The sequence below is a fragment of the Polypterus senegalus genome, chromosome 1 (assembly GCF_016835505.1).
Source record: "Polypterus senegalus isolate Bchr_013 chromosome 1, ASM1683550v1, whole genome shotgun sequence".
In the NCBI taxonomy this organism is placed as follows: domain Eukaryota; kingdom Metazoa; phylum Chordata; class Cladistia; order Polypteriformes; family Polypteridae; genus Polypterus; species Polypterus senegalus.
The window spans coordinates 201,370,369-201,514,547 of record NC_053154.1 but is presented as its reverse complement, the minus strand read 5'-3'; the positions used below and the strand labels follow the sequence as shown (position 1 = coordinate 201,514,547).

The window sequence follows — 144,179 nt, the reverse complement described above, 5'->3', positions numbered from 1 at the left end:
GTGTCAGACATTTTTTATTATTGTGGCTGACAAATGTTTCAAAAGAAAATGTCATGTCAATTTGTAACCCAACTAATCCAGATCAGGGTCATGGGGGAGGTGGCTGGAGCTTCTCCCAGCTAGCATAGGGTGCAAGGCAGGAACAAACCCTGGACAGAACTCCAGCCCATTGTAGGGTAAACACACACACACATCAACCCACATATGCGCACACACACACACACACTAGAGCAGCGATGGCGAACCTATGGCACGCGTGCCAGCTGTGGCACGCGAAGGCCTTGCAGCTGGCACACGGGAAGGTCCGCAATTAAGATATGCAGCGCGGCGGGAGGCAAGTGTGCCAGTGTCTGTCTGTCGGCAATGTGTTCCTCGCGGCTGCCTGACCCGCCGCGGGGCTGTGAGAAGCAAAGTCTCACTCCCCGCCTCCGCCTCTGAACCCGCCCAGGTACTCGCCTACAGCACCGAGCGTTCTTCTGTCACGCCCTCCCACCCTGGCGGGAGACTTGAGGAGAACAGGAGACGCAATCTGCATTCTACATCATTTATTATTAGGTAAACTTCTACTTTGCCCTACCTGTGCTGCCTAAGTTTAATTGGACCAATAATACTAATGTTAATTATAAACTTACCTGGGCTCCTTTTTAAAAACCTATTAAATTATCTGGCTATTTGTCTAGGTGTCCAGGTTAGGGATGCACAAGTCCGGTTTTCACCCGGACAGTATATTTTTTGACCAAAACGGATGTCTACAATTAGTAAAATTCCCCAATCACATATTTTTTTATGGGGACGGATTTGTATACAGCACTTCATTAGATTTTTTTTATTATACAAATTTTATCTTTTTGTAGACTTGAAGTCTTGAACAAAGAAAATGAGTACAGCAAAAAAAGCAAAACAGATAGTGGAAGACCATTCCAAGAGGCCTGGACAGAGACATATGGAGTGATTGAACGCAGTGGGAAAGCATTGTGTATTATGTGTAATGAAAGTGTTGTGTCTCGCACATCAAGTGTCAAGCGTCACTTTGAGACCAACCATAACAGTGTTGCTGAACTTGGTTTAGCTCAAAGAAAAGAGTTCCTTGTAGGAAAATTAAAGAAATATCACTCCCAGTCTCTTAGTTTTAGCAACTATCTTTCAAAAACTAATCATCTTACAGTTGCCAGCTTTCAAATTTCACTGTGCATGGCAAAACATGGTAAGCCCCTCTCTGATGGAGATTTTATCAAAAAGGCAATTTTGGCTGGGAGTAATTCACTCTTCCATGATTTCCAAAACAAGGATAAAATTGTGCAGCGCATCTCTGAGATGCCGCTAAGCAGAAATACTGCAAAAGATAGGGTTCTGCGAATGGCTGCTGATGTTAGTCAACAGCTTACTTGCGACTTACAAAAAGCACCCTTCTACTCCATGTGCTTGGATGAAAGTACAGATATTACTAACCATGCAAGACTAGCGCTCATTTTGCGTTATGCTACTGGTGACATCATGAGAGGAGAGCTGGTAAAACTGCTGTCTTTGCCTGGAAGAACACAAGGGATAGATATCCACAATGCTGTGATGGAGGCTTTTTCATCACTAGACATAAGTCCAGAAAAAGTGGTTTCAGTTACTAGCGATGGAGCACCTAGCATGGTGGGGACAACATCAGGATTCATTCATTTCTTTGCTAAGGAAGCAAAACATCCAGATTAAATTTCACTGCATAATACATCAAGAGGCTCTCTGCCAAAGAAAGCAGCAAAAACTTGACGATGTCCTCAAAGATGTAACAAAAATGGTGAACTTCATCATGGCGCATGCTCTTAATTTTCGACAATTTCAAGCCCTTCTTGATGAGGTTCAGGCACAATATAACACTTTACTGATGTACAATAATGTCCGGTGGCTGAGCAGAGGACGAGTGTTAGAGAGATTTGTGGCCTGCTTGGAAGAAGTTAGGCTATTTATGAACGAAAAGGGGGAAGACTATCCTCAACTCACCAACATGGCCTGGCTTACCAACCTCATGTTCTTTACAGATTTTACTAACCACTTTAATGTACTAAACAAAAAATTACAAGGCATGGGAAAAACAGCAGAAAGCATGTTTAGTGACATCAAAGCTTTTGAGAGAAAATTGCATGTTTTTGAAAAGACCTTGAGAGTGGACAGCTAAAATATTTTCCCAACCTAAAAATACATTTGGATAATTCTACAACATTTGTGGACAGTCATAAAAAACACCAGGAAATCCAGAAAGCATATTCCACCATTGTAGCCGAAGCAAAGGAGAATTTTAGTAAAAGATTTTCTCAGTTCCGTAAGATGGAGACAACCCTTTCATTTATAACTTCCCCAGAAAAGTCCACATTTGAAGATCTTGATCTTTCCTGCTTACAGTGGTTGGATATTCAAAATTTGGAAATGGAGCTACTGGAATTTCAAGAAAGCTCTATCTGGAAAAGTAAATTCAATGACCTGCGTGAGGCTCTTGAACGTATTGAGTGTGAAAGGGTGACAAATGAAATCACTGCTAACAGTTCTGAAAATGAAATCCTAAAAGCGTGGAATTCTCTGCCAGACAATTTTAAGTCCATGAAAGCACTTGGGATTGCTCTTCTTACTTTGTTTGGGTCATCCTATGCTTGTGAGCAGCTGTTTTCGGTTTGAATCATATAAAATCTGATGCTAGAAACAGATTAACGGATGACATGAGTGCTGCATGTGTTGCTCTGAAATTAACGCACTATGAGCCAAGGATTGACAAGTTATCAGCATGCATGCAACAACAAAAATCACATTAATTTTTTTCAGAGCATGCCCAATGCATATGTTTACATGAGGCAGTGTTTTCAGTTTGCAGTTAAGACACTTTCTAAGTTATTTAAACATTATTTAAAGATGTTATTTAAAAAAGGGACTTTACATGGCCCTGTTGTATTCCAATCTGGAATTTCCAATAAAAACGGTTGGTTTAATTGAAAGCTCTTTTGTTTTCTTTACATCATATTATTAGAAATGTAATGATTTAACTATTTTCAAATTTGATTGTAAATTTTACAAAAAAACATGTATAGACTCTTTGGGAATACACACCGAGTCTTGACACAGTTAACAGTTTTAAGAAGTTTATCTTTTTTTTTACTCAGGATACATTTGACATGTTATGTCAATAATACATTTAAAATATATTGTGTAACTGAATCAAATTCTTCCTAAATTCATTAAATTGAATGAAATCATTAAAACATTATAAATTGCCAATAAATTGAAATGAAAACCAAAGGATTGTGAATCAAATTGATTTTCTGACAATACAAAAATTCCAACCTTTAAAAATGATGTTACATAGTTCAGGCAACTTTATAAAGAGTTTTTAGATACTAAAATCTTGTTATTAAGGTTTAATTGACGTACTGGCACTTTGAGGAAATTCTTTGGTTTTGTGCGGCAGTTTGGGCACTCGGGCTCAAAAAGGTTAGCCATCACTGCACTAGAGCCAATTTAGCATCGTCAACTCACTGAACATGCATGTTTTTGGACAGTGGGAGGAAACCAGAGCACCCGGAGCAAACCCACACAGATATGGAGAGATCATGCAAATTCCATGAATGGAGAACCTGGGACATGAACCAGGGTTTCTGTATTTTGAGGCAGCAGCATTACGACTTTGCCATCCAGAAGAAAATGAATCAATTATAATGATATTTCTTAATATCTCATAGACTAGACTATTTTTAAGCAGTGCACCAAAGATAAAGAGTGCAGTGAATTGCTGAAAACTGGCTATGTATTATGCCCATGTTTTTTCTTTCATTCCAAATGAAATCAAATGAGACCAAATGTGAAAATGCACAATAGTATGGTAGAATTTTTCAACATATTATTTCACAAACTCTGCGAAGAGTTGCTGTTCAAAGATTCCAGAGATACAGTATCTTGATGGGTATTTGGTGCTGATGATGGTTAGAAAGCTATAGTAGTACACAGCTTTCAGAGCTCACTTTCACATTCAGCTGTGACTGAATTATAGATCCCTCTTATTTTCCACCAGAGGAAGCAGAAGCATTTAATCTCTTTCATCTGTGCTTAGAATAAGAAATCGCATATTTGATGATCGGGCTTTATCAAGTGAACAGTATTCTGAGTTTCATTACTAACTGAATGAGAAAACTGATTGAAATTCAGATTTCTGCACTCAGTCTTCTTCCATTCATCTTCACAGAACATAAAATGTACTGCCACAGCAGCCACAGACAGATCTGCCTTTGTCTCTTTGCTTCTTTCATTAACACCCTTGCCTAGACAGCAAAGGTGTGAATTACAGCAAATACAATTGCTCTTGAAGGTGTTGCTTTTATTTAATATACCTCATTAGTTGGTGTATTGCTGATCACTGGTAGCAGGCTTCTGATGTTGCAGAAGATACAGCTTCATCTATATTAATGGTAGTTAAAACACTGAGAGGAAAGCATGCATTTGAAAGAGTTGGGTGGCATCATACAAATGAAGGGATGTTGCTTTCCTTTTAATTTTTTAATGTATGGCATCTAAAATTATTGGGTCATGAATGATATTAAAATACTGATGAGTCACCATGGGGTTTGATTATAAGGAATTTGAATGTTAACTATATATTTGAATTTCTTTAACAAAAGAAACACATTTTATGCATTTACCTGTCTGGAATAATTTGAATGCATACATTTTCAAATGATCTGTGCTGAAACAGAATGGGATGAGAAAAAGGCATGGAGAGGCAGGTTGGAGTTCCTCTCCTCTGTTGTATGGTCTTATCTTCAAAAACAGCTTTTTAGATAATTCACTTAAGCTTGTGTGGCGTGTTTCTGTGCTTCACCTGGGGTTTCTGCTTTCCTTTAATTATAAAGGTAATTGTGTTTTTATTTTTTGTTTTTGTTCTGGTGGTGGGAAAGCAGCTGTTCATTATCTAAAACATTGAAAACTCTTAGTCTCATTGGTTTTTATATCTTAGTACTGAAAAGCATCTGTTACAAGCTAGCCGCAAGATATTATATGGTAAATAAACCTAGCAATCCCAAATCAGTTTAATACAATTAATGGTTGTAGGGGACTAGAGCCTATCCTGGTAGCATCAGGGGTTATGCAGAAACCAAACTTCAAAATACAGCCCATCCATTGAAGGAACAAGTCACCCACTCAGTGCCAATTTAGAATAAGACATATTAAGAACTTAGCAGTTCCTTTGAGAAAACTGTCAGGGTAGAAAATGCAAACTCTAAAACTGACAGAAACCTGAAATATTAATCAAAGCCAGGATGCAGGGTCTGTGAGAAAGCAGTGCATTTCCTGTATGGTACAATGTACAAGTTTCTCAGTTGATGTGCGCTACTGGATACACTAACCTAAACCATGAAATCTCTTTTTTAATTTCAAAGTGTGAGGAGCTGCCAGATGGGGACCAACAGACATACATATCATTCTGCTCACTAGCATTCCCTATACTTCTATACTGATGATTTGTGATACTGCATATAAAATAGGAAGACATGTGTAAGACTAAAGACCCACAGAGCAGGCAAGGAACTCCACTAGCTGCTTAATGATAGGCTTCAGCCCAGGCAGCCTGACCCCAAACTCCACAGACAGAGTTCGGCCTGCAGAGGCCTAAAATGGGGCTTCAGCTGTTATGTATTAGTGAATGTTTATATATTTTATTGTTGTTTTTGTTATCTTTGTATTATTGTTTTTCATATTTTGTGTCATTAAATGTAGCTTTGTTCCTTGTGAAAGGAACCCCAAGATGTAGAAAAACCTTGACATCACCCCTTCTGGGTCCTCTCTCAGGCTATTTAAATTGGCTATGAAGTCTTGGCTATGAGCTAAAGTTTGCTTTGCTGCTTGAGTGTCATGAGCTTAGATACCTGCTTTTCTGTATGAATGTCCTAACTTCCTGTACTTCCTCATGAGACTCAGGTTTTTATGACGTGTGCAGCAAGTGTATTGTTCTATGCTATGCTTTCCATTGGAAGCAACCCGAGTTCAAACAGTGCAAAATGCCTGAACAAACTTATCAGGAAAGCCTGCACCATCATAGGGCTAACCCTGGCAACAGTGCAGGCTATTGTGGAAAATAGTATGGTAACAAAATTGGATGCCATCATGTAAAATTCACTCCATACTCTCCTGGAGTGTCTGCTTTTGGCGCACTTTTAGCCACAGACTCTTGGTGTGCTAAGATGCACCCATGGAAATCTTTTCTGCCTATTGTTATCAGGCGATTCATTGCTTCCCCTGATGTTCCAGACCAAATACTTATACTATTTAGGTTTCTTGTATTAATTTACTTTGCTATTTCTGCACAATATATAGTAGAAGTATATAGTATAAAGTAAACAGACAAGAACCATCCATCCATCTATTATCCAACCCGCTATATCCTAACTACAGGGTCACGGGGGTCTGCTGAGCCAATCCCAGCCAACAAAGGGCACAAGGTAGGAAACAAACCCCAGGCAGGGTGCCAGCCCACCGCAGGGCACATACACACACCCCATACACCAAGCACACACTAGGGACAATTTAGAATCGCCAATGCACCTAGCCTGCATGTCTTTGGACTGTGGGAGGAAACTGGAGCACCCGGAGGAAACCCATGCAGACACCATGCAACCTCCACGCAGGGAGGACCCAAGAAGCGAACCCATGTCTCCTAACTGCGAGGGAGCAGCGCTACCAATGCGCCACCGTGCCGCCCAGACAAGAACCTAACAGCTAATATCAGTTAGACCAGAAAGACTTTATTTCACTCAAAAGAGAGTCTTCAAACACTTCATAAACACATTGAAGGAGTCTGAATTTTGAATGGAGATTGCAAGTCATTCCACCAGCTACAAGTAGGAAGTGGCTAAGAAGGTTGGCTGAAAAAAAACTCAGAATTGGTAGCCATTCAATTTCCGTGGAATATTTTTTTTTCTGTTTTTTTTATCTCTGTCTTTAATTTATGAATTCTGATTTCTGGACTGTGTTTTTTTAGAAAGATCTGGACTGGTAACTCGAAGGTTGCCGGTTTGAATCACTGCAGTGATCGAAGGAATGCTACTCCATTGGGCCCTTAACCTGCAATTGCTCCAGGGGCACTGTACAAATAGATGATCTTGTGCTCCATCCCTAAAAAACTCTGAGTAAATTGGGATATGCGAAAAATGTCAAATACAGTAAATTTTATTAAATTACTATTATTATAAATTTGTTTGTTTAGGATTGCCTATTAGGCAATTCCTTTTTGTCTCCCTTTGAATTTAGAGGTTCTCCTTGTATTTTTCATATTTTGTTAATAAATATTTTTTTTTTTATAAAGATTCTCTGCTTGCCCTGTTAATACAATCCAAAGGTTAATGATCATTCTTCGTCTTGTGGGGCTTTTGGTATATATTCTGAGACACTGAAGTTTAGTTTTAGACTAACATCCCTTTTAGACCTTCGCAGCCTGAGGCAGGCTAATAGAATTGGGATTAAAGAAAAAGTTTGGTATTCTTCAAGCCAAAGTTACAATCATGGTATATAATAATTTGCCACATAAAATTGTCTTCTAAAGCTAAGTGTTTTCATGCGACTTCTCTCATTGTGCTAAGAATCATAGTAGGGAGCTGGGAAGGGCCCTCCTCACTCTCCTGTTTCAATACTATACGGGCATAGCAACGAGGAAGGCTAGTAAATTATAAAGGTAGATAAAAGGAAAAGTATGTTCAATACACAAAATATGATAAACACTTTTATGGCCACTGGGTATACTGCAATTAGTAAAAAAAAAATTTTAGATGGTAAAACTAGGTTGGCCTTCCTTTGTCTAAGGTTTGTACATGTCACTTATCAGCTTATCATTATATGCTTTGACATAGATCTGAGTTTTGCAAGTGCAAGAATTTGGATTGGTCATATGTCCTATGTTTTAAGAAGGACTGATGTGATTAAACATTGTTTACCAATGGGTAGATGGCAAGTGGTGGTGTATTAAAATATACAATATCAGTAATAAGTATGGCAATAGAAGTACACATGACTAAAATATGAAGCAAATACCTTTGTAACAGAAATATGTAAAATGCAAACTGGTGCTGATATATGGAACAGTCCTAAGAAATATGGGGCTTCTGGTCATGTAATGCTTAGTGAGATACGATAGTCTGGGATGTCCAGTTGTGGTAACCATTGTGGAAATGGTATATATTACATCAACAATCCTTTAACAAAGTTTTTAAAATATTGAGTATTTAGTTAACTTCAAAATGATGTATGATTACTTAAACATGAAACATCACCTGACTGCCACAGAATTGTTAGCATGGCTCTGCAATTTAGATGCTTGTAGATACCCTGAATGACTCGGTACTGGGCCAAATGATCGTTTAAAAATCTTTAACTACATTATACAGTGGAACTTGCCACACCACCACAAACAATACCTTGTTTTCAAGCGATGGGTGTCAACTTCACAGTTCCAGTAATAAAATTGTTACAATATTTATGGTTGACTTTTAATCTGGTATGAAATCATACATATGTATGATTTATGTTTCATATATTGTCATAAAAATATTTGAAGAAATTTTAGTAATTATTTTGTATAAAGAGTACCCAAGTGTTATGTATGAACCACAAGATCCTAACCAATAGATTTCAATCAATGTGATGAACCCTCTCACCGATCGAGCAAACATGAGCTACAAGCTGAAAACTAGAAACAGCATTACATCACTCTTCTGATTTTTTCTGTGCTCAAAGCAACAGCAAATATCTACAAGTAAAATATCAGTACTTATAGTAGATTCACCTGATCAAAACAAGTCCAAGCACATTACTGTACAATGCATTAATCATGAGATACCCTCCAAATAAGAGCAAGTGCTTATGATAAAGCTTATGGCAGCCTGGGTCCAAACATGGGAAAAAAGGCTTTGTCAAAAGAATAGATAGGAGCCATAAAAAGGCATGGGGCAGCCACCTGTATAATGTTTCCTGGCTGCAAAATTAGTTAAATGGTGTATAGTTGTTTGAGTCCAAAACAGAACTGCCTGGATGAGGCAAAGATGGTGGGTTTAAGGGATGGCAGAGGAAGTGACGTCATCAGGGCGGAACTGGAAATTGCGTCATTGGTACCATGACTGGAAGTGATGTGTTTGGGACTGGAAGTGATGTTTTTGGGGTCAATACCAGAAGTGACGTCATCAAGGCCAGGCGGGATTTCCCGTAACTGGTCTGCAGTGGAAAGAAAGAAAGGAAGGATTAGTGCATCTCACCACCTCGTGGTCTGGCATCGAATTGCCCTCATTGGAGCCCTTAGCTGCCTCCCATGTGCATGTGTGTGACAACTTAAACTTATCAAATACAGTACATCAATTTTTTTAAGACAAGAATGTTATTGCATATTAATCTGTGTCTTGAGATTGTACAAATATTTTAAAACAGTGTATGCACATCACTTTATAGAAATACTTTTTATACTTTAAGACAAGTAAATAAAATATTAGCAACATACACCCATTTTAAGAAAATACTACCTTCTGGTGTGTTTTCTTTCAGAGTTTAGACAAATAAACTACCATTTTAAATCAGCAAAATGTATGACTATGAAGACTCTGATACATTACTGCTAACCCTTTTTTTACAAGTCAGAATATACTAATGAGGAGAAGCAAAAGATCAAAGAGGAAAGAACAGCGAGGAGAGCTGAACTGGAGAGGCAAAAAGAGCAAAATATGCAATTGGTGGTGCACTTGTAGAAAATCAATCAATCAATCAATCAACATTTATTTATATAGCACATATTCATAAAAAAAATGTAGCTCAAAGTGCTTTACAAAATGAATAGAGAAATAGAAGACACAATAAAAGATAAACATAAGTCAACATTAATTAACATAGAATAAGAGTAAGGTCCGATGGCCAGGGTGGACAGAAAAAACAAAAAAAAACTCCAAGGGCTGGAGAAAAAAAATAAAATCTGTAGGGGTTCCAGGCCACAAGACCGCCCAGTCCCCTCTGGGCAATCTACCTAACATAAGTCAAACAGTCCTCTTTGTATTTAGGGTTTTCATGGGAGGACCTGATGATGATGGTCACGTAGACTTCTGGCTTTCAGTCCATCAATGTTGGTGCATCATGATACTTTGAGTAGGTGGTGATGGCGCAGACCGCCACCACAAAGAAACCGGAAAAAGAAACAGAAGAAAGAGTTGGGGTCAGTATGGATTTTAGAGCCACTGTGAATAGTTATTATGAAGAATTGAACATACAGAGTATCAGGATTATGTTAAAGTGAAGTTATGAGAAGGCCATGTTAAAGTAAAGTGTTTTCAGCAGTGTTTTAAAGTGCTCTACTGTATTTGCCTGGCGAATTCCTATTGGCAGGCTATTCCAGATTTTAGGTGCATAACAGCAGAAGGCCGCCTCACCACTTCTTTTAAGTTTAGCTTTTGGAATTATAAGGAGACACTCATTTGAGGATCTAAGGTTACGGTTTGGAATATAATGTGTCAGGCATTCCGATATATAAGATGGAGCTCGATTATTTAAGGCTTTATAAACCATAAGCAGTATTTTAAAGTCAATCCTGAATGACACAGGCAACCAGTGTAGTGACATCAAAACTGGAGAAATGTGTTCGGATTTTCTTTTCCCAGTTAGGATTCTAGCAGCTGCATTTTGCACTCGTTGCAAGTGATTTATGTCTTTTTTGGGTAGTCCTGAGAGGAGTGCGTTACAGTAATCTAGTCTACTGAAAACAAAAGCGTGAATTAATTTCTCAGCATCTTTCAATGATATAAGAGGTCTAACTTTTGCTATGTTTCTTAAGTGAAAAAATGCTGTCCTAGTGGTCTGATGAATATGCGATTTAAAATTCAGATTACAGTCAACGGTTACCCCTAAGTTTTTTACTTCCGTCTTAACTTACAATCCTAGTGCATCAAGTTTATTTCTGATAACCTCATTGAATCTATTATTGCCAATTACTAAGATTTCAGTTTTCTCTTTATTTAGTTTGAGAAAATTACTATTCATCCATTCAGAAATACCAGTAAGACATTGTGTTAGTGTATCGAAAGAGTCGGTGTCATCAGGTGCTATTGATAAGTACAGCTGTGTGTCATCAGCATAGCTGTGGTAGCTCACGTTGTAACCTGAGATAATCTGACCTAACGGAAGCATATAGATTGAGAATGTGAAATGTGAAGTTATGGCCACTAAGGAAGTGTACCTCTGTTGCAGGGAGAGGGATGAGCTGCTTCCACCTCTAGGAACGTTAGACCTGTCAGGGGAATGAACCCGCTTTGTTACACGAGACTGCAGTATGTGTTACTGATGAAGATAAATTTTCAACTATCATCTATCACAGAGTTCTGGAGACATTTTTCCACTTTCCAAAATTCAACTAGAAGAAACAATTAAAACCTGAAGGATCAAATGGACATCTTTCATTAGAGTATTTTTCCTTATTAGTCTGTTTTTTTTGCAGTGTTAATACCTACTTTGCATTAATGTATGAGAGTTCCCAGTGATTATATGTAAATTATTATTTACAGGAACAACAATTCAAACTGGTGATGCTAGATCTGTGAAGCAGCTCCAGTAATGGTTGTTCTACCTTGTTGCCCTGCATAAGAGATGCTCATTTATACAGCATTCAATTTGCTAGCAAAAGACATTGCCATTGATAATATTCTACGACCGTATATTTCAGCCCACTTTAGTAGGAGGTGCAGTAAAATGACTCACCTTAAATATGTTTAGAGCTGCAGTTATCTTCAATAATGGGCAATCAGTTTTAGATTCCTCTTACACTGCAGATACTAGTCTACAAAGAAATGATTCCTACAGACTCGCTAGTGTGCTTTCGGTTGGTCTTCTATTTCAGTGCTCACATCCAACCTATCCACTACATGCCATAACTTTAAAGTTTTGTGGTTACCATAAGGATATCAATGAAAACTGTGAACACTTTGCTTTCTAAATATAAGTTCACATCCTGTATGTGCACATTTTCCAACCATTTTCTCCAAAAAAAAGCAGTAATCAACTTCAGAAACAAGTATGGTTTTGTGTTGATAATTTTCCACATTTATATTTAAACTCTACCCACGACAAAGGCTGTGAGTAGATGAATGAATAAGAAATATCTCTCTATTATAATTAAATAATCTTGGAAGGGAGACTAGGGAGATGAGACAATGAAGACAATTTGACATCCCACGAGAATGTCATGCGAGACAAGGCATCTAACTTAGCAGTTGTTGGAATGCTTTTGGCAGACACGCTTCATGTGCTCCCAGCTCTTAAAACAACAACAAGCAACAAGCAGAATACGCAGCTCGCCAGCAGCAGCAAGCCAGCAGATGATCCGACTGCTACTCCTTAGCATGCGTTCAGCCAAACCCCACAACATGAGCAGCAGAGACCCGAAGTAGCAAAAGGACAGCTGCTGTTCAGGCTTTTAAATGATTAACGCGCAGTGATACAAGCAGAATACGCAGCTCGACAGCAGCAGCAACAAACCAGCAGATGATCCGACTGCTTCTCTTTAGCTTGCTTTAAGCCCGCTTCCCCTCACTTTACAACGCGAGAGGCAGAGACGCGAAGTGGCAAAAGGACAGCTGCTGTACAGGCTTTTAAATGATCAACGCAAAGCGTGACAAGCAGAATATGTAGCTTGCCAGCAGCAGCAGCAGCAACAAGCCAGCAGATGATCCAACCATTTCTCCTTAGCGTGCGTTCAGCCGCCGCCCCCTTTACGCAAGCAGCGTTATATGTCCTGTGAGAAAGAGATTTAACCACACCCAGGGCCGGAAATAAAGGACAAATACAGTATTGTTTTTACAAAAGTTTTAAAGCAAAAGTGAAAATAATGCATATGTAACAATTCCCATGAAAACAACACTCTTTAAATTAAAGTAAACCAAACCGGGGGTGGGCGAGCATGAATCTCTGATAAACTAATTATTTCTAGTTGTCTTTCATTATCATATGTATGTCTCATAAACATGGAAGACACATTTTCCTAAACTGGAATCTTTGCTGCTTCAAAGTGGATATATTTGGTAAATTTACCCCTTTTTCATACTTGGACCTGGGTTACCGGAAACATTGTTGTAAAGTGCAAGAATAGGCAAGATAATTTCAAATTTAACAAAATATTCCTGAATTCAGAACATAATTTTATGGTGCAAATTAATACTATATATGCAATGATTGTGAAGAAATGACTTTGAATTAAAAAATATCAAACGTATCCTTTAGGACCATCAGAGTAAGGCCTCTTCCAGGCAGGTAACTGCATTTGTGGAAAGTGCAGTCCAAAAATCTATTTCCTAAATGTTCTAGAATTCAATACAAATGCCCCACAAAGGAGAGCAACCTCTCAAAACCCTGACATGAGAGATAAGTCCAATACAAAATCTTGGAAAATTAAGATATTTATGTGAAATTAACAAAAAAATGGCAAAAAAGAGGCCATAAAGATTTGCCTAAAAAGGCAATTCAGAGCAAACACATCCTTGTCTCTTGGTATTCCTCCTGCAAAATACAAGGAACGCATACACATTTAAATACATAATGCATAAATATTAAATATAAACCGATATAATATTATTAATAGATGATAAATACAAATGAACCATATTTAAAAAATAACGAACAGAAAAATAAACATAAGCCAAAGAATAAACCCTGGCTGTAATATAACATACAGGACCTCTTTAACATGTTATACAGCATTTTCAGCAACATGCTTTGTATGAAAATATGCTAGAGAAATAAATGTTGTTATTGTCTCTCCTGCTACCACTGTGGCTCCCAGAGATCTCTCAATACTTCTGGTTTATTTGCTTGGATGCTGAAGGAAGCTGTAAAGCAGAAATGGGGCCTTAAAGGCCGGTGATGCTGTAGAGACCAGACATGCCAACAGTACACAGACTTAAAAAGAGATGTGAATGGGAAGCAACACTCTAATTTGGACTGTTTAGTATCAAATCTTACCATTTCATTTTGTATAATGGCTATAAGTGTGCATGCAACGGTAGTTTCTAATAAAGTATTCTTTACTACATGACAGTTTTGCATTTAAGATATGACAAGGTGGCTTGTTCTCTACGACAGTGCCAATGTATGTTTGTTATTATCAAAATCTGCATTCATGCTGCTGCTAAGCATCGGGTGGACAGCTATAGATTCATTAGTGCTGTGCATGGTGACATCCCTGAGAAATCAAAATTTGTATGATTATGTCTTATTAATAATGGATTCAGTTCTGCACTCATAACTGACTACTGCTCACTAAGGAGATTTTTTAAGACTCCATATTGAACAAATTACTCTGCTGTGGTGCAGTGTCATTACCTCTGAGAGCTTTTTGTTTTTTTCCACTGCAAAAGAGGTCAGTCAAGGTCCCTGAGCACCAACAGTATAACCTGGCATTTTGAAATGCAGTCATGATATCGACAAAAGAATGTCTACCTGGTTATAAGCAGCCCATGCTAAAACACTGAAAGCATAATATAGAACACCTCTGGTAGTCCCTCAGGCACTTGTCTATTCTGTCAATCAATGCATCCTGGTTTTTATTTTATTTTGCATTCATTTGAGAAAAAAGTAACAACCAAAATGTTAGATTGTCTGAATAAATGTAATACTTCTACAGGCCCATAATTCAATATAAGACATGAAACAAGTGCAAACCATTGATAGCAATTAGAACTTTATTTGTGGTAAACAATCCATTATTTTATATAGCACTTTTGAAACGTTTAGTAATACATCAAATGAAGATATGTAGCAAGGTGGTGCAGTGCTTAGCATTGATGGCTTATGATTCCAGAGTCTAAGGTTCAAATCTTAACCTAGAGTTTGCCCATGCAAAGATGGCACTTTCTCCCAGTGTCTGCTTGTTTTTTCTTTTTTTATCAAGTGCTTTATTCCTTCCTACATCCTAAATATAAGAGACTCTAAACTGACGACACACTATGTGTGAGTGCGTGCATGTGCTGCCTAGAAAGGCACTGGCTCACTGTGACACTCAATTAGATAAGTGGATTAGAAATATGTGGAAGGGTTAATTGTAGTGGTTAACACTGCTGCTTCATGCATCCAGTGACTGTTAATCAAATCCACTGATGTTATCTGCATGAAGTCGATGTGTTCTCAGTGTGCTTGTGTAGATTTTGGTCCAGTTTCCCTACCCACATTTCAAAGATTTTCATCTTAGATGAACGGGTGATTTTAAATTGGTCACATGTGGCTACGGGTTACTGAATGAGTGTGCCTTAACATGGACTGGAGCTCTGGAGGCATGGCAATGACAATGGCAGCTGAGTTGCAGACTTATTAATTTATAAGTACTAGCCAACCTGCGGCGTACCATACGCCGCATAATCATGCCGGTTTTTTTAATGATTTTTAAGCACAGGGAGAAAATTAACATTTGAAAAATTGGTAATGTAATAAATCAGCAAGAAAAGCAACATTGTAACAATGCACGGAATGAACCAACACACAATCGTCCGTGACTGAAAACTGGCGAACCGCAATCGCGCCTTCTTCTGCCAGACGGAGGGATGGGGGTGCGCTCAGGCTCGGAGTGTGGAACGGGAGGAGAGAAGAAGGACGTCCATTCAGCTCCCTCCGTCATGCTAATCTGCTGATTTCTCATTCAGTATGCACTGCCCGCTCATGTGCCCACCTCCAACTCGTCACTTGAGTCGTCGTCTTTACACAGTCCAGATGCACCTGTGACTCACGTAGACGTTTCATTGCTCTGTGCGGTTTTGGCTGCTTTTCTATATATAATCCACCAAGACACCTGACTACGGTAGTAGCGAGGTGGGAGGGGGGTGTGTACAAAGGGTTGGGACGCAACCAATGGGAGCGTATGAGTTGCACTTAGTGGGAATTCCACGGTTTGCAGCCCGAATGGGGTTCAACGGCTTACCCACGCCTCTCTGCGCCGGGTAGACACACACTCAATCTCATGCATAATTATTTATTGAATGCTAAACACTTCTGGAAAGACACAGTTGTCTAAAACGGGTTGGTGTGAGAATACAACAGTAAGTGAATGAAAAGATGGAACTCTGGAGAGAGCAAAATACAGCACAATAGTGAACCCGCGGCATAACAAAGGCCGCATAATTATTTATTGATGGTTGAACACTTCTGGAAAGACACAGTTGTCAAAAAAGGGAGGGTTTGAGGAAACAACAGAAAGTGAATGAAAAGATGGAACTCTGGAGAGAGCAACATATAATTGTCCGTAAGTGAAGAAGACGCATGTTTGTCGCGGATGCGAATTGCTGTATGTAGCATGTAAAACAGTTTGCTATGGTGCACGCGGTCGTGTGTTGTAACCTAAAACTCGGTTTTTAAAGACTGCTTACTTCATTGTGTTTTAACCTCGGTTGTAAAGGATTGTTTTAAGGATCCCATGGGATACCCCTCGCAAACCGTTTTACACGCTGCATATGGCGACTCACCTCCACAAGAAACATGCCTCTATGAACAGTCAAGGTGGCTCGGAGGTACATGAGGCCTCTACGACAGACGAATATAAATGACGCCGTTCTTTCTGTGTCATCGCGTCCGAGTTGGTGGGCGTGGCTCTGCAAGTTGTCGTCGTATCCAATGGTCTTGGAGTTGGTGGGCGTGGCTCCTTCCTGCGTACACCATAGGTGTCTTACTTGTCGGTGGCTTAGTGAATCCACGCCTCTTTCGGCGTGCTTTCCATGGATTTCTTGCCTTAGTGAATTATATATATAGATGCTGGACTTAATGGGGTATAAAACAAATGTGTTCCTGTTTATTTGAACATGTCCCACCAAAAGCACAGCCACAATGCAAAAGAGTAGGCATTATTTTTAATTTATGTGCTTACTGCACACTGCACTGCTACTTATTTTCACTCCTTCACTTTTCTATTTTAAGGAGAAACTTTATAACACCAGATCTCTAGTGTGATTTTACTGCCCTGGTATTGAAAAAAGTGTTAAGTGCCCTTTCTACTATTGATGATAATTTCATTGCATGATATGACAGTCTCCTTTTTTACAATATTTACACACAATATGTATATATCTTGTGAAAGGCACTATATAGCGCCTAACCTGACAAAGATTGGACACGGGAGGCACGTGTTAAATAAAAGGACTTTTTTTTCTCTTCAGCTCGGGGGCACGTCTTCCTCGTAATCCCCCCACCACAACACAGTCCCAAGCACCAGTAACCACCAGTACAGCACAATCACTTTTCTCGTCCTTGGCACCACCACCACTCCTCTCTAGCAACTTTGTCCTCCTCCACCCGACTCTGGCCGATGAGTGGTGGTTGCTGGCTCCCTTTTATAGGTCACCTGGAAGTGCTCCAGGTGTTTGATCACCAAGATCCGGCGGCACTTCCAGGTGTGATGAATTTGTTGCCCACACGGGCTCAGGAGTCCCAAACACAGCACCCCCTGGCGGTACCTACGGGACCCAACAGGGCTGCCCCCAACTCCAATTCCCAGGGAGCCCTGTGGGAAACCGAGGCACTACACCAGCCCAGGAGGGCGGTTATTTAGCGTCCAAGGGGAGGTATTGCACTGTCCAGGGCTGCTCCCTCTGAATACACTGTGCAGGGGCGTCCCGGCTTGGCATGGATGCCAGGCGCCTGTCACCATCTGTAGTAAAAGGCAACACCTCTTTGTGCCATTCTCAACTAACATCAAATAATGTTAGAGTAAAAAATAAGCAAAATAAAGGGCTTTTGTTAAAGACGTCACAAGGCATCTAACTTAACAAGAATACACAAAAAAAGGAAAAAACACCTAGCATAGTCTCTGTGGCCTTCTTGAATAAGTGTTAAAATACATTATCTACTTGTGAAGGCACATTATCCCACAGCGAAAGCCTTCCAATCACCTCTCTCCTTCTTTCACTTTGATGAAAAGTGGACTTTTAAACCCCACCCGAGTTTTACTTTTAGGCTGTGTCAATAACCTTTTAAAGATTAGGGCTTTTTTTCTGTAAAGCACTGCTTCTGACTCCCCTCTCCTTAACACCATCAAAACTGATCACTAAGCTCCTAGACGTGAGAGTGAGCTCCCAGTCTGCAACTGCAGTTTGGACTCTAAATATCTGGACTAAGCATGTACAGTACCTGCATCTGTTGCTAGCATCATTGAGCCTCAGTACAGGCGCCTAGGAATAAAAACTCCACATAGGCCTCAAGTCTACACCTTAAGGGAGAGGACAACCATAACAACTCCTGGCCAGTGCTGCAGCTAACAACTACTTTCCTAATCAATTCATCGAATGATTATTACTTTGATTAATCAGAGTTCAAAAAAATGCAACATTTGTGAAAAAGCAAAGATTAGAAAATTCCATTCTTGCATAATGCTCTCTTTTTATAACAATATTAACAAGCATGCTCAAAAATTACATTTGCAGAAAATGTGCATAGCAAAAAGGCTTGTTCCGAACTTCATGGTCAAGCTTAACACTTTCAAGGCAGATCAAGAAAGCTAAAGCCATTATTAAACAATGAAAAAGTTGCCTAGTGCATTATACATTCCCAGCAACCTTTTTTCACTGTACATCATCCGATACTGGTTGTCATTGTCATCAAAATAAACACTTTACAAAAAAAAAAGTTTGCATATTCTTGATGACTCAGGTTCTACACTGTCAGATAAGGATTTTGAAATGTCAGAAGAAACAGAAGAAAGTGACATTGAGATTGCTGCTGGATTATCCTCAAGTGTGAGTGAGAGAGGAATCACCATTACTCCAAAATGTTTTCTTTTCAGGTGCTCCCACATTTCAGTTGTTCTCTAGTACAGAGAGAGCTCATTTTTACAGTTCAAGACAAGTTTATCAAGTGTCTTAGAATTACTCATAGAACTGCACTAGAAGTCTGACTAGGAAAACAAATTTTTCTTATCACATAAGTAATTCTGAAGCATCATACACTTACTCCCAGATAGGAGTAGGAGTTTGTGTTTTGAGAATGAATGGCCATTCCAAGTCATAAAATGTCACTCATGAATGCATTTTCTAGTTTTCTGATATTGATACTGAAGCTTCAGCAGAAAGATAATAATAATAATAATAATAATAATAATAATAATAATAATAATAATAATAATAATAGGGCAGGAACTGTAGTGTAGTTGTTAAGGCTTTGGACTTCAAACTTTGAGGTAGTAAGTTCAAATCCCGCTACTGACTCTTCTTGACCTGGCTGTGCTCCATTTGGAAAATCAAAAGAAATGTAACTAATTATATCATAAATTTTGTAAATTACCATGGATAAAGGTATTAGCCAAACAAGTAAATGTTAAATAATAGTAATGTTCAAAATAGTATAAGAAGTAAAATATAATAAGGTAGGATATTATGCTGTGATTATGATATCACAGCAACATTAAGAGGAATACTGTAGTAACCAGGATATTATCCTGAACATAAGCATGGACTGAACGGGTGATTGGCAGTGAAATTTCACACAGATGCACTGAGCTCTGCATTCCACAAACTCTGTAACATTTGTGCTACATTTTACAAGCCCAGGAAGGTTCAAAGGGGCAGGCAGAGATTCCCCAAACATTGGATAAATAAAGCCTTGAAGAATATAAGAGGGGATCATGGAGAGTGGCATGGGATAACATACAACTCCAAAAGACCAATAGGGCCACTAGAAAAGTGAACGAGACTTCAGAAGCAGCACAGGGATAGTCATGGCTACTTTCAGTAACTTACTTTACGAGGCATTCCCCACAGCCATAATGGCAGGAAAGTGATTCTTTTGAAAGTAGAGTTGTGAATGATTCATTCTTAAATAAACACACCCATTATCCGGCATAACTGTCATTTAGTGTGTGTCTCAGTCTTTCTGTCTTGATGGTCATTACAATACAATTTTCACCTATAACCATCTGTGAGTTGATGCTGTGATATCATCTGTAATTCACAAATGCATACTCATCTTCACTTTGATGATGATCCACCAACAACTCCAGAAAAACCAGTGACTTGCATGAATGCATCTTGATTTAATATTACCTCACATGGAGTGGTGGGGAAATTAATAAATCTGTGTTTAATATTATGCATTGTAAGGATGTTCAAAGTTTTGTGCAAAATTTGAGAAATGGTTGGTTATAAATACCCAAATCATTGCTATTGCAAAACTACATTTTTCCTGTGGGAAAAATAAAACATCAATTTGTCTGACAATGCATGGCTTCTACACATAGAAAAAGTGATCAGGTAATGTACAAGATTTGTAATAAATATTATTCCATCTCTGTCAGGTACATATTTTTTTGCGAGTTCATTGTTGTCCAGCATTTCTAAAACACTCCACCTTTCCAGAAATGTATGTGCTGATCTCTGCTTGAATGTCATCTTCTGGCAGCTCCTAAATCCTGATGAAGTTAGGAGTTGAGTCCTAAGTTAGGAAAATTCATAAAATGTGTTTACTCAGTAGGATTAAATTTGTGTCACTCTGAGATTTTTGTTTCTTTTCCTACTCTGAGACATTTACTGCTGCTGGAGTATGTGAATTTCCCCTTGGGATTAATAAAGTATCTATCTATCTATCTATCTATCTATCTATCTATCTATCTATCTATCTATCTATCTATCTATCTATCTATCTATCTATCTATCTATCTATCTATCTATCTATCTATCTATCTATCTATTTGATAGATACAGGCACTGATGTTTAAAATCATAAAGCTGAAAAGTTTATACACTTTTGAGGCTTTGGTCTTTAACCTTCCAATGTATTTACTGTAAATACTCTGCTTCTTCCCTATCTCTAAATGTAATTTAAGTTACTCTTGGTCAATGAGGTGAAGGGTGTGTGCTGGCTACTATTTTTATTGTCAATAATAATTGACATTGATTAGTCATTGGTGGCCCAAATAAGAAAAACTATAATTACATATATTTGTTTAATTTTATAAAGAAACTTCCAGGGCATCAAGAATTCAGGAGAAAAAGCTTGATATTTGCCAAAAATGAACAAAGCATGGGAAATACAGTACTTGAATGATGCCATGTAAAGTAAGCAAACCAAAACAGAACAAAAAAGAAATCCTTAATCCAAAAATCAAAAACTAGACACAAAGCAAGAAAAATGTCAAAAACTGTTATCGAAATAAAAGATCAGTAAGACTTACAAATTTCCACAAATTAATAGAAAGGGAGCTGAACAACATAAGTCGAATTGCTAATTCCTCAGAACTTCTTAGAGGCCTCTCAGGTGCTCACATAAGCCAACACCACAGGCAGCAGCTGCAGGGTTAAAAGGTTCTGCCTCCTTGGCATAACATACACAGAACAGACTATGTAAGTAAAAAATTTAAAAAGAAGTCAAATGGATAAGCAGAAAAGAATGAATAAGCAAAAAATTAGAATAAGTATTAATGGAAAGGAAACAAAAACATTTTGTAACAAAAAAATCACAAAATCATTGAAAAAAAAATCAGCAGAATAAACAGGCAGAAGGAGAAGACAGTAAAGTCAGGGAGAAAGCCCTTGGCAAAACCATATCAACTAGACTTATGGACAATTTTAATTCTCAGATCATGGGGCTACTCAACAGCCACTCCTACTAACTACAGTATAAGTATGTAATGTATGTTTTTCTGTCTGTCATCTGGTGATCTGTTTATTGTCTTTGTTAAGTTTATTGGCTGTTATTTGTATTATGCTGTTGTCACTAGACTGTAGGAGACATCTAAGCAAGTATAGCTTTGTACTGTATACACACAACACCAAACTTGAACTTCAACCTTGAAAGCACTGGTCCCTTCTGATGTGTCCTGTACTACCTCCCATTTCTGAAGTTCAGTTTAAGACTCATCCTGTTTTCCTGAAAGGGTCTCCAGACGTGGTTTACTTAATTTCCCTGGAATTCTTCTATTGTGTAGTACCCACTAAGGTGGGAGGTCTGAGAAGGGATTTAAGATTCTTAGATGTGTTTCTGCCAGGTTTCCCTCTCTGGCTGTGGTTCAAATAATTATTTTTATGTCTATTTTGTTATTTTTTTTATGTTAACAATGTGGATTATTTTATTGCTTTGTGTCTAAGTACCTTCTTTTATGTTCCTTGTGTTTTGTGGGTGGTCCCCCAAGAGGCAGACCACCTGCTCATAACTGCAAAGGACTGCCTCAGCATTATAAAATCCGAAGAAAGCCCACAGTTCCTTGCAGTTCATTGAATGAGCTTTACTGGAGATTTCGTTTAAGTATCGGTTTTGCTATCGTCTTTGGATTTGATTTAGCATTTTGTATTTGGGTTGGTTTGGTTTAAAGTTGCCTTGCTGGCAACTCATTTTGCCTCATTTTGTTTTCTCTTTAGAGCATTTTGTTACAATTTTTTGTGACTAAATCTTCAAATTTTCAAAGACTACTTGTGGACTTGTTTCTACTCTCGCTCAGAGTTTTTCTGGTTCTCTCCTTGTAGGGACATGCTTTAAGATTTTTTTCAGACTTCATGTTCTCTATCTTGGGGTTTGGTTTGGCCTGGAGCCTCCAGGTCACCTAGAGCAAGGCTTACTTGGGTGAGGCCTATAATGGGTCTGGCCAGTAAGGTATCTGGTCTGTTTTTTCTGAATCTGTTAGAAGACCTCACCTGGTTTTGTTATTTTGTGGTGCCAGAATCTAAACAAATGATCTCTTGTCCTCTACCAATTTTCTACTCAAGACAAACAACAGAAATTATTCCACTGTGGCTTACTTGACCATCAGTTGAAAATCAACTGCAAGTATCAAAATATTTATGAATGTTGAGCCAGCAATTGACACCTGTTACATAGTTTACTTGAAGAAAATGCAATGTGTATGCGGCCAGTAAGATCATTGGTGCCCCACTGCCCTCCCTCAAGGACATTTTCCACACCCGTCTCACCCGTAGAGCCATTAGCATTGCTGGTGACTCCTTCGATCCCTTTCACTCCCTTTTTAGCCTCCTCCCCTCAGGATCAAAGGTACTGGAGCCTCCGGGCCCACACCACAAGACTGTCTAACAGCTTCATCCACCAAGGTGTCAGGATGCTGAACTCTGTCCACTAACCTTCCCCCCTTGCCCCCTGCCCCTGGACTGTAACAAGAGTCACTATCTAACAAGTACCCTACCTCAGCTGGTATTATATAAGGACTCAATATTACATCTGCTGCTAACTGTCAGTCTTTTTGTACATCTCATAAGCTACTCTATAATGCACCTTCTCATTTTTCTTTACTGTAACTGGCTTTTACACTAATGACTATTGCACATTGTAGACAGGTCTACTTTACAAGTTCTAATGTTATTTATCTTGTATGTTATACTTTATACTTTTTATATTTTATTGTACTACGAAGTAGAGAGATAAGTATATTTTATTTAGATTCTCCTGTATGTTCTGCATATATAGTGAATTGACAATAAAAGGCTATTTGATTTGATTTGATTTGATTTGATTTGGCCTCTTCCCTTTCCTGTACCATTCCTGTATTTCCTTTCCTCTATTCCTTCCCATATACAGTGGAAAATCGGGTCACAGCCGTAATTCATTCCAAAACTCTGGTCACAACCCGATTTGGTCGTGACCCAAACTAATTTCCCCCATAGGATTGTATGTAAATACAATTAATCTGTTCCAGATCGTACAAACTATATGTAAACATATATTTTTAAAATATTTTTAAGCACAAAAATAGTTAATTATACCATAGAATGCACAGTGTAATAGTAAACTAAACGTAAAAACAATGAATAACACTGAGAAAACCTTGAACAGACAAAACTAACATTGCAAGAGTTCACGTTACAGCCTTACAAACCATTCGCTGTTAACACTTTTTTTAATGAGTTTTAAGCACAGGGAAAAAAATGAAAATTTGAAAAATCCTTAATTTATACAAAAACGAACCATAAACAAACAAGAAAACTAACCTTGCATGAGTCGAGTTTTGGCATGAAGGAAGTGAGGAGGAAGAACTAGCCACTCATAGAAGAATAGTTTTGCAGCAAATCGGCATGAATCTTCCTGTCTTTCTCGCATAACATCACCTCGCTTACGCTGTCCCCTGCAAGTTGCTTGTCGTTCAGCCACACTAGCAACAGTTTTCCCACCTCTTCCAGCACTTGAGGTCCTTGTGTAGTTAACACTGTAACTCCTTTGCAACATCAGCTGCTTTAATGGCCCCTTTCTGCTTTAGAATAGTCGAAATCGTAGATTTTGACTTCTTGTACTCGGCGGCAAGATCAGTAACATGAACGCCACGCTCATACTTTTCAATAATTTCTTTCTTTAATTCGATTTTAATTTTCTTCTAACCTTTCCTCTCAACAACACTACCACTCTTCACTTGCTTAGAGGCCATGGTTAATTGCAAAATTAATACAAAAACACACGAAACGAGCACAAAGAGTTCACAGCGAATGCACGCACGTCTGACCGTGAACAATATACAGGAAGAGACTGAACACATGGGAAATCATCGGCGCGTACGAACCGGAAGAGAAACTGGCTTGTTCGTCACCCAAGTGTGTGGTCGTAAACAGATGCAAAAGTTTGGCAAACTTTTTGGTCATAGCCCGGCTTGTAAGTGTTCTGAGACATTCGTGACCCAAGGTTCCACTGTACCAGCTTACTAGGCAAATTAAGTGCATGGTAATCAGGAGGTTAATAGGGTGAGAAATAAAAGAGAAGCACATCCTTCATGGAGTCCTCAGTGAATATGTTTTCTTTGCGTTGGAATCTACTGTCTTGTTTTAAAATTTTGTGATGGTCTTGCTATTTTTTAGTCTTTCATGGAAATTCCAGTGGCTTCTTGCATATTTGAGTGTTTTTGTACCTCAAGGATTCTGGTGGTTACATCTGTTTTTCACCGGTTGGCTTAGTATTACTTGTATACAATTATTTGCACTGTTTCTGCCGTCATTTTGTTTAATTAGTGGCACAATTTGAGCTCCTTTTGTTGGGAAAGCACCCAAGTTATTAGGGGTGTGTCCTTTGAGGCTGTGAACTGACACGACAAGATTAAAGTGCACCTCAATTTATATTCATATCTGAATACACAAATTCCCCAAAAAATCTATCTTTCTTGCTTTGATTGAAATAATTTTTTTGCTTCTATGGTTTAGAACGTCTCTCAATCTTTTGCTGATTATAAATTTTATCTTGTGTTTTTAGCTTTGGTTGCTAGTATTTCTGATCTCCCAGTTTTGATCTTCAGTTTGTTTTCAACCTTGCCTATTCCCCCAGTTGCCTGTCCAGAGTGCTTGTTTTTATTTAAACTGGACAGATTTTTGTTTTTTGTTGTTTTTTAGAACTAGGGAGCTTTGCCCCCTGCTCGCTTCGCTCTCCAATCCCCAGGTGGGTGCTATGCACTAGCCACTTCATGGATCTGCCGCTTGCGTATGAGGAAGCAGATGTACAATTTAAACAGATTGTTATTTTCATGGGAATTGTTACATATGCATAATAGAACTAACTATTTTACATTACAGCGAGTAATTAACCATAGTAAAAAATAGTAAAATGTAATAAATTGATAGAAAATTATGTTTCATGTTGCGTTAGAGGTATTCATTGCATTATACGTTTTTGTTCTGTTTGGCTTTGAAATTAACATGCAAATACTTTTTAAACTTAAACTTTTACTGTAAAACTGTGGTAAAAACAATTTTTTTAACTAACCTTTCGTCAATATTGCATTGAATTTTGATTCTGTGTTTGGACTTACATCGTGACAACGCAATATATAACTGCCCATGAGTGAATATCGTTTCTTTCTCTCTAATAAATAAACCGACTTTTTCGAATGTTTGTCCTGTGATTTGTTAATTGTCATAGCAAAAGCTATTTTAATGGGAAACTGTAAATGTTTTAATACAAATGGCATATTGAGATCTCCTTTGGTGTCTAATGTTATTCGTGGAAGATGTACTACATTACTTTTCTTGTTTCTTGTTAAAACTTTACATGTCAGAATTGTTCGACCAATTTTGAATGCAACTAATCTTATCCGTTTGCATAGCCCATCACTCAGACATAAATTACACAATAACATTACGATACATCCTTCTTTCAACAGTAATTAGGCCAGACGGTGTTAATGGTTGTAGATATTCTACAGGATATTATAAGTTGATGTTTTCATCTTATGCACCATTACCACCAACTGTTTCAGCATAGTCTGTTGATACGCATTTAACCAATTTGCCGTGTAACCGATTGATAATCCATCCATTCATTTTCTAACCAGCTGAATCTGAATACAGGGTCACGGGGGTCTGCTGGAGCCAATCCCAGCCAACACAGGGCACAAGGCAGGAACCAATCCTGAGCAGGGTGCCAACCCACCGCAGGACACACACAAACAGATCCAGCACACACTAGGGCCAAATTAGAATCGCCAATCCACCTAACCTGCATGTCTTTGGATTGTGGGAGGAAACCGGAGCACCCAGAGGAAACCCACGCAGACACGGGGAGAACATGCAAACTCCACGCAGGGAGGACCCGGGAAGCGAACCCAGGTCTCCTAACTGCGAGGCAGCAGCGCTACCACTGTGCCACCGTGCTGCCCCCGATTGATAATTTCCATGTTAATTTGTTTGACTTCGGCGTTTATCTGTGCTAGGATTGCCTGTGTACTCATTTCTTCTGTTGATAACCCTTTGGGATGAAGTTCGTCAATAAGATTTGGACATAATAAGTCTTCTTTTATTGGGAACTTAAAATGAGGAAAACATAAAAATTTATAAGAGCTGAGAGCACAGGAACTGTGTCTGACAAAAGCATTCACACGAATGAGAGGTGAAAGGAGCGTGGGCATAGCTGAAAATAGTTGAGAGGAGGGCGGGTCTTGAAAAAATCTCTTGGCAATAGTCTTGTCTCTTTTCTTTTATAATAGAGAGATACATTGTATCTTATCTCTGCCTTTCACATATTTTGATCTCTTCTTGTTTTATAACCTGCCAACAATTAACTGATAATAAAAGTATTTATTTATTCACTTTTAATCTTGGCTCACATGCTCTGCTTTACTGTCTATACAATAGTTTGCCCAAATCTGTCCTCTCAATATGTATCATGTGGCCGACATTGCATAGTGAAGTGTTTCTTTGCATTAATCTCTAGAGCTGCTATTGGAAATCAAGAGCACAGCTCAGTTCCAGGGCATATCTCAGGTACACTATCAGATTAAACACAGAACTTTAAATATTGTGTAAAGACGTTTTTCTGCATAGCCTGCTTTTTTTAACAAATTAAGAAGAGCTAAAAACTGTATAGAGTATACAATGGTGTATATCTGAAACTCTAATTGAAGTTTCCAATACTTAAAGTTATCATATATGTGATATGTTTTCCATTGACTGTCCTGATCATGCCTCTTTACTGAAATTCAAGACAAACAGTTGATTCTTGGTTTGTTTTACTCCAATTGCTGTTGATTTCTGAAGGAGCCATGCCAGAAGGATTGAAGTGAAAGAAATCTTTGCAGAAAGCACAGTGATAGTTGAGACTTCAATAACATCTTAAAAGAAACAAATTTTGAATATTTAAATACAAACAGTTTGCCAGATAGCGTCATTCAGTTGATTCATTTGGACTGCTATATGGCTAGGACAGCTAAGCGAATGGCAATGGAAGCATGAAGTTATCTGCTTCTGGAGGTTCTCTGCAGTTAATGAAATTTGTTTTGCATTTAGCATCAGAATATTGGAGATTTTCACCTATAGCTTCATTGTTTCATATTCATTTCAGCATTGGAAACAAATCTTTGTAGTCTCAGTACTCTTCTGTATGTTTGAATAACAATTACGCTCTGTAGTAAGATTTAAGGTAAATGTCTTAAGAAGACACAGACAGCCTGAAGACAAGACATAAGTAAAACAAGGTGAATGTTAATACTATTGAGCATAAACAGGGTCAAAAGACAAAATGACACATAGCTAAAATCTGGAGCATGATAAAATAGGCCCAAAAGAAATAGCAATTGGAAAGTCTTCAGATGTGTTTTCCGTGATTATTCTGCAGACAGCAACACTGACAGCTGTTAACTGGAAGGTCTTAACCTTTATTTTTACTTAATCCGCATGAAATTTAAATGATGCCTTCGACAAAGATTTAAACTTTAGTTGTGGCATTTCAGCATTACAAAAAACTGCCTTCTCCAGCATTGAACTATCAGAAAATGAAGGAGATATCTCACTGCACTAGATGTAGAAAAGCTGTACAGACCATTTCATTACTAAATTAAAGCAGGGAGGATGGCAAATACAACTAGAAAATAAGACCATACAACTACAGATCTTACATCACTATTATTTAATGTTGTAGTGCCCAAGACGAAGGGCAGGCATTCTGGCCAAGATGGATGATAACGTCTTGCTCAGCAAGAGTAATATAAAGGATGGATCAGCAGAATCTGGAGGCCAGGAGCAATTCCACCCTACATATGACAGTTAGCAGTGGTCCTTGCATGGAGCCCCAGCTTGGACACCCACAGGGGTTCAAATGTAGCCCTGTCTCTGTCCTTGTGTGCTGTTAGAGGATGCTGTTTGGGGGGGGACCTCCCTGGTTTCCATATGACCTGGAACTGCTTCCAAGAGGACACACTGTGGCACTGGAAGCATTCCCAGGTCAAGCTTAAAAGTCGAGAGGCAGCAAGGAATAAAAAAATCAGTTTGTTTTGGAGTATTTGGCTGGTGTTTGTGTTAAAGTGTGCTGGTGGGAAATAAAAACCTTTTTATTTGAACTTGGAATTGTGTTGGGTAACATGATGTCTGAGGTTTGGGGCTCATTGGCACCCACTTGTGACCATAATGTTTAACTTTACATATTGTCTTAAAATTCCCATTCTGACATATATGTAAATGAATTAACATCTCCCCATTAAATTCAGTTAATTAAACACTGACCTCTGCAGTCTACACGGTGATCTTATGATGTCAAACAATTACCAGGATAAATAAAACTACCATAGGTGGCTGAGTCTTTTGCTACAGGGTCTCCAAACTCTGGAATATTCTGCCACTATTAGAGAGTCAAGGTAAAATTCATTATTTTGACTATTTCAAGGAGATTGTATATGGCTAGACAGTGAAGTATAGATTGATTCTGTTTCATCCTCAATTTTGTCTTTGCCTTTTATGTTTCCAGCTGGTCCTTTCTTAACATTGACATACCTTTCATTTTAAATATTAAATACTAACTACTTTATTTATTAAATTTAATGGAGGGAGTTGGTTAATTGTTCATTACATGCTGTGGACCACCAGGCGGGCACACTGTCACCTAGACCTGACACAGACACATGCAGAGGCACAAGTACAAGCACACACTTCTCTTTTTCTTTTTTTTTTTCCCTTGTGGGAAACACCTTCCTGGTATCCCACAAGCACAACACAGTTGACTAAGCACAACAAAATATACTTATCTTCTTTCTCTTTCTCTTCCCTCCACTCCTCCAGGCAAGCATTGTCCACCACCTCCCAACTCTGGCTCCCAGGGTAGTGTCTGCTGGCTTCTTTTATACTTTTATCCTTTTTATGCTCATTGACACATTTTCGGCTGCACTTCCAGGTGTGGAGAAAGAGTTGCACTCCAGGGCTCAGCAGTAGCTGCACCACCACCTGGAGGTGCCCACAGAACCCAATAGTGCTGCTCCAAACTCCAGCTCCCATGGAGCAATGTGGGAGGCACAGCTGCCATCATGGCTCTAGGGGAGGTAATGCTCTGGAAATGCTCTCTCATCCAGTCCTTCCAGCTTGGAGGCATCCTGGCTGGGCAAGGGCCCCAGTTGTATGCCACAATGCACAAGTGCAGTCAGCACAGCCATCCCTCATTGAGGCTCCACAGATCATTAAGTGCATCTGCATTCATAAGGTATAAAATGGTATGAGAAGGTCAAAATGGAAAAATGTGAAACAAAAACCAAAAGAAGAGTAAAACCAAAGAGAAAGGGAGAACAAAATCAAGCGGTTGGACCAGTACCATGGAGAGGTAACAAAGGAGATTGGACAAGAGCTCAGTCTTGCTAAGCAGCAGTGAGCGGGGATGATCATGGGAGTTAGTGGTCAAGATGGACCTACAGAGGTAGTGGGACAAATGAGCCAGACTTGGATGTTCCCGGGCAGATTACTGACAAAGGTGGCATGGACATGAGTTGTAAGGTGTACTGCATTCATCGGTGTTACTGCTCTGTTCAGCAAGGTAGATAAATTAAATGAATGCAGATCCTTCTGTGGTTTTATTCCTGGTTTTAACTACTTGTTGGATTTATTTTCTGGTTTTATTGATTTTACCAATTTATTTTGGACTGTATTTAAGCACTGCACTTTGCACACCGTTTTCTTTAATAAAAAGCTGTATGTACTTTGTTCTTTGTGTCTTCATTTGTCCTAGTCCATCTCAGTTATGACTGTTATGTCCTGGGAAACAAAAAATGCCCAAGGTTGCAGACACCTGGGCCATCACATAGATGCTGATCATATGGCATGTTTATTTTCAATATTGTCTTTTTCTGTTCTGATTAATCTGTCAGTCAGTCAGTCATTATCCAACCCGCTATATCCTAACACAGGGTCATGGGGGTCTGCTGGAGCCAATCCCAGCCAACACAGGCTGCAAGGCAGGAACAAATCCCAGACAGGGCGCCAGCCCACACACACCAAGCACAACTTAGGATCAGCAAGCATGTCTTTGGGAGGAAACCCCTGCAGACACGGGGAGAACATGCAAACTCCACGCAGGGAGGACCTGGGAAACAAACCCAGGTCTCCTTACTGCAAGGCAGCAGCACTACCACTGCGCCACCATGCCGCCCCTTGATTAATATGTGATTGTTTTATTCATTTGATTCTTATATATTTTTGGATGTTGAATTCAAAAATTAAAGCCATTTTTCTCCACCATGTAACTTTTTTTTCACAAAATACTCTTATAGGTTCTTTTTGTTGGTTTTGCACTATAATTGAACATCAATATTTCTTTGTAATGATAATTTGTTTAAATGTAATATACCAATATAAAAATCTAAGTTATTTTATTCAATATTAAGTTATAATTAATTAATAATTAGTAATTAGGGTTCCACATCGAAGACAGGTTGGACTGGTCTCGGAACACAGAAGAAATGTGTAAGAAAGGCCAGAGCAGGCTCTTTTTGTTTAGCAAATTGTTTTCCTTTAATGTGGAAAGGGACATCCTTCAAATATTCTGTAAGTCTGAGATGGGCAGTGGGATTTACTACACTGTGGTGCACTGGGCTGGTAACATCACTTCAAGGCCCACGAAATTATCAAGCTAAGTTACAGTAAAAAGGCAAGCTCAGTTATAAGACTGACCCCCCTGGAGGTCATAATGAAGGAGAGAATTTAAATAAAACTGAGTGGCATTATGAACAATGCTGCACACCCTCTTTCTGAAACACTAACACTGTGAATTGCCAGCCAACAAATTATTCAGTACAAGTGTGTCAGGAACTACTGGGACTCATTTATACCAATAGCAATATGCCTGCATAATGTCTCCCTGTGACTGTGACTGCCAAATCAGAAATTTTTCTTTTTTGTTAATTCTCTTTCTTTTTAGCCGTTGTGGCGGGATTTCAGGCTAAAGTGTGTGGTTGTAGGAGGAGAACAGGTTTCCCAGAGTGGAAGGACAGATGGATTGACTGAGAGGACAAGAAAATAACTTTGTGCCTGGCTAGTACATAATAACGGATGGAATAGCAGAAGCCGAGATTTAAAAGCAGTTCCATCACCCATGTGCCAGGTGGCAATGGTCCTTGTGTGGCAACCCAGTCAGGACACCCACATGGTTGTTTAAGAATTGGAGTCCAGAAGTGCAACCAGTTGGGGTGCCGTTCAGGGAGGACTTTCCTGCTTTCTGTATGGCCCAGAAGTGCTTCCAGATAGATACAGCGTGACACTGGAAGAATTCCCAGATCTGGTTTAAAAGTAGCCTGCTGCTTCACATCAAGGAGTCAGAGCCAGGAGTCAGCAGGCAACACTCAACTGGAGGAGAAAGGAGGAAGATCTGGTTTACTTTATTCCTATTGTGGCTGATATTTAGAAGGGTGATTTCGTGAAATGTGCTAGTGAATGAATAAATATCTTTTATCCTAGAAATGTGCTACGATTTATTGTGTCTGTGGTTTGGGGCTCAGGGTGCCCTCTGGTGGTTACAGTGTGTATATTTATTTATTTGCTTATTTAAAGAGATTCTATAAAAAGCAAAAAATCTCCACAAATAAAATTCTATCTATCTATCTATCTATCTATCTATCTATCTATCTATCTATCTATCTATCTATCTATCTATCTATCTATCTATCTATCTCTTAATCTGCCATTGGCAGTAAGACCTATATCAGATCGTCCAGATGTACCAATCCCTACTCTACCTGACAGTCTTAACTCCATAGAAACTTACTCAGTGTGAGAAAGTACTTCAGGTGATGAGGACGCGTTTGTCCCAACATACTCAAGCAATGAGCCATAGCCATTCTCTCAGGATGAACTTAATGATTTAGTAAGAGATCTAGGCCTTCCTAAAGATGCTGTAGAGCTCTTGGAGTCCCAATTAAAAGATAAAAACTTATTACACCAGGAAACAACTTTCTTTTAGTATCAAAATAGAAACGAATTTGCAGCATTATTTCAAGAAGGGTGGATCCACAGTTTGTTGTACTGACGTAAGTGGCCAAGTGCAGAAACTTGGCAGAGATTGCAATGCAGAAGAATGGAGACTATTTATATAGACTTATCTGAAACAAGCCTAAAAGGAGTGCTTCTTCATAACAATAATAAATATGCATTAATACCTACCTTACTCTGTGCATGTGAAAGAAACCTATAAGAACTTTGAAAATCTTGTGAAAATTAACTGCATTGAGCACTGTTGGTTCATACATGGGGACCTAAAAATCTACATACAGTATCTTACTGTGGCAGCAGTCAGGGCATACAAAGTTCTGAGGATTTCTTTGTGAGTAGAACAACATAATAAACAATTGGGTCTAGAAGAAATGGCCAGCTAGAAAAAAGATACAGCTAGGTGCCAAAAACATCATCAGAGTCAGGTTGGTGGACCATTCAGATAAAGTGTTGCACTGCTGCTTCATATTAAGTTTGCATAAAGACGCAGTTTGTCAAAACCCTATCAAAAGATGGAGCCTCTTTTATGTATTTGTGCAGAAAGTTTCCAGGTTTGTCTGTGGCTAATTTAAAAGAGAGCATTTTTGCTGGACCCGATATTAGAAAACTGATTTATGATGCAGAATTTGATGCGATGAATGATCTAGATTGACAGTCCTAGGTACAGTATCATTCAAGGAAGTTTCTTTAACAATAAAAATCCAAATTATAAAAAAAAATGTTAAAAATGTAATAGTTAAATTTAAGAAATTGGGTTGCAATGGGAGTCTCAAAGTGTACTTCTTGGATTCGCATTTGGAATTTTTTCCTGAAAAACTTTGAGCATTGAGTGAAGAGCAGGGTGAAAAACTTCCATTAGGATATCAAGGATATGAAAAGAATGTACCAGGGATGTTGCAATGTCACTATGATGATGCACCAGAAAAAGTGTACAAATGACGGGCAACCAAACAAAGTGTTGGATCAAACAAACTATGAAGTGACAAAAGCTAGAAAAGTTATTTGTAAGTCAGTTCAAGATGTGCATTGTTGTTTTCTTCACATACATATTTAAAAATATTAGTTTGACTGAATATATTCATATTGAATTGATTTAGAACCATATTGTATACATAACTAAATTGTGTAATCTGTTAAATTAGCATTACATTCCTTTTCAATTTTGTACTTAAAAGTGATATGATGAAAACATTCTAATTATATTTTTTTACTGTGTTTATGAATGCAAATAAAAATAACTGTTCACAACTAAAGCAGCTTAATTTTGCAGACTTTGCACTTGTGTTGCATTTACAATTGTGTACAGCACTCAGAACTTGTAGAAGTGTGATACTTAAGAATAAATTGAATTAAACTGATGTACAGAAAACTTTGTCATGGAGGAGATGCTAAATGTTGTTTAGAAGAATTAAAGCAAATGAGCAAAACCCTGGCTCTGACGATTAAGGTGGCACAAGAGGAATCTGAAGAATCTTTTAACACAGTGCATATGCACTTTGCAACTTTCCGAATGACGATGAGATATGCATGATGTTGACTCTCATCTATAAAATGGGTACCATTTACTACAGACTCTCTAGCTGTCATTCTGGAGTTGATCACTTGTTGATGGAATATTTTATTGTTATAATGATATAAATTCAGCACCATTTTGGAATACATTTTTATCATGGGTGCCGCTATTTTGTGTTCATCATATGCTCATAATAAAAGAAAAAGAAGGTATCCAAGTTTTGGATAAGACCTAAATTCAACTTGATTTCTCCATTTTTTAGGAGAGGTGTATCTCTTAGCATGCTTAGATAAGGTGAAATAAATTTGTATGGAAATGACTTTATGGTCTGCGTTTTTGTGAATGCAGATAATCTATTTTTTTCACAACACCATTTCTAATAGGAAATGCATTTTATTGAGGTAAACTGGATGAACTGATACATTACATAGGTGATTCAGTTTGAAATGGATACAAACAACTCCCAGTAAGCTACTATTCTTACCGATGATGGCTTAGTCTTTTGTTACCACACTTTTCGACCATAGCACTCTCACAGATGTGTACTGTTCTTTATCTCCATTACAATTTTAGAATTGAAACCTTGCAGGTTTTTTTTTATTTAATTCTTCATAAGCTGCCAGTTATCTCTATTCTAGACTGTGTCACCTCTCCCCAAAATTCTCAATTCTCCCTTCCTTGTTAAAAATGTTTCAGATATTTTTAAGAAAAAAAAAATAGTATAAACAAATGTAAAACACTGCTTACTTTTAATGCCTTTATTTACAGGATTTAAGATTAGAAATTTTTAAACATTTTTTTTAAATTGTTTATTTACAACCACCGAAAAAATAAAAATCAATATATTGTTTTCATTATTTTCTTTTTGCTGTACGAAAAAAACTACACACTATATACACCAAGTTGTTATGTGCAAGAGTCAAGACTCAAGGTGGAGTGTGAGGAGTCTTTGGTGATTTGACACACACACACACACAGAGGACACATGAAGTAGTACCAGAATTGGTAAGGGTTGACGAGGAAGAAAGGAGTAAGTCAAATAGATTCTGACTACACTCCCTTCTTTGGAAATCACCTTCTAAGTGGGGTAGTACATCTGTCAGTTCTGAGCTGGATCAAGTACAACATACATAAAAGTGTAACTGCACAAGGGCAGCTGCAAACCTATGCTAAACTGAGGTGCTGTTATTTTGGTGCCTAGAAAATCCGCCTATCCCTCACTTATTGCTGTTTCACACTATATTTCCTTCAGTATTTTGGTTTACATTAAAGTATGTTCTGAACTAAGCATATTGTGGGCAAATCTTTCATTTCAGATGCAATAGATTGCATTTTAAAACTGAACAATGAAAGCAATGTTTGATTAAAGAGAACAATAGACTTTATTTCCTATCTTGCAATATTTTGCAGTTTTCAAATTCTGAACGCAATACATTTTCTTCAAATGTTTGTCAATTTGCTCAAGGTTAACCCAGAATCTAAAGTCACCTCTATCAAATATTTAGACACGTGAACAAAAATAAATCTGTCATGTCAGCAAAATGGCTTTTCTTTACTACAGAGACAAACAGTCAACATTCATAAAATAGTTACTTCATTTTAAAATGAGGTCAAAAGTATGTGTAAAGCCATTTCCTTATAACACAGTCTGCATTTAAGATGCGTTTGAAGCATCCTTTTAAATGGCACTTTATTTTGAGGGGCTCTTTGATAATCAGCTGTTAATGCTCAGCTGAATTCCATTTCAAGCTTGCTTTACTCTTATTACTTATTTACTGAATGCATTTATACCATTGTGGGCACTTTCAATTGAATGAAGACCTTAGCTGTGCATCTGATTAATTACTCTGGGGATTTGTTATCTGGAAGTTTTTAATTATGCTATTAAAGTAAGACCCGTAACTAAATATATAGCAGACAGTTGGCAGAGGGTGTGGAGGACTGAAATGGTTTGATAACAAGTAAAACGCTAATGGTTTAGGGTAATGTGTCAGTTTGAATTTGCAGAGTATAGTTTTGTGGAATGTCGTCAAGGACATTAGCGGACTGGAATACTTCTATCTGCTGACACAGAAGTGAGGAAGATGAGTAAATCAGAACTGAAATATTTCACATTTAACAAATTCTTTGTATTTGTATTCTGCTCTATTGAAATAGTTTGTATGGAACTAGATTAAGATGGAAATGAAAAAGATTTGTTTTAATGCCAAACTCTAGCAAAAGGTTTGTTGGAAAAAAAATGTGCTCACTTGAACCATCAGACTACTTGGAAAAGAATGAGTTTACATCCACCAGGGCACAGCTATTTCTTCAGGAAGTGCATATAGTTTAATTGGGAAACAAAACATGAAAGCTGGACTAATTAAATTAATTACTACCAATTAATGAAACGAGAAAAGAAAAAAATGAACACCATCTTTTTCTTTTAAGGTTCCTCCAGCTTTTTCATTGTTAAACATTATGAATCATTTTATATTTAATGAGTAAGGAAACAGGATTTGTGATGTGATAAAAATTCAGTGCAAATTTATGCAACAATAGCTGTATTAGAAGGCCGAAGGAGAAAAAGCAATTAGTCACAGCAGCCAACATGTTCACCTATTTACCTTAATTCACTGAATGCAGGATTAAATAAAGGCAACTCTGTTGATGTGCCGTTGAAAGTTGAATTTACTACCCTCCATTTCTATATTTACTAGAATATGGTATACATATTGATGATAGATTCTGCCTTTAGCAAATTTAAAAACATAAATTAAAACCTTACAACATTGGTTATTTCAATATGCATTAATGCACTTCTTTCTTGAAGCCTGTCCCATTTATTACAGATCTCAAGACCTATTTCTCTTTGATTGGTTATCATCGTTGCTTTAATGACATTGGTATTTCAGTAGGATCAGGCAGCTCAACCTAGATCACAAAAGGCCACTGTGGATACAGATTTTCACTTTCATAAACAAAGACTAATTTAAATTTATGGTCAGTAGTTTCATTTTCCTTCTTTGATGTACCTGTTACACTTTTGTCTTAAAAATTACAAAACTGTGAGAGTGGTGGTTTTCGGTTTGTCTCAGTCCAGAAATTCACTCTGTTGTGTTGTAGTTATGCACTGCCCAAAAGTCATCAACCAGGACCTTTGTGTTACATAGAAGCCCTCTCATCTCAATGAACCATAACCAGAGGCTTCTCCTGCCCTACCAATGAAGTAGCTTCTAAGCTGCCAGCAGAACTTGTCCTGGTGTACGATTTTAGGCTAGCTCTCTGGACTGTTAAACAGTTTCAATAAGCCAATATGACAGCTTGAAACAAGCAATGTGTATATAACATCACTTGCACTGAACCTGCCTGAAAGAAAATACAGTAAAATAAGAACAAACCTGTATTCTAAAGTAGTTGCACGCATGTAGACCATCAGATTGTAAAGTTAATATATACCATTGCAAATTGTAATTCCTTTGGCTAATTCTAAATTTACGGATTGAGTACAGAAACAGGAAACTAAGAAGTCAGGCTAACACTGGACTCCAATTACAACCAAGAACTAGCCTCTGGTTAGAATGAGCACCTCCAGTCACTGCAGCCCTCTGTGGGGTAGCCCTGATTTAAAGAAGATGCCTGCTAAGCTTGAGCTCACAGGATTGAGTACTGCAATCTTACAGCTTTAGACACCCGGGGCCTCATATATAATTCCGTGTTTAGAATTCACACTAAAACATGGCGCATGGATAAAACTGAAAATGTAGTACACACAAAAAAAATCCAGATGCATAAAACAGTGCATATGCCAAGTTCTAAGCTCTTCCTCTTTATAAATCCCAATGAAAATGAAATTTAATGCAATTTAATGCACACACATGCACCAACAGCCCCTACCTGACTCCTCCCAGAATTTCACATATTTGAATATGCAAATCAATATAAATTGCCCCTTCTCTTCAGTGTTTTGTTAAAAGACAATGGCAAAAGCACATGGAAAAAAGAAGAATTTCAGTGAATGTGAAATGGAGGCAAAAAAAAACCACACTATTTGTTGACTTAAGCAGTGGTAAAAGCAACAAAAGAAAAGGGATGGAGTGATACAGCGTGGTGGAGACACTCGAAAGTTCAAGTTCAGAAAGTCACACAGTGCTCAAAAATAAAAAAAGAAGTGGTCAGATATCAAAGTTGACGTGAAAAGCAAATCACAGCCAACACTTTGTTTATTCTATTTCAGGCAGTATTACAAATGCTGACCCCTGTGCTGATGACACAAATCAGTGCGGTGATGGTGCTGCTGTGCCCATACACATATTTGATTGCTGGCTGCGCACACACCTCTGCCTCAGAAACCACTGGGTGACCATCTGGCTGCATGCTGACAGATGCTGTTCTGGAGTCACATAAGGGTTAGGGAGGCTAGGGATCTCCACTGGCAATCGGAAGGTTGCCAGTTCAAATCCCGTAAATGCTAAAAGGGACTATGCTCTGTTGGGCCCTTGAGCAAGGCCCTTAACCTGCAATTGCTGGGCACTTTGAGTAGTGAGAAACGCGCTATATAAATGCAAAGAATTAAAATGGAATAGTGAATGCTGTAAGAGATGTGGCTAATGAACTAAGGAATGTAGGACTGTACTATGTGATACTGACCACAAATTAAATAAATTGGTAAAAAAATAAATGTTGCATCTGATTACCTGTTTTTACATTCTGCTAATTACATTCAGAAAAAGTTGTAATGCTGTCCAGTTTGGCTGATCATTTTGTGGGTCAAGGTCAGGTTCATTATACCACATATCTTCAGGTGCAGACAAGCTGCAATTGTGTGCCACATTATGCAGCACGCTACATGCTTGCACTATCTGACACACTTTCTGGGTACTATAGAGCAGCACATTAATGGAGTGGAAATGTATTCTTTTTACGTAAGCACATTCATTCTCTGAAGGTGCCTTTATTGTGTAGTGTAGGCTCTTAGCACAACATCTCTGCACTTTATATGGCTCTTGAGGTGATTCAATATCCTTAAAAGGACTGCTTGTCTTTTGCTGCACTAGTTGGAAAAAAGTGCATGTGACAGTGCAGAGTTGCCGTTTTTATAGACTCTCCTGAAATAGATGATGTAATGCCAGCTAATTCTTTTGGTAATTCCTCCCTTGCTGATGTAACTTGTCCAGCTCCATTGCAACAGCAATGTGTATGCAGTTGACCACTCCGATTACATTCGGAAAAGCGGATGTTACTGAGAATTGCACTTGAATGTTTCAACCACAGTGTATGGAAATCTTATATAGTATATCTGGATGACAAGCAGATAATACCGTCCTATACAGCCGGCATGGCGTGACTCAGTGATGTTTGTGAAATATTCAATCAGTCAGCAAGTTCACGTTGAAAAGCTCATGTGGTTAAAAACCTAAGGGTGGACATAACTTGCAAAGGAGCAAATTGTGGCTGAATCACTACCTGTATGGAATTTGCATGATCTCCCTGTATTTACATGGGTACACCTGTTTTCCCCAAACATCCCAAAGGTCTGCACATTAATTTGTGGAAACGGTATGAATAAACACATATGTGTGTGTAATACAATGCATTAATGCTCCACTTATGGGTTGGTTTCTGACTTACGGTCAAGATAGGCTCCAGCAGGATTAACCACATTTGGAAAATAAAGAGATAGACAGCACTACCAATTTATTACTTATTTGCATACTCCGCAAGTATCATGAATTTTCTATTGCTTCATGTAAAATTCCTTATGTTTCAATCAAGTGAACAATACTAACTAAAGGACTGTCTAACTAAAGGAATGTTATTTTTCTTTGTTCACAATACATACCAATAAGCTAGAATTTTGAAAACCAGTCTGACTTCCTCAGGTTTAACACACTCTAATCCACTTGTGTATTTGACTTATTTCAACATGGATTAGTAAAATTATGTCTATCAGAACAGACCATAAAGCTCTTTAAAACTCATATCTCAAACAAACAAAGGTCACAGAGCAGAAAGTCTATCAAACTGGAGTATAAGTAAACAAATGTCTAGGAGTTAATAACCAAAACTAGACTACTAGTAAAATAATAAAAATCTAATGAATGTGATACTTTCTATACTAAAATTGCACTTTTCTCACAGTTTTTGTGAAAATGTTTTAAGAAGGCTGGATCGTCAAATTTAAATATCATATGTCAATCCATTCATCCCAAATTACAAAACAATTATGCCATTTCCATTAATTTTGGAGATTTCTTTTTGTCCTAAAAAATTTTGTGAGCCGACTGCAACCATTTGTGACTCATTCTGATGTTTGATCCACCATGCAGTTACACTCTCTGGCTTGGTACTTAAGAGCAGCTTCCATAGGAAACATTACCAAAAATGTTTATCATTGGAAGAAATAACAATTATAAAAATACATAATTTTAATTTAATTGTGTAAATGTATACAATGTTTGAATTTCTATATAAATCTACAGTTTTGGTAGAAGTTTTAAATTGCAACTATACTAGATGAACAAGGTCTTTAACACTATGACATTGAATATAAACAGATATAGCTTATTACAGCTTTATAATTCTACAGCGTGGCTAATAAATGGGTGCACAAGGCAAAGCAGATCAATGGTTGCTGCTGAATTGTTGGCGTATAGCACCAGGGCCTCAAAGGTGCAGCCCAGTTCTGTTCCAGTGTACATTCATATATAAGAAAATAAGTGCCTAGAAAGATCAGATAAGTTGCTACTTTTATAGGTTTTAAGTGGATTTCAGTTTAAGTATCACTACTTTGGAAACTCTTATTTTAAATACTAAGAACGACTAGTTACTATCGGTTTTAGACATGTAGAACCAAGATGTGCAATTAGTTCAACTGCACACTTGTGTAGTTCAGATGGATTCTGTCTCTTATAGATTTCTAAGTACAACCAAATTGAAAGAGTGAATCAATCAAAGTTGCCATGAAATACCCTAGTCATTGCATTCGGGGTGTGAAAGACCTTACTTAATATGTCGGGCATTAAATAGACAGTAAAAATATTTGCAAATTTTTAAAAGTATACAATCCTAATATTACTTATACTCACTCCTTTTGTTTATTAAAATACAGGAGCCTAGAGTTCTTTACTACACAAGGCAAGGTCTAATGGCAGCCACTCAAATGTAAACAATAAACAAATAGCAGGCAAAACATGTACATTTTTTGTCCATTACTAAAGGCTGAGAATTGTGATGCTTTTTGCAGATCTACAGCTGTGATTTGAAAAGAGTTTGGCCCAACATGATATAACTATGCATAACAAATTTTCTACTTTTTTTCCACAACATTAAAAAACACATTGACTAAGGGTTAAACGTGATGGAGAGAGACAATAGGGTTGGTATATTCTGTCATGTTACAGAAAAATCTCACCCATACAGACACACATATATAGTACATACATACACATACTCACATATAACTAATATCCAAAATCACTCAAAAAAGTTAGTTTTGAGATTGTAGATTACTAAATTGAACCCTTTGGTGATAAAAGAAATCAGGGGACCTGACAGAGATTTCATGCTCATGTCCAGTCTGTATGGCCAGAAGAGCACAGCACATCCACATGGATATAATGCTTCGTTCACAAGAAAGTGAAAGAAATGCCAATAGTCATAAGGGTTCCAGTTTAAAATATTTGTAGCCCTTGGGTATACTTAAAATAAAAGTGCAAATATTTAAAAATTTTAATGGCACTTTTTAAAGGAATGTTTAGGACACATTTTGTGCTAAAAGTAATTTTTGAGAGGAAAATGACAGACAGCAATGCAACATTCTTCCTCCCACATTGACATGCTGGGCTAGTTCCAAAAGCAGTAAAAACAAGATTTAGAGAACCAATCAAGCCCTGTAGTGGTCTTACTTTGCCATTATACTTCGTATTTATCCTAATATGTAATCAGTGGAGTTGCAAGGATAAAAACAGCAGTCACAAAGGGAAGCACACAAAGTGAAGCCCAGGCAGTTTAAGAGTACAACCATCACAGAGCCCACTAGAAAGCAACTGTATTAACTTGCCTTAATGGCTTTCATACTCAGATGCCCGCTTAACAAAAAAAAAATACTACTCACCCCACTACCTTACATATATGTACACACACATAATGGTTATAATATGGTTTAATGGCTTTTGGATAGCCTTGGTATTTTTTTTAACTGTTGGAAGACATGTTTTGAAGGTTTTTAAGGGGACTATGTAGCCATGGCCAAACAGATTATAATTTATACCAAAATAAATTAAGCAAAAAATTTAAAATAAGGGTTGGAAGCAGATTAACCTTTTGCAGCAAACAATGGGAAACTATGGAATAAAACACATAGTCTTTTATCACAATTTGTTCAAAGTGTTTGATCTGAAGAAAATCCCCATTCAAATATTCTTCAATAACCCACGTTATATCTGCTTCAAATTATGATTATCATATGACTGGCTAATAGTAAGTACATTCACTCGTTAGTTGCTTGCTGTTTTTTTTTTCCCTTTACAAAGCTTACGGCCCAATTCCCTCTGGAATTTAATTTTATTTATTGTTTATTATTAGCTCATTCAATGTTATAAAGCAAGGCAGCATGATCCAGCCTGAAAATACTCTGGCTCATTCACAGGTCATGATAAAATAATCTTTAGAATGCCAACTCTGCAGCTAGTCACTCACATTTGCATCACTCAGGCTGGACTGAAAGAAAGACAACACCTGTGGATTAACAGGGACAGCAGAATATTTTGAGGGTGCAGAAAAAAACTTTTAGAAACTTGTTCATTTTCAGTTCATTTGTTGACTTCTTCTCTGTTGAGGCTTTATGAATTTTATAGTTTTTCAGAAGGAATGGAAAATCTGTAGCCGTGTCACCCTGCAGCTCTCTAAACTGGCACTGTTAGGTTACATAGGCTAATGGGCCATGTCAGAGCATGACAATTCTTATTGCCTTCCGAAAGTTTTTTTTTTATTTCACCTATCATATCACTGAACAGGGACACTGCTACAACCAAATTTGTGCTAAAATACAAGGAGCCCATTAAGTTGATCTACAAAGTAATTTCTACTTTCAACAGCCCTATTTAACTAACTTTTCTCCTAAAAGCTCCCATATTTTAGATTCTGACAGTTCAAAGATAGCTTTGGGCAAGTTAAGTCAAAATGACACTTCAGTTCTTATATATTGCTAACTTATTTTGGATACAGGGAGCAATGGAGCATGTTCTAAGTGCAGTTAAACATTGTGAAGCATTCTTTGCTAAAGCATTTGATGAATTAAAATATTGTCAGAAAAAGAAAAAAAAAACTACCAGATGCCAAAAGGATAAAAGTTGATAAAGGAACACCTTGTGTCACTCTCCATCAACACAGATTTCTTTACTATTGTTTGAATTGTGGTAACTTGTAATTAGGCAATAGTGCTTGATATCAAGGACAATGTTACATACTTATTGATAATATTGTCCCACCTCCTAAAATGCTGTCCCAATCAACAGAATGTATCATTATCAAAATACGGAACATGTTTACTCAGTCACATATTTGAGGGCAGCTTTGGTCTGCCATTCTCTGGTGTTTCGTTGCTACTTCCACTGAACGCTACAGTGGTCTGCCTTTGTAGAGAAACTGAGGGGGAGTCTCTGGTTAATAAGGAAACAGCTGTGGTACTTTGCAGAGGAGAGGATTGTGAGGCAGCAGTTGTAGATAAACTAGATGATGGAGGAGCTGCTGGAGAACTGGCAGTAGAAGATGACTGGGAAACACCCATAGCAGGACATGCTGAAGGTTGAGTGCAAGAGCTACTGGAGGTGGGAGGTTGTGGAGATTGTTGTAAATGACCAGACTGCAGCTGAGATGGAACCACATTGGTTGGCGTGATTGCTGGGGTGCTTGATAAAATGCCTGTGCTACCAGCACAGCGTCGAGCAAGCTGTCCAGGAATAGACAATGGAGGAGAAGAAGAAAAAGGCGTTAGGCTTCCCCCAGAAGATTTACGGCTATACTGTGAATGACTACGGTCTAAGAAATATTGCAGGGGCTCATGGTAGTATGGCTGATAGCCTGGTTGTTGTTGTAGTAGTGTCTGTGAGCCTCTGTGTGGTAACGTAGGCTGGGACGCTGATAGAAGCCTGGCTTCCTGTGTCAAACGACCAATGGCTGGAAGACCCTGGGTGCTTCCATGCTTGACCAGGGCTACTAGTTGAGGTGGAGGAGTACTGCGACTGCTGCTTCCTTGTTTCTGCAGTTGTGTCAATTGCTGGAACTGCTGAAGATGCTGTACTGGTTGTCCTACTGTAGAAGTGGGCTGCATCCTGAGACTATAATGGAGAGTCCTGCCAGCTAAAGGATGAGGCTGTGATGAATGCTGACTTTGTTGTTGCTGAAGTAGGGAGGTAGCCTGAGAAAGTAGAACTTTCTGTTGTGGCTGCTTTTGTGCTTCCTCTTCCTTGCTCTTCACTCGGCTAGGTGCCATCAGAGTCCCAACTGACGAAACAGGGGTAGGTGTAGTTGGTGCAGAGGTGCAGGGCACTGATGTTGATTGGGTTTGGCCCGGTTGTAGCTGAAGTTGGGAACAAGCCATAGAACCTGATGGAGACCCAGGAGTTTGTATTCTGGGAGATACACCCCCTGCTGAGCTCACAGAACCAGGCCGAGAGCCTGGTGTGAGAGGAGGATGAGATCGTCGAGGAAGAGGTGGTCTTACAGCTTGAGATTCCAACTGATTGGGAGGTGAAAGTGGACTTGAACCTCCACGGGGAGGAGATGGAGTGCAGGTGGGAGGTGGGAGATATATTGTAGCTCCTAAGCTTTGTTGCTGGTGTGTAAGGGCAATGGCCACATTTGTAGTGGCTGCTGCTGTTTGAAGGGGTGCATGGACTAGAGGAGCCCAAATAACAGGTCTGGGTCTTGGAGATATACTTCCCACAACCCCAGTTCCCCCTCCAGCCCCTTGCTGAAGGTCATGAACAGTATGAGCAGCCATGTCTCGATCATGTTTTACAATCTGTTGAACTATTTCACTGTCGCATGACCCATACTGTCCACCTACACCTCCTCCACTACCATTTGGGTCTTCTGAACCTTTGCGGAGCAGAAGTGAATTCTTCTTTCCTGTAAAAGATAACAGACGTTGTCAAAATATACAAATAATAAATAACATTTCCTTGACTATTTTCTTTTTGACTTGACACTAAATCTTTCCCATTGCGGACAATTTTCTACTACACTGAGACCTTTGTTACTTTTCTCATTATTTTTTGCTATTACTTTTTTGCTTTTTGAATGGTACTTGATCATTTTTGTGAAATTAATTTAATTCTTACTCAATATACATTTTTGTAATTAATAATAATACTAATTTGCATATTCACTTATGATGTTATTTATAACAACACTACATCCTTAAAATAGCACTTGGCAGATACAACAAGGCTGAACAATAGAATAATAAACAAGTGGTGAACTGGCTGATAATATAACAAACCTTAAAAGTTACCCAGATAAAACAATAATGTAAATGTAAATTAAAAAAAAACTGAAACAAATTGTATTTAATGTATTTATTTCTACATAGGCTGCGGTGGGCTGGCGCCCTGCCTGGGGTTTGTTTCCTGCCTTGCACCCTGTGTTGGCTGGGATTGGCTCCAGCAGTACCCTGTCACCCTGTAGATATGATATAGCGGGTTGGTTAATGGGTGGATGGATGGATTTCTACATAGGTGTGGTTGTTGCAATAAATTCAGAATTCAAGGCAAAACAATGAAGTAAATATGAATTATTTGACTAAAAATGTTAACTGAAAAGTGAAAGAAAGTACTTACTTATTCAAAGACAGTCTATGGAGACATTCACATATGTTTATACTTTGGTTAGGTGGCAATGTAAAAACCTGTTATTAAAGTAAAGCATATACTGTAGTGGGCAGAGAACAGTCACAGTTGAAAAAAGTCATCTGATCAGATGAGTCATCCTTTACCTTGTTCTCAACAAGTAGCTTTCTCCAGACAGCCAGAGCACATGATTGCACGATATGTTACCAAATAAACGAAATACTTCTGTAAAAATACTTCTATGTTAAATGCAGATTTTTTTGTGTGGAGAGTCAAGAATAAGCTTTTGTAGTAATGCAGTCATGAATATTTGTTTTTATTTTAAGAAATGCAAATATTTTTACTTAATAACAAACAAGTATTGTATTAAGTTGCTTGTTACTTTAAAAAGAAATCTGATTATGTTACGCATATTAATTTAATGCATTTAACAAGTTATCCCCAACACTGTTTACCAGTGTGAGCTTGCCTAGCTAAGGTTATATTAATTGTGATTGTAAACAAGAAGAACTAGGATAAAGGTACTAAAACTAGTTTGTGTATACTAAGCTGTAGCTACCCACCTGCAAAACCACTTTCAAAACCAAGGAGATGGTTGTGGACTACCATAGGTCTAGACCATCACTGAGACCTGTCTCCATTGAAGGAGCTGCTGTAGAGTGGGTCAAGACCTATAAATATCTTGGAGTGCAGTTGGATGACAGGCTGGATTGGTCAGAGAACACAAAGGCTCTGTTCAGGAAAGGGCAAAGCCAGCTATATTTTCTGAGGAGGCTTGTCAACCTTAACATATGTAAGAAACTCCTGCAGATGTTCTATCAGTTAGTGGTTGACTTTACTCTCTTCTATACTGTGGCATGCGGCGGGAGTAGCTTGAAGAAGAGAGATGGTGATTATACTGGCAAGCTGATGCAGCAAGCAGGATATGTAGTGGGCTTAGAAATGGACTCTCTTATGACAGTGGCAGAAAGGAGGACACTGTGCAAGTTGGTACTGTATCTGTTATGGACAATGAACATCTCCCACTAGACACCATCATAATGAAACAGATAGAGTATGTTTGGTGGTAGGCTGCTATCACAGAACTGCAATACGGATAGACACAAAAGATCTTTTGTCCTCAGAGCCATCAGACTCTTTAACTCTTCCCATTAGGAGTGGGAGGTGGTTGAGTTCTGGGCCTGACGCTCCTTCTTTGCTCTTGGGTGGACTACCTCATAAGCTTATATTAGCTATGCACTACATCAGATATCTCACTACTTGGTCACTACCATATACCTTTTTTCATAAGGTGTCACTTTAAACTTGTTACCATATCAGTATTTTACTTTAATACTGTATTATGTTACTTTAATACTATTTGCCACTTTGGTATTAGTACTGGCAGTATTCTATGTACCATCTACATTACCTGTTTCGGACAGTAAGATTCCAACTCCAGTGTACTGTGATTGCATTTGATCGCCTGTACTTACTTAATGTTATTTGTATAGTGTGTACTTAAATGTTGGTAGATAACCTGTACTTATTTAATGTTATTTGTATAGTGTGTACTTAAATGTTGGTAGATAACTTGGCATAATGCTTGGCTACTGGTACATAAATTTCCTTTGGAATCAATAAAGTATTTATCTATCATTAGAGAAAAGTGAACAAGGTGGTGTACTGCTAGCACATGATCAGTGATGGAGAGGGGGTAAATTATGCATTCATGGAAATAAACTAGTCAATAACACCTTGCTCTTGAATTAAGCATGGCAAAACAAACTGTTTCTAATGGGGAAAAAATAGTAAAGCAATTGAAAACTGAAAATTTGGTATGCTAAGGATATCTTCCAGTTAATCCAGATTTTCCCTAATCTGTATTGAGTGTGGTACTGTTAAATCAGGATTAATGATGTTTTTTATTTCATGAATAACTTAAAGGAATACTGCACTCTAAAATCATGTTTTATTTTTCTGTTACTTAACTCACATTGTTTGTAGTAAAGGTGGAGAAAGATTTTTGTTCTGATGTAATGTTACATAGAACAGAGAAAACTAAGTTCCTCATATGAGGAAACTGAACAAACAGCAAACAACGTTAAAACATCCATGAAAAAAGTGTCAATTTACCTGAGTTAGGTAATCCATATGTCAGATATTTAGTCATATCCTCACAATTTTAATAATAAAATACTGTAAAATGAACCACTGCTTTTAAATTCAAAAAGTATTCTTGTTAGAGCGCACTCCCTAGTTATTCATGAGAGGATTTTCTATAAGTGGTTCATTTAACACTACTTTAGCCAAAATATTGGGACAATGTGAGCATACAGTTGGATATCTGATATATGGATTATGCAACATGAGTAAAAATATTTTTTCATGGATGTTTTTATGTTGTTTGCTGTTTGTTCAGCATTAGTCATCATAGAAGCCTATTTTTTCAGGAACTTTGTTATCAAACCCTAGTGCCACTACTGCTATGAGGAAAAGCATAACACACAAACAAACAAGACTATAATCTGACTTGAGTAGGAGATGCTGTCACAACTTGGACAATAGGATTCTAGGTGACAGAGTATTATTGGCAAACCAATATCTGAGTTGCTGAATCCAATCAGATCTTCCTAATTCCCTTTATGTAATTATGATTCACATAAAATTAAATAAATAAAGCTTCATTCAAAAGTATTGTTCTCTTAGAAAACTATTAACCTACGTTCTTACAAAGTCTCTTGCTAAATTGAATTTTAACAATATAATTGACTTTTTGATTACAGCATATTTTAGATTTTCTGTGATATGAGTGACCAGTGTAATGCCAGAGCTGGAAACTGGCAGGCTACAAGGGGAAGGAAGATTGAAGAGAACACAAATGCTCAATAGTCAAATGTCAAAAATCGCCACATACCTAAGCCCAAAATAAATACCAAAAAATCATAGTCGCGATAACATGCAGGAATGCTAACTCCCTGGAAAGTATTTTAAAGCTGGCTAATCGTGAATGGTTTGAGTTATAATTCTGAAATTTTGGACGCTATGGTCATGCTAGTTTATAAAGACAGGACACACAATTCATTACATGGTGTCAAATGACTACGGTGACCATATACAATATGCCTGCGGACATGCAAAACCACCACAACATGATGATGACAAAGAGAACCCAAAATAGCATTGCCAGAATAACAACAAAAATGAAACAAAAAGCAAAAAGACAAAATATTATTGCACAAAATGCAATACAGTGTGCACCTTCCAAAAGCTAATGATCATAACAGCTATTTAATCAGTATCAGCAAACTGTTTACTTATAAAAGGACAATAACATGAAATGCAAAGTGGTTGCTCAGTTCTAAATTTATCAAATGTAATATGATGCTTTACTGTTTTAGTTGTTCTATTTGCTAAATTTGATGTTAAATTAATGTAATAAGACTGAACTTAGTAACAAAGTTACTGTATATCTTTACATACAATTTTTAGTTTATTTTATACCACATTATTGTTATGACCCCTGGCTTACCAATACGATCAAGGCGGTCCATTGCAACTGTTTCAAAAGCTCTTCTCATCATGGGATATTCCTCCAGCACCTCATTGAAGTTGTCAACAGACAAGGAGTACAGTCGACAATAGGTATCAGCACGAACACTGGCTGTACGTCTGCCACGTGTTAGCAAGCAGATTTCTATCAAAGGCAGAAAAATCAGTTTAGGGCAAAATAAGCACTTATTATTTTTTAGTATAACAGTCTCTTTTTGTTGCACTTTTTTGCTGAAATATTAGTTTTCATTTTGTTCTGTTTGTTCAATGACCATTTGATTATTATCCGTTTGTCAATTAAAGAACAAATTTTCCAGCAGCCTTTTTAAAAGTTTATAATGCTTTAACCAAAAAAAAAATTAGGTTTTTAAAATTATTTTTTTAAAATTTGAATATTTTTTTTCCTTCTTGTTTTCAGAAATATTGTCTTAGAATATGGAGGACTTCTAGCTTGTAATTAAGCAAACAAAACATCATAATACATGAATAAGAAGATTTACCTCTCAAGGAGGATTTACTTTTCTTCCATCACTTAATGCTTTGCGTCATTACTTTGAAAAACACTCACATTTTTAAACCATAATTTTGATGAGAATTTTAACATGTCTAAAAACTTGGAGAGACTAAATTATTTTCTGGGCACCTTTGTAAACCAGAATGTAAGCCATTCATTGACCATTATATCAATTATTGATGCTGCATCATTTATATTTTTTAGTTAAGATAGCCTGAAAATGTAGACTGCTGGTCCCATGTATTATATTTTTTTGCTTACATAGGTTTTATGATATTGTTCTTCATCTTTTACCATTTGATCCTACTGCATTTTTATTAATATTTCTCTTCTTTGAAATTAGTATGATGTAATTAAGTCTGGTGCATTTGGAAATATGTAGAGCCTGATGAGGTATGACACAAAGTAAAAAAAAAATGTTGATTTAGTTTTACTACAAAATGTCAATGAAGATTTGTTCCCCAGAATTTGTTTCAGTTAAATATACCAATAAGATTTTTCCTTATGTAATTTAGTACAGTGAATTTGTGGCATATAACCAATTCATTAATGGCTATAATTTTTTAGCTCTAAGATGGACATATTCAAGGTTAACCTGTGCCTTACATTTGACTCTGACGGGGTAGGCTCTGGTCCTCCACATCTGGATTTAGTAGGTATGGGAATGCTGTTTATTTTTGCCATCTTTTAAGCTTATATTACAGTAAAAGATGAACATCTGACAAAAACAATCTGGGAAGAGTCACATGACAATATTGACCTGCATACTTTGCTTTTAATAAGGAACCTCCTTTTTACAAGATTAATATTTGTTTATTCTAATATTTTTATACTTAAACTGTCAAGTGCTTTGCATGAGTGTTTTTAAAGTAATTTATCAGTCAGTTATGAAAGCTGAGACATTTAAGAGATTAGCATAAGGTACAAAAAGAGAAGTATAAATTAAATGTATTAGTAAATTCCTTATTAATGCACAGATTTATTTATCTGCACTGATTACCTAAGTTATTATAATTTCACTATAAAATTATTCAATACTACCATAGATATATATTTATAATCACAATAAAGATGCTGGTAGAATCTGCAAAACTAAAATGGAGAAGTCTAAGATTCAAGTCCAGATACATCTACCCACAATTCATACTTAAATGGATGATATGACAGTGATTACTGAGTCACTGCCTGAAGGTGATGGAAGGTGGAAGGATGCAGTTCAAGCCAACCAACTGCTGAAGAAGGGCAGAATCCTGGATAACTTCACATTTTACATATCAAGCAAGTAAATTCCTTCTGTCATAGAGAATCCTGTAAAAGGCTTGGGTAATAATTCAAGCAAGAAAGGCTACTGTTAATTTTTAGAATGCCTGTAAAGAGATAAATGATGGTAGAGAAGTGTCAGCAACACTGGTTACCCAGGGATTTTTTTATTTAAATTTAAAGAATGGGTTTACCAACATGGAATACGGTCACAAATTCTGTGGCCACTGCTCAATTATGAGAGTAGAGTTGCCTGATATGTGAGAAGATGGCTAAGGCTGCTAAGGAACTTCAGCAGTGTGAGCCTCTAAGGAAATAATTATTATGTTTCCCTTTGAAGTCCATCATGGAGTTCAAAGTGCTGTATGCAAGAGAAGTACTGCAAGGTAAAGAGTCAACTGACCCTAAAGTGGTTAAGACTGTCTAAAAGTGGAAAGTAGTTGAGCTGGCCAAGCCACAATTGTGCCAAAGACTGGTGGTAGGGGTGGTGAATAGAGAAAGAGTTGTACTGGAAAATTTGTGATCCCACTCTGTGGCATGGCTCTGAAAAAGCTAAGGGTGATTACTGAACAGGAAAGATCCTACAGGGCAATAAGAATGTGACAACAAGACATTTGTGCTAGGTGGGAACAAGCTATGGAGAGAAAGATTCACATGGATTGGCCTTTGGTGAACCAATTAGGATCTTGATCCAAGTGGTTTATGATGTCCTTCCCATTCCATCAAATCTGCATAGCTGGAGCTTGCTAGAAATTCTAGTATGTGCCTTATGACAGAAACACATCCCTAGAACACATCTTGAGGAAATGTACAAAAGCTGTTTGTGAAGGGTGATATTGTTGACAGCAAGATTAGGTTCTTAGGACTGTTACAGAGGCGACCTGCAATGTGATTTTTAACAGGTCTAAACCCATGAAGTCTTCCATAGCCTTTATGAGAGCTGGGGAGAAGCCAAACAATAACAGCAACAGCCATGGGGCTAATAAACTGTGCTTAGGACTGGCAGGTGATGGTGGACTTCGGCTGACAGTTCAGATTTCCCCAGGATGTTATAGAAGCCACTCTAAAACCAGATATCTTGATCTTGGCACAACTGTCAAGAGTCACTGTTATGCTAGAACTTACGATGCATGTAGGAGGCCTTTAAAAGGAAGACAGATACTGTAGGTATGACAGTCTGGTTAATGACTGACATATCACAGCTAATGGATATATGGTACATAGGCCTTGTGCAGTCACTTTAAGAGGATATCACAGGATATCACAGGAGAGAGGAAGTGGAAAGTCATTAGTAACAACATAGTTGCCGTTGTGAGAACCTCCACATAGTTTTGGATCAAGAGAGTTAATCTGTTGCCATCTGATGCTAAGGTAAAAGTTGGGGCTTGATCAAACTGGGTTTCCAGGAGAAGGGTGTATAATGCTGAAATATATTATTATCCCTTTGGTGCAATACTGATGATGTACCATAACTAAGCGTAAGATGTTTCATTATAACTACATTAAAATAATTTTACAGGGTTAAATTAGGAGAATACCAATAACTATAGGGGGATAAAATTGATGAGCCACAGCATGAAGTTATGGGAAATAGTGGAAGCTCGGTTAAGAAGTGAGGTGATGATTAGTGAACAGTAATATGGTTTCATTGCCAAGAAAGAGCACCACAGATGCAATATTTGCTCTGAGGATGTTGATCAAGAAGTATAGTGAAGGCCAGAAGGAGTTGCATTGAGTCTTTGTGGACTTTGAGAAAGCATATGACAGAGTGTCTCGAGAAGAGTTGTGGTATTGTATGAGGAAGTCGGGAGTTGCTTTCTTGTACGAAAGAAAGTGTGACAGTGGTGAGGCCCGTGGTAGGAGCGGCAGATGCATTCATTGTGCAGGTGGGATTACATCAGGGATCAGCTCTGAGCCCTTTCTTATTTGCAATGTTGATGGACAGGTTGACAGACAAGATTAGACAGGAGTCCCTGTGGACTATGTTGTTTCCTGATGACATCATTATCTGTAGCGATAGTAGGGAGCAGGTTGAGGAGACCCTGGAGAGGTGGAATGAAGGTCAGTAGGAACAAGACAGAATATATGTGTATAAATGATATGGAGGTCAGTGGAATGGTGAGGATGCAGGGAGTAGAGCTGATGAAAATGGATGAGTTGAAATACTTGGGATCAACAGTATAGAGTAACGGGGATTGTGGAAGAGAGGTGAAAGACAGGGTGGAATGGGTGATGAAGAGTGTCAAAAGTAATTTGTGACAGACAGTATCAGCAAGAGTGAAAGGGAAGGTCTACAGGACAGTAGTGAGACCAGCTATGTTATATGGGTTGGAGACGGTGGCACTGACAGAGCTGGAGGTGGTAGAGTTAAAGATGTTAAGATTTTCATTGGGTGTGACAAGGAAGGACAGGATTAGAAATTAATACATTAGAGGGTCAGTTCAGGTTGGACGATTTGGCGACAAAGTCAGAGAGGTCAGATTGTGTTCGTTTGGACATGTGCAGAGGAGAAATGCAGGGTATATTCGGAGAAGGATGCTAAGGATAGAGCTGCCAGGCAAGAGGAAAAGAAGAAGGCCTATGAGAAGGTTTATAGATGTGGTGAGAGAGGACATGTAAGTGATAGGTGTAATTGTGCAAAGATGCAGAAGACAGGAAGATATGGAAAAAGATTATCCGCTGTGGCAAACCCTAACTGGAGCAGCCAAAAGAAGAAGAAGAAGAAGATCAATACATATGTGAAGTTAAAATACACCATCTAAGCATGGTCAAGAAGCAGGACTTAACATTATACAATCAGCACTATATGATCTAACATGTAATAAAGGAAGTATATATGTAGCAACAAGTGATAGCAACAAATAAAAAAGAGTGTACTTGTCTGTGAGATGAAAAGCCACTTTATTAGTTTTGGCTGTATATACACAACTATTTTAGAGTATTTAATTGATTCAGTATGTTATATGTTTATAGGAATTAACTGTGTCCAATTTTTTTATATATATTACATACAGTATATGGAAATCACTATATTTCATGGAATATACAATGTATTTCTTTTTAATACAAAACCAAAAAGGGAAACAGTTTTTTGTTTACGATTCTATTTTTATGTTTCCTTATTTTATGTCACATTTATATTTAAGCTGCATGTTGCATTAGTACACCAGAAATGAAGATGAAGGTTGATAACTAAATCAACATTGTTCACAGTGTCACAATAAATGGAGAAAAGGAGACTTGGTAAAACCTCATGGAAATGCTCACCTCCAAAGTATGATCCATCAGAGAGTTTAGTCTCCTTGTTGCCTCTTGTAAGGATGCTAACCACACCATGCTGGATAAAGTACATCTTCTTACCCACAGTACCCTCTCGGATAATGTAGTCACCAGGCTGAAAGACCTCAAATCGTAGTTTTGTAAGCATGGCTGTCACAAAGTTGGGATCAGCATTGGCAAAAAGTGGCATGTTGGCAACGAGGTTCCGGCAATTAAAATTGACAATTTCCTGTGAAACAGAACATGAAGATTAAGTATGGCAGTGCATGAAACTTTAAAAGAACTTTCAAGTAGTAAGTAAAGGCCAATTGACCCATAAAATTTAGACAAGAATTTCCCAGAATAAACCCAAATCTGCAATCTGTGGTGTTGACTGCTAATACCTCAATGATGTAAGGAAAATACTTGGATGTAAAGTTTGCTGATGACTAATAACACCTTCAAACAGATACCACACAATCTCACTTTACTAAAAGTTTGCTTCCGGTTCAAAGCTGTCTTGCCTTTACCGCTTCATTTCTGAATCTCCTGTCACCCTACACTGTTTTCTCACTCTGTCATCTTCTCCTTTGATGGATTTCTCACCAGCTCCTCCTCCCACTTGCAATCTGCTCAAAATGCTGTGTCCTTCACTTCTCGCTGCACAAGGCAAAAAAAAAAAAAAACTAGCAAGCTATAATGAAGACGAGTGAATCGTTTAATAACATTTAACTTAACTTGCATGTATATGTTCCATATACTCGCTCCTTCGCATTAGTCTTACTCATAACTGCATTTACATTACAGAGATAGAAAAGTAAGTAATGCTGTTACCTGCATTTGAATAAAGGTCACAAATTAGAAGCAGTTTCATAGATAATTTGAACACAGGCTTATTCTGATTATGATTTGAATAATTCCAAGAGTGCTGGTAGAGAGCTTTCTCTGAGATTTTATACTGATTGAGCTTTGCAATTAGGTGATTGAGGGTCGCTGCATCAGTGCTACCTATTTATATACCAGGTCTGGAATGCTTGATTCAAAATATACTTGAAAGGTAGATAATATTGCTGCATGCTAATTTTTTTGTAGTTTTTGTAAAAATATCTTTAAAAACAAAATTGTCTTAAATATAAAATATATAAAATATTAAAATATAAAGCCATTAAATGTAGTTTAATGTTAAACAATTAAGCTAAAAAAACTACATTATTGTGTTTTTCTTTGCAGAATGTCTAGTCTGTCTTATGTTTATGTGTTACACAGCAGGTGAAAACTCAAGTACACAGTTTAGCTTATCATAGTCACATATTTTAACTTTATCTTTCCTCTTGTGTTTCAACCATCAATGTGTTTGACAGCTAATGTACAATCTGATCTAATGCAAGGCACCTTCTGTAGTGCAATTATTGCTCCCTTTTAAAGGTACCTTGGATAAAGAGGCTATTAAATATACAAAATATACAGTATGTACATACTCATAATAATTACCAAGGTACATCTTTGGTAAATTAAGTCTGAATTTACAGTAACAGGATCTTCACTTAGACTACAAAGGGTAACTATTGTAATCATACATTATACAGTAATAATAAGTGAAATTTTAGCTTTATCTAAATAGCCCACAAGATGTTAAAACCATTTGCAAATTAAATATTGAAAAATACAACGAAAATGCAAGCTTTGCTTTAGTATATGTAATATCCTTTTTAAATAACCAGCAGGCCTTCTGATTCATTATGCAGAATTATTCCAAAATAATGTTGCATGAAAAATATGTATATAGTGTACATTTAATATACTGATGTAACCAGCTTGATTAGTTAATTGAATAATTTCATTTTATGCTTAAAATTGAGGATTAGGAGAATTTGGGACTAGTGCCTGTAAGAATGGTGCTGATATAATACTCCTGGGGGTTATCCTATTTGAGAAGGGTGCAAGCAGTATTTTTTACTTAATTTTGTGTCATTCGCATTTCAAATAGACTTTTAATTTCCTTGCATTTATTGTTTTTGTTTTCAGGCATTTTGGTAATTTTCCAGGGCTTCATCATTATCGTCAAAATATTAATGAGTATAGACAGTCCTATTTTATAAGCTATGGTATCATGCAGTAGCACTCAAAAAAACCTGTATTAACTAATTTGCTGAAGTACAATTGATACAATTTTTATATGAAAAATTGAATACGGGGTACTCAGAAGGACACTTTGTGATCTTGGATATACTGCATAGTATGCAATTCATCATTTGTATCTAACAAAAAAATGAAACCTTCACATATGAAACATAATATTATTAAAATGGCATGGCTCAGCAGTAATGCACCTACCTGAATCTCTCATAATATTTGCACTTGCATACCATTTCTTCTAAGAAGAGTCATTTTTCTTTTTCTTTTCTGTCAAGCCCACCTCCTCCACATTTATGAAAATGGATGACAGAATTTATTTTTACGTCTAGTGTTTTATTGGTAATCTATTTAAATTAATTTATAACTTTGTTAAATTTTACTTAACTAGTTGGTAACTGTCTTTTTAGTTGTCTGTTAACTTTGAAGTGATACGTTTTTGCACTGTTTATAAATATATAGAATTATACAGTAATAATAGTAGTATTGTTATATGTACAGAATGCAGTGAAATTGAATGTCTGGCCTAAATGAAACATCTTTAGAGCCATTGTTGTCATTAATTATTATTTTGTTTAATGTTAGGTGTTTTGTTTTTAACTATGATAAATTTGTAAAGGAGTTCAACATTTTGTGCTTAGTACTCATGTATGCCAAATCACACATGTCATATATGCTGACATTTACCAGTAATCGGAATTGAATGTTCTACTGAAGGTTTAAATAATTTCCTCAGTAAAATGTTCACATTACTGTAATTGCAACCATGTTAGAGGATTATTGTGCATAAGAGCTGCAAGGGCATGCAATTGCTACTCACATGATTGTTAAGTAGAAAATGTATCGATAAAACAAGTTGGAGAATTTTATGCTATGTCTTGGCTCAAAATACAGTACTTTATAAGCATTCAAGAAGTTAGAGGAAACTTATGAATTGTGTATAACACATACTGTAGTTAAATCTGCAAATGATTGATAATGCACCTTAATGAATGTACTTTTCTTATTCTTATCAGTAGTACAAAAGGAGACTTTGTATACATGTTAGGACATTTATGAATCTTTTCTTACAGTCAGGTAACAGCACTGTACTTACTGTTTTCAGTATGTATCATAGCTTTATTTAAACTGTATATAGTGCCACAATCACTCTTCAGTATAAAATGATTTACATTTAACATACTTTAATAGAAATATTTTAGTATATGTACTCAGAAAATAAGTTTAAACACCTAGCTAGATATCTGTGTGTCTTGGACATGTTTTTGTTCTCTGGTAGTTTCTATTTTGGAATGACAAGGCATCACATATCATGACTTGTTGAACTATTCTGAACAAATATTATTAGAAAACCACTGTATTAAGTAGTAAGACAAGCTTTATGGGTCACGTAGTACAGTATGACATGACATACATCTGATCTGATAAAGAAATCAGCAATAGAGCACTATTCATTGTGTGACCAGGGGCTCTTTGTAAAAGGCAGAACAATCTGAAAGAATGAAATAAGGAGAAATAAATAAGAAACTGACAAGTAGCTAGTGATGCTGAGCTCGATAATGAGCTTTATGAACTCACTTACTAGTTGCACACAGAGAGATGACACAGAACACAATTACTTGCAAAGCTTTTCTCACAACTGACAGAACTTAAAACAAAAATTAAAATTAGATTCTTGTCTCAGCAAAAGCAAAAGTCCAATTTAATATAAAGTTCACTTTATTTGAAATAAAGTTCAAAGAAAACTGTTGATTATAGGAAGCATTCCCCCCATGTAGCAGCTGACGATGATCATTCAACTTGGCCATGGGAATTTTTTTGCTAATTTAAATGTGTGACATGGAAATATACTGCTTTTCAGGCATGTTCACATTCAACCAAGAAAAGAACTCATTAAATGGAGAGAGCCCTTTTAGTAAACAAGAGAAATCATGCATATGGAAGAGAATGCGGCAGATAATGAGTGAATGCACAGTCACAGCAGGAGAAATGCTTAATGCAGGTCAATAACATTTGTTGTTCAGTACCAGCTCTTACCTCCTTCAGAGGCTCACTCAGCTCTCCCAAGATGTTTTCCTCATCAAACATTTTTCCTTGGTATCGGTGTTCATAATACTCATGGATTCTTTGACGCATATCTGCCGGCAGCTTATGAAAAGACATGTACTGCTCTACCTGTTTATACTGTGGGAAAAAAGCAGCACTTCAGCCAACACATATAACATAGCTAGAATTTATCAATATCACTAAAAAAAATTACAATTAAAATTTAAAGTGGCATAAAATGTCACCTTAAGTAAGCATTTGACAGAATTTTATAAGTTTGTTAAGAACAAGTTCTTGAAATTGCTAGGTTTGATGGTGTCAAAATAAAAATGGACTATGAATCTGTCTGAGGTGATTTATCATTCTAATCATCATCTTTTAATGGAAATAGTTCAGTATGGTTGACAGTGCCTAAGTACAAAAGGAAAAAGCAATCTGAAGATAGATTGATAGTGCTTCTCAATGCATTATTAAGCATTTTTTAAACGACTCTATGGGACCATATTTAAAAACCAATCATATATCTTTCCTGGCTTTTGTTACAAGCTTTGATAGGCACAACTGTCCTTCAACTCTGAAAAGAACAAATGAAAATAGCAGCTTAAATAATTTTATGATTTTTGTGGATTGCCATACATTACCTTCTACCTCAATTCTTGTATCACTCACTTCTTTTCCCTTAGGGATCATCATTGCACATGATGAGACAGTGTTCCTTGTTTTTCTTTTTTAGTAAGATATCTATTCTTCATTGTCAGTGCTTTTTTCCATTCTTTTCCTATCCTCCTCAGACTATCCTAGACCTCTGTGACTTAGCTCTTTACATGCTTATATACCAGAAAAATGTTTTATTTTTGAACAAACATGGCCAGACTTTAGTTTTCTTACCATCTCTAGACACTTCCATAACAGGTGGAATCCCCCCTGGGACATGGGATTCAACTCCCAGTAGGTCCTCTGGTGACACACACAGTTCCCAACATGGCAGCCCCATGTAACCACAACTCATGTGCTGCTCTGCAGGTGTCCAAATAGAGGCTTGCCAAAAGGGATGATATGATCCTGTGTACTTGGGGATTCTATAAGCATGTGCTGGCAGTCTCCCAATGTCCTACATTTCTACTGACCTCCCAGGAAAGAAAATGCTAATCCCAGTCGGGACACTTCCTTAATTCATTCAGCTGGCATCCTGACTGGGTAAGGGACTCCCATCCATTCCTGCTGGGATAGACCCACTACATGTTCTGCCACACTGGCCCTCCACGCCAACCTCCTTGCTTGGACAGGAAATGCCATGCCTCTTTTCCAGACCATCCATTATGTTGGCCTCTGGACTAAGTAAGGGGACCAGAGTCCATCTCAGCTGGAAAGCCAGTCCATCCATTACACCATTTTATGCTGAAATATAGTTTATTTTTTAACTGTTGTGACTATGTAATTCAGAGGTGGTCAAGTTATTGCCCATAGGCCAAACTAGCCAATTAAGGAAATATTCTAGTACAAAAGCAGCAAGAACAAATTATTTTAAGATTATGATCATTTTCCAGCCACAACTATGTTAAAAGGCAAATTTAGCCATTTTGTGGGTTGCAGCAGTCATATCCATGAACAAATGAATAATAATAAGGATTTCTGCATTTACGTATATAAAGTACCATAACTCTTCTAAGAAAGGCCTAAAGATATTGTTTTATTTAAAATTTCTCTATTCTAGCATAGGACTGATTATGTCCTGTACTTTTTGTTCAGCAATGAAGGAATACATTGTTACATATTCCAGAATGCATAGAATTCAGATTAACATATTAATGCTATAGGAGCACTTAAATAGTGTCACACATAAATATACCGTACATACGATCTTCTAAGATTCTGAAAAATACTGTGACTCGACAGCAAATTTAAACAAGGAAACAATAAAGATCAAAATATACTGTATAATGATCAATGTCCATGAATATGAAGGTGATGGGTCTAGCTGATTATTTAGTTCATGGGTTTTCCAACTTTAATTTTTGAACATTGGCATACAGTGATGTGTTTATCATCTAATTCTGAGACTGAACTTGTAAAATTCTGTTGAATACTTAAGCATATTCATGAATGCTACCACATAATATATTATACTGTATCATAATATCTGTTCATTGCATGGATAAGATTCACATCAGGTCTGGGTGATGAATGTGGCCAAGAAAAAAGAAATCATGCGAAAACAGAAGTAGCTTAGGAAAGATGCTCAAGGTAATTCACAGATTTCATAATAATAAAAACTGAAATGGTGTTTTGGCTGTTTGAATATTATGATGTCTAAGCCCCATTTGAAGTTTATTTTAAAAAAAGTATTGCATTTTATAATGTAGGGCCCCCTTTCATTTCTTATAGTATTTGTTGTTCTACTTACCTTCTCCTGGTACTGTCGTCGTGATGAATCCAAAGACTGGATGAGTGCAGTGGCATGCCCTATGAACATGGCATAACAAGTTGCACCCACTATCATGCTCAACATGGTAAGCCACACATCTGTCATGCCCTCTGGAGCCTGAGCACCATAACCGATGCATAGCATGTGACTCATTGCTTTAAAAAGGGCATATGAGTACTGGGTACCCCAAGTGTCATTCTGAAAGAGAACAAACAGAACAAATTCGGATTGGCCAGATTTTATTGGCTCTTGGCTTGTCATTTGGGAATTGTGAGAAATGTACAAATTACAGTATGGATGTTTAGCTATGCAACCATGTGTACATGTTTCAATTGATACCAGTCTCCTAATAAGTAATTATTCTTTGTATCTTATCAAACTTATGATGTAATTATCCTTCCTCAGTTTCTTTGTTCAGAATGGAACTTCTGAATGAACTCTGTTTGAATATTCTACTAAAGAATTTGAATTCATAGAACTTTTAAATAAGAGTGGTTGACTTTTTGTTAAATACTTTCAAAACACATGAGTTCAATAACAATAAAGTGGCATACTGATTAGCAGTATTTAACATCTCAGTCTACTCAATGTGCAGCTTATTCTTAGTTTAGAAAAGGAATAATAGCAAAAACTATTACATCTGTTTGAAGTAAATGCACTTATGTGGACCAAGTGGATAATTACTTTGCTGGATAATTTATTGATTCCCCAGGAGATATTCGTAGATCCAGTGCAGGAAGGCAAGAAGTCAGACTATCAATCAAGTCTAATTACATTTGAAAATTAGCCTCTTATTAAGAGGGTGATTGCAAAGAAACCTTGCAGCTGGCATGGCTGTACATGGACTAAGTTAGAATTACAGTCCAGTTTTAAATATTTGAAAACATATCAGAAAAAGGTAAATTAGCTGATTCTCCTATTATATGGTGTCACATGCGTGTGAGTAGGGGGCATTCAAAGAGCTTAGAGCTGATAATTCCACCCTGAGTTGAGAGGGGTTGGTGGTATTCGCATCTTGTCCTTTTTCATCCACAAACTAGAAGCTCAGAATGTTGCCGACTTATGAGGTCACTTGTTGTTCTGCCTTTCAGACCAACCCCTTCCTGCCCTGAAAACACCAAACCCTTCACTTGCCCTCATGGAGATAGTTTGCTATATGGACTTGCATCTGCAAAGACACTCTTTTTTCACACTGCTGCATAACCTCAACCTCACAATATAGAGGGATCATTGGTTGGTCCCTCAACTCTTTTCTTGACTATGTTTGCTTAGTTTCCCAATGATAAAGCACATAAAATGAGGTGGACGATTCAGATTAAAACATTTGCCACTAGATGTTAAAATATGTAACCAGCAACCTACAAATTTCAGTCAGAACTATTTGTCTCGCTGTGTGACCCTAAGTAAGTCACTCAGCTTGTTATTCCTCAATTATTGAAAAATGAAAGTATATAATTGTGTTTTTTGTTTTGTGTGAGAGCAGAAGCCAATAATAAAACAAGTTAAGAAATGAAAGCATCCAGCAGATGATTCTGCCCAGATTTACATTAAAACCCTGGTAATTATACAAAATGTGCAGTGATGCCACCATCTTTGCAGTGAAGAACAGCAACAGTAACCTCCCTTAAACAAAATCTGTGTTAGCTCAGCAAGTCAGATCACTTATTCTTACGTACTGAAACTGGACTATTAATTGTGGAAACACAGTTCAGTTTCAGTAACCTGTTGCATGTAAAGTTAGTGTTGCTGGGTTACTGAGAAAAATACATTACAATTGATAAATCTTTATTTTATATGGTACACTTCACAGGGTATACCATCACTAGGTGCGTTAGTGTTCCTTCTCCTCTGAAGTTAGAGGGTAACGGCATATTAGGATCACTGCTCCAGTAAATGTAGTAAAAGGAGACAAGCAAGCAGTCACACACACTTTAATTGACACTTCAGCTAATTTCACTATAGTATTCAAACCAGACTCAATTTGTTCTTTTTTAAATCCAGATACTCACACTTGTAGTTCTAAAATTTCCCAGCACTTGTTTTCAAAAGTGAGTTCACTCCAGTTTATAGATAAGAACATATTGATGCCTAAGCTGTAAGAATGTGTGCATAACACATTTAATTAGAAAATTAACAATATGAACATTCACCTATTGCTGCCAACACATTTCTAATAGACATTTCAGTGACCTGCTGCCAGTAATTGAGTCACTAGAAATGAAAACTCATTTTAAACTGAAAAATGTGGTTGTTGATTTTAGTTCAACATTCACAACATGCCACTTTTCCAGTCAGGTGATCTTAACATTGTCCCATACTGCTGCATTTGTGCTGCACACTCACATAGTGGCACATTCATGTTAACCCTCTTTCTGCAAGCATTGGTACTTTCACACTAAAAAAAGGGGACAACCTGGATTGGAGTGCTTGTATGAAAGTGGGTGAACTGTACAAAAAAAAAAGAATATTATGACAAGCAATATAGTGTATGAAGAAAATATATCTGTATTTTGGTACATGCCTACTGCTTAAAAATAATGCCAAATTGTGTAGATTTGAGTGAGACATAGTGGTAGTGCTGCCATCTTTCAGTATGGAGACCAAGGTTTGTGCCACAAATACGCTCCCTGTGTGGAATTTGTCTCTTCTCCCTGTGTTTGTGTGGGCTTCCTCCACATACCAAAGACATACAGGTTAGGCAAGTATTCCAGCAATTTTCAAGCATAGCCTTCATTTACATAATCTTCACCCGAAGGAGGCAGACGGTGGTGTGCTCCCATGAAGCTAATCATCTAATGTGACATACCCAACGACTGATAACAACTTATCTCAGACTGGCTAGGATAAAATCCATCAGGTATGATTTTTCTTGTCAGAGAGGTGGGGCTGTGTATGCAAGAGGGCTGGCAACCAAAGGAACCAATGAACCTTCATCTGGAAGCACAATGCATAGAATGCAGCAACGGGGAACAAGGAACACATGTGTTTTAAACCTTTGAAACAGAAGAGGAACTCGTCTAATATCTTGTATTTTACATACCATAACAAATTATACAAATTAGAGGACAGGGATTGTTGCCTGTGGTGGGCTGGTGCCCTGCCCGGGGTTTATTTCCTGCCTTGAGCCCTGTGGTGGCTGAGATTGGCTCCAGCAGACCCCCGTGATCCTGTAGTTAGGATATAACGGGTTGGATAATCGATGGATTGTTGCTGAACTAGCCACAGCTGTTAACCCTTTCTAAAGCGCTGCTCCGTCAGGCAAAATGCTTTTGGCTATCAGAAAATTGGACTCTCACAAGTGCAATGGAAGATGGGCACTCAATCAGTAAATGTGACATGAGCTGCGATTTTCAGTCGTGATTTGACATGGTTCAGCGACTGCGATCGGCAAATCTGACATGCCTCACGACAAAAAGTCACATAATACGTGTATCATATTAGATGACTTTTCCATCCATTTTCAGTTGTTGCCTTTTATATGAGCTTGGCCAGCAAGAGACAGTCAACGTCACGTTCCCTAAAAGCAGTTGTTTAATGTGACATGCCTAATGACTGACATCTACTAGACCGGCTAGGATCAAATCAGACGTGCCCCACAACACAAAAGGTACATAATGTGACATCGTCTTTAGCTGATTTGGAGATGCTAAACTGGCACATCTGTGCATGGTCACCTTGTAATGGGCTGGCACTCCATCCAAAGATTGTTCTTGCCTTACGCCCAATGCCTGCTGGGGATGGCATCAGCTGCTGTGATCTTACTGTGGAAAAATGGGTTTAGAAAATTGATGGATGTGGGAAATTTGCCGCGATAAGCTCCAGTCCCCAGCAACAGTAAAATAAAATTTTACTTGTCTGAGAATGTTAACGCTAAACTTAAAAATACGTAATTTATCAGCAAATACGCAATTAGAACAATATGCTACCGATTTAAACTTCAGTGACTGACACAAGCAGAAAGTGGGTTCACGGGGGGCAAAGTGGTGTTTGCCAGGCCACTGAACTGGAAATGTCACATTTCAAGACGTGCGAGGGCACGAGACTGAATCTTTTTTAGAATGTAGAGCTGGAGCGGATTCCAGGTGCGCATATTTAAAAGCTTCCGAGTAAATGCGCGAGCGAACAACAGACAGAGAGAGAGAGAGAGAGAGAGAGAGAGAAGGGGGAGAGGCAGGCAAGCAGGGTGGAAAAGCGAGAGTTCACAGCATGTGACTGTCTTTAACAAGGCATGGTATCGCAGCTGGTGTTCGCTAACTGAGGGAGAGCCAAGGTTATTTTGAGCATCCGGCTGGGCAGAAACATTGCAGGTATTGATGGGAAAGAGAATAATTCTAACCACCAGCCGTTTAAAATGGAAAGCAATTGTTGACACTCTTCCATCATTACCATTCCGTTCATCATGTCGTAATTTACTTTTGGCCTTCCACAGCGTCGATTCCGCGGGAGTGAGGCAAGCACGTCTTGCCAGCAACAAGAAAGTTGTCACGCGAACGCGCACTTTTCCCGCTTCCTGCATGTGCACGTACGCGAATGTTCCTGGACGAGCTGCACCTGGTTTCACGGGTATGTTGTGTTATGTGAAGTCAGTCCGCTAAAGCGTCGCCGCCGGGATGATACCCCGTTAAGGCATTTCAACAGGGCGAGATTTTCCGTCAGATTGTTGGTTAACTTATGTGACTGCTGAACCCCTGATTAGCCGGTACGTGGCAAACGGCCAACTTATTAATTAAAAATCAGCAGCTGTGCCTTGTATTTCAATTAACCGAACAAGATGCTTCGCCTCCATCCCATGGCAAGCTGTTTTTACCACTACAGTCATGCCGGTTTCTTTAAGCTCGGCTAAACCTTGGCCAACATAGAAACGAAAATGTGCTTTAAATGAATGGCATGAATTAATACAAGTCGTCAGTTGCTCATGTTTGTTTTTCAGTATCTCCACCGCCATCTCTCCTCCCTTTTCTCTTTTCAGCTGGGACTTCGGAATTTAAAACAGCGCTGCCAAACTCCTTAGCAACTATTGCTACGGCTACTGCAGATGAGAGACCCTCCTGTGTATGTGATGTAGTGGTGACTCAGCGGTTTAGGGTATGACAGTCAGTGAGTCAAGACTGAAGGGACAAGGAATGAATGAATGAAGATAAAGATTATTAGAGCAAGTGGTGGAGAGGCAGGCATGCAGGGTGAAGAAGAGTGTCAGGAGTATTTTGTGACCTGTACACAAGTGTGAAAGGGAAGGTCTACAGGACAGTAATGAGACCAGCTATGTTATATGGGTTGGAGACGGTGGCACTGACCAGAAAGCACGAGACAAGAGCTGGAGGTGGCAGAGTTAAATAAAGATGCTAAGATTTGCATTGGGTGTGATGAGGATGGACAGCATTAGAAATGAGTATGTAAGTTGAGAGACAAAGTCAGAGAGGTGAGACTGTGTTGGTTTGGACATGTGCAGAGGAAAGATGCTGAGTATATTGGGAGAAGGATGTTAAAGATAGAACTGCCAGGCAAGAGGTAAAGAGGAAGGCCTAAGAGGAGGTTTATGGATGTGGTGAGAGAGGACATGCAGGTGATGGGTGTAACAGAACAAGATGCAGAGGACAGAAAGATATGGAAAGAGATAATCTGCTGTGGCAACCCCTAACAGGAGCAGCCGAAAGAAGAAGAAGATGGAGAGGTAGGGAAAGTGGCCAAAAAGAAGGGTCGATTTGAAGGCTAGCACCATGTGACAGTTTAAATCTCTGTGTATAGCTATGTTACTTGACTAGTGGAATCCAAAGGTCTCAATTTAAAGATCCTATACTGTAGATAATATGGAGTGATGTTTGGGATTGTCAAAGCAAAAATAGCACCAAAACAATTTAATCCCTGCCTTAAAAATGGTGGAACTATGTGGGTCAGGGTTGCTAAAAAGCTGCCTCACAGAAATTGCATTAATTGGGATCACAGGCCGCCAGACTTGTAAAGTGTCAGGTACAAAGTAGGGTAAGCTGCAGTGGGTAAGAGTTCATCGCAGGCCAAAGACCTTGGAACTGGGCCAGTTTACTACCACTGAGTTAGGTGTATATTTACATGTTTAAAAAAAATATATATGGTACAAATGTAACATTACATATCTTATGGTATCATGTAAGCATATTGTGCCATGAGTAAATTAAAGTTAACATTTATTAAGTTAAGATTAAGTAATTCATGTAAGAAACAGATGCATTACTTAACTGTCAGCATGGATTTAGATGGTGGAGATTGTTTCACTAATATGCTAGAATTATACAAAGAAGCAAAGCAATACAATCAGAAAGGTGCATATTATATTATTTATCTTGGTTTTAAAAATGCTTATGGTAAATTACCACAAGAAAGGCTATTGATCAAGCTAAATAAACGTTTTGATATTCATATTACAAAAGAGACATAGCAGCACAAATGAAAATCCAGAGGAGAGTAACTAGCCTGCAATGTATGAGGTATGATTGAAGATGTGACATAACAGAAGTTATGAAGGGAATTCATACAGTTGGAGCCTAGCCGTTCCTTTAAAATGAGTTCTACAGCGAAACACATGGATACAAATGCCTTTAGCATTTATTTTTCTTTAAAAGTGACTTGACATTATGCAGTTTTAATTATATCTTAGTCTTGTGTGGAAATGCACAAATTGCTTTACGTTGTTTTTGGTTTTGAAGAAATTCACTCACAGTTTTAAGGGAAAAAGCCCAAATTAAAAGAGTTCTAACCAAGATATTTTTTCTCATTGCACACTGGCTTCAAAAACAATCCCACTAGTCATGAAACTGGCTGATCTAAAAACTTTGTTGGGGTGGATCCTCATGTAACATTCTGGTGGAAAGGAGTTGTACTTCATGCTAAATGAGAAGTGTATAGATGAGGACAAAAGGTTTCCTGTGACACTTTGCTGTTACTGGAAGTATCCCTTTACACAAATTACAAATTTTTACACACAATGTGAAAACATTTCCAACATTATCTTGAACATAGAGCAACACTCCTTAACAACTCCTTAATTGGGCAGCACTGTCAAATGTCTTAAGATTGAATTACACTTATGCATCAAACATAAGCCATAGCTATACGCATAGGCTACCCCGTCAAAAGCAGTTTATACTCCTGCATTGCGCATTGCCACAGGCACATCTTTGAATTGTAGTTGGCGGTGTTTGCAGCACTCAAGAAAAGCAAATTATCAATTAAAAGGCAGGCAGTTTTACCCTTCAGGATCACCACTCCTCTTATTACACAGTTCCTTCTCTAGGTTAACGTTTTTGTCTCCCACATTTTTCTACTTTTTCATACATTTGTCGACTTCCAAAGTGGAAGGACAAGCAAAGTGACAGAAGATGATACTTATTGATAATTTTGATTGACAGTACATGTGACATTTCAGTCTGTAAACTACACTAGATTAGCAGGTGTACCCCCATCTTGATGATTTTTTTTTTCTTAAAAGTGGGACTATTAATCAACAATAGAAATGTAAGTGCATATGGAAAAGTAGACATGTTTACACAAGTTAGGTGTGTGCACTTGGCACTTAATTTCCCATGCCTATGGGAGTGTTATTTTTTCTCACTTTTTACTTTCAGATATGCAGAAAGCTGCAATCCATCACATGTACATCTTTCTACAAAAGCAGAATGGAAATAATTTAAAGCTGAATCACACTGAGATAAAATGCTTATTTTACCTGTAAAATGTTTTGTTTTGAGGATCAACCACCCTCTTACTAACTCTCATTTGCCCACTTCCCACCATCATTTAAATTACATTCTTCCAGAAAGAGGTGCACCACACTCAGCAAGTCCCTTTGCTGCCCCTGTCTCCATACATATTAAAATGCATAATTTGCAGAAGATGATAAGACATTTTATGACTCATAATGTTATACATTAGTATTATGCAGACATCACATTGCATATGTTGACAATGACAAGCTCATTTCTGGCAAACCCCATTCAATCCAGAGACTGTAGGCACTGGATATGTTGCATTGTCACAACAGTGACACATGATCTCTATATGATTGCTGATTGGTTGACATGCTTGCAAGTAAGTGAAATAATGCAAAGAATACAAAAATGGAAGCATGTGATCTGAGCTGTTAATGACCCAATGACACTTCATTAAGTCTCAGCCTTAATATATTTGTATTGGTCTTATGAGGAGCCGCCTGTATATTCACGCAGTTATGTCATGCAGCATTTTGTCAAATGCACAAAGAAACTGTAAAGGTTAGATGGCTATGATAATCAATTGCTTAACAAATCTCAAAGAAGGGCTAGATAGCTACTGAGGACACATGTTTTGATCTGGTGTAGATAAAAATAGATTACAGCTTGACATATTAGGGGAAAAGAGAACCTGTGCTATTGTGCTTCCATCCTTTCTGTTTTCTCCTGTTGTAAAGTCACAGGTAGATGTAATGCTGTGGTGTATGAATATAGATAATGCAAATGGATATGAGAAGATTTGGTTGAATTAGGTGAGGTTTAATTCATTTGTTGAGGGACGTACATTCTCTTGGGCTTTCCTTTTTGAAAGATCCACAGACGTACAGCAGGCCCTCCTTGTGCAGCTGGAAATAGAATTCAACCTTAGGAAAGTTCTGAATGCTTGTATGATGACACAGCTGAGCACAGTCGTGTAATTAAAGTGCCACAGTACTTCCAGAACAAATAGAGTTAATTGAGGCAACTGAAGTTCCTGACTCTTGAGCTTTCAGTCCTTTTTAAAAACTGTCAGTCCTGTGGGGAGAGACTGTAAACAGCATACAATGTAATTTTAGAGATCAGTTATGTGCACACAACAAGAAGCGCACTTTTTCAGTACAGACTGCCTGCAGTGGCACATTGCAGATTAACAGCAGAGGGAAAGCACCTTCTGTCAGCATCAACCATTGCAGTTATAGCCACCTCTTAAGATCTAACAAGAAAAAAGTGAAGTGTTGATGAAAACAAGGAGTCAGATAGATGAATACCTGGTGATTGCTTTCTTTTAACTACACTAATATTGTTCATGTCCTGGGGTTGACAACCTTGACTGCTTGTGTGCAGAATGAGGAAAGCAAACAATTTTGCTGTGCTGTGCTGTCAAATACCATTACCTGAAAAGAAACTCAATGCCCACTGTGAGTGTGGTGTAATTGTTGCTGAAGTTACTACATTTATGCTTTTCCTTTTGCTAACATTGGATCTATAGCCATTTTTCTGACTGAAATGATTTAGGCCAGTGTCCCTAAACATGTAAGGGCATTTGTTTTTTAATATAAGAAAATATCTCATGACTTGGTACTGAAGTGAGTGTAGAAGACATTTTTGCTCTCTGACCCTGAATCAACCTTGTCACATCCTCTAGATCTGCGATGATGCAATCAGTGTTTCTCTGGGTGTATGGCAGGTGGCCTTGTCCTAATCTATGATTAGACATTAACAAGTGTACAATATTAATTATATTTTATTGACCATGCTTACTGAACATTATCAGATGCGAATCCGGGTCTTGCACAAAGCTTTACCATTTAGATCAAGACTTATGCATAATTAAATTAACTAAGTGTTTTGTCATGTTTGTGATAGTGACATTATGTTAGTTCTTAGTAAGCATCACAAATGCCAGCATTGAGTTATAAGGTCAATTCTGCAATTCCTGAAAAAGGAGAACCGATAGACATAGAGGTACTGTTCAGTAACATGAAAACCTGTTACAAAAATCTACATATTGTAATGTAAAAACTAGTTATAACATTTCTTTTTGTTTAAACTCTTACCACCATATGGTTGATAGAGACCCAGCAATCCTCTGGAAACTCTTGCAACATAGGGACAAGGAACTGTAGACAACCATCCCAGTGGCACAGCAATAGCATCATTCCAATTAAGTTGACAATGCGGACAACAGCACTTGCCAGGTCATAGGTCATGTGGAAGATCTAAATAGAAACAATCAAAGCAACTGATAATTATTCTAGCCTGTAAGGTTAACATTATATTGATTAAAAGACTTCATGATAAGAATGTATGACCAAATACCTTCTCATTTTGGTTAACCTGTATAAAATATAACCTAACTCCATCAGAAAAATTACATTTAAAATCCATTTTTAAATCCAATTTATGCCACAAGCTTATGTCCCAAAGATCTAGACTGCATGTGCAACAGTTCTGAAAGAGTAAGCCTAGAATTCTCTGAAGATAAAGGAAAACATATTTTCCAAAACTGAAATTACAGGTAAAAAATGAATTGCTATATAAACTATTAATCTGTAGTTAAATAATAAAAAATACTGAATCTTCTTACAATTTTCACAACACATTTTTTTCACAGTTTGCCTGTAGAACAAATAATGACACCTTGTTTTAATTACAATGTGAATATGGCTATTTAATAATATAAAATACTATTTTATATTATGTTTCGTGGTCTGTTATAGATGCATCCAAAATTATTTATACAAATAAAGATTTAGAGGGGATCAGTGAAATTACTTCACAATGCACTAAGCTATGTCTTCCCTTGTGCTAAGGACATTGAGGAAAGATGATTGATTATCTGGTAGTCAACCTTAATAACAAGATTTATAAAGAGGAGGAGAAATGTTTGCCAGTACTCTGACAACCCAAGAAGGCAGTGGAAAAATGCTTCAACTAAGGAAATAAATAGACAAGAAAGACTGAGAGAGACAGCACAGAGACAGTGAGAAATAGCATGCAAAATGCAAAATCTACCTAAGCATGATCTGGAAAAACAAAGGAGGTAAAGAATAGGAAATATAAACCAGCCTGGTAAGGCAGAGTGGTGGCTCAGAGGCTAGGGATCAGAGCCGGCAATCGTAAGATTGCCAGTTTGAATCTCATAAACATCAGAAGTGACTCTGCTCCATTGGGCCCCTGAGCAAGGCCCTTAATCTGCAATTGCTTTGTCCAGGATATGACATTAACCTGCATCCAGCTCTGCAAGCAGGTCCTCCCACTTGCAGGGAAACCTTGGGGGTTGGTGGCAGGATTGGCACTCCAGCCACCATAAAAAAAAAAAACTCACACTGTTCCAATGTGGTTCTGAGGTGTCACCCTTTGCACGGCTGCACTCAGGCCACAATCTAGGTGGTTCATTGTGTGGTGGGTGCGGCATGCTCCCAACTTCTCCCTCTCTGGTAAGGCCCATCCATTTTCTTAAACTGCTTTTTAAAGTTATCCCTGTAAGTCTCAAAAAGTTTTTTTTATAAATCACTGTGTAACACAACTGACTTTTTAAATGTTAATTCAGATCAGAGTTTAAAGTTGCATTAACATTAAGGTTCCAATTACTAATGTTTCACTCTTGTAATTTCCACTTAATGTACAATGTTGGCAATAATTATTATTCATGTATTGATTTTCAGGAGATGCTTTTACAGGACACTGTCATTGACAGATGGAACTTGAGCCCATCCTTGCAACACTGGACACAAGGCAGGAACCATTCCTGGGCAGATTACCAGGTTATTACAAAGGTATCATTTAGTTATATAATCCATTGAGTAAGTACCTTGGGTGGACAGGTCAGTTTTGGCATTTGCCTGTTTTTGACTAATACATGTGAGTTTGTTACATGTATTCCATTGCAAATCTATATGCCAAACACCCAAAAGGACAGGTAATATAATTTTAGAGTGTTAACAAAGGCAAAATGTGTGGTGAGATTCATGGCACAACTGTTAAAGCCAAATAAGGTTTTCTTCATTTGGCACATACATTTTTGGGATGCAGGCAGAAGCTGAATATCGCAGAGAAAATTCAGGCAGATACAGGGAAATAGTGCAGTCTCCACAAGGACAATCAATGATTGGTTAAAAACCTTGAGGCCAGGTACTGAAGCTGTGAAACAATTGTACTAGGCTTAAAGAATCCAAAACATTAGCACAAATTTTATGTAACCTCTTAGCTCGTCTGTGTTCAGGCAGGCAGCTTGTCTATTTACAGTTTAACTCACTTTAAAATCAATTTTGGAATTCTCATAACATGTCTAATTGAACAGCTGAGGTACACACTTTTCATTTATTCTGTGTTTATATACTATTTAAATTAATTAAATGAGTTTGACTATTAGCATGATAAATGGAAAATTTGTTTAAAGACATTTAAGCATTTTTGTTCTTTTTCTAAATAAAAACAAAACACTTCATTTGCAAATATAGATCTGATTTAATTAATACATTCAATCATTCTCAAATCCAATTCAGGATTTCAGGAAACTGAAGCCTATCACATTAACAAATATGAAAGAGTTGAAATACAAAATTCAGAAAAACACACAAAATGTTACTGTTATGTTTGTTTGACAAGAAAAAGGGAGGCAAACCAGAATAATGGAGGTGACCTAGGGCCTAATGTATAAACGGTGCGTATGTGCAAAAATGTAGCATATGAACGTTTCCACGCTCAAATCGCAATGTATAAAACCTAAACTTGGTGTAAAGCCACGCACATTTTCATGGGAGTTCCAACCCTGGCGTACGCAAGTTCTCCACTCGGTTTTGTAAACTGGCGGCACCCAGCATCAAAGCAGTGCTACTGTTCCTGTTTAGTTACCCTTTCTTTTTTAGATCCACATCCCTGACGCAGCTTTATCATATACACTAAAACTAACCGCATATTGTTTATTAGTTTAAGGCATCTGAATGTAATTAACCTGTAACAGTATAATGGTCCAGGGAATAGCCAAAGTGATCCAAATACCATAGCTGCTTTAGCATTGTTACTCTCGCTGCAACTTCTTCTCCTTTCAGCTGCTCCCATTAGGGGTTGCCACAGCAGATCATCTTTTTCCATATTGATCTCTCTGCACCACTCGGAGTATTAATATCACTGCATCTGAGCGTGGAATCACAGATCTACAGCAGCTGATTGGAAAGAGAATTATCGGTATACAGTATCAAGCACACACTGCCTCAGCCATGCTGTCTACTGAACTGCTCTCATACAGCAAATGCTTCAGAGCCTTTCCTGTACTGACCTCGTGGTTCAGAAACAGTTTCATCCCAAGAACTATAAATGCACTCAATCAGTCCATCAAGTGCTCCTTGTAGAACTGTCTGTACTTATTAGTACAATCACCTCACTGTAAACTTGCAATACAGTTATAATATTACACAACCTGCGCCTCTTTATAAAGCGTGTACAGTGGACCCTTGACTTACGAACTCAATTCGTTCGCGAGGGCTGGTTGTAACTCAAGTTGGTTGTAAGTCAAGACTATTTTTCCCATAAGAAATAATGGAAATACTCATAATGCACTCCGAACCTCCCACAGCAACACTTACTTAATCTTTTCATAATAAAAAAGGGTTGTATAATGCGCATAATTTACCAAAACACCAATAATTTTTATAAAAAGTGCCTAGCCTACCAGAAACAACAATTTCATACTGTACTCACCATTTAATTTGACATCTTTGGGCTGCAGGAAGGGAGCAGGAGGAGAATGAAACGGAAGGTGGTTATTGTTTAGAAGGAGCCTCCTTACACAAGTTTTTTCTTTGTAAAATTGTCGAGATGGTGGATTTTGACATGCTGTACATATTAGTGAGATCCGTCACGAACGTCACTCTCATATTTCCGCACAATTTCCTTCTTCGTTTCGATTGTGATTGCTGTTTCTCAAGTTAATAATGACAGTAGTCGAGCACTCAGTTCAAAGCTGGCCGTGTTGTTACTGCTGTAATAATACACTCCAAAGCAAGCCGGTGCTGACTCAGCCTGATGACATCATCATGTGCCGCGCCAGCCCGCTAGCTAACATCCCTTAACAATCACTTTCTTTACCTTCGTTACCTTCTCTTCCTTCCTTAGCAATTATGCGTCTTGCTTGCCATGGTCTTAGTGAATTATATATATATATATAGATAAATCACAGCACTGACCAAAATTACGTCCACAAACACATGTATCTGGGCTCCGACTGACGTTTACGAACGCTCTCAGCTCTTTGTTTACAGTCGCACAAGCGGATACACGTGACCACATTCGGGTCGTAACGCAAGATGTTGGTCGTAAATCAAAACAAAAATTTTGGTCGTAAATCAAGTTATTCGCATGTCAGGCCGGTCATACAGTATGTCAAGGGTCGACTATATTTACATATGATGACGATATCATTTTTAAGATGAAATGCAGCAAAATATGTGTAGTATATTATACAGATAAAACTTTAACTTCATTTAAATAATCAACTGTATATTGTTAATGATTAAACATGTGAGGACACGGTGTCGTTGCGCTAGCAAGGAGCTGGCACTCCATTCACGGATTGTTCTTGCCTCGCGCTCTGTGCTTGCTGGGGCTGGCGTGACACTGGAAGGATAGAATAATTAATAATAATGTTTTGAAGAATCGGCATTCTAAGCTTACAGGTGGCTTATCATAAATTACAGAGCTTATAGTGTGGCGATTGGGTATTTGGAGAAAGAATGTAAGGAAAGGAATTGGGGGTTAGTACGTTTGAAAGAGACAGTACTGCTGCAATAAATTATTTCATCGAAGGTCGCGCATGGCTCAGCAAGCATCTTGCATGAGGCATGAACAATCACTGCGCCACCGTGTTCCCATGTTTATAATATGCTTTAACTTCTATCATCTTGAAAATGATATCAAGTTTACATCTCAGTATTTTAATTATTCAGAGAGCTATAATATCACGAATGTAATGGATTCGGTGTCCTGTTGGAGGAAGAGAAAGTCCGTTTAAGAAGCATGTAGTGATTCACACACATAGAGCACATAGAAGATCAATTACAAAACAAAGCATTTAACGTGCTACTTTAGTTAAGATGGGATTTGAGAAACTAGTAAATTAAATGATTTTAAGATGAAGTTTATGATGTTCTACTTTAATGACAAAATAAACTACATGATTAAAGTGGAAATCTCGAGGTTAAAGTTGACATTTCTTGCTTTTTTCCCCACTGTGTGCCTATTTTTTTTTCTCTGTACCCTAATAAGGCTTTCATATGACACTCAGATGGTCGGCTACGACTCATCTTTTAACGGGGACTTTGATATCTGACAACTTCTTCTTTATTTCGAGCACTGTGCGACTTTGTGAACTTGAGCTTTTGAGTTTCTCCGACACTCTATGTCACTCAATAAACTTCCTTTTATTGTTTATACCACTGTTTAAACCAACAAATAGTAAGTTTTTTCTTGCCTCCACTTCGTATTCACTGAAATTCTTCTATTCCCCCTGTGCTTTTGCCATTGCCTTTTCACAAAACACTGAGCTTAAGGGCTATTTATATTAATTTGCATATTCAAAGATGTGTAATTCTGGGAGGAGATGGGGCAGGACAGCAAGCACGTGCACGTGCGTTACTTTTCACGCTGACCAGGATTTATGTTGCGGAAGAATGTGGAAGTTGGCGTTCGCACAGGTATATGCATCTTGATTTTTTTGTTTGTACGCACATTTCCGCTTTTGTTCATACGCAATGTTATAGTGTGAATTCTACGCATGGCGTTATGCATGAGGCCGAAGGTGAAGAAACATTGAAATACCAAGAAAAATGTTGATAATGAGAAGCAGTTCTATTGTTTGTCAAATTTTATCACTAAGCCAAGAATTACAGTCAAAGCCAAAAAATGGTCTGTAACATAAATAATGAACACAAAAAGCAACAGTAATTTCTTTAGATTTATCTACACACTTTTATGACCAGGAAGTACTCCGTACCAACATTTTATTCCATCAAGGCAATACCATCTGCATCTCAAAATGAAGTTGCACAGCAATGCCATAGCAATTAATGCTCAAAATGGAGGAACCTGGGAAAACAAAAATGGTGCTGGAAAAAGGTGCAAAAAAAAAAAAAAAAATCATTAGAAAACAATTTCTAATCAAAACTGGTGTCAAAGCTGAGTTCTGCAGTCCCAAAAACCTTAAAAAAAAGTTCTTTCTGAACTCTTAACCTGCTGCATTAAACTTCTTGGCTTTAACCCTGAGCATGACTTGGATATGGAATTCTGTGTAAGTACAGTTAAACCCAAGTCACACTCAGGGTGATGTTCAATAATATGCTTTAAAGTGTTAAGCCTGAATAACTGTCAGGTCAGCATTCTGTTGCTATCAAGTGGATGAAATAACATCATGCTGCAAAAAAAATAGTTTGTGCCATTTTCTGGTAACGCTAAGGTAACTAACTAATCAATATTCGTGGGAGAGAGAGCCCCCAATGAAAAACACAACTGGAAATGAAAATCCATAAAGACAGTTTTAGAATGAACTGAAACTTAACCATTGTTTGAATCAAGGGATAGTGGTAATGATGTGAACTGATTGTCAGACGTTGACATGGAGATTGAAACTCATGCATGATATGGCACAATGCAAATGGACCAACATGATATGCTTGGTGAATATTGACACGTCAAGCTCCATTTTGGTGTGACGGTAGCTGTGTGGCAAAAAGGCATAATGATTGTGATTGTCGAGTGCAAGGACAAGCAAGACACTAGCTTTTTGTCAAGGAAATGTAGAAGTCAATAAGCCTTGTGCTGTGGTAGCCTACAATAACTCATGGGGAGCATTGATCATGTGGATCAGGCACTGACATTCTACCCTCTCATGCAAAAGCAACAGAAAAAATTCTGGGAAAGTGCAAAAAAAAAAAAAAAGCACACTTCTACTCTCCCGGTTGTAACATCAAGTTGTGCATTGATGACTGTCTCAAAAGATGTCACTTGAAGGAGTTGTACTAAATCTGCATCAGTACAGCAGCAGACTTTAACGATACAATCTCTATTGTATTTATGTTGACATTTTGTTATTTACACATTTTTGTTACCTGTAATAACTTTTTTTATTGTTTAATAAAATTCAGCGTTTTAGGCTTGTTTTACTGGGGTAAACATAATGCTAATGAGGTTAATTGACCCAAGGCTGTTTCTCTAAATCCATGAATGGTGTGCATGCCTTGGAGTTTCAGTGTGAAGTGTAAAATTGCAATGGCACAAATTTGACAGAAGTGAATCTATCAGCATTGTGCTCTCAGACAGACATCCAAATGCAAAATGACTCTTTGTTTGTACTCTGGACAATATAGGACATAGGGCAAATTGCCAGTATTTCTTACAACATTCTCATTTATCACTTTTGCTAACATTACAGAATACAAGATGAAAACGTAATAAAGAGCCCTGCTATTACTTACATTGAGGCTTAGTCTGTGTATTTTATCTTAAATACCATATTGTAATTCATTTATTGGTCTCTTGTGAACTAGATTCAAAAGAGATTTAGATTTTTCTTTAATATACAGACCTGTTTTAAAATATATGATTGTGTGATAAGTATCTGGCATCCTTTGGGATGCCAGATCCTGCTCTGTGTCATTGAAAGACTGCTCTTCAATAATTTATTTAGTTAAATATGACAAAGTCTCTGTACAGTCTTCCATAACTTTAAGGATTTAGAAAGTAGTTACTTTTCCTACCTATTTAGAAAGTTAATATGATTGTACTCAGGATTATCACCTCTCAATGTGGAAAGGTAATCATCTTCCCACTTTTACATGAACATTAAATACTAACTGCACAATTAACAAACCTTCTGTGTGAATTTAAATGAGTGTGAGTTACTTTTGTACTTTTGCAGATAAATTTACCATGTGGTGGATGATATGGTGGGGTAACATTTTGCAATTTGTGGCTAGTGAAATGATCACATGTTGCTCTGATATGTCAGTGTATTATGTGTGTCTCTCTTGGGGGTGCTGTATTTTGACAATTTCTATTTAGTTTCTTTGTTATGGTTTTTCTGTTAACTGTTTTATAATTTCTAGTTATGTAGTTTTAGTTTTCTTTGTTAGTTTGTCTAATTCTATTCAATTGTTTTTAAACTATGTTCATTTCTTTGTGGTTAAACAGTGTGATTCAACCACAGATTAGGTAATTGTTCCAAGATGATGTGATTAGGACTTATGTCAGTTTGTGGGCATTATATTAAATACATGTTGCCACTATAGTCAGAGTGGCATTAACATTTTGTGTTGTGTTGTCCGCTACCTCTTAGCCATGAACATTAATTGTGCATTTTGTGTGTAAGGTTAGGTTATCTAAGCTACAGATTTGATTTGTGAATTTTAGATCTTGGGTTTTGTTAATTCTGTTTTTTTTTCAGACATGCACCTTTCTTTAGTTCTCTGCTTTCTTCTTTTTATTTTGGATTTTTCTTAAAACTGTGTTTTGAATTTCTGGGTATATTATTTTCTTTTCGAGTTATCAATTAAAAATTTTGTATATTAATATTTTGGATTCTGTTTTGCCTTTTCTTTCATATTTTTTCTTCCCTTTGGTTTTTAGACTTTGAATTTTAACATTATTAATTTTTATTTTCCTTTATTTTCAACACAACCTTTAAGAATTTTATTTTTTGGCCAGAACTTTGATCATTTTCCTCTTCTCTTTCGGGCGATGCCTACATAATGGAATATTGGTTCAGATATTGGCATATGCAGTTAAGGAGCAAGAGAAGGCCTTCTGATTAATGTTGGGGAACACTACTGTTAAAAGAAACTTAGTTAAATTGCTTAATATTTAAAAAATATCTAAATATGTTATATAATTTATTATAAAATGTAATGCATTATAGTGTGTAACTTTTTCTTCTTTTGTATGTAAAGCTGCACATTTCAACGGCCAACTGTAACGGCCGACCCCTTTACCCAGCCGGCAGCTACACCTCCAAGACCTGTGGCCTGGATAATTTACTGAGAAATCTAACTATCAAGCCGTACTTCTACACAATTAAACTTTTCCCCACAATCGACGGTATAAATGCAAGTACACAAAAGCAGGATGTAAAATTAAACGGATTAAATGTATTAAATGAAACAAGACATGCCACAAAACAGATATAAATATAAATATCCCTCCACCCCAGCAACAACAAGACAGCACCAAATTTAAATACAAAAAACCTCCCTTGTCCCTGTAACATATAACACACAACACGAACAACAAAATGACTGATAAACAGAATGATTGTGAACTTGAGTCTGAATATAAAAAATGTCCTGAATACGGATGACTGAACTAGCGACAATTGTGGTGTTTGATTTTCCCGGCGATTGGAGCAACCTCACCGTGATTCCTCTGCGTATGGTGGATGGTGAATCGACCCCGGGGTCTCAGCAGATGCAGGTTGAAAGACAGTCCGGAAAATGAAAAGCAAACTGGTGAAAGGCGCGATGCGAAGAAACAGCAAGCAAGTTGAAGTGGTTGAAACAAAACGGTCTTTTTTTTTTCTTCTCCTCCCTCTTTCCTCTTAAATAGTCTGTGACGGCTCCTTTACGGGGACGGCATTAACTGATACACATACAAACAGCAAATGGGACAATGAAACGAGACGCACTCAGAACTGACATTTAAACACTAACTATGTGGCCCCGCTACACAACATTTGTTATTAAATCCTAAGCCCATATACTGTATGAACCTTCATGAAACTGATCAGAAACCCATCCAAAGTTGGTAATTTTCTTGTGTCATTCATGTGCTGTGAAATAAATAACATCTATTCCGTTTTTCCATCTCCAATGCGAGACCACAAAGATGTGTGGTATGAACACTGGCTGCAGTGTAACCAGATCACAGTTTCAACATATCTGAAAAAGCTGGATGAAAACTAATTTGACACATATTTATAGGTTTCTGTTACTACATTGCATGCAGCACATTCTTTTCTGCTTGGCTGTGCCACTGAGCCCTGCAAAGGACAGACATACCATTCATCATGTTTGCTTCTTGCCTTACACCCAGTGTAGTTGCAATAATTGCTGGCTCCTTGTGACCCTAAACTGGGTGGATTAAATTTACTCCTCCGCACATGCAAGATGTAACTTTTGTTTATTTCTTTTCAGTTAATTACATGCTATACACATGCTTAACCTTTTCCTTATTAGTTGTCACCAGATGGCCGGAGCATATTCTGGCACAATTTTCCTGCCTGAAGTGTACATGCCTCTTCAATCTGTGGGTTCTAATGCTTAGGGAGAAGGTAAGCCAGTGTGGACCTGCCAGCTACTTAACATAAAGCATGCATTTTTTAAATTTTTATTGGTCCAAAATATACCTCATGCTGTGGATGTTGTTACATTCCATGTTTTTGGTGCTTGTATTTCTTGAAGAAAAGAGAAATAACATTGATCACATTATGAAAAAATAAATAAGTAACCCACACAATGATCTAGAAAACCAAGTCTCAAACCATCTCTTCATAGTTAAATTTCTTAAGAAACAAACTGATTAGAGCCTCGTGTAGCTACTCTTGCATTCATAGATCCTGTTCACTAATTAAGATGAAAACTTGGCTGCTTTTGATTTGATACAATGTGGTGCTGTGGACTATATGTACCCTCGTTCCTCTCAGTCAAGTCTCAGAAAGTGGTGTAATCCATCTGCCTTGTGAACTGCCACACATCTTAGTTTTATTTCTCTGTTCTTCATTGTGTCCACTGATGTTGCTTTAATAGCTTTCAGATTTAGTAGAGTGGATATTTAACGTGTTTATTGGATACGGATTACTTAACAGATGATGCTGAGCCTTGCAAACATTAATCACATGCTGGACAATCAATTTTAGGTTTTATTGATCACTTTGTTGGGTCCATATTTATAGTTTTTGTGTGACATGGGTGGCACTTTTAAATGATATGCTAAGTTGATTAGAAACTATGTGAGAGTTTTAGGACCTGCTTTCCAGACAAAGGATTTGGGTTTTGTTTATTTTGCGGTGACAGGATGAAGTGAATGGTGGAGTTTCATGCAATATTTTTTTAATTGCCACACTGTTATTTAAAAGCATGTTTTTGGTCCTTATCTATGTGATCTGTTTCACTTACAGATTGTTTACTTACGCACAGAACTGAAACAGTGCTGCCAGATACTGTAGGCTTCTGCTCCTGTGTCCTTTAACCCACAATAGATTAAGTTCCCTATACACCTTATGCTTATGTTCCAGCTATGAATGATAATATGTAATTTTTCTGTGTGTTTAGAGTTGCAGGAAGATACCTTGGCTGCCACTGGCTTGTGGTACCTAGTGAAAATATACTTAAATTGCCGATTGTATGCACAGTTCTCTTCACCAGAACAGTTTAGTGAAAGCAGAATATCAGTGTACTGTGAGATCAAAAATCTTCTCCTTTGAAGGACATGAATTGTATTAAATAATTTTATATTGTGCCTTTTGAATCAGTGTTTGTAGAGATGGTAAATACTTATAGTTAACATGGCACCTTGTAACAATAATCAATATTACAAACTGAATTACCAAACAGTTGCATTATGAGAACAACTATGGTCATAAAAATCAATAGTTCATACTTAATAGAGACAGTTGTTGGAAAGAATTGCAATATTGGTATAAATGCACAATGGACAATGTGTGACAATTAGGTGTAGTTTACAAGAAAGAACATGTTCCCTGAAATGTAGTTTTTTTTATTTTTTATCTCTCAGTCATTGCTAACAGCCCCACCTTTCAACAGAACACATCCACGTCACAACAGGTAACATATGGTCAAAACACTCAAATTAGAGGATAGAAATAGAAGTAAGTTTGAGTTTTAAAGTTGGCTTAACAAATTGAACCAGCTCTTAAAACACAGGAAAGCAGCAAATAATCAGAACAAGCTTCTTTGGTTCAAATGGGAACCTAAATCAAGTGCACCGTTCTTGTCTGTTGTGGAGTTTGTGGCACTTCAGATATGACTTAGTAAATATCCAGTGGCTGGATAGCATGATGAACTCAAACAGTAAAATATTCAGAGATTAAAAAATAAAATGTTGATAGAAAGAGAAATAAGTGTAATATCTGCACTTTCATCACCTTCTTTAAATATCCATCCATCCATTATCCAACCCGCTATATCCTAACTACAGGGTCACGGGGGTCTGCTGGAGCCAATCCCAGCCAACACAGAGCACAAGTCAGGAAACAAACCCTGGGCAGGGCACACACACAGGCACACACACTAGGGACAATTTAGGATCAGCAATGTACCTAACCTGCATGTCTTTGGACTGTGGGAGGAAGCCAGAGTACCTGGAGGAAACCCATGCAGACACAGGAAGAACATGCAAACTCCACGCAGGGAGAACCCGGGAAGCAAACCCAGGTCTCCTAACTGTGAGGCAGCAGCGCTACCACTGTGCCACCGTGCCACCCTTATTTAAATATTGCTTACAAAAATTAGTCTAATAAAACATACAGTTCCGTTAAATGCCCATTCTGTCTGATTTCCTCTGTATTTAAAACATTTGGCAAGTTTTGGATTATATGAAAAAAATCTTTAACTTGACCTTCAGTTCTCTCTTATTTTATAGTTTTTTTTAGTACTTACTGTACATTTGAAAAGGGCCTGGCCTTGTTGCTTAAAAATAATTTTCATTGACTGAAAATATTCCTTATCTATATATATAATTCACTAAGGGCACGCAAGACACTGAGCGCAAGCAAGATACTGAGGGCACGCAAGACAGTGAGCGCAAGCAAGACAGAGCCCCGCCCACCAACTCTAACTAAGGGCAAGTAAGACAGAGAGCGCAAGCAAGACAAAGAGCCACGCCCACCAACTCACAGAGCCCTGCCCACCAACTCTAAGACCATGGGATAAGCACGACAGAGCCCCGCCCATCATCTCTAATCCTACTTCCACGTCCACCGTCGCTCTCAATCAAACAGCAATAATTAGCAAACAAAGATAACTGGCAGTAACAGTGCAAAATTCACAATTGGTATGCCAGTTTGAAAAGATAAGTTTTGAGGGTAGTTTTAAAATGTGTTATTGAATCGAGCTTATGTATATGCGAGAGAAGAAAATTCCTGATTTGAGGAGCACTATGAGAGATGCTCGAGTCCCCATAGTTCAGAGTTTGATGTGTGGTGCAGAAAGTACAGCTGCAGATGAGAATCAGAGTGAGCGAGATGAGTGTCAGTCTGTAGGAGATCAGTGAGGTTGTGCAGAGCTTTAAATGTTAAGAGCGGTATTTAGTATTGTATTCTGTAGTTAACAGGGAGCCAGTGAAGTTGAGAGATTGTGTCGACTGGGAAACACAGTGAATGCGGCGTCTATCTATATATGTCTATGTTTTCCGTAGCCTGCTACAGGAAGGTACTCTCTCGACCATTGGCATTGGTTTCGCTCCTTGCTATTTTCATTATACTGCAAAGGTGGTTTCCTTAAGCCTTTGTTATACTGAATTCCTTTCTCACCATTTTCCGTTCCTATTCTTACACCACCATATGCTACGGTGGGCTTAGGATAGTATAAGTTACATGCTTTGTGTAGGTATAGGTAAAATAAATTGTTACTGCGTCTTTAGTAGACCAAAAACTAATTGTAAGTTTCTACAGTTGGTGAAAAGTTAACAGTGTGCTTTGGATGGATGAATGGATGTGTGCTGTTAGTTTTAAACTTTAATAAGTTATGCCTTTATATTTATTTTTGTTTCTGTTTGGCCCCTTAAGTTTTTGAGAGTTCACAAGCATTTTATAAATATTCATTCCAAGCCCCCAAAGCATCCATGAAATCTGTTGATAATATTAATTTATTGATAAATGTGTCTCTTTTAAAGCTAAGGTCTTGGTGAAAACAGCTTGGCACCACCTTCTGTTGATCCCAGGAAGCATCTAAAACTCACAGATTCTTTTATTACCTGCAGGCACTTCTCTACAAATGCATATCACTTTACTTCACCATCATTCTTTGCATTATGCTACACTTTTAAACTTGAACCATGCAGTGGATACCAATCCCATTTACTTAGGAACAAATGATACATCTCAGACTCCAAACACTAACAATGCACTTGTTTTCTAAAGGGAATATTGCATACATACTGTGTACATTTATTGTTTAATTCAAAGACAAAAACTAATGTAGCACAAATGTTTTAAACATAGCTAAGATAACAAGATAGGCATGATTAATGCACACAGGTATTTTGAGGGAAAAGTAGGTGTTACATTTTAGCAGATGAAAAAATCAATATATAATTGACAGTGGGTGTTTTAACATACAAAGACATTCATCCCACTGAAAATAACAATAGGTTAGAAATTTTTGGCTCAAGTTTCTTTTACAACTGGGTTGCCTTTGGATTACAGACACTGCCAATTTAAAATTTCTGTAGCCAGGACACAAAGCAACTGTTATCCTTGTTTTGGATCCTACAGATGTCTAAGGGTTTAGGTTCTGTGATTATACAAAAAATTTTTACTTTTTTGCCTTACATTATATTACAACATATTGAGGTGTCTTACTTATACTAAAACACATTTTAAAAACCACCCCCTCTCTTTTGGAAGCATACTGTATGTTTAGATATGTTTTGGGTTACAACATTCACATTCTCACAAGATAAATCAGTGTCTGGATGATTTCAGAGGAAATAGAAATGTGAATTGCTTCTTTAAATAAAGATGTATGTTCTTGCTTGTATTTTTGAATGATTTGCTTAAAAAGAAGCCAATAACATGACAATGTGTATATAAAGGTGTATCTGCTTAATAAACATTATGTTGATATTGCATAATCTCTTTGAGTTTTCACTAATATGTGAGTTAACTACTCACTTTAAAATGCCTAATAAAAGCCCTGGTTTCTAGTCCATGGTTAATTCCTCTTGTACGTGAGATTCTCTAGAGCCCTCTGATCCTGTGAAAGACAAATTGGGTACTTAAAAAAGGTGGATGGGTAGAAATTTCTTGACATTGTGCTAGGAAGACAGTAGATGGTTGAAAAACCCTGAGGTTAAGTGTCATTACAGATATATGATGAGCTTTTTGCACACAAGTTGGACTAAAAATTAACTAATACTTGCAAAAGATACTAATTTATCTTTTTTCACAACGTGTTATATTCACAGTAAGTCCGAGACATACAGTGGTGTAAAAAACTATTTGCCCCCTTCCTGATTTCTTATTCTTTTGCATGTTTGTCACACAAAATGTTTCTGATCATCAAACACATTTAACCATTAGTCAAATATAACACAAGTAAACACAAAATGCAGTTTTTAAATGATGGTTTTTATTATTTAGGGAGAAAAAAAATCCAAACCTATATGGCCCTGTGTGAAAAAGTAATTGCCCCCTTGTTAAAAATAACCTAACTGTGGTGTATCACACCTGAGTTCAATTTCCGTAGCCACCCCCAGGCCTGATTACTGCCACACCTGTTTCAATCAGGAAATCAATTAAATAGGAGCTGCCTGACACAGAGAAGTAGACCAAAAGCACCTCAAAAGCTAGACATCATGCCAAGATCCAAAGAAATTCAGGAACAAATGAGAACAGAAGTAATTGAGATCTATCAGTCTGGTAAAGGTTATAAAGCCATTTCTAAAGCTTTGGGACTCCAGCGAACCACAGTGAGAGCCATTATCCACAAATGGCAAAAACATGGAACAGTGGTGAACCTTCCCAGGAGTGGCCGGCCAACCAAAATTACCCCAAGAGCACAGAGGCGACTCATCCGAGAGGTCACAAAGACCCCAGGACAACGTCTAAAGAACTGCAGGCCTCACTTGCCTCAATTAAGGTCAGTGTTCACGACTCCACCATAAGAAAGAGACTGGGCAAAATGGCCTGCATGGCAGATTTCCAAGACGCAAACCACTGTTAAGCAAAAAGAACATTAGGGCTCGTCTCAATTTTGCTAAGAAACATCTTAATGATTGCCAAGACTTTGGGAAAATACCTTGTGGACTGATGAGACAAAAGTTGAACTTTTGGAAGGCAAATGTCCCGTTACATCTGGCGTAAAAGGAACACAGCATTTCAGAAAAAGAACATCATACCAACAGTAAAATATGGTGGTGGTAGTGTGATGGTCTGGGGTTGTTTTGCTGCTTCAGGACCTGGAAGGCTTGCTGTGATAGATGGAACCATGAATTCTACTGTCTACCAAAAATCCTGAAGGAGAATGTCCGGCCATCTGTTCGTCAACTCAAGCTGAAGCGATCTTGTGTGCTGCAACAGGACAATGACCCAAAACACACCAGCAAATCCACCTCTGAATGGCTGAAGAAAAACAAAATGAAGACTTTGGAGTGGCCTAGTCAAAGTCCTGACCTGAATCCAATTGAGATGCTATGGCATGACCTTAAAAAGGCGGTTCATGCTAGAAAACCCTCAAATAAAGCTGAATTACAACAATTCTGCAAAGATGAGTGGGTCAAAATTCCTCCAGAGCGCTGTAAAAGACTCATTGCAAGTTATCGCAAACGCTTGATTGCAGTTATTGCTGCTAAGGGTGGCCCAACCAGTTATTAGGTTCAGGGGCAATCACTTTTTCACACAGGGCCATGTAGGTTTGGATTTTTTTTCTCCCTAAATAATAAAAACTGCATTTTGTGTTTACTTGTGTTATATTTGACTAATGGTTAAATGTGTTTGATGATCAGAAACATTTTGTGTGACAAACATGCAAAAGAATAAGAAATCAGGAAGGGGGCAAATAGTTTTTCACACCACTGTATATAAACATTGAACGACATGGTGTTGAACGATAGCAGCTGACAAGAATGTTATTAATGTAAGAATGAACATACAACACTCATATACCACTTTTCTACAGCCAACACCATCCCAGTTCTTTACGTATATTAGTTCTTTGCTTATTAATATAAATTACATTTCACAGGACATGCAAAACATAATATATTAAATGATATTATATTGTATATCAAGAAAACATTTTATAGTGATTATAAATTGAAATTGAACGATATGTGCATATTTTATTTTAGCATGTGTATAATTTTGTCCTAGAAAGAACCTACCATTTCTGTTCACTTAGTTTTAACGCATAGTTTTATTCTGACCTTCCCTTCATAAGTGATAATCATCCTTTAAAATGGTACATTTCTGTTTGAAACTGTGGCTTTTTGACATTCAAGCAAAAAGTGTAAGACACAATCCTTTAATTTATAGAGTGGATTTAAAATAAAAATCAAATAGGAATGGAGGTCATCTGTTTAAATGTATCCTGTGGTGGCAAGATCCATTATCTCTATTAATGTAAGGTTAATTATGGCAGTGTAAATTCATGGATTGAGATTTACTGTCATGAGGATAATCTGCAGTAATCTTTCAATGTGGCCAGTGTTTCTATTCATCCAGCCACCCCCATTACTCCCTGTTGCCAATAAGGATTTTAAATTATTTTGTTTTCCAAATTTGTACACAGAAAGAGCTAAGGAACAACACCACAAAACTCTAAAAAGATTAATGTAACATCTGTTCCTTAGTTAAGTAAAATATGTGCATTAGATTTGGATGTAAACATGACAAAACTGTTTTCTAACTTTCTAACTCTAAGTTTTTGCAGTAAAAATTTTTAGATGACATCCGTCAGCGTAAATGTAGAAAGATATTGATAAATAACTCTTTTGCGATAAAGCACTAAGACTTGATACGCAACTGTTTTCGAAAATTTGACCGCAGTTATTACAGATATGCTTCTTTCCTGATTTGGGAATGGTGAATTTGTGACACTATAGCACATTCATATTATAATATCCTTCTACTCTGTCTCTGTTACATCATGCAGAGCATAGAGAAGAAAGGCATGTACACAAAGACTAATTGACAGAATGTGCAGTACTGTCGAGCACAGAGTATGGTTCAAGAGAAATTGGGGTTAGCTGATTTTGGTCCTCCCAGTGTAACTCAGTGAATGATACTGAAAAGAAATAGCCACTTGAGCAGGTGATCCAAAACACACTAGGCAAGATTTTGATATTCAAGCCTGATTTGGTGAAATCAAAATATATCTGTTCATAGCTAAACCCATTATAATTGTTCATATGTTTCATTAAATATTCATTAGCTAAGTAACCAAAACCTTTGGAAATATGAGCTCTTAACCTGAGAAAGAAACATTCTGGTGGATGTTCAAGTCAGAAATCATAGATTGCAAAGTCAGGAAATATCTATAAACCTTGACTGCTACATGTTGCTGACCTTTAATATTGTGTAGTAAAAACATATGGCCACATATAGTCTATAATAGTAATAAGCCCATAATTTTAAATGAATACATCATATGCTTTTCTGCCATTCAGGTTTATTTGTGACTATATTATGTCTGCTCAAATTAATCTGTGCTTAACCATAACTTTTTAAGTTAACTAAAGTAACCAATAGGCAAATTAATTATGTGAATAAACAAAATTGGTTGGAAGTGCCCATCTAAAACATTGCTTGATAAACTTTTAAAACGGTTGGGGGGTTTTAATGAGTTAATATAACAAGAGTGCTTTTAAGTTATTCCAGTAAGTCATTTCTTCAGTAACTCAGACCTCACATTAATGTAGCATTCATTCATTCATTTTCTCAGCCTGTTTATTCTGGGTCCCTGGAGCTCTAGAGCCTTTTCTGACAGCACCACATTTGCAAATCGTAAACCAGAACTGAATGAGACACCTTTCCAGTGCAGGGTTCATTCACTTGCACAGCCAGACTTGCTCATGCTGCCAATTTAGACATGTCAATCAACCTGAGCTCATGTGAACTTGCAAACTTGCATCAAGGTGCATGAAACTGTGAGGCCACACCACTCACTGCTTATGTTCAGAGCAAATAATAGTCATTATAATTATAGCAGATTCAGTCATCTGAAATTTTTAATGTAGATTTAACCATACAAATTCTACTAGGAACCATACTACGTTCTTATCTTTTTAGACTTCCTCATAGTTAGTATTGGCAATGACAGACTAAGTATTGTGATGTTGCTGTGGCAGCTCAGTTTCTGCACTTAATAGCCTAGAATTCATGTGTGGCAGAATATGGACAGCCAAAAAGCATAGAAAAATAAAATACAGAAGTCTTTAGAATTTAATGAAACCAACAAAAGAACTGTAGGAAATGTTCTTTCATCTGAACACCATAACAAGGTTATCACATGCAGTACTAATTAGACCTTGATTGTGGCATAACTTATAAGCTATTCCATCCCTGTTTCTCTATCCACTTTCTAAAGTACAGGTTTTAGAAAGAGCCGGAGCATACAGTAAATCTGAATTAGTCCTGGAGAGAATGCCATCAGTCACAAATCAGTAACAATCCACTGTAATGTAGGAAGAACATACAAATTCCACACAAAAGACAAGTGGAATCACATCAGGATTCAGAATAATGTGATGTAGTAATACTGATCACTTTGTCAAATTTTTGCCTTTCACTCTTTATATAGTACTGTATATTGTATACATCTGCAGTGCCTATAAAAGGTACTCACCCCTTGGAATTTTTCACATTTCATTGTCACAGAATAGAAAAAGACTCTTTAATAAAGATCTCTGAAAAATGTCTAAATTAATTCCAAATACAAACACCAAATAATGAATTACATAAGGCATTGTACAATTGTCTCAACTGAGACCCCTAATAAAACACAAAGCAACATACAGATCATTAGGCACCTCACTAAAGCTCAGGTAGCATCTTTCTCACTGTTTGTTATTACTTTCATTGTCCATGATCTCCAAAGAACAATGATAGCTCCTGTAAAACAGTAATTCTCTCTCTAATGACCATCCACTGTGTCAGGATTGGTCAGTGCTGTGAGGACTGGCTAATTAAGTAAACCAGAAGGCTGCCCTTTAGAAAATTGGAGAGGAAGTGACTGACAAAAGGAAATGAGGTTAAATAATTCATTCAATGTGTTACTTAATGTACCAAAAGATAAACCAAAAAAGAATACAAATCTGCTATCTCATAAGCATTCAATAGAGGTTCTAGTAGACTATCAATGCTTTTCCTCTTAGTGTAATTGGCAGTAATAATATTTTTATGAACAATGAGTGAGTCTCTGTGTAAATCTCAAAATACAAAAGCACATAATTAATTGGTCTGTACTTAGAGACATTGTATAAATGTGTAAATTGTTCAGAGCGGACATTATGAGAGCACATGAGTTGTAAATTACATTTTTAAATGGTTCCTTGCATTCAGACAACATACTTGTTCCTCAGTCATCCAAATGTTGTTTCAAGCACAGAAATCAATTAAGATATTTATATGCATATGAAAAAATTGACATGCCCTTTAAATAGGATATTTAATTCCACTGTAATCAAAGTCTGCTGATATTTATTGCTGATATACAAATATTCCCAGTTTGACCTTAATTTTTATATCAAAAGTTAGCAAATATACTGCATTACATACCTCTTCCCACTGATGAATGTATCTGATAAGGCGGGATAGCCGAAGAAGTCGCAGAAGACTAAGAATCTTGGTAAAGCGTACAATACGAAGTGCACGGGCAGTGCGGTACACTTCTGAGTCCACCCGTGGTTCCAGGTCCACAATTAGAAATATATAGTCAACCGGGATGGAAGACACAAAGTCCACCAGAAACCAGCTCTTCAGGTATTTCATTTTGATTGTGTGGGGATCCAAGATGATTTCTGTGTTGTCCTCTTTTACAATGCCCGTACGGAAGTTGAGAACAAGATCGATCAGGAAGAACGTGTCTGAAACCACATTGAAGACTATCCAGGGAGGTGTATTCTCATCTTTGAAGAAAGTGATGCCAACAGGCAAAATGATTAGGTTGGCCACCATAAGAAGCAGCATGATTAAATCCCAGTAGAACCTGCAGAGGAATAGAGACAAGCAAAACTCAGCTGGAAAAAAAACCATATCTACCCAATAAGCTAGTGGCTCTGAGGATCAAAGAGTGAAGTGCAGTTAAACAAAAATGAACAAATACCTTTGAAAGTTAATTATATTAGATGTGGATTCTTCACATTCTTAACTAATGTATTATGTTCTGAGCCACACTAGAACTCTGACATGAAATAACCCCATCATCGTGTAGGATCTTTATGATTTTGAAAATGTAGCATTCATCTCCTTATCTACTTTCTGACAATATTTTTTTTTTCATTTCACAGGGAGATAAAGTCTATTCCTAGGTAAGATGCCAGTCCATCCTAGGACACCACTTGTCTACACACCACAGTGTTTCAAATGGGGCCAGTTTATTGACTAACCAACACATATTTGAGATAATGAATAAAACAAGAGTAGTAGGAGAAAATCCTCTGAAACATGAGCAAAAACTGAACACTCAGCTAAAGCAGGGATTGGGCTTTGCAGGTATTTGAACCCAACTTTGAAAAGTTCTTCTGAAGGTAGTAAATGTACTAATCAATACATTGTCCATGATTGTGAAAAGTTACATTCATTCAAAACATGTTCTCTCTGGCTGTTTAATTACTGTCCTATTTACAACTTTCAACTATAGTATTTCTAAAGACAGGCTCTGAACAATCTACACTGCAGGCCCAATTGTTCCTCAGGATTCATTTTATGTTGAATAAACACTCTCTGTCAGTCCAATTTTTTAATGTCAAAATCTAATGTTTAACAAAGGAAAAATGAGTTTAGTCTTTCTCTGGGGAAAATATAAATGTATGTAATTATTAGACAACTGAATTACAAATAATTATTTCCTCACTTGCTTGTTTACTCCCAAAATAAGTAAATAAATGGACAATTAACAAATAACATTTTTCGCCTGTCAGTTTCTTTACCTATCACAGTTAAGATTTGCTGAAGCCTCCCAAATGCTGTTCTTCATTGAAAATCTCACATTTGAAAAGGGCCCACAAGTTTTCAGTAGGACTTAAGTCAGGTGAGGAAGGGTCTTGGTCATTCTTTGGTGACCTCTGAGTCCTTTGCTGGCTAGTAAAGCAGTGGTGTACTTGGATGCATGTGATGGAGTATTGTACTGCATAAAGATCATGACCTTCTTGAATCCTACTGTACCACAGCCTGAAGAAAGCATCTTCCAGGAACCAGCAGTAGGTTTGGGAGTTGATTTTCAGTCCATCTTCAACCCAAAAGGGTCTACTAGCTCATCCTTAATGACAGCAGCCCACACCAGTTCCACTCACCCACCTTGCTGGCACCTGACTCAAATATGTGCCCTGTGTCCATTAGTGGTCCAGGAATGGGTCCACCCTTATGGTCCATCAAGAGTCATTTTCATTTCATCCATTTATAAAAATGTTTAAAAATCAGTCTTCAGGTATTTCTTTGCCTAATCTTGTTGCCATATTAACCTGTGAATCTTTTTCAGTAGTAGGCATGTTTCAGCCTTCTTTACCTTAGCCATGTATCTGAGCATTTGAAACATTTTACTTCCGAACACTCCAGGCAGGTTGCAGTTCTGGAATACGGTGTCACTGATGACAAATGGTTTCCTGGTAGCTTTACGTTTAATTCTTCTCAAGTCTTTTGCAGTTAATTTGCATCTTAACTTTTACATATGTTTTTTGTGACTATGCTGTCTATTCTCAACAAAATATTTGATCGTCCGGTGGTCAATCCTCAACAGTTTAACAATTTTTTGAGAGTTGAATCTGTCTGAATGGCATTTTGCAATTTTTCATTTTTTGGTATCTGTTAAATCTCTTTTTTGGCCCATTTTTCCTGAGGTAATGAAGTTGCCTAATAATTATGCCTACCTTGATATAAGGTGTTAATCACTTTAAGCAACATCCCCTCTAATTAAACAATTACCTAGCACCTGAAAATTAATACATCCAGTAACCAGGATTGGAAAATGAGTACTTAAATAACAATATGGTCAGAAAATTGACACACAGTACTTAACAATTGTTCTTTCAGTGTAGGTCGTTAGCTCCTCTCTGTCTGGATTTAGAATTTTCTGTACCTTCGGCTCTTGTACTGATTCACAGATGTGGTATTTCAGTATTTTATTAACCATCAAATACGTACTCTTCAGTTTCCTCATATATTAGTCAACAAAATCACATAAGTTATAGCAACCTGCATCAGATTGTAAAATCAAATGCGTATTAATTAACAGCATTACACTGTATGTTTGGTGCTTTTGGTCAGTACTAGCTCCCCATTACATTATCTCATCCCTTTCACCTTGTTTACATTAAACCATTTAACTTTACCTTTTTTCATGTACTCAAGTCTCATTTGCTGGAGGAAGAAGCCAAGAGTGTGAATGAAAGAGTACTCTTGGCAGTATGTTTGCATTTTGTTGAAATGGGATCTAGCTTGACATAGCAGGCCTAAAGAGGTAGTGGTGCTTTGTATTCATTTCCATTACAACATAATTATGTATTCTTTCTTTGATCATCTCTCATTTTAGAGTTTTGTACAAGTACAACATTTTATGATTTTCTCCTTCCCCAACATTAATTCTGGTGTCACAAGTTTGCCATGAGGGAGGGTTTTCACTCATATGAAATGCAAAAGTATTTTGTGAGTAATGCTTTTAATACATCTATTATGATGTGTTGACCCATGCTTACATGACAGCCTTATAATAAATAAGCCAGTAAACTTTTCTTTTTGTTTTATTATCTTCTTTTTTTATTTAAGTGGAATTAATATAGCAAAAAGCACCATAAATGCAACCCAATTATTATCAGGAGGACTATTTACGCAAAATAAGAATTTTGAATAACTGGTAGGTCTTCAGGTGTGTCAACTGTTCAAAACTATCAATTATTTAATTTTACCCCTGATTTTGTCTTGTTACTGCCCTCTCCTTTGCAACCCCAAACAGAAAATTGACATTAGTAGTACAAGGACCACAATTTATGGAGCCTAAACATACACAAAGCATCCAAGGTTTAGGTCTAAATCTGCCTACTGGGAATCTTATCTGTTGATGCATACCTAACCTGATATCTAGTACCCCTAATATACCCTGCTTGTCTAATGCATTGCTTCCTGAGAGAAAGACTATAAATGATCTCCTATTCATAAATAAGCAGCATCCTAACTCCTGGCTTCACAGCAACATTCCTCTATTACATAGTGGTTTTGATGTCTTTCTATTTGTGGCATGGGTATTCCAATCTATAGGAAATACTCTGTATTTGTCATTATATGTGGGGGTCACATACTGTTTATCCATGAAGATCAAGATAAACATTCAGTAGGAATTAGCAAGTTTTTCAGTGATTTCTGCCTGCACTTCTGAGATCAAGAAATACTGTATATACATCTTGCCATTACCACTAAAGTATGCTAGGCCAAATGTTATGGTACCAAAACATTTTTTATAATGTGATATTCTTTCAGAACATGTCTCTTAGCAGTTGTTAATCTGCTCAGTTCCTAAAATCCTCTTTTTTGGTACTCAACATTCATTGCAAGAGAAACTACAACACAATGTATCAAGCTAAGATTTTTTCCCAGTCCACATTGTATGGCATTTGCACTACTGGATTTTATTTTGCATAAATGTAAATCCTTGCTGAAGAATCCCGAAAGAAGGGAGTCACTAAGACTGTGACTAACATGTTGGTAGAGCACACCACGCCACACATTTTCTTATAAGTAATTCATTGTAAAAGTACAAGGTATAATGAGGACATAGTGATTACAATCCACTCACTTACTTTTGCACCCAGAAGAAAAGAAGATTACTTAAATGCAAGTGACACTAATGTATGACAGCCCACATAGGATGCAACACCATAAGATATGACTGCAGACAAAATGGAAAGAATAAACAAATTCCAAAGCAATACAAGTATCTCTATAATTCATGATCTGCCATATATAGTTAATTTTATTACTTTAGATTTTAATCCCAGTGTAGCTGCTCTTGTATTTCCATATGCCTCTTCAAAAAAACAAAACTGAAAAATTTTCTGCTTTCACAGAAAGACAAAAAAGTTACCTTTACCATTCATTTTATAGCTACATTTTATTTCTGGTGTCCATTGAATAATGCCATATAACCATCTGAGCTTGTAAGATGTTAAAACGTAAACCTCCAGCATATAATAAGTAACAGAGTAAACAGAATAATAACTTATTATACAGTTGAGTGTTATAGTCATACAAATAGGAAATGGTGATAAGGGAAAAAATAGAAAAAAGCAGCAAGGCATATTCACAGCAGATATGTTCATTAAAAATGTCATTCACTTGCATAGCCTCACACAATTAAAACATGAGCTTACAACATTTATAAAAAAAATCATGGCAGTAGCTTTCATTCATAGTGCTGCTACTCAGCAGGAATAAGACAAGGGTATAATTTGTTCGCTCTTGCTCTCTGCCTTTATTTTTCCCAGGACAGGATTATAGCCACATTAAGCTTGCTTCAGTCAAATGAAAACACAACTTAATCTTCCTCTCATAAGCCACACAACATGTGCTGTACTGCTATTTTTAAACACTGGCTAAATTTGTATGCAAGACTTACTCCAAACAACTTTATTCTTGTGGAGAAGGTGTGCATAAACTTTTACTAATAACCAACCTATTTTTAGATTACAGTTCAGGTAGTTTTAAGACCATCAACAATACCACACATTAGGAGAGCAAGTAAAATCTACATTCACAATTTTTTCATTCTTAAAATGCACGTTATTGAGGACCATACATGTTTTATTACAAAAACTAGGTATTATGAAAATTTTTTACTGGTGATGCCCTAGAACTCAAGCAGAAACTAAAATTCAGAAGTTTAAGGCACCGATTCTCTAGCTTCTAAAACTAGAGCAGAGATCAGCACCTTGGATAGCACAGTGAAACTTACTGCCCACGTACTGCATGTGTTATGAAACTGCCATTACAATATAATTTATTATTCTTAACTAAATCACTTGAGATGGGTTAAGAGCTAAAATGAAATCTGACAAAGCCTGTATAATTAATATGATGTTTATCAAATACACACATGAAAATTTTACCTTTAACAACTTTTTTATGGTCTTTATAAGTTCTTTAATCAATTTTGTTAACTTGCCAAATAATGGGTGGCAGGGAAACAGCCAGTTCCAGCACCATCAAGTGTAATGTACAAATATACCCTGGGTGTAATAAAGTCTGTTGCATTGTAATTCTCTCACACGCATATATTTATAGTTTGAAAAATTTGTCACTTTGAAACTTAATGCATAATAACACATGGATACAACAGGATATCTGATGGATATAAAAGATGTAACATTTAATGGTAAATAAAATACACTGTATTTGTTCAGATATTTTTATAGTTGGACTTAAGGCATGCCACCTGCACAGTGAGTCAGTAGTGGGTATTGAACTGGCAACCTTGTGATTATGGCTGTGCCAGCCATGTACCAGATTAAGCAGAGGATCCTTTTTAAGAGGGATTCTGCTTGTTTTGACTTTTAAGTAGGGGACCATAGTGGTTAGTGTTACTGGTTCAAAGTTTTAGAGATCTTTGTTTAATTGCAGACCTAGTTAAGATTTGTGTTCATAAGGAGCTGTTCTACATTCTGTCATCCCAATGATAAGTATGTTATTTTAATTATATACTGTAACTAGGTACAGTACTATTAATTGGCCTGGTGTAGGTGTGATGGCATTTTATCAGAGGTTTGGTAGATGCCTTGTGCCCAGTGTTGGTGAGGGAGATTTGGGCTCACCTAAATGTTGTATGCAATAAGAAAGTAGATACGTAGCTAGTAATACCAAAAATTGCCTGCTTAGCCAAGATCACACATTTTAATTCTCACTTCACTTCACTCTCTCAGTTCTTAAACCTAGGGAACCTAGGGAGAATGATGGAGCACTAGGATGAGATTTTCTTCTACAGGTAGAGCACTTTTGCTTTTCTGTTTTCTTGTTATTTGTAGTTGAATTTTGGCTTTATAAAAAGCTCTGTAACAATTTCTGAACACAGGTAATTTAATAAAGGAAGGCTTAATTAAGTGTTTAAAATGCAGTTATAAAATAGAGAACAAAGACAGATCTGTTTTAGAGCAAAAAGTTTTTCTTTTATTCCATTATAATTGACAGTTTAAACTGTAAAAGTAACTGAGTTAAAATAATGCATAAACACTTTAAACCATGTTCATCTGCACATTCAGCAGTAAATGCGCAATTTAGACTTTGATGAGGCCCTAAGCTACAAAAATGCCTCTTGTTAAATAAATTATACTAGAAGTCCTCACAAAGGTGCAGATCTCTGAATAAATAAAAACATTCAAAAATATACACTCACTGGCTACTTTATTACATACACCTTGCTAGTACTAGGTTGGACACTCTTTTGCTTTCAAAACTGCCATAATTCTTCATGGAATAGATTCAACAAGAGGCTGGAGACATTCCCCAGGGATTTTGATCCATATTGACATGATAGAATCATGCAGTTGCTGTATATTTGTTGGCTATACATCCATGATGTGAATCTCCCATTCCACCACATTTCAAAATTGTTCTGAGATCTGGTGACTGTGGAGGCCATTTGAGTACAGTGAACTCATTGTCATGTTCAGGAAATCAGTTTGAGAAGATCTGAGCTTTGTGATATTGCATGTTATCCTGCTGAAAGTATCCGTCAGAAGATGGATACACTGTGGTCATAAAGGAATGGACATGGTCAACAACAATACTCAGGTAGGCTGTGGCATTTAAGCAATTCTCAGTTGGTACTAAGGGGCTCAAAGTGTGCCAAGAAAATATCCCCCACACCATTACACCACCACCACCAGCCTGAACCGTTGATATAAGGCAGGATGGTTTCATGTTGTTAACTCCAAATTCTGACCCTCCCATCCAAATGTCATAGCAGAAATCAAGACTCATCAGACCAGGCAATGTTTTTCCAGTCTTCTGTTGTCCAGTTTGTTTGCAAATTGTCACCTCAGTTGCCTGTTCGTAGCTTGCAGGAGTGGCACCCATTTGGAGATGTACTTCTGTATACCTCAGTTGTACCGAGTGGTTACTTGAGTTACTGTTGCCTTTCTATCAGCTCAAACCAGTCAAACCATTCTCCTCTGTCAACTAGAGATTTTTGCCCAGAGAACTTCCGCTCATTGGATATTTTCTCTTTTTCTGACCATTCTCTGTAAACCCTAGAGATGGTTGAGCGTAAAAATCTCAGTAGATCAGCTGTTTCTAAAATACTCAGACCAGCCTGTCTGGCACCAACAACCACACATTCAAAGTCACTTAAATCACCATTCTTCCCTATTCTGATGCAATTGGTTTGAACTTCAGCATGTTATCTTGACAATATCTACATGCATAAATGCATTGAGTTGTTGCCATGTGACTGGCTGATTAGATATCTGAGTTAACAAGCAGTTGAACAGGTGTATCTAATAAAGTGGTAGTTGACTATATATGCCTTTTATTTATTTAATACCATGGTATTTAAAATGAAAAATACAAATTATTTTCAAATGAATGTATTTACTGATTACATATTTAAAACTACAGTACACATACAAAGCTACTGTACATAAAATTTTAAAAGCCAAAACAATTCTGAAATTTTTTGAGGCCCTCTGCAGATTGTTAGTCCCTAATCTGTAGCTTGTTTATCATATGCCTAATTTTGGCACTGTCAGCAATTTAAAAAGTACCTGGTAAATTTAAAAATAATTCACTCACCTGTATAGTCTAGTAGTTAGACTGTATGGTTGTGTGTTCAGTTCTTACTCCAGCTCTGATTCTAGTATATGATTGGGGTGTATTTATGTGTTCACCTTGTGATAAACCGGTGCCCTATCCAGGTTTTGTTCCTGCCTTGTGCCCGATGCTATCTAGAATAGGCTCCAGCACCCCCCACGACCCTGTTCAGGACTAAGCAAGCTAGAAAATGACTGACTACTAGGAGTATATACTTGGTATAGCACCAGACCGAGAGAGAGAAGTAATGAAAGCCTGGCAGGAGACCAGGTGTTTACATTAAAAAGGTGCTAAATAGAATATTGTTCTCACTGGGCTATTTAACAAAATGTCAGGGCTATCTACAACTAAAGCTTGCTTTTATAATTTTTCATTATTGAAGTTTTTTCTTTAACAGCATTCACATATGCTGTGGATAATGGTACTGGTGATTATATAACATTATCAATCTCAATGGTTTACTTTTTAATGAATTAGAAATAAATATAACAGTTACAGTTGTATATAAAACAGTACAAATAATTAATGGCACATTATAGTTTGACAGCAATAGTTATAGAATAAAAGCAAACAAGCCACAGAATACTGTATCAATGTGTGTCTAAATCTGATATCTATAGAAATTTCAAACTTTTGTCATTCAGAATTGCTTTTGTCAGGTTGGCCTTTTGGAAGCCACATACCTGACCTTTGCATAAATGTTCAGACGTTGCATAGCTAAGTTGTGGTTTAAGACAACCTATCACTCTGATCTAGGTGTAAATGACTCTTGTACTGTAGATCCTGCAAGGTGACTCAAGTCAGACTTCTCCAGTTTCACTGAGGGTCAGTTTTTCCATATAATCGGAAGTGCACAACACCTCTAAATGCACTTTAATTAAACATAAATTGGTTAAATAATGCAACAACAGTAGTCTCACATTATACAGTAAACGGCACAAGGCATGCATATTAGTTTGGCTATAACTATGCTTATTTTCTGTACAAAAAACAGTGTGCACGGAATGCACTCCTAATTCTTTCAGAACTTCATGTAATTTTAAACACAGGCATGTGTTTCAATTTTTGTGTTGCAGTACTATAGTCTATACTCTAATTTTCACTTAACTACAGTGGATGTTGTCCCATTTGACAAGACAATGCAAGAGAAGAAAGGTGCAGCATGGCATATGACAAGGTAGGAGCCAGTCAGAGAGACAGAGAGGGACAGCAGAGGACCCACTTTAACAATATTATACTGTAGAATTGATATGTTCCTCGTATGGATAAGAAAATGGCCTTGTGGATGGTCTGCCCTATTACTGCAACTGGTATACCAGAAATAAACACTCCAGAGAGCACCAGACCGAGAGAGAGAAGTAATGAAAGCCTGGCAGGAGACCAGGAAAACCCCTGCAAGCAAGTAGCTGACAGAATAGAAGTCAGGCCAGCGACCAGTTGGATCATGCTGTTTACTGGGGAATGGAAGATGCCAACAAACTATAGCAAGGAGAAAGAAACTGTTCAGGGATGTAGTTAATCTTGAGCCACTAGATGCAACTGTGGAATATAGGCTCTGGAGTTAAATAGGGTATTTGTGGTGAACCCATTGTGTGTTTCAATGGCTACTCCTTGTTCATAATATATTTTGAGCTTGTAGTCAAGATGGAACTTACTGTAGGTTTAAGGCTCAACAGAAGGTTGTACAAGTCATAAAGTGTTATTAATTTCTTGGGTGCCTAATACTGTACATATTTCTAATTAACCATGGTGTATGTTTTGGAAGTGATTTTCACCAGTGAACATTGCGGTAACATTATTAAAGTTACTAATCCTCTACAGCAATGTAGAATTTTACTAACATTATAGTTTTTATTTAAGGCACACATATTTTCAGTTCTGAACAGGCACCACTGTTTTGAGGTTATATTTCTAGGAAGAAACACTTTGGTGCTAGGGACATGTTTCCCAGAAGCTGTGCATGCTGATTTCACTAGTATGACGCTTTAAATGCTGGCGATGTGTGTCTAATACTATCTAAAATTCCTGATCATTCTCAAAAGATGTTTTGCCAAAAAAATAAAATCTGTGTGTTAAAACTCTTGGTAGAACAACTTTTGCTTTCAAATTTTGACATTCATTTTTGGTTTAACATTCTGGTTTAGACAAAAGTATAATAGAACTCCTGGTTAGCAACTTGGCTAGTTCTTTGGTTATATACTTATCTTTTGGACCTCTTATGGCTCTACATAACATGAAGGTAGGCTGTATGTAGAGCGAACAGGACTACTTTGTACTACTTTAGAAGTTGGAAAGCATGAAAGCCAGTCCATCTGGCAGACAGTCAAGCACTTGTCTCATGACTCAAAAGTCTTGTGTTTGAATAGCATGTAGGCTGCTGTCTACTGCAGGCAGGGTTTACACTTTCTCCTTGGGTTTTGCTCTATGTACTCCTTTTTACCTGCCATTCTCCCAGAGTCATTCTTATTAGTTTAATTGGCTTCTAAATTGGACCTGTTTGTGATTTTTGAGATTGTGGGTGTGTTCATGGGTGGAGTTAATGATGGACTGATGGCCTATCCAGGCTGGTTCCTTCATAGCGCCAATTCTAATGTGATAGACTATGGCCCCATGACCCTATACTGGTTTGAATATGTTTAGGGAACATTGTATAAAAGTAAACAACAAAGAATACACTGTGTATTACTGAAGGCAAATAAGCTTTTCACAAACTTTTGCTGTAGCTTTGTGAATGTATAATGATAAATATGTTACAAGCACATATTTAACTAATTCTTCACTAATTTGTTGACAAATTTATGATGAGCCTTCCACGTCTTCAGGTTGGTGTTGTATCAGAATCCTATTATGTTGATATAATCTACTCTTGCATTTTGCTCTGTTCTTGAAACAATACTGTTGTACTATTGTTTTGAAAATTACTTGTGTTCTATTCTGTGTATTGTATTGACCCCATTTTTTGAGACTCAATACATGCTCATCCTACCGGAAAAGGGGTCAATCTCTGAATTGCCTTTACCAAGAAATCTTCAATTTTTTTTTCTTGTCCTCTTAAGGAGTAAAGGCTGGAGGGCTGTCAAAAACAGGGCCTGTTAAAGCCCACTGTGACACCCCTTGTGTGATTTTGGGCTATACACAAATAAATTGTATTGTACTGTATTTTAATATTGTAGACTTGTACAGTATATCAGTTATGTCTAAATACACTGAGAATATCTGTCAGGATAGGTTCCAAGTAAGGAATAAAGCCATGGGCCTCAGGACCATAAAGGCACGTAATCATTTCAATAAATCAGTTATTATGTATTCCTGATAACTACTGCTTCAATGGACCACTGTTATCTGTTCAACACTCATAGTTACAGTATACATATAAAGCCCTTGAAATGCATATGGTCTGAGTGAAGTAACTTTAGCAGAATTTTATAACTAATTTTGGCCAGGCATTTCTGCATTTATCCATTTTTGAATTTGCTTTCTTTATTCCAGGGTTGGGAAAGTAGGATCTTATCCCAGCAGGAACAAACACAAAGCAGAAACCTACTTTGGATGGGATGGCTGCAGGCAACCCAAACACAGACATTGATACACACACCAGGCAAATGCGGATTCAGCAATTAAACCAATGTGCATGTTGGCAAAAGGAAACCAGAGATTCCAGAGAAAACTGCCATGATCATGTGAAAACATCACAACTCTACACAGGTAGTGACCAGCCCAGAAACGAAACCCAGGTTCACAAATCTGGTAAGGGGGAATAACTCTTTGTACCTTTGTGGTTGCCTTCCAACTACTTATACACATGTAACTTAATACCAGGATCACATTTCAGTAGTCAAATCAAGAAAGTTGTGTATCCTTGTTGGGAGGGGCAGTGAAGCTGAATAAGAGAGACAGAAATTGAGAAAGCGGAAGACTCTTGAAGCTGCGGTGAAAATCAAAAACCTACTCGTTCATGTGTTTTCTTTAGCTCAAACAGATAAGCTACTGTTATAACCTTGTCATAAAAAAATCTCAAAATGGGTACAGACCTTAAGAACCAAACAGTAAAGGCCAGACCTGCCTGCTCCAAAGGTCTGCAATAACTGAATAGGCATCATTTCAGCCTGCACAGGCCCACAAATGGGGCAAAGACTTTTAAAGTTTAAAATTCAAAATGTCCACAAAAATAAGCAGAGGAAACACCTTAAAAAAGCTCTTATCAAAAACAATGATTCTTTAGTATTTACAAATGTATTACAGAAGATTAAAAATGATTGTCAAAAAACAAGACAAATACAAAAAAAGATTAGACAGAACCTAAAAACAGCCAATCCCTATAAGTCCAAAACTAAATGAAGCACAGATCTAAAGCCTGCAGTGGGCTGGTGCCCTGCCTGGGGTTTGTTTCCTGCCTTGGACCCAGTGCTGGCTGGGATTGGCTCCAGCAGACCCTGTGTTAGGATATAGCGGGTTGGAAAATGACTGACTGACTGACAGATCTAAAGCAAGCTGAAACAGCTATTGCAACTGTGGGTTTGTCTTAAATACCAATCGGGTGGTTACTCTAGTGTAGCATCAGGTGGCCTCAACATATAAGTGATATGGCTTAGAGAGCTAGACATCACAAAAAAAAAAAAATATTGTGTAAACATCATAGCACCAATTAAAGAAATATTAATTAAGTCATAGAACATAAAAAGGAGACACAATCAAAAATATTTCAAAAATATATTTAAAAGAGGGCGGCACGGTGGCAGCGCTGCTGCCTCGCAGTTAGGAGACCTGGGTTCGCTTCCCGGGTCCTCCCTGAGTGGAGTTTGCATGTTCTCCCCGCGTCTGCGTGGGTTTCCTCCGGGCGCTCCGGTTTCCTCCCACAGTCCAAAGACATGCCGGTTAGGTGGATTGGTGATTCTAAATTGGCCCTAGTGTGTGCTTGGTGTGTGGGTATGTTTGTGTGTGTCTTGCGGTGGGTTGGCACCCTACCTAGGATTGGTTCCTGCCTTGTGCCCTGTGTTGGCTGGGATTGGCTCCAGCAGACCCCCGTGACCCTGTGTTCGGATTCAGCGGGTTGGAAAATGGATGAATGGATGGATTTAAAAGAAAACAAAATATTTAAATAAACAGAAAACATAACTTGAGCAGGTAAAAAACCTTGCCTGAAACATAGCAATTGCTGCTTACTAACTCGGAAGCCAGCCTCGCCATCAATGATGTAAAACTTGAAATAGAGAGGAGTAAGACCCTGAGCAATTTGTCACAGTTGTGTTTAAAACTGGCAACAAAACAGAACGCACTCTTCCTTAATGTCATCTCTGTAGGACATCTTGTGTTCATTAACCCTTTTTTATTTTTGAATAGCGTGTATGTTCTGTATCATTTGTTATCATTCCAAATAAATAATTACTTTATTATATAACACATAGGTAACATAGTATTATAAGATTAAGTAGAGACAAGATAGCACTGTTTAAAATGAAGATGATAACAAGTAGAAGGAACCTTAAAATCTGTTGTTTCAAAATAACACCGTACCACAGTTAGAAACTGTTTAAGAACAGATCTAGTACAAATACAGGAGAGTACTCATTATTCCATGCGGATCCATGCAAGAGCCTACTAAGTATTTTGAGTAAAGGGAGGGCCTTCGGTCATAAGTAAGACATTTTAAAAGCTTTGGGTGAGTAGTAGCAAATGACAAGCTATGCTAAGCTGAATAGCGTTTTCTTGTCAAAATGTATTTTTATATTTGAGTGAGCATGTCATGCAATGGTGGAATTTTTGCCTAAGGTTGATTCCTATTGTGGCAGCAAAGGGTAAAATGCAAACAAAATATGAAAATGCAAATGAAAAAGATGAAAGCACAAACAGAAATCAAAATATGGCTGTGTGGATCATTCACAACTAACCATAAAATCTACGGAAGGCACCTGGGACATTTTGTGTTACCCTTGAAGTAATGTGTAATCTTAAAGATGGAGGTTAAATAAAATTAATAACTGAAAAGGAAAAATATTGTTTAAGGGTGAACTTACTGTTTGGGCAGAAAGGAGTGACTTTTATGTAAATGCTAGGAATACTTTAGAAACTCTAACATTTTTATTTCACTTTTGAATTATGTTTATTTTTTTGTTATTATTTTATTAATGCATTGGTAACATCATTGCTGTGACATTTTTTTTGCCACTGTCTGATGTCACCCCCACCTTTTTCAGGGCCTACCATTTTATTTATGGTAATGGCACTCGTTGCTAGTCATGTAGTCTTGATGAACTGCAGTGTGTGACATAAGCACTCTGCTACGTTATCATTGCTTTAATAAACATGCCGGAACATTTTAACCTTTTCTTTTCAAATATTACCACAATAAAAATAAACATTATTACTTTTTTGGTTAGAGCTTAGCTTTACTTTTTGACTTAGATTTTTGGTTTTGTGTTTTGGTTTTATCAAAAGGTTGTTTAACACATCTGTGTTACACTCAATTTACCAAGAAGACAGAAAATAACTAATGATATAGTAATATAAATCTATCCTATGTGTAAATTAAAAATAGTCCCACAGTGTAGGCTTCTGCTTGTCTTATTATACATGTATAATACAATATTTTCATTCACCCCATCACAACGCATTGATTTCTATTCACCTTTTGTGTCAAAATATTAAAATAAGATCTGGATGTCCCCATGATGCTACTTTCACACATATTATACACATAACTACACTAAATCATATTTAGAAGACAAGTGGTTTATTGGCGTAAAAGACAGATTTTTGTTTTAATTGAACCTCTGATCTGTATACAAATGTCTTTATCTTATTAACACAAAATAATAGGATGTCCCCAGAAGGCTATTGAGTATTTATTCCATTGCTCACTGTATACTAAAACACATTTCTCACTGCTGGTATGTCTGTGCTTTCTTGTTTACCACAAGCAACCACAGAGGTTGCATAAACAAGCACCAAGCTGTATTTATCCCGTCAAGAGTGCCTGTATCCATCTGTGTGTTTGCTTTATGTCTAATCACATCTTACACTATGTATTCTGTATGCCAGTGTGTGTAGAGAAGACAGCAATTGTTTTCGAATGCTGGTTACGTATATGTTATTGTATGAGAGTGACTGTGTATTATTACTCTTGAGCTTAGCGTGTGGGTGGATATCTATGTCTTTTTGCAGCACAAGTGAATATCTGCTGACTGTAGGAATATATAGATGTCTATATAGTTACACATTGAGTTTAATGCCAGACCTTGTTAAACTAACATTAATAAAGATGGCCAAATGGATATTTTGCAAAGTATTCTTCTAAAAGAATACCCTTCAGCCATTATTCAGCCATAGCATTGTAATATCCCAAACACATTCTTATAACATGAAACTAGAGTGAAAGTGATGCAGAAGCTACAAAATAATATTAAAAAAGCATGTTGGTAATATTATTAAATACTTTTGATTAATTGATTAATTTGGACTTGCCGTTCTTGTTAATTGTAAAGGTCTCATGCAGGGCAGGAGACCATTCTCCTTTTATCTTTATGTTTCCTGAGACATTTGTCTGCATTGTTGGTCATTTTTTCTCTGCTATCTGTTACCTAATGTGAAGCAAGTTTGTGTTTTTCAAGGTTTGGGGAAAGAGGAGAAAGCAGATACAATTAGAAGCACTACAAAACTAATCTGTTCTCTTTTACTAAGAAATACTAGCATATAACAATTGACAAGTAAAATCCATACTTTTTCAGGTCATGAGATAGCTAGGAATGAGACACTAATCACACAAAGAAGACACATATAGTATGAAAATAATAATAAAAAAATACTAAAGCACCTGACCCATCATGAAACTTGGGTAGATTAAGGCTCTGGGCATTTTTCAAGCGGTGATGAATCAAGGACAGCACAGACATAGTTAAACCCTGCACATACAAATATACTCATCAGCTGAGTCTGCTTAAACCAATTCAAGTTGTTGGGCTCCAGCACCTCCCTTGGCAGCTTTGGGTGCAAAGAATGAAACATTCCTGGTCAGTGTAGCACTCTATTGCAGCTCACTCATACAGGGCCAGTTTAGACACATCAGTCAGCCAAATCTATACATCTTTGTTAAGTGGGGGGAGAACCAAAGTTCTAAGACAAAATGTTATGTAGGCTTGGGAAGATTGTGCAAATTTTAAGCACTTTAATTTTTGAGGTCATATTCTAAATACCTCCAACCAAATAACTACAGAAGGAAACACAAATGGTTGCAGAAAGTAAATCACTCAATTTTACTGAAAATGTTTTATATTTAAAGTCACATTTTGTTAAAAATGCTGATTTGGGAATATTAATCCTTACTGAATTGTCATTCTAAACAACTACTATATTTAATCCATGTAATGCGAGGAACATTTCTATCTATCTATCTATCTATCTATCTATCTATCTATCTATCTATCTATCTATCTATCTATCTATCTATCTATCTATCTATCTATCTACACCCACATAACTGAATTAATTTTTAAGACTTAATTCCCTTTTGTGCCTGCAAAGCATGATCACTAGGGATTTAGCTGTTATGGTTATGGTTCCAGACCCCATATCATGACATGGTAAATGTTATTTTTGAGTAAGGGCTATGTTGTGTCTAATGACAGTATAATGCGTTCATATACCGTATATCTATATTTCTGTGTACTTATTGCAAAGTATTATTTTGTTGAGTTTTTTATTTTTGTATATCTACTCTCTATATATAAAATCCTAAGCCTAAAAGTGCAACAGTGATGTTTTTATGTCACGTTTTTTGTCATGCTTTAAATCTGGCTTATTTTAAAATCTAAATATATATGTTTGGTATCATTCTTTTTAGAATTTATTGAACTTTAATGAGATGTTGTTAGATTTTCAGATTCTTATTCAATTTTTAAATTATAAACTAAAACATATCAGGAACTCGCGTCTCACGAGACGGGACTTTGTGCCAAAAGATTTAACCATGCCTGGGGCCGGAAATAAAACACAAAGAGTAGGACAGCTGCTGTACAGGCTTTTGAAATGTTCGAAGCGCCTCACGAGATGCAGATCACACGGCACAGCAGCAGCAGCATACCAGCAACTGATTAAGCAAAGAGGAGGAAAAAAAAAACAATTTGTTTCCCATTGTATCACCGCTTAAGTAGGGGTTTCGGAGGAGCGACCGCATCTCCTTGGGGTGCGGTCACGCGAAGTGGCTGGCGAGTGAAGCGAGCAGTGGGGAACTCCCTTGTTATGGTATTATATTTTATTCTAACTGTACCATATTTGAAGATCCAGCATCACAAATACACATATCTTGCACTTATTGGGAACTCTAAATTGGTCTAGTAGGCTTAAATATTGATGGGCGGACTCTTCAATGAATTGGTCCCAAATTTAAGGTTTTTCGGTCTTATGCCCAGCGAATGGCTCCCTTTAATCCTAAATTTAAAAAAAGCCGTTTTAGAAGCTTTTCTTCACCTTGGTTGCTTTAGGAGAAATCATGCTATGTATGATGTAGATATCATCATGCAAGATTTCACAATTGTCCCACCATATTTGTCTACAATAGGTAAATCTAGAGTACACACACACATATATATATATATATATATATATATATATATATATATAAACATAAATAGAATGTTGAATAATGTGTATTTTATGCATACAACTGTAGAAATTTACAGTAGCTGAATTTTATTTTTTTCATTATGCTTATTTAGAATGGACTTGTGTCTATTGCTGGTTCAGTTTTCCTTATTTTATTGGTTGAAGCATTTAAAAGAAACAACTAGCAAATGCTACTATTTCCACATTATGAAAATATTTTAGAATAAAACCATGTGTCTTTTTTTAATGGCAGCACAGCAACATTGATGCTGACAGAGTGCTGCAAACTGATGAATACAACAGCTGATTTGCAAATGAACTGCATCCATGATATTAAAAGTGAGACAGATCCCTATTCTACAGTCTTAAGCCTAAAGCAGAATGTTATGACCTTTCTTTTGTTAGCTGTACCCATGCAGAAAAAATATATGAAGGAGAAGAATAGTCTTCTTTCAGCTTTTAGTCTGTTTTAATTTTGGGTGAGTAGATACCTAAAAGGGAGTTTTCTATGTGTTAATCCTTTCAGCCTTGAAGGCCCACTGTAGTCAATGATTTTTTTTAAACCAGCTTTACAGTCCATAAGTCATTTTAACTTTTGTTTTTTTTCTCCTCCTGTTCTGCATTCAGAAAAGCACAGTAGTGTGATATTTACTTATATAACAGGTTAAGAAACATTTGCATTTTTTGTGATAACTTTTAGTGCTTAATTCGCTCTGACATTTTTATTTTCACCTTTTTAAGGGAGGTTTATTCCTTTAATTTTATCCTGATAATGGCAATTAACGATATTCTAAGTAGACACCAGGGCAACAACACTGAATGCTGAAAGGCTGTAACTACTTTGGTGTCATACCTACAAATGTGCTGCTTGGTGAATAATGGCTTAAATTTTCAGTAGAGACCTGGAGAAGTGGAATGAAAATCAAGATGATGATTAAAATCATCAACAGTAAGATAAAAAAAACCTAAATGATTTCAGTTATGGCAAACATACATGCTTAATACCTCCTAGTAAAACTTAAGCCATCCCATTTTGTAATTCTTTTTTGGATTGACTCCAAATCACAGAAACTCAAATCCAAATAACAGATATTATAGATTTTCCCAGGAGTTCAATTAAAAGCAGAAATTGGTTGGGACAAAAATCTACAGTCTTAATATGCTTCAAGGACTGAACATGATAAAACACTGTTTTAGTACAACCCCAATTCCAAAAAAGTTAGGATGCTGTGTAAAATATTTAAAAAAAAAACAGAATGCAATGATTTGCAAATCTCATAAACCCACATTTTATTCACAATAGGACATAGAAAACATATCATAAACTGAGAAAATGCAGCAGCACATCTCAAAAAAGTTGGGATAGGGCCATGTTTACCACTGTGTGGCATCCCCTCTTCTTTTAACAACTGCCCATAAACATCTGGGAACTGAAGAGATGAGTTGTAGAGCAATGAGATAGATAGATAGATAGATAGATAGATAGATAGATAGATAGATAGATAGATAGATAGATAGATAGATAGATAGATAGATAGATAGATACTTTATTAATCCCAAGGGGAAATTCACATACTCCTGCAGCAGCATACAGATAAAAAACAATATTACATTAAAGAGTGATAAAAATGCAGGTAAAACAGACAATAACTTTGTATAATGTTAGCGTTTACCCCTCCTGGGTGGAATTGAAGAGTCGCATACTGTGGGGGAGGAACGATCTCCTCAGTCTGTCAGTGGAGCAGGACAGTGACAGCAGTCTGTCGCTGAAGCTGCTCCTCTGTCCGGAGATGATACTGTTCAGTGGATGCAGTGGATTCTCCATGATTGACAGGAGCCTGCTCAGCGCCCGTCGCTCTGCCACGGATGTCAAACTGTCCAGCTCCGTGCTTACAATAGAGGCTGCCTTCCTCACCAGTTTGTCCAGGCGTGAGGTGTCCTTCTTCTTTATGTTGCCTCCCCAGCACACCACTGCATAGAAGAGGGCACTCGCCACAGCCATCTGATAGAACATCTGCAGCATCTTATTGCAGATGTTGAAGGAATGCCAGCCTTCTAAGGAAGTATAGTCGGCTCTGACCTTTCTTACACAGAGCATCAGTATTGGCAGTCCAGTCCAATTTATCATCCAGCTGCACTCCCAGGTATTTATAGGTCTGTACCCTCTGATAATCACGGGATCCAGGAGGGGCCTGGGTCTCCCAAAATCCACCACCAGCTCTTTGGTTTTGCTGGTGTTCAGGTGTAAGTGGTTTGAGTCGCACCATTTAACAAAGTCCTTGATTAGGTTTCTATACTCCTCCTCCTGCCCACTCCTGATGCAGCCCACGATAGCAGTGTCGTCAGCAAACTTTTGCATGTGGCATGACTCCGAGTTGTATTGGAAGTCCGATGTATATAGGCTGAACAGGACAGGAGAAAGTACAGTCCCCTGTGGCGCTCCTGTGTAGCTGACCCCAATGTCAGACCTACCATTCCCGAGATGCACATACTGAGGTCTGTCTGTAAGATAGTCCATGATCCATGCCACCAGGTATGAATCTACTCCCATCTCTGTCAGCTTTTCCCTAAGGAGCAGAGGTTGGATGATGTTGAAGGCGCTAGAGAAGTCCAGAAACATAATTCTAACAGCACCACTGTCTCTGTCCAAGTGGGAGAGGGATCGGTGTAGCATATAGATGATGGCATATGTATGTTATATGTTATCCCATTCATGTCTCATATAGAATTCTAGCCTCTCCAAAATGTTTCCAAGGCGTTATCCAACCTGCGAACGTTGCAGCCAAGTCCCAGCCTCAATGGGTCACATGTTCTGGGCCTGCACCAAATTAACATTATTCTGGACCAAAATTTTTAATTACCTTTCAGACAGCTTTGAACTCACAATTCCTCCTAACCCATTAACAGCTGTGTTTGGGGTTCTTCCAGAGGGGCTTAAAGTGGAGAAAGACAAACAAGTTGTGATTGCATTCACTACACTGTTGGCATGCAGACTTATTCTGATAAACTGGAAGAACCCAAACTCTCCTCTTTTAAGTCAGTGGGAAACTGATGTGTTATATTATTTGAAATTGGAAAAAATCAAATACTCAGTTAGAGGATCCGTACAGACTTTTTTCAAAACATGGCAGGATCTAATCAGTAATATTTTAAAATGTTTATAAAGCACAGAGAATTTATTAATTTAGGTATGTTTACAAGCCTTAAATTTTACGCCGTTTGGCTTGCTCTCTCTCTCAGGGGTGGGGATTGATCTGTTCTTAACTCAATTCTTCTTTTTGTAAAAACTTGATTGTTTTGTATGGATTGTAATAAAATTAATAAAAAAAAAAAGAATTGTTGTATTTTTCGTTTCATGATGTGCCAAATGTCTTCAATTGGTGAAAGATCTGTTCAGCACCCGGACTTTCCCACTATGAAGCCATGCTGTTGTAATAAGTACAGTATGCAGTTTAGGATCGTCTTACTGGAATATGCAAAGCCTTTCCTGAAAAAGACATCATCTGGATTGGAGCATAAATTGCTCTAAAACCTGTATGTACCTTTTAGCATTGATGGTGCCTTTCCAGTTGTGCAAACTGCCAAGTCCATAGGCACTAATGCATCCGTTTTGAACTGAGCACTGTTAGCAAGGCGAATGGTCCCTCTCCTTTTCAGTCCGGAGGGCGCACCATCCATGTTTTCCAAAAAGAAATTCAAATTTTGATGTGTCTGACCTCAGAACAGTTTTCCACTTTGTCTCAGTCCATTTTTAATGAGCTTTGGCCCAGAGAAAATGGCAGCCGATTCTGGATCATGTTCACGTATGGCTTCTTCTTTGCACAATAGAGGTTTAACCTGCATTTATGGATGGCACAGCAAACTGTGTTCACAATGATTTCTGGAAGTGTTCCTGAGCCCATGCAATGATTTCCATGACAGAATCCTAAATGATTTTAATGCAGTGCTGTCTAAGAGCCCAAAGGTCATGGGTATCCAATACTGATTTTCTTCTTATCCCTTGCACACATAGATTTCTCCAGATATTGAGAATCTTTTGATAATATTATGTGCTGCAGATGAGGAGATATTCAAAGTCTTCCCAATTTTATGTTGAGCAACAGTATTCTATTTCTAGAGGCAGTTTTTGCAGATTGGCAAACCTCTGCCCATCTTTACTTTCAGAGAAACTCTTCCGCTCTAAGATGTTCTTTTTATACCCAGTCATGTTCCTGACCTTTTGCCAACTAACTTAATTAGTTGCAAAACATTCCTCCAGCTGTTTCTTTTTAGTACCACTTACTCTTCCAGCCTTTTGTTACCCCTGTCCCAACTTTTTTGAGACAGTTGCTGCCATCAAATTCAAATTGAGCTAATATTTTCATGAAATAGTAACATATATCACTTTCAACATTTTATATGTTTTCAGTGTTCAATTGTGAATAAAATTTGGGTTTATGTGATTTGCAAATCATTGCATTCTGTTTTTATTTACATTTTACACAGTGACCCAAGTTTTTTGGAATTGGGGTTGTACATTAAAGTGGCCATAGAGCAGAGATGAGTACTGCAGAAACTAGTGGGTTCATCGGAACTATAATTTTTAAAGAAACAATGTAACATTGTTTTATGATGATCCAAAATACAGGGTAGCTCCAATGTAATTGTAACACCACTGACCTGAGGTGCCCTTCTATGGCCAATTACTGCCTTGTAAGCCTGGCATCCTGAATTGGATTAAATAGTTAAGGAAATTGATTAATGGATGATCCCAAGCAAAGGCTGTAATATATTCATATGTATTGGTGGTGTGCATTTCTTGTTGGAGTTTGTAGCAAATTTTAATTTGTCAGTTTTTGACAATTTAGAAACAACTATGTCCAATTATAGAACACATGTATGAATCCAACACATCACTATGGACCTTGTCACTTCAGGCATATATTCTGAGACATTTTTCTTTATTTCAAATTTTTGTACAGCTGTATACTCTGATTTTATACAATGTTGCACTTTTCTGTTCTTGCTTGGAGGTTAAGGTGGTTGCTAGGGAGCACACAGTTAGAGTCCAGCACAAAGCCTGTTTATTTGTCTTGGGACACCATTACTCTCATGTTGCTGAATTTTTTTCATCAGACTAAAGATTAGTGGTTAATATGCAGTTTAATTCTGTTTGCTGTCATAATCCCTTACTGTATATGACAATGTTTGCTGCTAGTATACACAAACATAAAATATGCATTGACAATAATAAAGTACATGGTAAAATGAAATATAAATAAGCACCAACAAGTATGCAGTAGTTTCAAATTAAAACTCTACAAGCAGGTCAGAAAATTAAATGGTGGATAGATAACAGTATAAGTGTACAATATGTACTAAACAGTAAAAATCTGACAATAAAAGCCACTGAGTTGTAGAATTGTGCTGCAAATTGTTCCCACTGGAGTCTTGATCACAGATCAGATGCCTGCATGTAAAGCATCCATCATACTGCAGAAATTTTCCATTGATTTTCAGACATCATTTGCATCATCTTATTGGGTTTGGGGGGCAGTAACAGCATTCTCCAATGACCACCAGTTGTGTGGTTTGATAGTCCCAGTAACTCAGACCAGTCTTGTATGCAACTCACCCCAGCAAAATCAAACAGGCTTTTTTGTCTTAAATTGTAGTGGTAGTCTAGTGTGTGTATGTGTGTGAACTAACAAACACTGACTACTCACCCAGAAATACAATACATACAAAGCAGGCACAAGGAAAGAAGGGACATACATATTTTGGACCTCATATACAAAAGAAAGGCTCATCTTGTGTTTGTTGTACCAAAACAGAATTAAAAAAGAAAACTATAATGGCTGAGATTGCAGCTGAACTCACCATACCTGGAAGGCCTTTGTGCAACACTGGTGCTGTCAGGCAGCATGTTAATTTACTGTCAGCATGCAGAGAGTTTGTGATACATTGGAAATTTGAAACTGTACTGGAAAATCATTATGGAGTCTTGTAAGTAAACATTTCCTGTGATTCTTAGTCAGTTGATCTGATATCCTAAAGTTGACAAGATCCAGCAAATGAAGTTGTTAAGTTTGACATCCCCTCCCCCTGACTAAATGTTGTGTAATGTACCGCCAGTGTAAGATAGGGCTTGAAGGCTCAGAGATATGAACTGAAAGTCTGGTGGTACACTGTTGAATTCTGTTATATTACTTGCTATATGCCAAGGAACAAAGAATTGTTTCTTCCAGCATGTCTTGTCATAGATATCCTACATGGGAGGAATCATGTGATAACGTAAGCCATTTGAAACACCCACTGTACCGCCTTGTGGTCTACCTGTATGCATTTGTCATATAGGACTGTACTGCAGTTTGTCAGTATGCAGTGCACTGTGGTTTAGTAATAGTAAATGCCAGGATCCAGGGGTGAACTTGTCATTGATACAGTCTTTGTAGATTGTTGTACTGAAAGACTAGAAGGGTATCCTTATGTGGCTCCTAAGAACTTACTGTTTACACAGCAGGCCTGTAAATAACAGTAGGAGCTTGCTACCACCAAGCCTCCTATTACCAACAATTAGATTATTTCAAAAACAGATAGTCAGTTCCACACCATACAGTAAGAAGTTTAACCTACTCCTTGTAGGGTGTCTTGTCATTTCTGGTGATCAGTTCCACAACTGTTATACCATCAGCAAAGTTGTTGACAGGGATAACTGCATTATGCTAAGTACATGGCCTTGGGGTGCTTCTGTGTTGAGGGTGTTAGATTTTGTATTATATAATTCTGACAGTGTGAGTCCTGCCAGTCGGAATATTCTGGATCAAAGTCACACCGTGTTGTAATTTAGTTCAATTTCTTTACTTTTTTTGCAGTATTCTTGCATCTCTGATGTTAAATTTGGTTCTCATATATTTTTTCTTCACTAAGGAGAACCTAAATACATAATTTATTCTTTGGTTTTATAGTAAGTTCTTACACAATGCCTTTACTGTTTTCTAATGATGTGTATATTATACCCAAGACATTGCTGGGTGGAGATACCATGGAGTGCAACATGTGACATAAGTAGTATGATAGTATAAAAGTAAGCACTATGTACTTCTTGGTCATCTGAGATTGTGGAGAAAAAATATTAAACTCATTGGTGTGAGATTTGTTTTGTTAGTCTTATGTTTAAATGGATTTCCACCCTGAATAAACAGCCTATGTTTCTGATTTCTGTTTAGAGTTTGACCACATCTCATCTTCTGATCACTATTTACATTTCACATACGTCCCTACAGGTGGTGTATAAATCAGGACGTTGTACCAAATTTTAACAAACTGCACAACTTTCACAAAGTTATCATTGCTTAGATGGTTCTTTATATATATATATTTTTGTTCTTTATTTCACCTTATACAATTTCTCATATTAGGAATCTGTTAGTTTTTGCACACCCCTTGGGGTCAGAGCACAGGATCAGTCATTGTACAGCACCCCTACAGCAACTGAAGGTTAAGGGCCTTGCCTTGCCTTGCTCAAGTGTCCAGCAGAGTAGGATCTCTTTTGGTAGTGACGGGGATTCGAACCGGCAACCTTCGGGATAACAGTGCAGATCCTTAGCCTCAGAGCCACCACTCCAATGCAAGTCTGATATGTTTTAGATGCTGAATTTGATATGTGCAGTGACCAACTTCTTGTAGCAGCTCATCAAGACAAGGGAGATAGGAATCACTCATTTTGCAGTAAAATCATATTCTGATAGACATGCATTGAAATACCAGGTTCTGTGGCAGGGGCACATTTCACTCTTTGCCACAATAGCTGTAACATGCAGTTAAAAGACTGCAGAGTGTTAAAAAACAGCTTTGTTAACCAAAATAAACAGGCAAGAGATAAAAATAGGGTAGTGAAAAAAGACAGAATATATTTTGGCTGCTGTACTAGGCCACTTCAACTACATGAATGACTGTTGAGATGGCTTACTCACTTACTGACCATAAAACTCCATCTAATTAACCACACTACATTTCTACCGACCCTTTTGCAAATCTCCCTCCTTAGCACTCTTACTAGTCTTAACTTATTGCCTTAGCCCATATGCAATACCCAGTTCTAGACCAAATTAGGATGCTGCTGAGAGCAGCCTTGAAACCTTTACTTGAGTATAGCACTTTGAGACAATTCCTGGAATCCTTTGTTCAGTTTTGGACATTGCTGCAAAATTCTAAAGCCTTTAGTTTACTGTGCCCACTGGCAACACCTGGAAATGCTTCATCCCTGAGCTCACACGCCTTTTTAAATGTGCAGGCACCCATGATAGAATAACGAGCAGAATTTGCCTTTACTGACAACTTTTAGAATTTAGAGAATCAGCTGGGTTCCTTACAGTTCTCTGTCCGTCCTCATTCACCTTGATGCCCTCAATGTGTTTCCTTCCATGGAGCATTCCAGTCCCAACCTATATCATGTCAGTGTTTCTTCTGTCCTTGGCAACCAATTGCTAACCATGAAACCCATTACAATCCACTTAAATAATATTACATTCACTGTTAAAATGTGATTAAATTCATACTCCTTAAAAATGTTGTTAATAAGTGATCATTGCTTGATGACAGTTGGTATCTACTTCAGTTTCAACTTGCAAACAACAGATACATCAGACAAAAGAAACAGATTGGTCAGCTATTAGATTTCACTGTGTTGGAAGCTTTTAGGGTCAGTTTATCTTAAAAATTAAAGAAATAAATTTTATGAGAAGCACAATCAGTTTATTGAAAATGACTTTTTAACTGGTATCATGTGCTACTTGGTATATTTGAGTGAAATATGAGCGCTCTGCAGTTTCTGATTCCAAAACATAGCTTTCATTTGTTATAATGTATTCAAATGACTCTCAGCAGAGACAAGTGCATATAGACAAACAGTCGGGTGTTTCTATAGATGTGTTATTTAAATTAAGTTGTTACTGAAGGCTTCTAGGATTACATGACACTAGACTGAATCTTATTATCTCTCAAGAAATACTGGGTTTGGGAAACTGTGTGGCAGTTGCAGTAAGGTCTTCCAGATGTTATTCTGAGATTTAGTGTTTTTTCTCATATGAATTTTTTGTGAAAGAAATTTCAATTGATTTTCTTATTGCTTGACACAGTTAAGAGTAAAGGAGAACTCGTGTTTACACCAACAGCAGAATGAAGCAGGAACCAGTCCCAGATACACAAACTCAAACACCGGCAATTTATAAACACCAGCTGACAAGACAGCAAGTCATTGAGTAATAGGAGGAAGGTGGAGGCCATTGAGGAAATTGTTATTGATAAATGGAAAAAATAGACTTTCTACAAATCTCCATTTCAACCTGAAATAGTACTGGGTTGAGCCTCTGCAAAACCACTATCATTTCATGGTGCAATGCTGTGCCATACAAATGAATTAACTGTTCTTCCTAAGTAAGACAAAATAGAACAAAATGAACTGCATCACACCACCCTTCCTGCTATGTTACCTGGGATCAGCAATGGAACTGTTGTATCCTACTCTATTGTTTGTGTTAAAAATAAATTACTGTACTCTCAAATGTAGTCATTTCTATAATGGAAAACTTCTTGAAATTAACTGTTTATTTTATTTGTTGACAATTATATTATTACCTTATATTATTGTGATACCTGAACTAAGGCTTGCCCCTCTACAGTCTTGCCCTTGTCTCTAAAGAAACACCGTTAGGCACAATTACAAAATAAAAATACAGTGGGATGCAAAAGTTTGGGCAACCTTGTTAATAGTCATTATTTTCCTGTATAAATCGTTGGTTGTTACGATAAAAAATGTCAGTTAAATATATCATATAGGAGACACACACAGTGATATTTGAGAAGTGAAATGAAGTTTATTGGATTTACAGAAAGTGTGCAATAATTGTTCAAACAAAATCAGGCAGGTGCATACATTTGGGCACCGTTGTCATTTTATTGATTCCAAAACTTTTAGAACTAATTATTGGAACTCAAATTGGCTTGGTAAGCTCAGTGACCCCTGACCTACATACACAGGTGAATCCCATAATGAGAAAGAGTATTTAAGGGGGTCAATTGTAAGTTTCCCTCCTCCTTTAATTTTCTCAGAAGAGTAGCAACATGGGGGTCACAAAACAACTCTCAAATGACCTGAAGACAAAGATTGTTCACCATCATGGTTTAGGGGAAGGATACAGAAAGCTGTCCCAGAGATTTAAGCTGTCTGTTTCCACAGTTAGGAACATATTGAGGAAATGGAAGACCACAGGCTCAGTTCAAGTTAAGGCTCGAAGTGGCAGACCAAGAAAGATTTCGGATAGACAGAAGTGAAGAATGGTGAGAACAGTCAGAGTCAACCCACAGACCAGCACCAAAGACCTACAACATCATCTTGCAGCAGATGGAGTCACTGTGCATCGTTCAACCATTCGGCGCACTTTACACAAGGAGATGCTGTATGCGAGAGTGATGCAGAGGAAGCCTTTTCTCCGCCCACAGCACAAACAGAGCCGCTTGAGGTATGCTCAAGCACATTTGGACAAGCCAGCTTCATTTTGGAATAAGGTGCTGTGGACTGATGAAACTAAAATTGAGTTATTTGGGCATAACAAGGGGCTTATGCATGGAGGAAAAAGAACACAGCATTCCAAGAAAAACACCTGCTACCTACAGTAAAATATGGTGGTGCTTCCATCATGCTGTGGGGCTGTGTGGCCAGTGCAGGGACTGGGAATCTTGTCAAAGTTGAGGGACGCATGGATTCCACTCAGTATCAGCAGATTCTGGAGACCAATGTCCAGGAATCAGTGACAAAGCTGAAGCTGCGCCGGGGCTGGATCTTTCAACAAGACAACAACCCGAACCACTGCTCAAAATCCACTAAGGCATTCATGCAGAGGAACAAGTACAACGTTCTGGAATGGCCATCTCAGTCCCCAGACCTGAATATAATTGAAAATCTGTGGTGTGAGTTAAAGAGAGCTGTCCATGCTCGGAAGCCATCAAACCAGAATGAACTAGAGATGTTTTGTAAAGAGGAATGGTACAAAATACCTTCAACCACAATCCAGACTCTCATTGGAACCTACAGGAAGCGTTTAGAGGCTGTAATTTCTGCAAAAGGCGGATCTACTAAATATTGATTTCATTTCTTTTTTGTGGTGCCCAAATTTATGCACCTGCCTGATTTTGTTTGAACAATTATTGCACACTTTCTGTAAATCCAATAAACTTCATTTCACTTGTCAAATATGACTGTGTGTATCTCCTATATGATATATTTAACTGACATTTTTTATCGTAACAACCAACGATTTATACAGGAAAATAATGACTGTTAACAAGGTTGCCCAAACTTTTGCATCCCACTGTATGTGGCTAATACATACAAAAACATAAGCGAAACACCACAGCTTCCCATAAGCCCAGGCTACCTCACTTCTTTCCCTGTGGCAAGCCGAATGAGAAAATGACAAACCACAACGGAATTATGAAATTATGCCTGACTTTGCCTTGATCATTAAGGATGTGCTCTGCCACATATTGGTGGATTATTAATTCCTGCCTCAGAAGCCTCAAGAAGTATTAAATTAAAAAATGCAAATGTCATGCAATCAATAGCTCAGGGTGTTTGCCACCTCAAAGCAATCAAAAGGCTAGCGGTTAAGGAAATTAGAATGATCCTTAACTTTGAAAGTCCATTTTCTCAACTGTTGTGTATGCAGGTGTGTAGATTGGAACCTGAACTGAATGTATTAAATGGAATGACCACACCAGGAAAAAATGTTAAACTGAAACCTATTCTAACAGCCACTAGTAGTGAGGCAACTCTAAAGAGGCCTGCACTGACACAGCAGTTAAGAGTTGCCAGTCAATCTAACAGCATGACTTTAGATTATAGGTGCAGAACCACATGATCATGGGGAAAGCATGCCGGCCCCATGCAGAATTCAGGTAGCAATCAAGCTCAAGACTAAGCACAAAGACAAAACAGATTCTCTTCACAGATGAACTAGAAAGAGACATGGGTTGAAGGAGCTAGAAGCTAAAAACAACCCAAGTACTGTAAATCTTTTAAGAGTAAACTTCATAGTTAAGGGGTTATCTTTAACTGGTCAGGCTGCCACATCATCACAGCAACACTACTCTTTCCACTGCCCAACCGCAGGATGGTAAACATAAATTCCCTTTAGATCCTGTGTCATGGTGAGCAGTGTCATTTAATGAGACAGTGTTTTATTCCTTGGAAAGTACACGAGAGTGCAGTGCCCTCCCTCCTCATGAATAAATGACACTTGTATTTTGTGGCTGATCCTGAGCAACTGATTATCTGTTTTGACTTGTCCCAATCCACTGGCTGCTTAAGTTCTGTCGCAACATGTTCCTCATTGGGAAAACAGGAGGCACCGATGTCAGTCTAACCTCATTTGAAAAATATCAAGCTGGCAAAAAATATAATTCAAAGCATCAGTGATTTGCACCCAAACCTAGCAACTTGGTCCTTTTATTGGTATTACAATCACACACTCCCAAATGAAATATGCTAAAGCAGAATATGTGTTAAAAACAGGTCTATATTTTTTTTTCTAGTTTAAAAATGAATTATGGGAAGAAACTGCAACTGTTAGTAAAACAAAGCATTTCAAGCTTTATGATTCTTTAAAGAATGTGTCATTTTGTTAACACAGAAAAATACAGTAAACTTTTAGATAACAGTCATAAATGTGAACGATCTATAAAATGAGCATCATTTGTTAGGACTTCTTAATACTGTATATAATTTATTTTCAAATATCTGAATAGTATTTTCTAACATGGACAGTAACCTGACTTAAATAGCATTGTCTGAAATATTAAAATTCTGCATCTGTAACTAGATATTTTTCCGAGCAATAATTGTCCTGCAGCACAGTATTACTCTGATATTTGTTATGACATGAGACAGAACATGGAAGCATTATATTTTATGTACGCACAAAAGTGGACAAGACGTTATTCAAAGCATTTTCACTTTTTACAAAATAGCCAGTACAACCAATGCTTACCAAGGTTTCCTTTAAACAAAATGATTGACATCACAGAGATCCATTCATTCATTTTCCAAATCTACTCTTTATATTTCATGATAATAGACAGGTAGACTGCAATATAACAGGAACCAACTTGGAATGCAATGCAAAAGCTTTGCTGGTATATTCACACACATATATTAAATTAGCCTAGTAATATAAGATTGGCAAATTAACATTTTCATCAATCAACACAAATTTCATTAAAATTACTTGTTAATGTGTATCTATTATCCTGCTTATTTCAGGGTATTTTGTCAAAGCTGGTGTGATAAAAGAAAAAAGAACAACAAAACAAATAGGTTCAGAATTTATGAAATTTAATCACCTAACAAAATCCCGGATTTTCATCATAGGTAAACGGTATCATTGATTATTCCTTTTATAAACAAACTTGTTCAGTTTAGAAACATGCCCTTTATGTGCTGCTTAACAAGTGAACTGCATAACAGATAAATGTACTATAATGGCCACATGTATAATCCAGTGATAGAAAAACAGGAAAAAACAAGTGTGTTTATTCAAGTGGAAACTGACTATCCCACCCAGTTCATAAGAAGGATGGCCAAGAACACCTTCTTTACATTAACGTTGTATATTTAAATGATATATGTTCATGTTGTGAATTACTGTGGCACCAATTCTTAAATGAACCTCTGGAGTAGACTTCTGAATTTCTATGGGATTTTTGTGAACCCATAGATGTAATATAAAGACTTACAGAGAGGGCAGTCATGAAGTAAGCAGTAAGAGAGGACATACAACAGTGTGGAGTGGGCAGTGGAAAAGGTGCCAGACTGACATAAATATACAGTAGCTTATTATACACATAGTGAATATAAATTTTATATAATCTAGTTCAGTGTTAAAGTACTCAATAGCAATAGTTACCATAATACAATGGGAAAATTGGCCCTACATGATAAATAGTTTGGCTGTCAAGCAAGCATTACGCGCATATTGCGTATGGCATGAAGCATTCTACTCTAAAGTGCACATTCAGTATTTGCATTTTATCAAAGCCCTTGTTTGTTGAATTTTGGTTTTGTTTTCTCATTTTGTTTATGCATAGCTGTTTTAATTACAGGTTGATATTCTTGTGAAGTTAGTCATGACATTAGCATTATTTTTCTTTCTTATTAAGTTAACTAAAAAGGTAGGTTTTGTGTCACTCAGTAGAAGGTATGATATAAGATTTATCAAATTATACATCTTTACCATACTGCAAAATATTGTCACCAAGGCTGATGCTACTGCTCTGGCTTATGCTTCACTTGAAAATGAAACCTGAGCTTTCATCATCCCAGCACTACTGTGAAACACACACAAGAAAATACTTTGTTAGGCACCGACTTGCTAACATAAATGATGACGACAATGCCATCATTACATTACTAACAGGCTTGTTACTGAAAAGGTACTGTTTTGTACTGTCTGCTGGTGGAAGTGAGACAGAGCAAAATCAAAGCTCTTTGAAAGTGCAGAATGAAACTTAAAGAGGAACAGAACATACACTCCATGCAGACTTGTGCACTTGAAGGGTGTTTTGAAGGAAGAGTTTCACTTTTTTAACAGCTCCTTTATTAGCAAAGAAAACATGTTGACTGCCACCAGGTCAGACTGTGTAGATCTATTTTGATGTCATTCAGATTTTCTTGAAACTTTAACTTTAATTTAACTTTAATGATATATGATAGATATTTTTCCCATATCTTGACTAACTTAGAACAGCAGATGTTAAGTGACTCCCCTTTCTCTGCCAATTGTATGATGGCAATGCTGACTAAGTGACCGGTTAGAGACCATGATGTGAGCACAGTGCATGTGAATAGTATACCTCATGTGAATGATACAACTTAAGGAGGTCAAATTCCTTGCTAGAACTTCTCAAATGATTCTGCATCTATAAACAAAACTGTTAGTTCAGAACCAGCCTTGTAGGACCCCGAGCCTGAATACACTCCCTGATATGGTCTTGTTGAATTACAAAAATGCTTTAGCATGTGTTGAGACAATATACTTAGGATATTCTGCTATGGAATAATACATTATTAGAATACTAAGCTGGCATCTGTGGGACATAATAGAACACCCAGGTGCTGGGACAATGTCATTCATTTTTATTGTTCTTTCCTCTCATGGCATAACTATAAAAAGGCCGATTATGAATTTCATCAGAATGTAATTGCATACCTGGCAGTATGCCTTTTCCAGAAACTTGTTCAATAACAATGAAAATAACAAATTAATCGGAGAGCAAATGGGGGAGTTTGGTTTGCCCAGTCTGGCAGTGAACTATTCTGAGTCAGTCTGGCAAGGGACCTATTGAATGACACAGTAACAACCATTCATTTAAAAAGCATACTACATACTATAAAATGAAAATGATCTCTGTGAACTAAACATCACTGTCCAGGTGGTGAAAGCATAGAGAAAAACAGAAAATCCCTGCCAGCTTCAAAGGAAATTCCAAATGAACTTAGTAAAAATGTGAAGTTGATTCTTGAGGATAGTGAAACCTGGACTGGCTACCTCCATGGATTTAGACCTCTATTGCTTTTTCTTCCATAATTTGGGTTTCTAGGTATACTTAACAATGATCTTCATCATCCTGGTTGTTTTTATTCTTCTATGTCTGTTTTGTTTTTGGTTTAAATTGTTAGCCACATCCTCTCTGTGATTATGTTTGTGAGTTTTGAAACACCTGATGTTAACTCGTATGACTGGTTTATATGTGTATGTGCATTTTTTCATTTCCTGTACAATGCTGATATTTTTATTATAAATATTTTATGGTACATTCTTTGTTTTGAAAATGTTGTAAATAATAAATGCATTTTCTTTTTCTAACTTTCTTTTGTTATGAATGTGCATGTACAGGTATGTCTTTTTATTATTATATTACATACACTTTTGTTAAATATATATTAGATTGCACACTTGCATTCAGTGACCTGCTTTTTTGTTGCTTTGTTACATGTAGATAGTACTTGGTCTGAGATCTGAACCCAGTGGAGCTATGAACTAACAAGTAAAACTACTGTGTCAATATGCCACCAATATTATGTTATATTTAAAATATATTATTTTGTTATATACAGTACTTGTCTATAGGAAGGTTGCAAAACTTGTAAAAAAGATTAATATAATAAAAAGCACTACATGAAATGTGGGAAGAGTGACAGGTTGACATCCTAGCAGAATGCTCTTAATGCGTATACTACAGCAGATGGATACAGACTCTTCTCTTTTATCTCTTCTAGAGATCCTAAACAGAAGGCCAAATGGGACGTAACATTTCCATATATCTTAAAGACTTATGTAAGTACTTGCAGATTGCCATCACTCAAGGCTACACTTGGCATTGACTGTGGGAGGATGAAATAAAGAGAAAAACTGCTTGTTGTATCCAGTCTTGGCTATTGCTGGCATTTTAAACATTGTAAGTCTGTTAAATACAATACTAGCACTGTCCCCACAATTTACAGTGATGTGTATTTCCTAGTTTACAAAAGATCTTCTCTATTTTGATGGTTATATTATGTTTGGTTCATAACCAGGCTTGGGTTTAATAACAAATAGGGCATTTTATATATTTCAGTTACAGCATAGTGGAAGTTTTAAATCAATGTGATGTACACTATATCACAACTCTATGAAGTATGTGAACCTCTAGGAAATTTCTCACCTATGCAAAAATATAAACTCGACAGCGCTGAAACTCTAAATGGTTCATCCATCCATTTTTTTTATTTTGTACTTGTTTTAGGTAAACTGGATGCTGTAATGAAAGCATCAGGTATAAAGCAGGAACTCAGTTTAGATGGACCATCATTCAATGCCAGGGTGCTCAAAAATGTAGCCACTGGTTATTACAATGGCCTCACAGAACTGGCTTTTATTCCTGGCCTGACTGTATGCAATTTCAGCATTCGTCTTATGTTTATGGTTTAGTTCAAGTACTGCCATTTTCTCTTGTGTATTAGAATTGTGACTGTTGGGCTAATTGGCAACTCTGAATACACAGGGTGTGAGAGTGGTCCTGGCATTCCTGTCCAGGACGTTTATATTTTTGCAGCTAATGCTATAAATATAAGTTCTGTCAGTCCACAATCTTTCAATTAATTAAGCAAATTTAGAAAACAAATGAAACTTTTAACATTGCCATCAACGTGGCTTGGGACTGCAGTAGAAAATGAATCAATGGTGAAAGAGCACAGAGATTCAAGACAGGACTAGCATTAAAGTCTTAAAGATTCAGTTATGGTACTGTATTACATGGACTGAACTTCATTTCCCCATCTCAGAAATGTTTGTTCTTTAAGTAATAACTGACTGAATTATGACTAGAAATGAATCAAAACAACCAACAATTTACAAAACCTTCACATGTATTTTGAATTTAAAATGAATTAACTAAAGCAAATAATCAAATAATATATATATATATATTTAATTCTGACTTTATTATGAGTATTACGACTACACTAACAAGTTTTGAATACTTAAGACTACTGGAGTATATTATTTTATTGTATTTTAGAAAATGTCCCTTTGTGTAATCTTAAAAAGAAAAATATACTGTTGAACAAAATTTTACCATTTGCAGTACTAAACATGAAATTCAAGCATGAGGCATGAATGTTCCATGTGGTATTTAAGAAATTGTTTCCAGTGCCAGCTGTCTCGATTTGTAATAATTGTAATGTATTCCTGCACTGTTTATGAATATTTAATTACATAATATGTGCTTAATATATAAATGCCTAACCTTACATCAAGTAGCATTCTAAATGTTTCCGCACTCAGAAAACATTTGTAATTGCTAAATATTAACGCTTATATAATCATCTCTTTCAGGAATTCATGTAAACTACCAAAAATTAGCATATTAAGCAAATCAGAAACCCAAACGCTGAAGATTAAGTAAATAATATCACAGATGTGAATCTTTTACGTAACTGACAGGAGGATTCAAGAGTGTAGTAAAGTTGGTTTTATTTGAAAACAGTTAATTACAGATTCTTTACAGCCTTTGTTGTAATCTTGAGACAGAAGTTGGAAGTGATAACTGAATCGCTGGCGATAAACAATGTCTTCATTGGCACTAATTGCTAAACATGTGTAGTTTGCCATTTTATGGGCTTACTCTCGATATTAGTAATGATTATAAATGATGAACGTGCTTATTCTGGTAAAATGCAGCACGTTAATAAATTCCCCGTCGTTACAATATAGACGGTCATTTATTGTTGAACTCGCCTGTATTATCCCAATGAATCATGAAACATTTAAAATGAGCTGCTTTTTTGCATGTGCTGTTCACAGATTAAACAAAAACGGAGTAATGTGGAAACGTAAACCATAAAAATAAGCCTACATAATAAATATCTCATTAAAACATGAATATAAAAATTGAATGTTTAAAATGGTCAGCTGTGTTTTCCAAACAAAATATTTTTTTACTGAGGAGTTTGTGATCGACAGGTGCCTTTTGCAAGTAAGACAAAACTGCAGGTTGACATTCGGACATGATTAGCCTGGTTGAAATACTAGACAGCCCTAGCGTTTCTTCATGAATACTGCACGTTATATACAAGTCGGTGTGTGTGCAAACTTCAGAGTGATCCACCACTATCGTCTCCCGGTCAAGACTGAAAATACACAAATCTACGATGCACAAGCCTGGAAACTTGTGCCGCAAACTTGCAGTAAAGGAGTACTTCATTTTTGTCTAACATATGTAAGACGTGGTTTTTTAAGCAAGATGCGTTCAGGCCAAAAGTTCACTAAACTGTGAAAGACACGACGCAAGTAAACCTTACGGATCGTAATAGGTGTATATGGTTTTAATTTAAATTTACTAGTAGATAACTTTAACCATATTTACTAAGAAAATATTTTCCTAATCTATCAATGGTTCTCCTCCGTATTACTCTGTTAATTTACAAAAATGACAAAACTCGGTTAAGAAATATGGTGAGATGTCTTGTCCATTGTGCCAAACGAACAAACAAAACTCAGATGTATACATGTTGTTTGGACTTTGGCCAGCGCTGGTTTGCTTTGGGCATCCATGGATCCATCCATCCATTATCATTAAAACTGAGTGCTGATCATGGCCACAGGTGGTCGGAACTTATCCAGGCAGCAGCTTGTCCTTGGAATCAACGCATGACGGGGCCCCAGTTTTCACACATTCATACTTGTGCCCACATAATCATCCAGTTTCAGGACACCTATACATCTAACACGCGATTGTTTGGGACGTGGAAGAAAAACCTACGCACACACTTCAAAAACAGTGCACTAGACGCATGTCGAACCCAGACACTGGAACTGTAAGGTTGCTTCGCCTTATTTACAGGTCTGTTGAACTGCTCGTAGAAGTACATGCTTAGAAGCAATTCGTCAATAAATCGTCACAATAGCCATGACTTTTTTGTTACACGCGACGTAAATTATTTAGTTTGAAAAATGTCCAGAGCAAATGCTGAAATGTGTTGATTCTGAATCTTTTACATCAGTTTCCCCAAATACATCACGCATACCCATCAATTTCCATCATGTGCATTAAGTCCCTTAATATTCCAAGTAATCGAAAAGTTAACCCGTTAACTCTCAAAACACAGACTGAAAAAGTTTACTCAGTATTTGAAAGTAACTTCAGAAACTCTGTGCATTTTCATGTACTATTTTTTTGTGAAACAAAGAGCATATATTGTAACAAATATAAAAAGTAAGCATCAAATGGGGGGCGGATAAGGGAACTACGGAACATCTGCGTCTTGGGGATACGACAGTTGAATCTGAGCAAAGGAGACATGGCGCTATAAATATAACTTCGTATAATAAGTCCCTCTGATACCTGCGGCAGGCATAGGAATACAGTACAGCCCCGCTTCCTGTCTTGTGTATATCACCTGTAGTCCCAGGTGACAGGACAGTCAGGTAAGAATAGCAATTGGCGCTGAAGAACGGAGTGGAAGTCGCGTGTGATTTTCCGAGGAGATGCTCAGCGTTTCCTTGTTGCTTTTTTTAATTCGAGCGTCCACGCAACCCCCGGGTACCTGGCTGTACTCACCTAAAGTCGCTGTAGGGATGTATGATCCAGAAACCGGCGGACTTGACTCTCTCCTGTTCGATCTCCACCGCCTTGTGGCTACCAAACATGCGAAGGGAAAACTTGTTGACCCCCGGCTGCAGCATGGCCCCGAATTGCCTTTGCATGAAAGTCGATTGGTTGGAATAGCTATAGTCCTCGGCCTCAGCCGCCGGCAGGATCTGGTCCGGGGTGGCAGCACCCGCACCCGAACCCGCTCCCGCACCGCCACCGCCGCTGGAAGACGTGGAGGCAAGTGCCGCTCTTGCAAAGCCCACAGACCTCTGCGGATTGTGTGACTGGGCAGGGCCCGAAGCGGGGGAGGAGGTTGGCGTGGTGCTGGAACGGGAGGCAGGCTCTTTGGGATTTAATCCCATTACCGACTGCCGCTTCTGGGTGACATCTTTTCTGGCTCCGGCGAGGCTACTGCTCCGGCTGCCCCGTCCACTGATCGTGTCACCGGCAGGAGACTGGCCCCCTGCATCCCCGTCCGCTATCAAGTCCGCCTCATCCATTTCCCAGTCCGGTGCGGCTGCTCGCCGGTAGACCAGTGATGACAGGCTGCCTCTGCCTTTTCTGCTACCGCCCGATCCCCCATCCGGGTGGGCAGCAACGACTGCCGAGCCCCTTCTGATACTAGTGCTCTCTTTTCCTGTATCGCCTCCATCCATAGCGGGAAGTGACACGCAGCTGTCAATCTCAGCGTCCCTTTGATTTTAGCTTAAGAGCAGTAACTGAACAGAGGTCCTCGATTTTTCTCTGCCGCCCAGATGACTCTTGTTGGGGTACAAATGAATCTATATTCTATCCTTGAATAAATTGTTTTAACGTGTAAAAAAAGAGATTTGTTTGACTAGGCATTTCATTTTCTCAATAATTCACTTCTTCATTAGAAAAGGTGACCCGTGTGTCGGCGTGCTTGTTCGCTCAGGATTTCCTGGTTTTTCCTTCAAATGTCCTTGCTGTGCGCGGCGCATCCTCCTCCTCGGCCGCTTCTTCTTTGCTTCTCTTCATGTTAGCTCTGTGCATATTACTGCATATCCACCCAGAATTCAAATAAAGAAAAAAACAAATAAACAAAAATCAAACAGTCGACACACCATCTGCTCACTCTGATTGCATAATTAAACGTCTAATTAGACGCACGAAAATTAAAAGTGTGATATAAGACAAGACACGATATCACGAAACAGCAGCAAAGACCGGCTGTGAATGATGAAATAACCTCTCACGCTGTCGACTTTGGCCATGGGCTGCAAATCCAACAGAAGCAGTGTCAGTGCCACTGAAAGGGAAAATATGCGATTAAAGAAAATCGCAAAACAAATCTATATACAGAACATCTCTCCAGCACTGCTTCTTACTCTTATAGTAATACTTGCAATATGGATTCCCAGATTCAATGCTCACGCCGCTGAGGTGTGCAAAAAAATAATCGTATTGTCGCCATGGCAGCAACAGCCGCAGCAGCAGCATTGATATCGCGGGCCTCGTGCCAGCTTAGCTTGGTGCTGACAAGTCCGGCGAGGCTCGCAGGTAGAGAGCTGCGCGTCAGCCCCGACAACAGGTCTCTCCAGGGCCCGACTCAGGGCAGCTCCCAGCCGCTGTTCAACGTGCACACGTTTAGGGCGAACGGTTTAGGAATCAGCAAGTAATAATTATTGCTCTGCTTTATACAGTATCCCCCCTCCTTCCTCCCTCCCTCCCTCTTCGGGGGGTAGGAGGGGGAGACAAGGAGGTCCTTCTACAAAGCAGCTCGACCGCCCACAGAAGGCTGTGCGATTTGATTTCTGTGCAATCCCGATGTGCGAATCCCATTTGGTGTTCTCAATCAGATGATCGTCCCGGGACTCCCTGGGTTCCTCTTTTAAGTTTATTTTCAGTACACTGATGGAGGGAATCGCTGGCATCACAGAGGTGTTCCGAACATTCCCGTGATTATACTTGCCTGTTCAATGATGTATCCCGCAGCTGGGCGCAGTGGTTGATTTAATCAATCACCTGCTGGGATTGCCAGTTCAGACAAGAAGAGAAAAAAAAGATAAATTGATAAAGAGGAGGGGGCTTGGAGAAGCCCAATTTCCATTAAAAGAAACTGAAAAGGGCTCTGTACTTCATTAAACCCAAATAATCTTGCTCGTTTGTTTCATTGAAATATTAAATACATGCATTTATTACACAATCCGCTCTTCTATTTCTGTGCCAGGCAGCTTCTGAACAAAATGAAACAGACCATTTCGGAATCACAGTTCAGTTCTTAGCCGAAAATGGTTTACATCGTATACAGTTGTCAAGCAACTGTGCAAAAGCGTACAGGCACAAACTGAACATTTTTAGAAACCGCTACCCTAGTATACCCTGCAACGGCACTAACAGTACAATTCTGGGTCCTGTTAGGTTACCTGTCCGTAAGGGGCCCATTAACAATGTTAGAATAAAATTAACGTGGAGATCACGTTTTAGCTGTGAGATTAAACCTGTAGGGGGTTCTCAGATGGCAATAAAACTGGGGTCGCTGGGCAGTCTATAAGGCAGTCATACTAGGCGCTGCGCCCCCAAACAGTACAGTCTGTCTCTTTCATTATATATTTTTGTAAATCGCCTTGACCTGGGTCATATTCAAAATAACAATCATTCATCAAGAGTAGTTTTAACGACCACAAATGTATACAAAAATATATATTTTGCAGCCAAATGGAAGGAATGCTTGTTTCGCGCTAAGATGTGCTAGTATTATTAGTATATGACGATTTACAGCATTTCAGATACAATTAGTTAGAACTGCTTTTCCAATTGGAGTACAAGCATGTGAAGTGATTTGTTCATGGTCACACCATGTTAGTAGCAGGATTTGAACCAAAACCTTAACCACGTGATCAACGGCTATAGTGTACAACTTAAAGCTAAATTACGTATAGGAAGGACACTTTACACTATCCAGTTTTACACTCAAAAAACCTTATAAAAGTAAAACTACAAATTAGCCATCCATTTTTTGCACATGGCAGTAACCACCGTGAAATGTCTGTCAGTCGAACGCAGCTTTACACGCAGTCATAGTTTCACATCTGAACCTCCTGTATTAGCCTACCATACACAAAGCCCTATATAGTTAGAGCCTCTAGTTTTATATATGAAATGAAATAATTTGCGTCACGTAGCCTAATGCCAAAATTCACGTTGTTAATATTAATATTCTAGATAATATAATGATAATGATTCTATTGGCCTATTTATGATACATTAATAATAATAATAATAATAATAATAATAATAATATATTTACCAAATGGCCAGTTTTTAGAGTATTATAAAGATCATAACACAATACAGCAGAATAATCTCTAAATAGATGAAGCGCTCGTTGGCGCGAGAAATTCTCTAAAATACAAACCGCATATCCATACTTTTATAACTAGATATACATTTATTAGATACTACAATAGAACAGCTTATAATTTCTACTTAAACATAACCGAATCTGGGCCCTCAGGTAACCGTTACAAGTTATAATTCTGACCAAAATAAAATAATGAGACTAATTAAAAAAAAAAAAAATCCCATCTACAGGCGAAGAGCCCTTAGGCGCAGAAAAGCAACTGACCAAGTCCTGTTTACTGTTCCAGTAGGATACATCTCATTCTGCTCTGTTCGAGAAGTAAACCTCCGAAATGATGAAGTTGTGCAGGGAGCAACTATCCGACGAGGAGATTTCTGCTAAGCGCCCTTTGCTTTCGTCGCGGCGCTTCCAGCTCTCTGATCCATTTCGGTCTGGGTTCTGCATTATGCAGGATGTTTTCACTTAATGCACTCTGAAAGTGAGATCGGTTACACGCAATACCCACTGAGAACCGAGTATGACCAACAGATCGTTGATGAGCGCCACGATTTTTTTCCCTTTTTTTCCCTCCTTAGAGTCAGGCATCCGGATGCGGTCGCGTGGTGTTCAGTGCAAGTGCAGTTTGCCACGAGAGTCAGGCGGGCAACGTAAATAAAGTTGCCGAGGTGAGCTGTGCGGCCCGTGTGTTGTGTATACATTTGGGCGTTGAACACAAAGCTCTTGATGGTGTACTATAATGCAGGCCGTACTGTACTTACACCGATTTATCAATAAGCAGAAGGTAAAACGAGCAAAGGCAACAGTAAGAGGCCCTAAATGCACATAAAACGGAATTTAAATGACTGCAAGAAAAGAAGAACAGAAAGGTCATTTGACCAAGAAGGAAAGCGAATCATCAACGCGAATACACCCTTTCTCTGTTCTGAATGAAGCTCGAACTTTCCTGACTTTATTTAATTCTGACGGCATTCTTTTCTGCACACCTACACACATCACGAAGGTATGGAGCGGAACTGTCTGAAGCTACTTGCAGCCTTGACATTTTCATTGTGTTCAAAATCGAGGCAGTGCCATATTTAGCACCATCTCATCCAGACCTTCCCTGTCCTTTTCGAAAAATGTTATCCTCCTCTTAAAATAAGAAGAAGAAGAAAACTGCTTTATATTCCACAGCCCCCCCTCCAAGATAAGGTCATTTTAAAGTGTGTCAGTAGAGTACAGCATACTGTATCCCACTACTTACAGACACAGAAGATTTATGTTGTTTTGTGCTGGAGGCCTTATCAAGAATGCTTTATACTAATACCTGTTTAACACAAACTTGTGTTTTAGTTAGAACGCTACTCACTTGTAAGAAGCTTAACCTATATAGGATTCAAATAGTAAGCTGTGTCTAGGGTAAATACAGGACTACAAATTTCAAGTTGTGTTAGACTTAAAAGCCAGAAGTCAAATCAAATGCAGTATATAAAACAATGTGGCCAACTTATTTATTTTATTTTCATAGCAAACATGACATATCTTGAAATCTCTTAAATTATATCGGAATGAAATGCATAAACAATATACTTAATATACAATTTATTATTTACTGTTAATAGAAAAGTTGGGCTCAAATTTGATTCCTGGCATGGCCACTGTCAGTTTGCCAATTCTGTTCATGTCTGGGAGTGTTCTCTCCAGATGTCATTCACCTCTCAGAAGACCATGCAGTGTTTATTGGTGTCTTGTAAACTGACCTTGTAATAGTAAGTGTGAGTGTGCTCTGTGATGGAGTGCCATACTGTGGTGGATAAGGTCGTGCCTTTCATCCAGTGCTCAACGTTTTACTGTTGAAGTAGATGTTTTAGAAAATGAATGCTTGGAAAGATAAATATATGGCAAGGCTTAGTATATTCACATTTATTTCTGTCTTTGCTATTACATAAAAGGTCTATACAACCCTCCTGCTGGGAGCCATTTAGGTGGGCTAAGCCCCCACCAATCCACCAGCTACTGTATCATTTTAAGCCCTCCCATCCACACTGTCAAGTATACTGCACTTGTTAGATTTTGTTTTGGGACTTAATCACATCTTACTTCCCTAGTATTGCAGATGCCCCCCTTCATCGGTTTGGGCTGGAGTCAAGACTTGGTGCATATTCTAGTCTACTCTCTATATATAAAATCCTAAGTCTAAAAGTGCAACGGTGACGTTTTTATGGCACCCTTTAAATCGGGCTTATTTTAAAACCTACATATATATGTTCTGTATCATTCTTTTCAGAATTTCTAGAATGAGATATTGTTAGAGTTTTAGGTTCTTATTCCGTTTTTAAATGATAAACTAAAAAAAATATCAAGAACTCACATCTCATGAGACAGAACTTTGTGCCAAAAGATTTAACCATGCCTGGTGCCGGAATTAAAACACAAAGCTGCTGTACAGGCTTTAAAATGTTCGAAGCGCAGCACAAAATGCAGATCACGTGGCACAGTAGCAGCAGCAGCAGCAAGCCAGCAGCTGATCGAGCAAAGAGGAGGTAAAAAAAAAATATTCGTTTCCCATTGTATCACCGTTTAAGAGGGGGTTTCAGAGGAGTGACCACATTTCATCGGGGTGCGTTCAGCTCCCCACTTCGCAATGCGAGCAGCAGAGACACGAAGTGGCTGGTGAGCGAAGAGAGCAGTGGGGAACCCCCTAGTATTATTAGATATTCTCTGTATAGTATGTCAGTAGGACATTCTTTAAGTGCAGCTATGGACCTACAGGAATTTATTTCTTTAGGATTTATGTAAATTGGAGTTTTGACTTCAATTCTCCTTTGTCTATTTTTTATATAATGGACTTCCTTTTACCTGCATTAGGCACTGTCTTTTTACCACTAATGCCACTTAGCTGAATGTTTACAATTTTGTTTCTTTTTCACTTTTTTTAAAGGTGCTGATTGTGTAAGCATATACTTTCCAATCTAGCCACCCCTTGACCAAAAGAAATGTTCCTCCAATAATTTGTATAAGCTAATAGCTTTTCATATAGCTGTGAAAGTCTGGGTTCACATGCCATCTAAGGATTTTTGAGTGGGCCATAATAGTTTTGTGTCTGCTGATTGATTTAGAAACGTGGGCCATTATAAGAGCAACATATTATCGACATAAATTCTACTGTACAATAGGCATTTGGTATGAACCTATTAAGGTACATACTAATTATTTTTCTAATTATTAGTAAATTATTGTGTTGCCTGGCTTCAACCCGGAAATTGATTAAGAAAACAGGCATCAGTTATAGCACCGTCGGTTAATTGGGTGTATCAGAAGTGCTATGTAACTGAATACTTTTCTGTACACTATTTTTTTTTTTTGTTAAACCAAGGGCTAATATTATTGGCAGACAGTAAGGTGTAGTTGGTTAAGGCTTTGGACTTGAAACCCTGAGGTTGTTGGTTCAAATCCCACCACTGATATTGTGTGACCCTGAGCAAAACACTTCACCCGCCTGTGCTCCTAGTGGAAAAACTAAGGAGATGTAACAAGAAGTATCTCAAATGTTGTAAGCTGCCTTGGGTAAAGGTATCAGTCAAATAATAAGTGATAATAATGTTACAATGATTATAATAATATTATTATTTGGTCACCGGAGCTGCATACTCTTTAATATGCTATGCACAATTGTCTCTGAGTAAAACATTCCTCATTAGATCAATTCCTGCTTTATTTGGCTTTCCCTAGTGACTTGGCTTTTGTTGTTGATCATTGCAAAACACGATTTTACAACAAAGTGTATTCTTTTTGGGTAATCAGCAAGAATACTGTGAAATTTGAGTATACTGTATATTATTATTATTATTAGATGTTTACAACATTCTTTTGTTTACATTCTTGAGTCTAGTACAGTATTTGTTTCGTGTTTTTCATCATTTGTTTCTGGTCCTCCTTTGAAGTCTGCAGATGTTAATGTATTTGCAAAACAGCACTTGAAGTGGATACACATAGGTGCCGGTACTCTATATATTACACTGATATATTAATGTGAAGTGGGAGGAGCACTAGCTTTGAGCATCGTGACACAGCTTTTGTGGCTTCCCCATTAGAAATTTAAGCTCCACGATCTAAGACCAATGCTTTGGAATTGTGTGATTTAAGTGTCATCACCCAGATGTGTCAGTCCTCCTTGCAGTTTTCAGTGCTGTGGCTATCGGCTGGAGGTCAATGGAGTGGAATGGATAACCAAAATGAGAGCCAGTGACATATATAATAGATGGATAAGGGTAATTCCAGTGCTTGGACACAATTCTAATATACTGGTTTGTCAGTGTATCTTTGATAGTAAAAGTCACTTAATGTAAAAGATTTTTCTCTGTTAAATAATCCGTATGACTAAGAATCCTAGACTGCAAGTTTTTTAGTCGATGCAGTGACTCATTATGTCAGCTTGAACAAGCCAAATAGCTTACCTATGCTCCAAATGCAAAAAGGTATATGAACTATATATGTACCAGTAACGGAGCACTGAATGATAATGTGCAGTAAATACACTTGAATTGAGCATTCATAGTTTTCATCCTCTTTCTCTGTACATTTAGCATTCATTTGCTCAGAGGTTGATGCACTTGCTGCTTCCTGAGCAGCTATTCTTTTCTCCACCCTAGCGGCCCGTTTCTTTTCTTTCGCATTAAAACTGATTAAGTCAGTGTTTGTGTTGCATTTACTTAGTACGTTTTCCTTCATTTTTCACTTAAGCGGGCACTTAAGTCTTCAATCTGCCTCAAGAATGATTTAAGATATGAAGAGGTAGGGGAAGTGATGGCGAAGGTGGTAGGGATGAGAACGACGCCCGTACACATGCGCCACACGGCTGCCCTGCTGGCCACTGCCGAGAGTTGATTCTACAATAAAATAAAATAAAAATGAAAAGAGGAATAACCTTGGAGGTCAATCATCACCCTGAAAGCGGATAGTAGACGTCACGTTGTATATGTGTACCAAATTTCAGATCAATAGGTCAAACGGTTTGTGTGCTACCGGTGATTTAAAATCCTGGACAGACAAATGGACAGTCACAGTTTATTATATATATATATATATATATATATATATATATATATATATATATATTTATATATATATATATATATATATGTATACTAGGGGGCTTTTCCCCCTGCTCACTTCGCTTGCCAACCCCCCCCCTGGCCTGCGCTATGCACCAGCCCCATTACAAATATATAAAATTTTGAGTGGCATGATGGTACAGTGTTTAGTAATGCAGCCAGAGTTGGGTTTAGTCATGGAAGCTGTACAGGCACGATTTGGCAAGTGTTGTATTAATAGAGACAAGCCTGCATATCAACTGAAATAGGTAAGAATCCGATCAAGAGGCAAAACAAACCTGTACAATCCTGAGGGAGGGTTACTCTATTAGACCATTTAAACAATACAATTAAAACTAACAAATAAACACAATTCTGAAATTCTGAAAGTCCCTAAGTTGTAGCTTGTTTAGCTTATGTCTAACTCTGGCCTCATCTCCTACCTCACAGTGCCGAATCCTCTGTTTACATCCTGACCAAGGGATCTAGCAATGTAAGGATTGTGTTTTCACCCAATTTCTGTGTGGGTGTTTCTCCCAGGCACTTTGCTTTTTCCTTTCCCATGTCAAAAATGTGTAGCCTATGTTAAAAGGTAACTCTAAATTGTCCCAGTATAAATGTGTGTCTGTGTGTAAGTGCTGACTGGTCAGGCACTAACTGCTGAAGAGGATTATAAATATATGTATAGATTGATGGTAGATGTATGGATGGATGGATTGACTGTAGGAGCTTTCTTATAATTTTTCTATTTTGTTGAGCTTTGATAATTATTATCTATCTATCTATCTATCTATCTATCTATCTATCTATCTATCTATCTATCTATCTATCTATCTATCTAGAGTCCATGGTTTGACTCCACTGCCTGTTGCTGTCCCCATGTAGTCTGCAGGTTCCCACCCTGTCTGTATTGATTCTATTCCAGTTTTCTTATCCACATACAAAGATGTGCATATTAGGTTAATAGGTGAGTATTATTTTGGGTGCAGGGGACTGCATTAGTGGCCCTGGAAATCAGTCGAAGCCCAGTTTCTGCCTTGTGCCCAATACTACCAGAATAAACTTTGGTATCCTGGGGCCCTGAATTAGATTAAACTGGATAAGTGTGATAGAAAATGGATGGAGTGGTCTGTTTTAGTAACACATTTTAGGATTTTATTCATTATATAATGACCTTATGAAAATAAAAGGATGTTTGATATAATCTTAGAGATTATATTTAAAATATATTCTCTAATGTGCTAAATAAAGGTGGACCCACCTCTTCTATAATCAACAGTTCTGTTTATTATTCTGTTCACTTTTTTTTATCTGATATGCTGAAAGATTTTATGACAAATTAATTGTGCATTTTGTAATTGCATAACCATAATCTTTTAAAGCACTTAAATAGAAGTTAATGTCACAAGTCTTGAACCAAAGTGTTTTAAGACACTTAACCCCCAGTTACTTCACAGTACAGTATATTGTGTCTAGAGCCAAGTGCTATTAGGAAAGATAATATCCATTGTTGTTTTGACATTCTGGTCCCAGGAGCTGTCATTAATAATAAATCACCACTTTTAACTAGATTCTATTGCATATCCACTAAATGCTCTAGAATAAATAAATCACCATCATTTACAAAGTTCAAAAAAAGAAAAAGCTTAATTGCCTGTCACACACAGAGACAAGAATCTCATATTATTGATGATATACATTATGGGTGGTCAACTCTGGGCCTTCTGAAGGTTTTCTCATTTTCTTGGTGTTTTAAAACTGTACCTAATTTGGATGGTCAAACGCAGGCACAATTAAGAAAGTGTCCCACAGAGTGGCCGCTAAATTATTGTCATTTACACCTGTGCCTGATGTTGCAAATTGCCTGCTTTTAAGAAACCATTTATATAACTAAGATGGTCAAAGCAAGTTAGCGAGAGAATGCACTCTTGTGGACTAAGAGCCATAAAAGCTGGACATGGCAACTATATTTTACACCTAAATTGCCAGACGGAGTCAAATTGGAATTGGGAATTGGCAGAAATTCTAAAATGTATAGAAATTAGAGTTACCAGAAATGGTGAGTTTACTACCTTGACAAAGAGAGATTAATGCCAGTACATGTTACATCTGCAAACCATTAGCATAAATAAATAAATAAGTTAAAGGGCATACTTAGGTTGGAATAACAAGATACAGTCATAAAGTTTTAAGACTGATTATTGTGTGTGACTGCTAGGACTGCAGAAGCCATCGACATATGTGTGGTATGTTATGATATAAGAGTTCTGTAACGAAAAGGATTTTGAAAAGAGAGGCATGTAAGTGCATTAGGTAAGTAAAAAATGGCTACTTTTGAGCAGCAAGCTAACATCATATTCTTGGTAAATCATCAACTGAAACACTGTAGCCGCTGTGTCAACTTTTAATTGGCAGTTTCCAGACAGTTGGTAAAATTTGATGTTGGCTTATTGCCCAAAAGTAGATATTTTTTGCTGAGCCAATGCATTGTGCAAACCTTTCTGTCAACCTCACTAAACAACTTCACAGTATGTGTGAGCAACAATACGCTTAGCACTATAGATGGAGCTCTTATCTGTTACGAGTAACATGCATGAGCTAATGGATGGCAACAACAGCAGCTACACATGGTGTCCTGTGGTAGAATTTATTTGACTTTATTTTGTATGCGTTCTTACAGATGGGAAAACTTTGATGGACTTGTCTAGCAGAAAAAAAAAATAAAGCCAATATGGTTTTTGATTTAGGTCTTGATTCAGTATAAGTACTTTAAATGTCATTTCTTCATTTCCCAAGTTAGAGCAACTTGATTTTTATGTATTTATCTCTTTTTGATATGGGACACGTATTTAGAGTGATATTGTGATGCTTGCCTTTAGAGATCAGGGCTTGGTTGCTGCTCTTCTGCTTTCTCCCCATTTTCTGCTTTTCTTTCACATCACAAAGATGTGTTGGGGGTAATTAGAAGCTGTAAGTTGGCCCAGTCTGAATGAGTTTGTCCTGTGATGGTTCTTGCCATGTGCCCAGTGCTGAGGTATACCCAAGCTCAATGTGACCCTATATTATACAAAATAGTTTTAGAAGAAACATGGAAACATACCTATTGCTAGAAAACAAGCAGTCTCTGGTCCTCCCAAGATCGAAGTTCTAACCACAGTAATGTGAAAGTACCAGCAGGTTGCCACGTTGCATGTACTTGATGGGCAGCACAATTTGGACCTGTCATTCTTCTTCTTTCTACAACGTAATCCGCTTCTGCAATTTCCTTCACGCTAAGCAGCCATTTCACCTTCATTTTGCCTATGCAGTTTTCCATAAGAAAGATGTTAATCCTGAAAACTTCACTGTGGCTGGAGCTGTTCTTCTTCTTCCTATCACATAATCTGCTTCTGCAATTTGCCTCACACTCAGCAGAACTCCAGTAGTGCGCAAGTACCAACCAGTTTCTGCAGCATATCAGCTTCTACAAGTTGCTTCACTGTAAACAGATGTCATCACGGCTCTTTTCCTGTCAGCAATGCTGCATGCCAACTCTGCTGTTCTTTTCTTGTCATGAATGACTCCAAGCCCAATGATGTTGCTGACGTTTCTCACACCACCAATTCATGTGTTGTGTTATGTGAATCACATCATAAGCTCTCGATTAAGAGCAGCCTTAAGGTTCAGTACTCCGTGGTTCGCAAGTCTTTGTAAGACAGACAAACCACCCTTAGCATTTTATATACATTGCTCAAATAAATTAAAGGAACACTTTGAAAACACATCAGAGCTCAATAGGAAAAAAACTCATGCTGGATATCTACATTGATCTGGACCAGGTAATGTGTTAGGAATGAAAGGATGGCACATCATTTGATGGAAATGAAAATTTTCAACCTACACAGGGCTGAATTCAAAGACACCCTGAAAATCAAAGCGACAAAATGATGCGGCAGGGTAGTCCATTTTGCTGAAAATTCATTGCAGCAACTCAGAATCATACTCAATAGTTTGTATGGCCCCCACATGCTTGTATGCATGCTTGACAATGTCCTGGGTAATCTCCATCCAGATCTGGACCAGGGCATCACTGAGCTCCTGGACAGTCTGAGGTGAAACCTGATGGTATTGGATGGACAGAAACATACTGTCCCAGAGGTGTTCTATTGGATTTAGGTCAGGTGAGCGTGGGGGCCAGTCAATGGTATCAATTCCTTCATCCTCCAGGAACTGCCTGCATACTCTTGCCACATGAGGCCGGGCATTTTCGTGCACCAGGAGGAACCCAGGACCCACTGCACCAGGATAGGGTCTGACAATGGGTCCAAGGATTTCATCCCGATACCTAATGGCAATCAAGGTGCCATTGTCTAGCCTGTAGTGGTCTGTGCATCCCTCCATGGATATGCCTCCCCACACCATCACTGACCCACCACCAAACTGGTCATGCTGAACGATGTTACAGGCAGCATAACATTCTCCATGGCTTGTCCAGAGCCTTTCACGTCTGTCACATGTGCTCAGGGTGAACCTGTGAAAAGAACAGGATGCCAGTGGTGGACCTGCCAATTCTGGTATTCTATGGCAAATGCCAATCGAGCTCTATGGTGCTGGGCAGTGAGCACTAGGCCCATTAGAGGATGTTGGGCCCTCAGGCCACCTTCATGGTCTGTTTCTGATTTGTTTGGTCAGAGACATTCACACCTGTGGCCTGCTGCAGGTCATTTTGTAGGGCTCTGGCAGTGCTCATCCTGTTCCTCCTTGCCCAAAGGAGCAGATACTGGTCCTGCCGATGGGTTAAGGACCTTCTACGGCCCTGTCCAGCTCTCCTAGAGTAACTGCCTGTCTCCTGGAATCTCCTCCATGCCCTTGAGACTGTGCTGGTAGACACAGCAAACCTTCTGGCAATGGCATGTATTGATGTGCCATCCTGGAGAAGTTGGACTACCTGTGCAACCTCTGTAGAGTTCAGGTATCACCTCATGCTACCAGTAGTGACACTGACTGTAGCCAAATGCAAAACTAGTGAAGAAACAGTCAGAAAAGATGAGGAGGGAAAAATGTCAGTGGCCTCCACCTGTTAAACCATTCCTGTTTTGGGGGTCATCTCATCGTTGCCCCTCTAGTACATCTGTTGTTAATTTCATTATATTTTTTATCGACCACCATCCTTTTATTTCCATCTGTCTTTTTCAGTAGAGGGTCACAGAGAATGAGAGTCATTGGTTACAAGGAATATCTGGGCAGAATATTACTGAATTGCACAGTACTCCCAAAGGCACATTTAGAATCATCCGTAACAGCAAAATTGAGATTTACCAATTAACCTGACATACACATCTTTAGCACGTGGGAAGAAACCCAAAAACTGAAGAAAATGTGGGGAGACAGTGACAAAGCCTAGAATTAAAATCAGGTTCCTGGACCTGGGAGCAGACAACATTAACCGCCATGTCATTAGGCTGCCCATTTGCAATCTTATTAATATTTAAAAGTTGTGGTTTCATGTATGTTATTTTCGGGTTATATCATTTTTGACTGTCATGTGAAGATAAAGGTATTGTTATTCTAACAAAGTTTCAGAAAGCGTACCTGGAAAAATAAACAGCTTTTAAGCATTTTAGCATAATAATGTCTATAAATAAAGATGTTATATATCATCTTCGAACCTGCTTAATTCAGATCGTGGAATAAACAAAGACAATATGTATTAACATCCATCAGTCTATTTTCTTCTCAGTTTTATAAGTTTGAGGAGAAAGCAGAGTAACAGCAAATGCAATTGACAAATGTAAATGGGAGCAGCTGCGGTGGGCTGGTGCCCTGCCCAGGGCTTGTTTCCTGCCTTGCGCCCTGTGTTGGCTGGGATTGGCTCCAGCAGACCCCCGTAATTCTGTAGTTAAGGTTATAGCGGGCTGGATAATGGACGGATGGATGGAAATGGGTGCAGCAGTTCATCACAAGACATACGTGTAGAAATTATACAGCAACTGAGCGTGTATTATGAGACTTTATCAGACAGGAATTCCGTGTTCCCTACAACTCTGCTCTGGATAAGAGGTTTAAGAAAATGGATGGATGGATAGATTTATGTGTTAGTGTGTGTACATGCCTTGTAATGCCCATCCAACTTGCCAACTTTGTCTTTATCACTGAATGAAAAGCATTTAGGCAAGACATTGATGCACATTTCCGAATCAGGCCTTAACGTTTACTATATATGAATTATGGGTAAGAATTGTAATGTAAAAAGATTATAGTTCATTATTCACAAAGACTTGTTCTACAAATGTATTGTGATAGAAAGAGGTTGTGAGGGATAAAAGTACACTGGGCTGGCACCAGACAGAGGAATGTCCTGCATAAACTTCTAGAAGAGGCAGAAAACCATGCTGGCAGTAGGAAAAGGTCC

General features: G+C 37.6%; 1 protein-coding gene across 1 annotated transcript; it reads right to left on the bottom strand.

The window, feature by feature from the left end:
• Nucleotides 1-41,116: 41,116 nt before the first annotated feature.
• On the bottom strand, nucleotides 41,117-131,067 carry hcn3 (hyperpolarization activated cyclic nucleotide-gated potassium channel 3). The gene is made up of 8 exons (XM_039767193.1): nucleotides 129,359-131,067; nucleotides 91,394-91,823; nucleotides 70,950-71,111; nucleotides 61,151-61,369; nucleotides 58,738-58,884; nucleotides 54,577-54,817; nucleotides 49,516-49,680; nucleotides 41,117-45,285 (listed from the first exon to the last, which is right to left on the bottom strand). Exons 1-8 carry the CDS (start codon nucleotides 130,045-130,047, stop codon nucleotides 43,709-43,711), a joined length of 3,630 nt encoding a protein of 1,209 aa, XP_039623127.1. The 5' UTR covers nucleotides 130,048-131,067; the 3' UTR covers nucleotides 41,117-43,708.
• Nucleotides 131,068-144,179: the final 13,112 nt, after the last annotated feature.

What these genes read in the sequence shown, in the direction of transcription:
- hcn3 (XM_039767193.1), bottom strand. Translation starts at nt 130,047, where the DNA reads ATGGATGGAGGCGATACAGGAAAAGAGAGCACTAGTATCAGAAGGGGC. An exon ending in ACATTCATCAGTGGGAAGAG is followed by an intron (nt 71,112 to 91,393) that starts GTATGTAATGCA and finishes GTTTCTATTTAG; the next exon opens with ATCTTCCACATGACCTATGA. An exon ending in TGAGTGAGCCTCTGAAGGAG is followed by an intron (nt 54,818 to 58,737) that starts GTAAGAGCTGGT and finishes TCTGTTTCACAG; the next exon opens with GAAATTGTCAATTTTAATTG.